The sequence below is a fragment of the Mytilus edulis genome, chromosome 14 (genome assembly GCF_963676685.1).
Source record: "Mytilus edulis chromosome 14, xbMytEdul2.2, whole genome shotgun sequence".
Taxonomy (NCBI): Eukaryota; Metazoa; Mollusca; class Bivalvia; order Mytilida; family Mytilidae; genus Mytilus; species Mytilus edulis.
This window is the reverse complement of record NC_092357.1, coordinates 61027585-61164845: the sequence shown is the minus strand read 5'-3', so window position 1 is coordinate 61164845 and position 137261 is coordinate 61027585. Positions and strand designations below refer to the sequence as shown.

General features: G+C 33.2%; 7 protein-coding genes and 1 long non-coding RNA gene across 11 annotated transcripts; 1 reads left to right on the top strand and 7 right to left on the bottom strand.

Annotated features, from left to right (window-relative positions):
- Positions 1-4728: 4728 nt before the first annotated feature.
- LOC139504363 (E3 ubiquitin-protein ligase Midline-1-like) lies at positions 4729-6408 on the bottom strand. The gene has a single exon (XM_071294437.1). It carries the CDS (start codon positions 6406-6408, stop codon positions 4729-4731), a length of 1680 nt encoding a protein of 559 aa, XP_071150538.1.
- Positions 6409-56008: 49600 nt separating this feature from the next.
- Positions 56009-56311, bottom strand: LOC139504362 (uncharacterized). The gene has a single exon (XM_071294436.1). It carries the CDS (start codon positions 56309-56311, stop codon positions 56009-56011), a length of 303 nt encoding a protein of 100 aa, XP_071150537.1.
- Positions 56312-58108: 1797 nt separating this feature from the next.
- Positions 58109-61685, bottom strand: LOC139503316 (uncharacterized). Its single transcript, XM_071293082.1, has 2 exons — positions 61622-61685; positions 58109-59916 (listed from the first exon to the last, which is right to left on the bottom strand). The coding sequence occupies exon 2, from the start codon at positions 59533-59535 to the stop codon at positions 58222-58224; it is 1314 nt and encodes a 437-aa protein (XP_071149183.1). The 5' UTR covers positions 59536-59916; positions 61622-61685; the 3' UTR covers positions 58109-58221.
- LOC139503315 (E3 ubiquitin-protein ligase TRIM71-like) lies at positions 58109-113673 on the bottom strand. 3 transcript variants are annotated; one of them, XM_071293081.1, is made up of 3 exons: positions 111265-111335; positions 90479-92173; positions 58109-58220 (listed from the first exon to the last, which is right to left on the bottom strand). In XM_071293081.1, exon 2 carries the CDS (start codon positions 92163-92165, stop codon positions 90480-90482), a length of 1686 nt encoding a protein of 561 aa, XP_071149182.1. In that variant the 5' UTR covers positions 92166-92173; positions 111265-111335; the 3' UTR covers positions 58109-58220; position 90479. The 3 variants fall into 3 exon arrangements, with proteins under 3 accessions (XP_071149182.1, XP_071149180.1, XP_071149181.1); XM_071293079.1 differs by lacking the exons at positions 58109-58220; positions 111265-111335 and adding an exon at positions 113623-113673 and having other exon boundaries at positions 90456-92173; XM_071293080.1 differs by lacking the exon at positions 58109-58220 and having other exon boundaries at positions 90456-92173; positions 111265-111327.
- LOC139504360 (RING finger protein 207-like) lies at positions 78529-79296 on the bottom strand. Its single transcript, XM_071294435.1, has one exon. It carries the CDS (start codon positions 79294-79296, stop codon positions 78529-78531), a length of 768 nt encoding a protein of 255 aa, XP_071150536.1.
- Positions 83945-84469, bottom strand: LOC139504359 (RING finger protein 207-like). Its single transcript, XM_071294433.1, has one exon. The coding sequence runs from the start codon at positions 84467-84469 to the stop codon at positions 83945-83947; it is 525 nt and encodes a 174-aa protein (XP_071150534.1).
- On the top strand, positions 100923-109208 carry LOC139502538 (uncharacterized). 2 transcript variants are annotated; one of them, XR_011658871.1, is made up of 4 exons: positions 100923-101199; positions 104549-104647; positions 105807-105924; positions 108852-109208. It is a non-coding gene; the product is annotated as an uncharacterized lncRNA (long non-coding RNA). The 2 variants fall into 2 exon arrangements; XR_011658872.1 differs by lacking the exon at positions 100923-101199 and adding an exon at positions 102784-102833.
- A 5548-nt stretch (positions 113674-119221) lies between the features above and the next one.
- LOC139503314 (uncharacterized) lies at positions 119222-122999 on the bottom strand. Its single transcript, XM_071293078.1, has 2 exons — positions 122927-122999; positions 119222-121036 (listed from the first exon to the last, which is right to left on the bottom strand). The coding sequence occupies exon 2, from the start codon at positions 121025-121027 to the stop codon at positions 119342-119344; it is 1686 nt and encodes a 561-aa protein (XP_071149179.1). The 5' UTR covers positions 121028-121036; positions 122927-122999; the 3' UTR covers positions 119222-119341.
- Positions 123000-137261: the final 14262 nt, after the last annotated feature.

Sequence of the window (137261 nt, the reverse complement as noted above, 5' to 3'; positions counted from 1 at the left end):
TTGATCTGAGCGTCAATGATGAGTCTTATGTAGACGAAACGTGTGTCTGGCGTATAAAATTATAATCTTGGTACTTTTGATAACTATTTTCATAAATAACGAAAACTTCGCTAATTTAAACCCCTTAAAAACAAGAGGCTCTAAAGAGCCTGTGTCGCTCACCTGCATCTTTAACACTGGCCATCTTTTAGTAAAACACATCATTTAAGGGGAATATCTCTATTTTACGATTTCCGTGATAATAGGCAAAAAAGGATTTTAAATGGTAAAATTCATCATTCAAGGGCAATAACTCCTATAAAAAGTCGTTTCACAGTTATGACGTACATGAACAGTAAGTAGAGCTCAAAATTCAGAACATTTTCGACTTAGTCAGATTTTCATTATCTATAGATGTTATCAAAATAGTAGGCAGAACTTGTACTTAATCCCTATTTTCTATTTTTAGCCATGTCGGCCATCTTGATTGGCATTCAGGATCATCGGACACATTTTTAAACAAGAAACCCCAATGATGATTGTGACCAAGTTTAGATAAATTGTACCCAGTAGTTTCAGAGGAGATTTTTTTTGTAAAATTTAACAGACGACGACTGACCACGGACGATGACGGACGCCAAGAGATGAGAAAAACTTACAGGTTAACTAACTAGCATTAATTAAAAATCAGTGAGGCTCTTACTCGAATTAAAACTTTAAATTCAATTTCCGAGTGAAAAGATTATTCGAACGTATGTTATGATTTTATAGGTGGACGTAAGGACAGGACTTGCTTGGGGTTAAATATTTTATTTTTACTTGATTAAGCTGTTGCTAATGCGGTTTATCTATTGTACGAGGCGCTGTCGTGCAAATAATTGTTTTCATTCACGCACAAAACTATGTCAAACATTTTCCTACATATTATTAAACAGAAAATTGATGTTCATCCTATCGATGAGAAACATATATTTATTTTAGTTTTTACCAGGCTAGAATATTAATTTACAAAATCCTTACACCCCAACACCATCTGATATCAATTGGCCACCCGTAAACCTCAAATCTAACCTGACTCAAGCTGGCATCCACTGTCCACCCGTAAACCTCAAATCTAACCTGACTCAAGCTGACATCCACTTTTATGTTTTCCCCCTTTATTCTGCACCTTTTACTCATTGTTCTCCATATATTCGTGGAGCAGTGAGCCAGGATCCCAGGCTACAAATACTATTGGAATCGGTATCGGATTCGACCGGCGACTTGTTAATTATTGGTAATATTAATTATTTGGAAAACTAAAGGGCCTGGAATGGTGTAATTTTAATCCACACCATTGTCCTATAGTATTTATATATAAAGTTAAATTTTGCGTGCAATACGTCGACTGAGCATTCGCGAAAGAGTATAAGACATGGATCGATAACGGTCTCCGAATTTGGATATTTTCTCAACAATTTGCGTTTTCTGTGGAAAAAAGATTGTTTCAAAGACAAATTTAGGAAGTACAAAACACTACATTTATAAATCATATCACAAATATTTCTGACTTTGTATCAGAGATGTTGTAGCTCAATGAAATCGGTCTCTTCCTTTAGTAGTATAGATGCTTACTATAACAATAAAGTCAATGCTTTTAATTTAAAGTTACATGAGTAAGGTTACATTTTTTTTTGTAACACAATTATACAGTCGAAAAAATGGTGCAATACTTATCTAGTACAGTATAACATATCATATAGCATTTTATGACCTTGCCCTCATTACATTTACACAATTAGAACTGTTGCTTTATGAACACAAATGTATTATACTATTAGTATATTTATCTAGTCAAACAAAATCAGCAATTTTAAAAATAATTATCAAATCACCATTTGCTTTTTTTTTACATGCTTGAAATGTTAAACAAACCCCGTGTTAGAAATATTTTTAAATTTTGAAACCAAGTTTAGTCATATCTCTAACACATTAGGAAAGCTGTAACGACAAATTTCCTTTTAAAAGCGATATGTCAAAAATGTATATACAATTTCAAATAAATCGTATTCTTACCAGAATCAAATCTACAAAAGTATGTTTTTTATTTAAGGAATGACTGTAATATTTTTTCTGTCTATGAAGAAATAACATAAAAAAATTTGGTGCACACTGAATAACGCGCGTAGCGGGTTATTTAACAGTGTGCACCACATTTTTTATGCTATTTCGAATAGACAGAACAAATATTACAGTCATTTCTTATGATTTAATTCTAAATTCCATTTTAAACCGTAGAAAACCATGAAAAAAACGTTGATGACGTCACGGTAACATGACTAAATTATGTCTATTGGCTGATAACAAAATAACGTTAGCCAATCAGAAGACGTGTTGCATCCAAAATTAAATTATTCAGATGGGGAAAATATTAGACATATTGAGGCAACAGTAGTCTACAAATTTTTAAATCTCATAAATCGATTCAGAAGGAAAATCAAGGTAAAATTGAAGAAAAAAATGGGAGAATAGGATGAATGACTATTCTGGTATCTAAAGGCTGAGAAACTTTGTCTCTAGTGAAATGAGACACAAGATGTCATATCGGTCAACTGATTTGTGATGGAGCATTAAGTGTATTTTGGAGCAATGTTTGTGTAAGGTTTACACCCCTGCTTATGTTCTTTTTATAGCATGCACGAGCGGAACGTTTCAATTGGTATATGTAAAGGCTGTGTGATGTGTCAGAGGGTAATATGATTTTCGATATATGAATTAAAAGATAAGATTTAAGGTAAAATTCAGAAAATACATATTTGTTTTTCATTCTCCCTTATATGGTGTTGTCAGTGTATGAGTTTGAACGTTCCTCTGCTATCTTTCGCCCGTCTTTTATTCAACTGATGGATGGACCGAACTGTTAACCTTTATAAGCAGATTGAGGTGTGAAGTTACCTTTATTGAACTTCTACCTAATAAAAATAGTCATTGACAATAGACTAGATGATAAATGAACAGGCTTTTTTAAGTGTTAAAATATAAATACATATGGATACAAAAAGGGGTTACAGTAGATAGAATATAAATCATCCGAGAACAGTTTTTAAAGCTTTTTTATAACCATTTTCCGTATTTTACTCATACATTGAGCTTTGTTTTTCTTATAGGCCCGGGCAAGGGAAGGGTTAAGGGTTGTGTTTGTCCAAAGCCAGGAGATTTTTATTTTTACATCATGTTATTTTGTTATCACCTAAGTTGAACAAAGGTATACAGAAAAACATATAAATTTACATTACATTGCGTTGTACATTTGTTGCGGAAATAAATAACATTAGTTACATTATAACTGTATCAGGAGCAGCACAGCCGACAGGTTAATATCAACGAGAATCCGGTTTGTCATTTATAATTCTAAAAAATTAGCACAATTTTCGAAGTTTTGGTTGCTATTTTTTTTATTCATGATAGTATAAATTTAAAAACGTAAATAAAAATTTCCTGTTAATGAAATAAATATTCAGCTGTTATCCTTAGATGATGTTTGTTAAACCTATTATTGTTCTGTAATAGATCTGGCCGTTGGGTTTTACGTATTAATTGTTTCACAATTACTTAAATCCACATCAGTTTGCCTCTAACGAGATTCCTTCAATTTTGTATTCTTTATTTGTTTAAGACATTTTTCTCTATTCTTTATAAATTTTATCTAACATCCTCTATTCTTTATATTTAAGCACCCCGTTATTCTCTACTCTTTATATTTTCGGCGTATTTTTCTCAGATTTTTTTCTGCCCTCTATTCTCTATTATGTAAATCCTATCCATACCTTCTCTAATGGAGAATTGTTCTTGTTGTAATCATACTATATTTTCTTATTTTCTCTTGGACTAAAAAGAACGAATAATGTCATGATATTGTGAAAAAAAATACACTGCGCTTTTGTTGCGATCAAATGTAATGTGTGTGAAATTTATAAACGGTACCAATTTTAGATACCAGTTGCTCATTTGACAATTTAAGTCTCTACGAAAATGCTCGAGGCCACTGTTAAAGAGCGGATCAAACCAAAAAGGACCTAAAGTATAGTAAAAACGTCAATCAATTAAACACAACAATCACCTTTGCATAACTTGGCTTTGTCTCTTATTAAACACCAGTGATGCTTTGAATATAGATCTACGGTGCACAGCTTTCCGAAAGTTAAAAGAGTCCTCCAGCACAAGTTTGTTTGGAAGTTTGTGCTTTTTTTTTTAGAGAATTAATCTCAAACATGAGTCAATATATTATTGACGATCTAATCTTGTAGAATTTTACAGGAACAATGACTAAATAAGAGCACGATACAATTCAATTGATTGTTAAGCAATCAAAATAAACTTAAAATATTTTTTTGAATAGTATGGAATAATTTTAGAGAAATAAAATTAAAAAAAACCGACTGTAATATTTATTTCAGGATTATTTTTTAGATTTTCAGTCTTCTTTTACAAGATTGAAATTATCTATCAAAAATTTAAGTATAAAAAGTTTCTATGATTGTTCTTTAATTTTTTTCCTTCGTTTGAAATACAGACTTATATATACGCAAAGCCGTTCGACAACTAACATCGGAATTTCATATCTTTATTTAGACCGAGGTTAAAATATTTACAAACATAATTGACTCCATCGATCATTGTTAAAAATCCTTTTTACAGGTTGAAAGATGTCATGCCTCATAGAACAAAAGAAGGCAAATTGTCATATAAAACTTATTAATATCAATCATTTTAAGTAACACTGTAAAGGAAAGCAGTTTCTTTTTTGTTCGCAACAAGAAGTTTCTTGGTCTGCTTATCAAAGAAAATAGCTGACGGTTCACGTAGACCATCATCTATGGTGAGAATTTGTTTGTAGTGTTTTCCATCGTTTGATATCATGACAACATTCGACGACGAATCTCCAACAACAAACACGTTTTCATCATTATCTACAGTAATGCCTCTCGGATTTTCCAAAACTGATTCTTCTTTAAACCTCCAAACATGTGATCCTTTACGGTCACAACAAACTACACTGTGATCATACCAGTCAGTGTAGTATATCTTCTCGGCGAATACAGATACGTAAGTCGATCCTGATAAGTTACAACTTATCAAGTGAGAGGTAGTATAATCCAAGGTGTTTACTCTATATATACCACGTCTTTCAACACAAACAAACAGCGAGTCTTGATCACGTGTGATTCCCCATGGAGGATCAGGAAGGCTGATGAATTTGATTTTCTTTCGGCTCTCAATGTCTATTATGTCAATACCGATGTGCTTACTAGAATCTCCAGATGTGATAGCGATTGTTTTCTCATTGATTATTGTTATGTCATACCCATGACTAGGATCTAGATTAAATTTGAATTTACCATCCGACGCAATGACATTTAGACTTTTCCGTAAGTAATAGTCGGTGAAGAAAAATTTGCCATTAACTGACATGCAACAACCTCTAATATTCACCCCACCTGTTGTAATTGTCTTTTGTAGAATCAACTTTAAGTCATCTATGGTCTTCGTTGGCGTTACTTGTAACTGTGCTTGTTTATCTTTCTCTCTGATTAAACGAATGCTACTCGACTTCTTGTCAACTTCAATTGCTCCAAAAGTTTTCAAACTGTCGAAGATACTAAGCACCCCTGGGTCTACATTACAAGTCAGGTCTACTGGGCCCAATTTGTTAGTTTCAACCAACGATTGTAAATATTGTTCATTTTCAAAAACCTTCACTTCAATATCTCTCATCACAAGAAATGTTTGAAGATCGGAAGCATGTTGTTTGATTGATTGGAGATTGGTCTGATTTTCAATTATCAAGTTTTTCTTTTCTTCAACTTCTGACAAAATCTTCTGAATATTCTTTTTACCTTGACACTCTTTTTCCTCAAGATCTTGTATCATTTCTTTTTCAAGTTTGTCTAAATGTTTGTTTATTTGATTTCTTCTTTGTTGAATTTCTGCAAGATGCAGTTCCTTTCTTTCTTCAATACTTGTCAAATTAGACTTTCGGTCCTCCTTAATTCTATCAATGTTCTGTAATAAGTCTATAAGTCGCGTTTCTAAATCTTCTAATTGCCCGGATGACTTAGCGTTATTGGTGACGTCATCAAGAGGAATGACGTTGCATTTCTGATGTTCTATAATGCATTTTAAACAAATAGGTAACGCATGAGCAACACAGTATTGTTGATACTTTTCATTGTGGTAGGTACATGACTGCTGTATGGTAGTGATAAAAGACGGAAGAGCTTTGTACTTGTCAATTGGAATGAGTTCATGACTTCGTGTGGCTTTGAGCACTCTATGATGTTCTTGGCAGTCATTACAAATGGCTTCTTCACACTCCGAGCACCAGTATGCTGATGGTTTGGTTAAATGTCGCTCTGAACATGGACAACAAGGAGTTGTACTAGCAGCCATGGTGATACCTGAAATACGTATTAGAATTTATACTTCACTCGTTCTATTTGAGCAGTAAAGTGCGTTGACTGTATATTTCTATGTCATATACAGTCACTGACCCGATATCAATTTTCCTCATGAATATTTAAATAAAAGTTGCCGAAATAATATTTAATTATTCATACGACCTCTTCAACCTGTTCTTGTTTCCAATGCATACAACGATGCGCGGAACGACTCAACCTTGTTTCCTTTGCAATTATTGGAAAAACATATTTCATTTATTAATAAAAAAAATTTTTGCAACCTATAAATCATTAATTTGTTATGCTTATGGTTGATATTTTAGTCCATACTCAAATAATTGCGTTCACCATCGGGTATGGGTTTCAACAGTTAAAGGTACATTTCATTGTGTTTAAAATTTCTCCGTGAGCATGATATGAGGCCTTTTTAAAGGGGATTTCCCCAAATATTTACATCAAATAAATAACCTTAACGCATTAAACAACAATTGAAAGTGTTTTTTTTAGATTGCAGTATAAAGACAATAATAGTGCATTGACTTGACATATCAACGATATAAGGATTCGGCCCGAAACGGGGAAATAGCTCGGCACAGCCTCGCATTTCTCCGTTTCTACGCCTGATCCTTATATCGTTGATATGTCAAGTCAATGCACTATTATTGTCTATATATATATATTTTTTTTACCAACAACACCGACGCCTCCGACAACACTTACTAAATACACATAAGTGCTGCGACAACGCTAACAACCAACACCCGATTCATTAAACAACAGTAACCACCAACATCCGATTCCTACAAAGACACTAACCACCAAAAAACCGACTCCCCTAGGCCTGATATCACTTACAAATAACACCCAATCGCTACGACAATACTAACCACCTGCACCCGAATTCTGCGACAAAACAAACCACAAAACTCGACCCCTCCGATAACACTACAATCAACATTAGAATCCTTTGACAACACTTAAAATCAATACCAGAATTATCTGACATCAAGAACAACACGACCAATAAATACTTCACTCCTTTCACAACACTAGCAGCCAACACCCGACATTTCAGATAACGCTAGCAACTAACATCCTACACAGCTACTTTTGCATAGGTATTATTTCTGTACTTAAAATATGTAGTACTGGAAAACTAATTTTAATACTTACTACTATTTCTTTACTTTATAATTATTGTAAAATGTAGATAATTGTATTTTCCAGTTATTGATTTGTACTTAAATTATTGGTACAGAAATAATACCAACAATGATAACAGTATTCCATGTTTGAACATCCTAACATGATGAGATTTGAAAAAGAAAAACTTTCAAAATTCAAAAAATGTAACCGTGCTACCAAAAATCTGCAGTACTTAAATTTCAAGTACATATCAACTACTGTAAAATACAGGTACCTTGATATTAAACTAATTTTAAATCAACAAAATAGTACTGAATATGAAAAGTAAATTTCCAGTACTACAGACTTTTGGTACAGAAATAGTACCTATGCAAAAGTAGTTGGGTACTCCTCCGACAACACTAACCACCACGACTCCTACATAGACAGTAACAATCCATATCCGACTCTTCCGACAACAATTACAACGTCCACCAACACCTCTGACAACACTAAACACCGACATCAAACTCTTCAGACATGATTTAAAATAAACACCTGACTCCCCCGACAACACTCACTACAAACATGTAACTCCTCAGAGAATACTAACAACAAAACCCGACTTTTTGATCCGACAACACTAACCACAAACACCCGATTCCTCCAAAATGTTGGACCACTTTAACTAAAAACACACGACCTCTCCGAAAAAAGAAGAATACACACACGAAAATAGGTAATGTAAATGCCATATAGACATAGAGGCATCAAACCTTCTTTATCAAGGTTCAAACAGGATGAACGCTAGAAAATAAAGATAAGAAAAAGCAAATGTTTTGGAAAACGGGGAAAATCTTCTCGCCTCAACAGGAAGCTGACTTCTTGTTTGGTTGAAGACTGCCACTAAAGAAAAAATCGAGAAAAATAAATTGCCTCCCCACGGAATCACAACAGTGGGGAATTTATTAAGAAAATGACATTAATTTGTGAATTGCCTAGATGTCAGATAATCATATTGATATGAGTTATCATTGGAATGGAAACAAAACTTTATTTATTATTTTCTCTTCTTAATTTTTTACCTATTTGTTTCTATTTTTTCTATTGTTTAGTTTTCTTTTGATCCTTAAATCTTACCGTTTTATTTTTAATAAAATAAATTACTAATTTTATAATGGCAAAGATGTAAATGCTTAAAATTTAAAGTTACGTGTGGAAGTCCGATTCAATTGTACATTAACCTTTACAGAAATTACAATCATACATTAAAAAAATGGTGCTTGATTGAGTATCGCTTATCAATAGCATTTAACCTTTGCCTTGATAATTACAAATATCGACTTTATTCTTTATAATGATTGCAGTTTATTCGGCACTTTTTTTTATTTAAGAGAACATAAATACCGAGTAAATGCTATAAAACCATAAGTACAATTCGTCTTTGAAAAACAAATTAATCGTTAAAAATAGTGCAAGTTTTTCTTTGTTCAGTATAACAAATAAATAGCATTTTTGACCTTGCCCATGTTATATGGTATATCGACATGATCGATAATTTGAAATTAAATCTGATGTGCTATAAAACATAAATCTAATGCAATATCATATATATTTGCTCAAATAAATTCAATTGCTCAAAAACAATATCAAATCATCTATTTTTAGGTAATATTTTGTGTTATTTTTCATTACAATACATGACGATACGTAACTTGTCCCTACATGATAATCAAGACAAACATTTTGTATATCAATAGAAGCATTTTAGCTTTAGAAAATGTTGACAGCTTTTATTTAACTTTCGAATGCAATATGTCAAAAATGTATATACAATACTAATTTAGAATCTTAATCTTACCTGAATCAAATATCAACCTTTAGAACAAGGAAGTAAAACGTAATTGAATATTTCCTTAGTGTAATGTCACATGATTATACAAAGTACCTTTAAAAACAAACACTTCAAATCTTTATATTTCACCTGGAGAACATATGGCAGCTACATTCTTCTCTTCAAGCATTCTTAAAAACATCGAATTAAATCATATTGTGTTATTGAAATGGTTGAGTTCAGTACATTCTTAAAAAATGACATTTACACATTGAATTAAATCATATTTTGTTATTGAAATGGTTGAGTTCATGTAGTAGCTACAGTTTTGTCATTGATAAATAAAATGTCATACCAACAATTATGAGTAAGCATCATTTTATATTTTAAAGTACCATCTAAAGCTATAACGTTATGACATTTTTTTTAAGTTATGGCCAGCGAAAAAATATGCACCTTTATCTGATATACAACAACCTCTAACATTTTCACTTTATGTTGTAATGTGCTTCTTTGGGGTGAACTTCAAATCGTTAGTAGTCTTCGCTCGTGTTACTTTCAACTGGGCTTGTTTATCTTTCGTTCTAGACAAACGAATGTTGCTCGACTGCGTTTTAATTTCACTTGATCCAAAAAATTTTAAACTGTTTGAGATACTTAGCAACCCAGGATCTACTTTGATAACCAGATCGACCTGCTCGATTTTTTTTATTTTCTATCAACGACTGCAGAAACTGTTCATTTTCAAAAACGGTCATCTCAACATCTCACATTACTAGAACTTGAAGTTCTGAAGCATGTTGTTTTGTGCTTTGAAGAATGGTCTGATATTCGGTTATTAAGTTTTTCTTTTCTTTAACTGATGATAAAACCATCTGAATATTTTCTTTACACTGAAATTCTTTTATCTCGAGATTTTGTATTATTTCGTTTTCAAGTGTATCTAAATGCTCGTTTATTAGCGTTCTAATTTGTTGAATTTCTGTAAGATGTCGCTCATTCCGTTCTGCAATACTGACTAAATTAGTCTTACGGTCCTTCTTAATCATATCAATGTTTTGTAATAAGCCCTTCAGTCTTGTTTCTAAATCTTGTAATTGTCCGGATGTCTTTATAGGAATTTTCATTTCAATTAGGCAGTCAAATAATAACAGTTTTCTTGCGAAACAATCAAGATTTGTCAAAACATTTACATACTGAGAGGTGTGTGGTTTTATCAACAGGAAGAAAACATGTCCTGCCCTCGTGTGTGCTTGTGTGTGTATGAGTTTATAGTCTCTGATTTTCACTAAAGATTTAAATTGCACACACTTCTTTCAGGCCATTTTCATGAAAATATTATTACAAGATAAAACATTATCGGTGAAAATTATAAAGATTAAAATTATCGTTGTAGATAAAACGCGCGTCTGGTACAAATATAACATTTCAATCCTTGTATCTACGATGAGTTTATTAACTATTTCATTTTTGATAAGTAAAGATTGACCAAACATCTTATATATATTGCCTACCTGACGACCAACCTTGTACACCTACGTATTCCTATAATGAACTGAATGGTCACGAGCTGTCAAAGTACAATGAGATAAAACGTCGATCTGGTTTATCACCTCAAATCACCTATCATATGATACAATTTCAAAACAAATACATATCATACATTTGTAAATAACAGTTTATTACTGCGACTAAAAATGTGAAGGGTCAAATACAAAAGAGTGTGAACTCATAATTTGTTGTTTTCAAAATGTTTATGGTTTTAATACACAATTCATGATCAAATATATCATTGAATCAACGTTTTTGGTAAGCTTACATTCAGTTGTAATTATTTTTGGGTTAGGGTTAGGTTTTCTTGTCGTAAATTGTCAAGTACAAATGTACGTGAAAAAAACCAAAAACAAGTCAACTGGTTACCAAAGGTCAATCAATTTATCATTTGAAAAGAGTTTCATTCCTGAAAGCTTTTAAGTACTTGTGTCTGTTATAATGGAAGATTTGATAGAGGTTTTTACATTGATCGAATATTAGACTGTAGTTTTATGGTATTGCAAGGTTCAGCCTACAAACTACCAACCGTGAAATTTAAATTAAGCAGTTTTGTTAAACATAAATGATAAAATGCCAAAAATACTTATAATTCGTTTAAATAAGATAACACTGCTTTAACATGGTCAATCCACTGGATTGATGGTTATAAATCAGCACTGCTACAATTGTGCAAGTATAGGGATAATATGTTCTGTTAACAAAATTGAGGAATTATGCAGAAATTAATCAAATTCCGGAGCGCAGTAGTGGCGGATCCAGGGGAATCCTGGAACCCCTCACCCCATTTGTTTTCCTTACGATATATGCTTTTAGATGGGAAAATATGAAGAGAACCCATTCTTTTATCGGGATTGGAATCCCTCTTTTGAAAATGGCTAGATCCGCTCCTGCAAGTTTTTCTTTTATATAAATAGATTATTAGTACAAAGCTGGTAAAAAGGACGAGAATAATAAATCCAATAATTGCACGAACTCTCAATTCCCAACTGAGTATCTTATGCGTTTTTATGTTTTAGATTGTTTTTGATTCTGCTTTGTTATTGATCTAATTAGTAAAGCCATATATAACTCCGCCACACTCCGTAAGTGCTTGTCCCTTGAAAGAGAGGAGCCACTTATTCAGGGGTCGTCTTGTGTTGCCGTGATTCATGTTGTTTTTTGTTGTTGTTTTTTTACATAAGTCAGGCCGTTAGCTTCCCTTTAAATGCTTTGCTTTTTTGTTCTGTTCCCTGTATAGCTTACTATGTGGAAGGTTATTTGATTTCTGTTGCACAGATGTTTAATTTGACATTTATCTTATTTTCATAGCCCAATACTTTAACAGTATACATGTAACTACAATCCACAAACCACAACAAAGAACATTCAAGCTATCATTTAACAGTATACCAACAACCACGGAAAAACTCTGATGATACACTAGTGTAACACGCTGTGTTGTTCAATGCGAGTATAAATTCAAAGGTAAGATTGAGCATTAAATTTAGGTGTTTGTGAAGTCGACAACAAGGGGATGGGATTTTTGCTATGACAACAAGTGGGAAATAAATAATAAAACCAACTCATTACAACGATCACATAGATCATGGTGGCATTCGTAAAACTTCCGAACCAGACGAAAAAAAAGGGGGGGAATGAACTTCCTAATGGATATCATTTAATTCTCCATACACTGTCCTCACCATGTTACTCAAGGGTAGGTAAACATTTGATAAGAAGAAAACAGACATTTTTGTCGGGTTGTTGTCTCTTTGACACATATACATGATACAAACCGCAATTATTTTAACGTATGGAAATTAAAAAGTACAGAAATGATAAACATTTAACTATTAATCAGGTAAAAGTTATCACAGTTTATATACTAGTAAATAAGAGTGAACGTTTATTCTTTTTTTAAATCAATTTTGTCTCTCTTTATCTATTTGGTTTATTTTTCTGTATTATTTATACTATGTCTGTTTTCTGTTTTTTTTTTAAACATTTAATATAGATTCTTTGTCAAATATTCCCTAATACTGTTAAGCAAAACCAGTACGTCATTGGTCATAACTAGTTTATGACGTCGATCTTTTTTCCTTTCCTCTGAAATTCCTATTGTGACGTCATAAAAAAAGACGATCACGTCTGATGACGTCACACAGAAAGAACACATATTTTTTTTCCAGGTCGTTGAGTAAGAAGGTTTAAGATTGTCTCCATATCGTCTAAAAATCATTAAGGAAACAGATCTCACTACCAAATATCGTGCAATACAATATTTATCCACTCTCGGTCACATGTTTTAAATTTAACTTTGCAAGTGGATAACTAGCGTATCACACTCTGTGGAATAATATAGATCTTGTCGTTGAGTACCAACACGTACGAACCTGACAATAAGTTACAACTGATCACGTGAGACTTAGTATAATCCGCAGTGTTTAATTTATATATACCACGTTTCTCAACACAGACAAACAACGAATCTTGATCCCGTGTGATTCCATATGGACGACCAGAAAGGGGGAGGAACTTTATTTTCTTTCGGCTTTTTGATTTTTTCATGTCAAGTCCGATGTGCTTAAATTATTGTCAAAGGCTAGGATACAGGTTGTGCGCTTACACACATGCTTTTTGTATTATATTGTGCTATTAAACTATTGTCAAGGGCTAGGAGACAGGTTGTATGCTCACAAACATGTTAAACCCCGCAATCTATTATGTACATAACATCAGTTTATCTAGCCTGGTCCTCTCCCTTGCAATATGCGGGTATCACAGAACCAAACATTCGTTTACTAAAATATTGGGGTTTTTCATTAATTTATTTGCATTGGTTTTTACGTTATACTTAAAGATCAAATTGGACCAAAAGCAGGTGTGTTCTGGAAGGTTTCTTAAATAATTGTTAAGGGAATTTTCAAATGCAAAAATTCATATTAAGCTTCTTTCAAATACTCATGATAATATATAGATATAAGAATATGTGGTATAAGTGCCAATCAGACAAATCTCAATCCAAGTTACAATTTGTAAAAGTAAACAATTATGGGTCAAAGTATGGTCTTCAGACGGAGCCTTGGCTCACACTGAACAGCAAGCTATAAGGGGTCCAAAACATGACTATTGTTAAACGATTCAAACGGGAAAACAACTGTAATGAAAACGAGAAACGAGAAACATTTATGAACCACATCGACAAACGACAACTACTGAACATCAGATTCCTGCATGATATAGAACTTTATCAACGCAAGGACTGCTGGACAAGTGAACAATCTATTTAATTGGAATTTAATCACATACTAGTTATGCAGTAAAAATGTGTGTTTTTCGATATGGTGTAAAATATCAAGGTTGAAATTCCATTGCAAAACAATACAAAAATAAAATACTTGACTTTTGTGCCAAAGATTTTCTAGTGCTGACAAAAAAATCTTGATCAACATTTGAAAACAGCACATGCATATCCATTCCTATTCATATAGTTTATATTCTGTTGAATTCAAAAATATATTTTGTCCAGTGTTGTAGGCTCTCCATAGAAATGCGAAAATGAGATCCACATTGGTCATTTATATATATAGTTAGGCCACACCAATTTGATTCCTTGTTCGACGGACCCGCCCGCACCTATTTTTTTCAAAACAGATTTTTTTTATTTTTTTTATATTCCCGCTTCCCGCATCCGGAAATGTAATCATGTCCATTTCCCGCACCGTTCTTTTTGTAAATATTATAAAAAGATATCAACATTTGTTTTAAAATCACAGTCTAACCTGCATATTACGACTTTAAACATAAAATCACTCAACCACAAGGTGTAAATATCTGTGAGAATATTTGTTTCAGCATGAACCTATTTATCCAAAGAGGGAGTGCTCCGATATAAATTTATAACAGCGCGGAAATACCTGTAAAGAACAAACAATATTATTGGTTTCTTTCCCCCTTACTTATATTCCCTATCAAAACATGTTCGCTGTTAGAATAAAGTACGAAGAACTTCTGAAGGATTTGCCTTCAACTGCAATTATATTGTATGCTGGCGAAACAAAACTATCTATAGCCACTGCATGTTTATGCACCTGTCCTGATTGATTCAGGGGCCTGTCGTTCAGCAGTTATCGTTTGTTGATATTTGTTCATGATTTGGTATTTTCCTGTTTGGATATATATATAAATTAGACCGTTGGTTTTCCTGTTCGAATTGTGTACGCTAATAATTTTGGGGTCCTTTATAGCTTGCTGTTTGATCTGTATCAAAGCCCTGTGTAAAAGGCCGTACTTTGACCTGTGTTTGTTATAATCAGGTTGAGAACAACCCTCCCTCAGATAAGGGGTCATTTTATTGATGTATACAAAATTCTTCGACATGTTTTGACCATTTAATACCAGATAGATATATAGTTCTTTGAGAAAATATGAGCTCTTTTATACAAACAAATATATTATAACTTATATTGATCCCTCATAAAACATGTAAAAGGGATATTTATAACATTAAGGGGTTGCCCCAAACTGATTATGACTTGAATGGAGAATTGTCTCATTGTCAGTCACACACACATAGACCAGATTTAACTATATCTTGGTGAACAGGGAAAAATACATCAGAAATTAAAGAAATGTCAACGTACAAGTGATAAATCAAGTTTTAATATTGTCAAAATTTACTTTTTAATGTTTACAAAAAAAAATTATAATCGCTCGCCTTTACTTTTCAAGATTCGCCTCAAAAATTTGCAAATTAAATATTTTTTTATTAAAATTTTCAAATCGCTCGCTCGCCCCATATTTTGGAGTCCAAAAATCCGTAGAACAAGAAATTGAATTGGTGTGGCCTTACATATAAGTAAGTACAAATTGAAAACAACGTTCAAAACTATGATTGCGTTGGATAAAAACCGCAATTTTTTATACGTAAAACAAATTTCGGTGAAGAGAGGTCTAAATTCAACACAAACAACAATTGTTCGAAAAGACCAAAAAAAGTGAAAAAGTATATTTTAACAAAACGTATTTGACTAACAGGTCGAACAACTGATGTCCTTTAACACTGCCGACTGACATTGATGATTGCCAAATAAATTGATCACAAGATGTAACAAAATGGATCTTTTTATTGATTTAATTTCAAACAGAAAACAATAAACTTGCGGCAAGATGGTATACAATTTGTAAACCATATCCGGATTTCGACAATTAATGTCTCTTCAATGATGTTAGTGATCGAAACGGTATTTGGAAGGCCATACAATTAATTTCAATTTAGGATAGACTCTTGAATTTCATAGAGTCGAAATATACTGAACGGATTAAATAAACCAGAGGGAAAATAAAATACAAGCTCAAAAAGAAAAAAATATAAACAAGTCTAAATTGAAAACAACGTTCAAACCGATGATTAAGTATACTTCCATTCTTGTATAATCAATATTGACTTGAAATTTTAGCACTTTTTTATAAATTGTATGACTTATCTTTATATTACGTTTGTATTTTTGCTATGAATACTATATACATATATAATTCTTACCTACACATCAATAGTAAACTTGTATATTTCTTTAATCAACTGAATGGACATTAGCTCTCAAGGTACAAATAGATAAAACTTTCGACTACAGGTTTACTATTGATGTGTAGGTAAGAATTATGAATCTACCTATACAAATCACCTGATATTTACGTATGAGTCTAAGTAAATAAATATCATACATTTGCTAATGATAGTTTATCGCCGCGATTAAAATTTTTGAAGGCGACTTTCAAAATATATATATATTATAGTATGTTTGGACACACATAATGTTTTGATCGGAAAACTTTGTTGGCTCCGATGCTGAATATATTTGGCCAATCAACATTTTTCATCGTTTAACAAAAAAATCGTATTGGTATTCATTATACGTGACTCTTTACTTATACATGTTATACATTCTGCCATTGTGTTATTTTGTCATGGTAAATATTTCCAAATACTAATCAAGATAATAACACTACGTTGACTGCTGTTCCTCTATTTTTGACATTTATACCTATAATGTCTGTTTGTTTTGTTCCCAGATCGTTGTCAACATAATGAAATTTTATACAACTGTCATTCAAGTAAGATTTTTAGCTAGCTATAACCCCAGGTTAAGTCTGGGACTATTATACTACTAGTATAATAGTCCAAGATTAAATCCACCATTTACTACATAAGAAAATGTCTGTGCCAAGTCAGTAATATGACAGTTGTCCATTCGTTTGGTGTGTTAGAGCTTTTGATTGTATCTGATTAGGGACATGCCTTTTTGGATTTTGTTATTTCACTTTTCATTGAAAAACAATACAAAAATAAAACTACTGAATTGGGTCAAGAAGTTCCAGTGTTGTTCTAACAAAACCCTAATTAACAAACACATATTCATTCCAATTAATTTAATTTTTATTCCATTAAATTCGTTTAAAAGCCAGTGAAATTCATAGCTTTATGTTGAGTTTTATTCAAATAGCTGCAAACATGGCTGAATTCTTGTATCTACATTATTTTAAATGTGTAAAGAAATAATATGTTTCTTCTTATATTTATAGCAAAACTTTCTGTGAATCAAAGACAACAGCAGCCAAACAATCATTTCAATTCCAATCACTTTTAGTAACATTGTAAAGGAAAGCAGTTTCTTTTTTGTTCGCAACGAGCATTTTCCTGGTCTGTTTATCAAAGGAAATAGCTGACGGTTTATATAGATTATCATCTTTTGTCAGGATTTCCCTGTTATGTTTCCCATCGTTTGATATAATGACCACATTCGACGATTCCTCTCCGACAACAAACACGTGACCGTCATTATCTACAGTTCCAAAACGAAAGTATCGTTAAAAGTCCAAACACGTGATCCATCACGGTCACAATAAACTTCATTCTGGTCTCTCCAGTCAGTATAGTATGTCTTGTCAGCGATACCCGATACGTAAGATTACCTGGCTGCTTTGCAACTGATCACGTGAGAGGTAGTATAATCCAAAGTGTTCATATTATATATGCCATGTCGTTTAACACATACAAACAACGAGTCTTGATGTATCTGATGAAATAACAGAAAGCATTTGCTATGAGTAATGATCAGTGAAAAAATAATCGCCATTTACTGACATGCAAGAACTGCTAACATTTTCACAATGGGATGTTATTTTCTTCTGTAGAATCAACTTCAAGTCGTTAATAGTCTTCGTTAGTTTTACTTACAACTGTGCATGTTTGTCTTTCGCTCTGATTAGACGAATGCTACTCGTATTTCGTAGTTTTAATTTCAATTGATCAAAAATTCTTCAAACTGTTTGAGATACTTATCAATCCAGGATCATTTTTGGCCGAATCATTTTATTTGAAAAAATAACACTAATTGATTGGTACTCGGTTTCATTTTTTATTGTTTTTTTCTTTGATCTCCACAAAAAGAGAGAAGTTATCAATGGGCCAATGCAAAATCGCATCCAAATAGAATACACCATGGATTAAAATGATAAAGACGAAAAGACAATCATCAATATACATCTTTAACTTATCTCAAATTATCTGTAGCACAAGTGCAAGTGCTAGTTTTTCTCATACCTTTGCATCTCCCATCGTCGGTCGTCCGGCGTCGTCCGTAATCAGTGATCTGAGAATTTCTATGAACATGATGAATATTTGTCAATCCTTTTTGAGTCGGTTTTTACCAAGCTTCGTTAGCAAGAATTTCCGAAAATATTTGTTTGAAAAGATAACATAAATCACAATCCCCCAACTTCCCCAGAAATACTACTACGCACAAACAAACAAAAAAGAACAACACATAGTCAAGTTAGACATATATGACACAGACACAAAACCTATATGTGCAGGCTCATACGGGATGACCAAAAGCTTGAGCATGAACATAAGATATAGCAAATGATTTGTAAACCAGAGTAAACTGTACTCGCCACTACAGGACACTTACTTTAAGGTGGTTGTAGCGACTTGTTTAGTTGACTTCTATCGTCAAGGGATACAAAGCGTGAAAAAGTAAACTGCAACACATCAATCTACACCGGAGGGTCCACTTTTCCGTTTACACACAATAACAAAAAAAGACGCCTGGTGGATTCCTAATAGAAAAAAAAAAACCGTTGTAAAGACACACTCTCAATTGCTGTAAGTCGAAAGGATTAATCATTACCATTAATATGTCAGTTGTCAAAAGAGTAATTTACCCGCTTTTAGCAGATAATTAAAGGTATAACACACATTTTGTCATCCAGTCAATGAGGGTTGAATAAGGTGTGTTACTAATTTCTTAGACCTCTTTTCTATTCTTTATTAAATTTTAGCCATATTGTCTATTCGTTATATTCCAGAACGCCATTATTCTCCAATCTGTATTTTTTGTGGCTATTTGTGTTTTGTCCGTTATATGTTTTGCCTTCTATTCTCATGTTTTACCCATTATTATGTATTCTGTAAAGCACATCCAGACCCATATCTATCGAATAATTGATGACATGAAAGTTTTCAAATAAACTTTCTTAAATTGAAATAACATGAGTTAGCCGAGTACAATTGTAAATTCGCCATTGAAAAAACTATCAATCCGAAAATTTAAATGAAGCAATAATTGATTAAGGGACTATAATATCCTGCAACATCCACGCTTTTCTTCTTTGTGTCGTTCTAATGAGTCAAGTCATTTTCAATTGATTTTTATTTAGTTTCTTTATGTTCTTCTGAAGGGATGGCAATTTAATACATGTTTAAACCCACCACCTTCTTTATTTGCCTGTCACAAATCAAGAGCTTGTAATTCACTGGTTGTCGCTGGTTCTTGGCTGTCATATTTTTTTTCGTGAATTGACTAGTTTTTTTCTTTTATTTTTTTTTATGTCGGGTTCTTTTTACGCCAACCATACGGGATAGGGTTGTCTGACTCTTTAAAGCCCTACGATGCATTCAATTACTTACATCAGCTTCATTTGAAAGTTGGTGGATGGTTGTTTCATCGGCATCAATTCTACCAATAAATGTTTTTTTCTGAAATATGGAACTATACCCACTGGTTAATATAATGTTATTTTCACTTTTGTAAAAAAATGTTCATTCGGGGTTGTTGCAATTAATCACCTACACGTTTAACACAACGTAACCGTTTTAATGACACTGTTTAGATATCTCTTATACGTTACAGAGATACCTTTAAAATGATCAAAACCTGAACAAGATCACATTTTATTGGAATTAATCTTTAATTAATTGCATATTAAAATATGGTGTGAAGTGTTAAGCGTCAGACGTCATTGATAATTCAAAATAATTTATTGGCAAACCGGTTACATCCATAAGTTTACCTTGACCGTTGCTTTTATATCAGCAAACATACTTGACTTCATTTATATATAAATTTCCGAAATTGTGACATCTTCTTTTTCTGATATCTTAAGCAAAAGTTTCCGTTTTGTCGTAAGTAACACTGTAAAGAAAAGCAGTTTCTTCATTGTTCGCAACAAGAAGTTTACTTGTCTGTTTATCAAAGAAAATAGCAGACGGTTCCCATAGACCATCGTCTTTGGTCAGAATTTGTCTGTGGAGTTTTCCATCATTTGATATCATGACCACATTCGACATGGTTTCACTTACAACAAAAACGTTACCGCCATTATCTAAAGTTACTCCTCTCGGGTTCTTCAAAACTGAAGTATCTTTAAACCTCCAAACTCGTGATCCATTACGGTCACAACAAACTACACTGTGATCATTGTCGTTAGTGTAGTATATCTTGTCGGCGAATACAGATACGTAGGGATACCACGGCAAGTTACAACTGAGGACTTGAGAGGAAATGTTGTCCATCATATTTATTTTAAATATACCATAGCCTCCAACACACACAAACAACGAATCGTGATCACATGTGATTCCCCATGAACGAGAAGGAAGGTTGATGAACTTTATTTTCTGTTGCCTCTCGGTGTCTATTATGGTAATTCCCGTGTTCTGAAAGGCATCTCCAGATGTGATAGCGACAGTTTTATCATCGATACATGTTATGTCATACCCAAAATCAGGATGAAGCATCATATTATATTTGAATGCACCATCTGACGCAATGACGATCGGCCCCTTTTCGGAATGGTCCATGAAGAAATATTCGCCATTTACTGACATGCAACAACCTCTTATAACCTTTCCATCAGTCGTAATTGTTTTATGTAAAGTTAACTTTACATCATATATACTTTTCGTTGGTGTTACTTGTAACTGTGCCTGTCTGTCTTTCGCTCTGATTAAACGAATGTTTCTCGACTTCTTTTTAATTTCAATTGATCCAAAAGATTTCAATTTATTTATAATACTAAACACCCCTTGATCTACTTTACAAGTCAGGTCTACTAGGTCCAATTTGTTAGTTTCAACCAACGATTGTAAATATTGTTCATTTTCATAAACCTTCACTTCAATTTCCCTCATTACTAGAACTGTTTGAAGATCGGAAGCATGCTGTTTGATGCTTTGGAGATTTGTCTGATATTCTGTGATCAAGTCTTCTTTTACTTTAACTGATGCTGAAACCTTCTGAATATTCTTTTTACATTGACACTCTTTTTTCTCAAGATCTTGTTTTATTTCTTTTTCAAGTGTGTCTAAATGTTTGTTAATTTGGTTTCTTATATGTTTAATTTCTGTTAAATGTCCCGTTTTACCTTCTTCAATACTGTCCAAATTAGCTTTTCGGTCCTTCTTGATTAAATCAATATTGTGTAATAAGTCTTGTTTCTAAATCTTGAAAGTGCCCGGATGTCTTCGCGTTTTTGGTGACTTCGTCAAGAGGTTTAACGTTGCATTTCTGGTGTTCTTGTATGCATTTAAAACACATAGGTAACGCATGCGCAACACAGTAGTGTTGATACTTTTCATTGTGATAAGTACACGACTGCAGTATATCAGTAATGAAAGATGGAAGAGATTTGTACCTGTCAATTGTTATGAGTTCGTGACTTCGTGTGGCTTTTAACACTTTATGATGTTCTCGGCAGTCATCACAAATGGCTTCCTCACACTCCGTGCACCAGAATGCTGATGGTTTGGTTATATTTCGCTCTGAACATGGACCACAAAGAGTTGTACTAGAAGCCATGGTGATTACCTGAAATATGTATCAATATATATTTTTATCATGACATCATAAATACTAAGCTGTGCTATAACTCCTCTGCCTTATTAGCCAACACTTTTCACCAACAGCCGACCCCTCCGACAACACTGACCACCAATACCGACTCCCCGACAACAATAACAACCAAGACCTGACTGTTCCAACAACACTACCAACCAACACATTAGATATAGCAAATGTTTGTAAAACGGGGAAAACTTCCTGCCACTCCAGGAAGCTGCCTGCTTGTTTTGTTGAACACTACCCCTTCATATACTCAAGTAATTTCTCACAACACATCAACTTCTTCCCGACACTGTTTTATAAACAAACAAAAGCAATTTGCCATCACCACTAAATAACGAAAACAGATACCTGAAGGATTTCAGAAGAGAACAAATAAACGGCAATGTGTCCATGGAACACAGATGATGCACCCGCTTGCATATCATATAAAGTTATAAAGGGACAAATCTGAAGAACGTTAAAATTGGCGCTTCCCAGATGTGTACTTGATTGGAGTTTGTGGTTATAAATATTGTGTATAAGTTTAATAACAGTTCGTTGAAGCAAACATAAATTAGAGAACAGAAACCATAAATTCAGCAATTTTACCTTTTGTAAAGGCATAATTCTCGAACAGTAAACGCACCAACATTCCATCTTGATCTGTGTACTGTGGTAATAAGATTTGTGTATAAGTTTCATAACATTTGACTGAGGCAAACTAAAGTTAAAATAAAACGAAACATTCAAAACAAAATTTCCATTTGTAAAAGATAGTCAAAATCATAAATCGAAAATAGACTGACAACGCCATGGCTAAAAATGAAAAAGACAATCAGACAAACAAAATTACACATGACACAACATAGAAAACTAAAGAATAAGCAACACGAACCCCACCAAAAACTAAGTGTGATCTCAGGTGCTCCGGAAGGGTAAACAGATCCTGCTTCACATTTGGCACCCGTCATGTTGATCATGTTATAACAAATCCGGTAAATAGTCTAATTCGGTAGTTCAAAAATGTGCATAACTCTAGAACAGTTTAAGTGACACCTCCAAAATTCAAACCTGATCTATGTTTTTAACATGTTGATGAGGCAAACTAAAGAGAACAGAAATGAACAATTCAGTAGTCCTACCATTTGTAAATGGGCATAACTCAACTGGTCAGAGTAACATTCCCAAGTTCCAATTTGCTCTTTATTTTGTGGTAATAAGCATTGTGAATAAGTGTCATAACATTTGGTTGAGGCAAACTAAAGTTAGAGAACGAAAACAAAAACGTCAGCAATTTTTCCATTTGTAAAGGACTCTTAAAGTGACACCTCCAAGGTTCCAACTTGGTCTGTGTTTTGTGGTAACAAGCATTGTGTATAAGTTTCATAATCTTCTGTCAACTTCACCTAAAAAGGTATAGGACAATACAATAGACAACAACAACACCAACAGCTTGCTGTCAAATACTCCTCAAAAGTATTGTACAATTCAACAGCCCACACTAACAACCTACATCCGGCTGCTTCGAAAGAACCGAGGTTAACAATCGAAAAAACAAGATTGCACAGAAGATGGTCCAAATATCTAGATATTTTGTAAATCAGGACTAAACATGTCCTTTGTACTTTAGGGTTTTTATCAAACAGGTAGGGTAACTAGTGATGTTGATAATATACCGCCGCTAAAATTCATGAAAAAATACTCTTTACACACCAATCTGTACCCTTGGTTGTACTGTTTTGTAAACGAATACATAATGACAATATGATAATAACAAAATAATAAAGCAACACACTTAAAGTTCGTATTAAGTACAAACAACCGTCAAAATCAAGACCTAAATCGCCGTCGGTTTAGACAAGATTATAAATCCCCAAATCAAAAGATTTAAATTTTTCATGCGAAATAACAACTTAAAGGATGATGTTCTAAAACGTTTCAACACCATACCCTAGGTTATTTACGAAGAACAAAAATTGAAAAAACTGTTTACCTGCTATCTTCTGAGATTGTTAAGGGTAAGGTTAGTATAGTGTATGTTGGTTTAAAACAAGCGTTCATATAAAAACCTTCATATAACCTAAATATTCTAGATACATAAAAATGTGGTGATAAGAAAAGCTATTAAAATCAATATAAAACTAATAAGATTTAAAAGGACTGTAACCTATATTTTTCCATTCAAATTAAATATATTTTGTATTGTACAAATAATTAAACCTGGACACTTTTACAATTTTCTGTAAGATATGATAATGTTTGATGATTATTTTACAATTATCTATACTACTAACGTAATGGGGCCAAAATTGTACGCCGGCATGACGTTAAAAATTGAAGAATTTAACTCTGAATATAGCTTATATTAGACAATGTTGTTGTTTAAACATTATACAGTTCCATTGAATTCTTGCAGTAGTTATTTTATATCTATTATAGGGGTAAATTCAGTAAATAGATATACGTCATCAGGCACAGCCCATTTAGGGGAGAGCTTTCTGTATAACATTGAAGTCATATACTATTCTGATTGGTAGATAATGTTTGTAATAAATATTTTTTGGCAGATGGATCAAAACTAGAGTTGAAAAAAAAAGCTGAATGCACCAATTTGTTTCCCTCCAGGGTTGAAAAGTAATGTGGGTCAGTATAGGAATTCAGTGCGAATATACATTGTTTGTAAACAAGGCCATGTGAATGCCCAAAACTGCCGCATGACCCTATGTTTTTATTAGTGCAAAAGATAGGGCTATATTTGTACGTTCATGAATTTTATATGAAAGTTTCAAATTTCTAAAGGTAAATCAGGTATAAATTTAATTCCATACATATATTAGCAATTAAGTCAATGGGAGATTTATTTACTGAATTTACCCCTATGGTACACTACTCAACAAGTATCTTTTCTTCCACCTTAAAACCCCTATTAATTTTAACTAATTTGTTAAAAGTTAAATTTAGTTTAAACATTTAAATAAGTTTATTGTGAAGAGAAAACCAAAATGTGCTTAACTGTTCCACTCTAGTTATTGATTGAAGTTATTGGAACATACAACATTTATATACCTCTCTGTGTAGAAAGTTCTGTCATGGTGCATTTATACTAATGATGCATTAACAGACTCGTAGCTATAAAGATAAATTAAATCCCTTCGTAAATTTTACGGACGCCATCACGAGTTGGTTGACCGTTATGGAATAACCGTTTCACAAATGATATTGGATATGTTCCTTACTTCGTAACTACAATCCCCTTCCCTTTCATGAATGTGACCTACCGAATTATACTATTTACCGGATTTGTAATCACATAAGCAACACGACGGGTGCAACATGTTGAGCAGGATCTGCTTACCCTTCCGGAGCACCTGAGATCACCCCTAGTTTTTGATGGGGTTCGTGTTGTTTATTCTTTAGTTTTCTATGTTGTGTCATGTGTACTATTGTTTTTCTGTTTGTCTTTTTCATTTTTAGCCATGACGTTGTCAGATTTATGAGTTTGACTGTCCCTTTGGTATCTTTCGTCCCTCTTTTAATGTGACCAAAGGGGATTAAAATATTTAAAGATACATATTTGTAGCCAATTGACGGCGATAACGATTATGAAACTGAAATTCGCCGTATTCGTCTGAAAAATCAGCATTTATTAAATGAATTATGTGATAGTAATTACTTTGTAATTAATAATAATAATTAGAATAACGACAATTAATGATGAAGAGGATAGTGACATTGAACAAGACATAGAGGCAGATCATTAATGAATTTAACCCACTGTTTTGCACGGACTGAATTAAATCCATAGTTATGCTTGTGTTGACAAGATAATCGATGTGAGAAACATCTAGATGACATTAATATTCCGTCAAAACCTGCTAGCTTTTCTGGAACAGATTAACTACAGGACTTTGTAATAATGTGGTAATTTTCTTTTTTATAAATTTCCTGTTTACAAAACTTTGAATTTCTCGAAAACTAAGGATTTTCTTATCCCAGACATAGATTACCTTAGCCGTATTTGGCACAACGTTTTTGGTAATTTTGGATCCTCTATGCTCTTCAACTTTGTACTAGTTTGGCTTTATAAATATTTTGATATGAGCGTCACTGATAAGTCAGCACCTGCATACGGGGTATATATCTCCCAATTGATACGATATTCCCGTGCTTGCATTTCCTATCATGATTTTCTTGAAAGAGGGTTGCTGCTCTCAAAGAAGCTATTAAACAAAGAGTTCCAAATGGTGAAGTTGAAATCATCCCTTCGTAAAGTTTACGGACGACAGCACGAGTTGGTTGACCATTGTTGAATAACCGTTTCACAAATGATATCGGATATGTTCCTTACCTCGTAACTACAATTCCATTCCCTTTCATGAATGAGACCTACCAAATTAGACTATTTACCGGATTTGTTATTACTTAGGCAACACGATGGGTGCCACATGTGGAGCAGGATCTGCTTACCCTTCCCGAGCACCTGCGATCACCCCTAGTTTTCGGTGGTATTCGTGTTGGTTTTTTTTTAGATTTCTATCTTGTGTCATGTGTACTTTTGTTTGTCTGTTTGTCTTTTTCATTTTCAGCCATGGCGTTGTCAGTTGTAAATTTATGAGTTTGACTGTCCCTTTGGTATCTTTCGTCCCTTTTTTATGTAGACGAAAAGCGCGTCTGGCGTACAAAATTATAATCCTGGTACCTTTGATAACTATTTGAACAGAAACAGAGGCAATACAAACTTATTTTATATAAAATACGAAAATGAATACAAAGCAAGGAACCATACAGTTAACAACGACCATTTAAAAGACCATAGAATAGATTCGAAAATACTAGTTGCTGTCATGCATATATGTGTTTTTTTATTTTCAGTTTAATGTATGTTTAAATGTCTGTATATTTTGTGACTTGTAAAGCACTTAGAGTAATTGTACTGTTGAATAATGCGCCTTAACAATGCCTTGCAATAATTATTGATACTAATCGTATTAGTGTGTTTATTGTTTTGTGTACAAATCATGCGGAAGGTGTTGCAACTATTTTACATAATGTCATGAGGCCTTTTATAGATTGATATTCTGTAAGGATAGGTTTCGTTTTAGTACTTCTGTGTTGACATGAATTTGTATTCATATTGCTGTGGTCATAATGATACATTAGCTGTTAACAGAGTTTGTGTTATTATCATTGTAGTATTATGCTATTATCATTTAAGTATTGTGCTATTGTCATTGTAGTATTGTGCTATTATCATTTAAGTATTGTGCTATTATCATTTTAGTATTGTGCTATTATCATTTAAATATTGCACTATTATCATTTTAGCATTGTGCTATTATCATGGTAGTATTGTGCTATTATCATTGTAGTATTGTGCTATTATCATTGTAATATTGTGCTATCATCATTGTAGTTTTGTGCTATTATCATTGCAGTATTGTGCTATTATCATTGTAGTATTGTGCTATTATCATTGCAGTATTGTGCAATTATCATTGTAGTCTTGCGATATTATCATTGTTGTATTGTGCTATTATCATTTAAGTATTGTGCTATTGTCATTATAGTATTGTGCTATACTCATTTTAGTATTGTGCTATTATCATTGTAGTATTGAACTATTATCATTTTAGTATTGTGCTATTATCATTGTAGTATTGTGCTATTATCATTTAAGTATTGTACTATTATCATTTTAGTATTGTGCTATTGTCATTGTAGTATTGTGCTATCATCATTTTAGTATTGTGCTATTATCATTGTAGTATTGTGCTATTATCATTTTAGTATTGTGCTATTGTCATTATAGTATTGTGCTATTTTCTTTTTAGCATTATGCTATTGTCATTATAGTATTGTGCTATACTCATTTTAGTATTGTGCTATTATCATTGTATTATTGTGCTATTATCATTTAAAGGAGACGTGACACAATTTTTTTTTTTTATTAATTAATAAATATTGGTCAAATAACATATTGTAATAATTTTTCTTGTCAAAACCTCATTTAACGGCCTTTTAATGGTCAAAGAATCCAGCGCTTGTCGTAATCTTTGATTTTTAATGAGATACCGGTCACGTGATCGTGATGACGTCAGTGGATACAATCTGAAAAAATGTCTCAAAAAGGACGAAGTCGATCATATTTCTGTAAAATTAAACAATGGACGATGTTGACAGCAGTTTTCAAGGCACTTCTCAAACTTTAGATATTCAACCGTATCAGTTTGAGCCGTTATTTGTTGAAAATAATCAAGTAGAAGATATAAATTCGTCATCAGACATTGACGATCTTTCAAGCAATGCCGATATAATATATCAATAATTAATTTCACCAAAAATAAAGAGATATTTCTTAAAAATGTTTACGTTTAACAGGTAATTGAATTACATTTAATAATACAACAAGACAGGTCATAAATAATGTAGGACAGAAAGTCACAGAACAAAAAGTCACAGGACAAAAAGTCACAACTTATTTTGGAAATTATTTTTCATATAACAGGAAAAAATAATAAAAAAAATACAAAATTCTTGATCTATTATATATTAAGTAACTTTGTTACTAAAATTTATTCAAAATAGATATCAATAATGATCAAATAATTGTTATAAAAACAACATGTCAAAGTGGCTAGGTATCTATAAATTGCTTCATTGTGGCTGAGACTACTATGTTATAGTAGTCTCAGATTGTGGCATGAATTATATCCTTTGCATGATTTAAATTTAAATTTTTTTCCTTAATCAAGCTTCATGAAAAATTTCCTAAACTCGAAAATTAATAAATGTAATAAAATAAAATATTTCAAGATCACTCTCTTATAATTTAAAAACAATTCTCAACAATCGTCATAAATTACCTATCACCTTACCAAGAGTGTTGGATGTAAAATTTGAATTACTAAAGCTGCCCAAATAAATGTGTAATAAGAATGACATAACCGGGGGGGGGGGGGGGGGGGGGGGTATTATAAGTAAGATTTAAAGAAGTTTTAAAACAGTAATATATATTCATATGTCTTTTTCTCCTCCATAATAATCCCATTGAAAATGTTCTATGAGTACTGGCTTATTTTTTGTGATATTTTTTCCGTGTGGTATATTCTCAGTCTATAAATTGTTTTGTATTTTGTGACTTCTCTTCAACTTCGACAAAGTTTGGCATAGGTGCCTAATATGTAAAATAAAAGCTTATGGTATTGACGGAAACTTATTGACTTGGTTTCAGGATTATATACACGACAGAAAACAGAGAGTAGTAATGCATAACAAAAAGAATTAAAAAAACGATAGGCCATTATGTAAAATTGAAACGTTTCATTTGTACGGCCCAAGGAAATTGAATATCATCTAACGCAATTGAGATGTTCCCCTTCATTCTTAAACAATGATCTATTTAGAGCTAATATTATAAATTTATAAATGATCCTTCTTGCCATTGTGGGTCAGATATTGATGATGTCTACCATTACTTCTTTGTTTGTCCAAAATACACATTATGTAGAAAAACCTTATTCAATAATCTCAACTGGCTATCCGAAAACATTGTTTGAAATACAAAACTATTAATTTGCGGACACATGGAACTTTCGAATGAACAAAATATTCATTTTTCAAACATGTTCAAAATTTCATAAAATGTTCAAACAGATTTTTTATGCCTTGATAGAGGTTATTGTTACTGGCACGGAAAATCATTGCCATCATCAGTACACACGTCACCGTCACAGAATCATATGACTTTTCAAACTTTCTTTTTCTCTTTTTTACGTATGAAAGCTAGTATTATTCTATAAACTGTTTTCCTTATATGCATGTCCATTATATCATACTATTATTGTAATTTTATATTGTATTATGGAGAAAACTTCATAAGTATGATTTACTTGTGTCTAATCCTTTTTGCTTTAATTTAGCAAGTAAAATATGTTTTAACTAACTCAGTCTATACTTATACATTATCTACTACTCCCAGGTCTGTATCAATTGGATTTATCTGCATTATTTAAGTTAAAACTATGTTATTCATCTCCATGTCTTATGCAATATAAAGACTTGCATACATTCACTAGCCAAAATATTTGTTTCTCATTCAAGTCACCTTTTGCATATAATTTTTCACCACGATAACCTTGCATCAATGGTCTGTCATTTTAAAAGCATCACTTGATATCTCTTCACAATTTATTTTTTATTAAGAAATAAAATGATTTTTAATAAATAAATAGAATAGTAAGAAATAAAATGATTTTTAATAAATAAATAGAATAGGTAAGTACTAATAACTTATTGCAATACACCTTTCATACCTTTCATACATAATTTTTATTAGAAAACTCAGAAGGAAATTTATGTACCCACTACAGGTTATGTATTAGTTATGGGGACTGACAAGCTTTTTCTTTTTTTTATTATTAATTTTTTACTTTAGAAGCATTTCTTCTTAATTCTCTATTTATTTTGCTTATCTAATATTATTATACTCCATTCTTTACTAAGTAAATTCACAAACACTATCTTGTATCCGCCCCCTTTTTTAAGCTGCACTGTCAGTCCTCTTTTCTCTATTCTGTAAACCCCCATATCCGACAGTAAGGTATTGACTATTGTTTATTCAAACAGGTTAAACAGATATGCATTACGTAACTTATATCTGTAACCATTGCTCTAGTATATTTTCCAACCTCACCTATGCACCCAGCAGGTGGATGTACACAGATTCGACGCATGTTACGCTATAGTGCGTATTGCCGATGTCATATATATATATATATCACCACCCGGGGGCATGACACCTGTAGCTTTCAACTTCAAAGGTAACCCAGCACTGCAGAGAAAGTGTGCCGCATACCTGTAACTTCTGATCGATGTTGATGACTCTTAATTTATTATGTCCAATTTCAGTGTACACACCTGCACACGTGAACAGGTAGTGAGGTACACGCAGGAGGTACACAATACCAAATTTTAAACATTGAGATATATTTGGCTTTAAAATTATACACAAATATGACTAAACTATTAAAAAAATTATTAATAAGGGACGCAAAAAATATTTACGAAGAAAATTTTTTTTTCTCCCTCAGCCATTCTCCGCTTCTCACAAGCTCCCCGCTTAGGTAGGGCTCAGCTGTTGTTGGTTGTGTCAATGGAATGTCAAGTACCGCATTAGGACGAAGTTTTGGCTTCATGGTAGGACATCCCTCGAGATTCTTCATAACTTCTGGGTCACAATCGTAACATGCATTTGTAAAGTGGGCGGAACAAAGTCTATGACTAGTGCTTGGTAGGAAGTCCTATCTCTTCCTGGGACTAGTCTGCGGGTTACTCAGAAAACGGATTTTTTTTTTATCAAATTGTCCTTATGCCTATTGTTGCACCTACTGGCAAAACACAGAACCATTTTTAATCACTGTCATGGGTTTTGTTGGAAGATATTCGAATATGAAATTGCGCTTATTATGCCTTTACACCCGTCAGTCAAATATGATTGATGTAACCACTGACGTCACAGCCTCGTTCTGAGTGACTTCCGGGATTGAAATATGCATAATTAGTATGTCGACAGATCGATACATTTAAATTTATTTTTTATCCATTTAAACGATAATTATATTGTTATCAATGTTTTTGGGGGTAATTATGTATGAATAAATATTTATTTAAAAAAAAAAAAAAAAAATTCATGTCACATCTCCTTTAAGTATTGTACTATTATCATTTTAGTATTGTGCTATTGTCATTGTAGTATTGTGCTATCATCATTTTAGTAATGTGCTATTATCATTGTAGTAGTGTGCTATTATCATTTTAGTATTGTGCTATTGTCATTGTAGTATTGAGCTATTATCATTGTAGTATTGTGCTATACTCATTGTAGTATTATGCATTATCATTGTAGTATTGTGCTATTATCATTTTAGTATTGTGCTATTGTCATTGTAGTATTGTGCTATTATCATTTTAGTATTGTGCTATTGTCATTGTAGTATTGTGCTATTATCATTTTAGTATTGTGCTATTGTCATTGTAGTAATGTGCTATTATCATTTTAGTATTATGCTATTATCATTGTAGTATTGAGCTATTATCATTTTAGTATTGTGCTATTAACATTGTAGTATTGTGCTATTATCATTTTAGTATTGTGCTATTTAAATTTTCCTCGGAGTTTGCTGATTTTGCTTTTTTATATACTTTTTACATGTGTATTTAGTAAAACTCCATTTGGTTCGATTTGATTCTAATAAATATCTTGATCTTTTTTAACCTAGCCAGCGGTATGCGAATGAGCAAAATTTCAAAATATACCAGCCAGTTTGGAGCGAGAACGGGCAATGGTACGGAACTAAACTTGCATACAATACTTAAAATTGTTTGTAACATTACAATTACATTTTGTTACAAACAAGTTTGGCTTTTTTTTTTTATTTGCTTTTCATTTGTTATTTTATACATAAAACAGGCCGTTGGTTTTCCTCGTATGAACTGTTATACATGTTGTCATGTCGGGACTTTTTAAAACTTTAATATGCGATATGGGTTTTGCATATTGTCGATGACCTCATGGTGACTTAACGTCATTATGGTATCTAGTATATAATTGTCTTATTAGAAATCATACAAATTTTTACCACTCTTTTAAATTGCTTAAACTATAACTTTTCAACAAGTCTATTTTTATTTCAGAGTATATTAAAGGGTTTATATGGAGTTTACAGAAGGGAGAATAATGGCCAGAAAATAGAAAAGAAAATAAGAATACAAAAAATAAAAAACAACGGAAAGTTTAAATATAAAAGAACAGAGGAAAATGGATTTTTTTTTATAAAGGATGGAAACATGAATTAAACTAATAAATAATACAAAATTTTATGTCCCCCATCGAGATCCTTTTACTGAAGCAACAGTAGTTTACCAAATTCTAAAATCTCATAAATCAATTAAGAGGAAAAATTATGGTAAAAGTAAAAAAAAAAACAATTAGGGAATCACATGAAAGCAGTTTCTTTTTTCTTCGCAGCAAGAACTTTTATATTCTGTTTATTAACCTTTTTTGATTACTAAAGACCATTATTGCCTCTCAGGTATTTCCTAACTTGAAGACATAAAACATATAAAACATATTGATTTCGATCATTTTAAGTAACATTGTAGAGGAAAGCAATTTCGTTTGCGTTCGCAACAAGAAGTGAGCTGGTTTGTTTGTCAAAGAAAATAGCTGTTGGTTTACGTAGACCATCTTCGTCTGTCAGGATTTCCCTATGTTGGTTTCCATCGTTTGAAATAATGACCACATTCGACGATTTCTGTCCGACAACAAGCACGTTACCGTCATTGTCTACGGTGATACCACTCGGTAACATAAAAAATGATTCATTTTTAAAGCTCCATACACGTGATCCATTACTGTCACAACAAACTACACTGTCATCTTAACAGTCAGTGTAGTATATATTATCATCAAACAAGGATACGTAGGGAAACTCGCCGAGTTACAACTGGTCACGTGAGAGGTAGTATAATCAATTGTGTTTAATTTAAATATACCCTGTCCTTCAACACAGACAAACAGCAAGTCTTGATAACGTGTGATTCCATATGGACGACTGGGAAGGCTGACGAACCTTATTTTCTTTTGAATCTCAGTGTCTATTAATACAACTCCAAACTTCATATGGGAATTCACAGATGTGATAGCGATAGTTCTCTTATCGATAAATGTTATATCAAATCCATGACTAGTACCAAGTAACATGTTATATTTGAATGTACCATCTGGCGCAATGACAGAAAGCGTTTTTGAGTCATGATCAGTGAAGAAAATTTCGCCATTTACTGACATACAACAACTTGTAATATCTTCAGATTTTGTTAAAATTGGCTGCCGTAGAATTAACTTCAAGTCATTTATGGTCCTCATTGATTTTGTTTGCAACTGTGCTTGTTTGTGTTTCGCTCTGAATAAACAAATGGTACTCCATGTCGTTTTTATTTCAATTGATCCACAAGTTTTCAAACTGTTAAATATACTGCGAAGCCTTGTGTCTACTTTACAAATCAGGTCGACTGTGTCAAATTTGTTAGTTTCAACCAACGATTGTAAATATTTTTCATTTTCAAAAACTTTCATCTCAATGTCTCTTACTACTAGACATATTTGATGCTTTTAAGATTGGTCTGATATTCTGTTATAAAGTTTTTCTTTTCTTCACCCGATGATAAAATCTTCTGAATATTCTTTTCACATAGAGACGCTTTTTTCTCAAGATCTTGTTTTATTTCCTTTTCAAGTTTGTCTAAATGTTCGTTTATTTGATTTCTTATTTGTTGAATTTCTGCAAGATGCAGCTCCCTCCTTTCTTCAATACTGACCAAATTAGCCTTTCGGTCCTACTTAATTCTATCAATGTTCTGTAATAAGTCTGTAAGTCGCGTTTCTAAATCTTCTAATTGCCCGGATGTCTCAGTGTTATTGGTGACGTCATCAAGAGGAATGACGTTGCATTTCTGATGTTCTTTAATGCATTTTAAACAAATAGGTCAAGCATGCTCAATACAGTTTTGTTGATACTTTTCATTGTGATAGGTACATGACTGCTGTATATCAGTAATGAAAGACGGAAGAGATTTGTACTTGTCAATTGGTATGAGTTCGTGACTTCATGTGGCTTGGAATACTTGATGATGTTCTTGGCAGTCAGCAGAAATGGCTTCTTCACATTCCGACCACCAGTGTGTTGATGACTTCGTTATTTGTCGTTCTGAACATGGACTTCAAAGTATTGTACTAGTAGCCATGATGCCTTTTTGCAATTAATGTCATAAAACAACTTACAAGAAAAATTATTCATAATTGATATTTATTTCAGTATAATTTACGATGACCACCTCGACTCTTCTAACAACTCTGACCACTAACATACGACTCCACCGTTATAATGCATAACAATTATCAGCAACAATGTCCCCTCCAAGAACACTACCTAACAACAGCCTACTAATCTGAAAGATGGGTAATAACAAAGTACAAACACCGACTCCTACGAAATATTGGACACCACTCACCAACACCCAATTCCTCAAAATTGTAAGATAACTCTAACCTCCAGCAGTCTACTCCTCTGAAAAAAGTAGACAACACTAACCACCAATTCCTGACCTGTCCAAATTATAGAACACGTTAACATCCAAAAAAAACCCAACTGTTCCGAAATATTAAACAACTCGACACACAAAAACATGACTAATCAAAAAACACCCAAAGACAACACCCGACTCCTCCAAAATATTAGACAACATTTATCATTTAATAACAATTTTTATCGAACCAAATGTGCATTTAGACAAGTAATGTATGAGAGTGTCCAATATTATCGGATGTTGTTGGTACGTTTTGTGTAATACTTCGAAGAAGGCGTTTGTCCATGATACAAAACTTACCAACAACATCCGATAATATTGGACACTCTCATCACATTACTTGTCTAAATGCACATCTGGTTCGATAAAAATTGTTATTAAATGACGATAAGACAATAACAATCAAAACCAAGGAGTAATCAAAGACGCACAAAACCAAAGGACATTTACATCAACAGTTATAAATATTAATTAAGAAGCAACACGAACTCCACTAAAAACCGGGTGCTCCGGAAGGGTAAGCATTTCCTGCACCGTATGCGGCACCCGTCGTGTTATTTCTTTGTTCACTTCGATAATGATGGAAGATTATTATATAAAAAAGAAGATGTGGTATGATTGCCAATGAGACAACTATCCACAAAATATTATGACCGAGGAAGAATATCAGATATGATTTCTGACACACTTTTGTCATAATGGCCAATGCAATCAGCTCATGATGACGACCGTAAAATTTCTCAAGTGATAACCTTAATTTGATTGATTCAATGCCCTCCCTTAGCAACTTTTGGGAAATCATTATTGTTCGTTCAACAAAATCAACGTACTTTGAGCTAGCGCTAGAGTAACGTATCAATTGAGACACATATACTCCATATGCTGGTGCCACTGGGATGATGATACACAGAAGACCAATCCTACAAATTCAACAAATAAACTGTCAATTAAAAAGTCCAGCATGGCAGTGATATCATCGTCGGTAAATTTTTTCCTAGACTCTGTATGATTTTTCACAAAGTGAGCTGAATTCCAGCCCAAAACTAGATATTTAAAACGTCAAGTGTCCTTTTTGTTAAAGAAACATAAGCTGACGAGTTCTTTCAGTCGAGCTTTAAGTTTAGTATGTGGAATAGTGGTATGAACACATGAATTCAATATAAGGAATATACACCTGAGCCATACCAAATTTCCATTAACATAATGAGCATTTTAGTAAACTCCCTCCGAATGTTTCCTTTTAGAAAGCAGAAAGTAAGACTCCTTGTTGCTTTTAACCAACTATCTATGATTTTTATTGAAATATCTGCAAACGTGGCTGAAGTCTTCTATCAACATTTTAAAAAATGTGTAAAGGAATGATATTTTTCTTCTTATATTTATAGCAAATCAAAGAAAACAGCAGACGTTATTTTGATTCCAATCGCATTAAGTAACACTGTAAAGGAAAGCAATTTTTTCTTCGTTCGCAACAAGAAGTTTCCTTGTTTGTTTATTAAAGAAAGTGGCATATGGCGTACAAAGACCATCTTCTTTGGTCAATACCTGTCTGTGGAGTTTACCATCATTTGATATTATGACCACATTCGACGGCGTTCTTCCTACAACAAACACATTACCATAATTGTCTACAGCGATGCCATTCGGAACTCCTAAAACTGATTTATTTCTATAAGTCCAAACATGTGATCCATAACGATCACAGCAAACTACGCTGTTTTCATACCAGTCAGTGTAGTATATCTTGTCGTTGAATACAGATACGTAGGAACCTGACGATAAGTTACAACTGATCATGTGGGAGGTAGTATAATTCACAGTACTAACTGTATATATACCTAGTTGTTCAACACAGACAAACAACGCGTCTTGATCACGTGTGATTCCCCAGGCACAACCAGGAAGACTGATAAACTTTATTTTCTTTCGGCTCTCGGTGTTTATTATGTCAATTCCTTTGTGCTTATCGTAATCTCCAGATGTGATAGCGATTGTTTTCTGATCGATTAATGTTATGTCAAACCTATAACTAGGATCAAGCAATATATTAAATTTGAATGTACCATCTGAGGCAGTGACGGAAAGCAGTTTCCTAGAGTAATAGTCAGTGAAGAAATATTCGCCCTTAACTGACATGCAACAACTTGTAACATGCTCTCCATCTGTCGTAATTTTCTTCTTTAGAATCAACTTTAAATCGTTTATGGTCCTCGCTGGAGTAACTTGCAACTGTGCCTGTCTGTCATCCGCTCTGATTAAACAAATGATATTCGATTTCTTTTTAATTTCAATTGATCCAAACAATTTCATACTGTTTAAGATACTATTCACTTCAGGATATACTTTAAAAACGAGGTCGACTGTTTCAAATTTGTTAGTTTCTACCAACGATTGCAAGTATTGTTCATTTTCGAAAACCTTCACTTTAATATCTCTCATCACAAGAAATGTTTGAAGATCGGAAGCATGTTGTTTGGTTAATTGGAGGGTTGTCTGATATTCTATAATCAAGTTTTCCTTTTCTTTAACTGTCAATAAAATACTCTGAATACTCTGTTTGCATTGGCATATATTTTTCTCAATATCTTGTTTTATATCTTTTTCAAGTTTGTCTAATTGTTCTTTGATTTGGTTTCTTATGTGTTGAATTTCTTCAAGATGTATCTCCTTCCTTTCTGCAATACTGACTAAATTAGCCTTTCTGTCCTTCTTGATTATATCAATGTTGTGTAATAAGTCGATAAGTCTTGTTTCTAAATCTTGGAAATGCCCAGATGTCTTAGCGTTATTAGTGACTTCGTCAAGAGGTATGACGTTACATTTCTGGTGTTCCTTAATGCATTTGAAGCAAATAGGTAACGCATGTGCAACGCAGTATTGTTGATACTTTTCATTGTGGTAATTACATGACTGCTGTATATCGGTAATGAAGGACGGAAGAGATTCGTACTTAGCAATTGGTATGAATTCGTGACTTCGTGTTGCTTTGAGTACTTTATGAAGTTCTTGGCAGTCATCGCAAATGGCTTCTTCACATTCCGAGCACCAGTGTACCGATGGTTTGTTTATATGTCTCTCTGAACATGGACTACAAAGAGTTGTACTAGTAGCAATGGTGATACCTGTAATAAGTTTAAGATATATGTTTATTCATAACATATCATTGTTATATTTTTTCGCTCAGATCACCCGACACCTCCAAAATATTAGACATCACTTACCACCAACACCGTACTTCTCCAACAACACTAACTACACACACGCGACTCCACAACAAAAATTACCACCGACACCAAACGTTTCCAGCAATATTAACCACTAACACTTAACTCTTGTCACAACACAAACCACAATAAAACAACTCCCGCGACAACACTTAACACTAACACCATGAACACACTACTCCTGCGACAACACTTTCCACCGACAAGCGACTCCTCTGACAACACTAACCACCAAAAAAACACGACTACTTCGACAACACTAACAACCAAAACACGACTCCTCCGACAACACTAACCACCAAAAAAACACGACTACTGCGACAACACTAACAACCAAAACACGACTCCTCCGACAACACTAACCACCAAAACACCACTCCTGCGACAACACTAACCACCAACACACCACTCCTGCGACATCAAAACGTCAAAAAAATGGTGCAATACTTGATTAGTTCAGTATAATAAAATTAACGGTACCAATTTTCTTGCACCAGATGCGCATTTCGACAATACATGTCTCTTCAGTGATGCTCGTGGCCAAAATATTTGAAATCCAAAGCTTATATAAAAGATGAAGAGCTATAATCCAAAAGGTCCAAAAAGTATAGCCAAATCCGTGAAAGGAACCAGAGCTTTGCATGAGGGAGATACATTCCTTAATTTATAATAATTTCTATCATTTTGTAACAGTAAATTTTAATAACACAAAGAAATCCGTATTTTCATGCCAGTACCAAAGTACTGGCTACTGGGGTGGTGATACCCTCGGGGACTAATAGTCCACCAGCAGAGGCATCGACCCAGTGGTAGTAATAAAATTAACGGTACCAATTTTCTTGCACCAGATGCGCATTTCGACAATACATGTCTCTTTAGTGATGCTCGTGGCCAAAATATTTGAAATCCAAAGCTTATATAAAAGATGAAGAGCTATAATCCAAAAGGTCCAAAAAGTATAACATGATCAAAAACATGTCTTACCTTGCCCGTATAACATTTTTTATCGACATGATCGAGAATTTAAGACTGTAACAGTTGTTTCATGTACAAAAATCTAATAATTTTATACATGTAACGATTTTCTCAATTCAAATCTGTATTTTGTGTCATTTCTATTACAATGGCGAAATATACAACAATATACATGATTATGATTGTATACACACCAATCATTAGAAACCTTTTGAAAGGAACTAATGTCATATATCTAGATTAGGAAAAGAGATTGTACAACAAATTTTCTTACAAGAGCTATTTGGCTAAAATGTGTATACACTATTATTGTCATTGAATCCGTAATCTTACCTGAACCAATTCTAAAAATAAATTTCAATCATCATAACAAGGAAGAAAAGTATCACGTGATATCTGCTAAGTGTAGGTCACATGATGTATATTAAGTACCATTAAAAACGAAACACATTCAGATTTTGGACGCTATGATAGTTACGATACAAAATACTTCTATTGAACTATTCCTTGACCATGTTGACATTTTGCTATGCATTACGAGATCAGATTGTTGTCGCATCGATTCTTTTCAGTAATAAATTAACTGTTTGTTTCATATAGCTCAAAGATGAAATTCCTATGTTCTCATCTAAAAGAGGGACGAAAGATACCAAAGGGACAGTCAAACTCATAAATCTAAAACGCCATGGCTAAAAATGAAAAAGACAAACAAACAACAGCACACACGACACAACATAGAAAACTAAAGAATAAACAACACGAACCCCACCCAAAAAACTAGGGGTGCTCCGGAAAGGTAAGCAGATCCTGCTCCACATGCGGCACCCGTCGTGTTGCTTATGTGATAACAAATCCGGTAAATAGTCTAATTCGGTGGGTCACATTCATGAAAGAGAAGGGGATTGTAGTTACGACGTAAGGAACATATCCGATATCATTTGTGAAACGGCTATTCCATAACTGTCAACCAACTCGTGATGGTGTCCGTAAAATTTACGGAGGGATGATTTTAACTTCACCATTCGGAACTCTTGGTTTAATACTGGACTTAGAGGGGGATTATCCAATCACAATGCAGTTATTTCTTAGGACTAAATGTTTACATTGCATAATATATATCTTTATAATATTTTGTTGCTTTTATCATGTTTATGCTGTCTCATAAAAATTTACAAAACATCTCGTATTATTCATTAAGTTTAATCATATAATGCGACACCTTCTAAAATTGTAAAATTGCATTCAGTTTGATCTTTATATTCCTACAGACTGCCTTTCATACCTGATCGATATATTTATTAAATTTTGCTGGTCACGTTAACTTTTCAGGTTTTTTTGCCACGGCATTTTCGGTTTGTTTCCGACTTACATGTTTTAATATCTAATTGACGTTTATCACCTCTCTTGTGTAATCAAAAACTAGAGACTCGTAGTAAATAACAGAAATTGTTGGTAACTTACATTTAGTGAAGCTAAAAAGAATGTAGTCTAGCAATAGCTGAATTATTGTGCTGCAAACTTTAATATAAATAAAACAATAGTAGATCGATGATACGTACAAATGACTTAAGCCTAGCTTTTAAACAAAGATAAATTGGAAAAATTACCGTCATCAGAGATCAGATGACCCGGCATAACTATATATCTTAATAATTTGATCTTTTCTGGTTATTTCAACAATTTATTTTAACTGACGAACTACATCTTATACATTTTTCATCAATTTAGCTTCTTCTTTTTTTTTATGTACTACTGATTACGCTCCAAGTAGTACTTTCTTCAGCCGCTGATCTTCTTACATAACTGCTATATACACTCATATTGACCGATATTTCTCATGCTAAACATAATCAGATGTATTGTTGTATTTCTTTAGCTACATGTATTCCGATTGAAACTACATTACGGATGTTTTTGTCAAGGTTGACAAGGCAATAAAGTGGTAGTCTTTATTTGTTGAAACTAAACTCTGTGTTTAATTATTAGAACGATTATATGATAAACATGAATTGTTCAACCTAGCCTTCGATTTCTTTCTCAAATGAACTAGGCCTTATGAGAAAACATTTAAGCATATTCGTTCAAAAACGATCTGTTGAAGCCTTATATGACATATCACCGATACAGGCAAAGAAGTAAAATATTTGGGTTTGTAATAGGCAGGTTACTAGTATGCAATTCTGGTCTCTTTTTTATAAATTAATGTTTTCACAAAAATACGAATCATTCGGAATACTAATGATTTTCCTATCCCAGGCATATATTACCGCAGTCCTATATGGCACCACATTTTGGAATTTAGGGTCCTCAGTTCATTTCAACTTTATTCTTGTTTGGCTTGATCTTAATCTAACCGTCACTGATGAGACTTATGAAGACGAAACGCGCGTCTGGTGTATAAAATGACAAGCCTTGTACCTTTGATAAATACTGTTATCAACGCAGTTTGAAATGATCTATATTTTTACAATCCCAGTCAAAGACGGCATCACTCAAATTGTTTTTTTTTTTTAAATATTCAATGTGCTTCAATTTCTCTTTTTCCGCCTTTTTTTTCATCTGGTTTGTTATAAGTCTTGTATGTTTGATTAGTTTTTATAGTTTGTCCTACATCAATTTAATAGAAAAATTTAGAAACCAAAAAAAAAAAAACTGTCATACATGCGTTGGCTATCTAGGGATAAAAGGAATAGATTGATTGTAAAGGTCTTAAAAAGTCCATGCCGTTTATTTATAAAACTATGGCATATGTATTTTTGATATGTGATTATACACACTTTCTCAAATGTTACATCAATTGATTTTCAAGGACTGTAACTTTATTTATAAACATATACTTAACTTTGAATGATATATCTAAATATGGTGTAACATGTGAAGCCTGATAATTCATTGAGAATTTAGTAGAAAACTAGTGATATTCCTTTCTTCATTTCAATCTTTGATAAGATATTGGAAATTGCTTGAATTTATTCATCTATAAACTTTAGTTTTGGTAACTTTTATGTTTCTTCAGATATTTATTGTAAAAATTTTCTCTGGGATATATATGCTATGTCGATCAACGAAGCATCAGGCAAATTGACATATAATGTCTATCATTTTTAGTAATACTGTAAAGGAAAGCAGTTTCTTTTGTGTTCGCAACGAGAATTTTCCTGGTCTGTTTAACAAAGGAAATGGCTGACGGTTCATGAAGACCATCTTCTTTAGTCAGTATTTGTTTGTGGTGTTTTCCATCGTTTGATATAAGAACCACATTCGATGTCGTCTCGCCAATAACAAACACGTTTACATCATTATCAATAGTGATGCCGCTAGGACATTTCAAAACTAAAGTATCTTTAAAAGTCCAAAAACTTGATCCATTACGGTCACAACAAACCATACTGTTCACAAAGCAGTCAGTGTAGTATATCTTGTCGTTGAATACAGATACGGAGGATCCCCACGATAACGTACAACTGATCACGAGAGATGTACCGGTAGTATAATCTATAGTGTTTACTTTGTATATACCAAGTCCTTCAACGCAGACAAACAGTAAGTCATGATCACATGTGATTTTATATGAACGGCCAGGAAGGGGAATGAACTTTATTTTCTTTCGGCTATCGGTATTTATTATGTCAATTCCTATGCGGGTATTCGAATTTCCAGTTGTGATTGCGATAGTTTTTGCATCGATTATTGCTGTGTCAAACCCACCACTAGAACCAAGCAACATGTTATATTTCAATGTACCATCTGACGCAATGACATAAAGCATTTTTCTTGGGGAATGATCAGTGAAGAAATATTCGCCATTTACTGATGTACAACAACCCGTAATAATCTTTCCATTTGTCGTAATTTTCTTTTGTAGAATTCACTTTAAAGCATTAATGGTCCTCGATGGTGTAACTTGCAATTGTGCTTGTTTGTCTTTCGCTTTGATTAAATTAATGGTGTTTGCCGTCTTTTTAATTTCAATTGATCCAAAATTCTTCAAAGTGTTCGAGAGACTCAGCAACTCATTATTTACTTTAATAACCAGATCAACCTGTCAGATTTGTTTAGTTTCTATCAACGATTGCAGAAACTGTTCATTTTGTAAAACCTTCCCATCAATATCTTTCATCACTAGAAATGTTTGAAGATCGGAAGCATGTTGTTTGATTAATTGGAGATTTGTCTGATTTTCAATTATCAAGTTTTTCTTTTCTTCAACTTCTGACAAAATTTTCTGAATATTCTTTTCCCCTTGATCCTCTTTTTCCTCAAGATCTTGTATTATTTCTTTTTCAAGTTTGTCTAAATGTTTGTTTATTTGATTTCTTCTTTGTTTAATTTCTGCTCCTTCCTTTCTTCAATACTGACCAAATTAGCCTGTCGGTCCTTCTTGATTCTATCAATGTTCTGTAATAAGTCTATCAGTCTTGTTTTTAAATCTTGAAAGTGCCCAGATGTTTTTATGTTATTTATGACGTCATCAAGAGGAATGACGTTGCATTTCTTATGTTCTTTGATACATTTGAAACAAATGGGTAAATCATGCGAAACGCAGTATTGTAAAAACTTTTCATTGTGATAGATACATCCCTGCTGTATATCAGAAATGAAGGAAGGAAGAGATTTGTACTTGTCAATTTGTATGAGTTCGTGACTTCGTGTGGCTTTGAATACCCTGTGATGTTCTTGGCAGTCATCCCAGATGGCTTCTTCACACTCCAAGCACCAGTTTGTTCATTGTTTGGTTAAATGTCGCTCTGAACATGGACAAAAATGAGTAGTACAAGTAGCCATGGATATGTAAATACTTGTATCTATAACATTCTATTTATATTTATCAGTTTAATGAATTAAGTTTTTTTTATCTGCACAAATACAGAGAGACGACACCAAATTCAACCCCATGGCTAAAAATATAAACGACGATACAATCAATACCACGATGTGATAATGTCTCAATATACCCGATAGACCAGGGTGAGCTAATGTCATCACTTGGCGCTTATATTAATTTTTCTACCCTACGTTGTCTGAATCCAACAACTCAGTTTTGCAAAACTGAAACCTATTAAGTATTAAGTTTTAAAACTCTGTCCGATCAAACAGCATAGACCATCACATGTCTCGTAAAAACCGGATTTTGCAAAGATTTAGGTAACTCAAAGTAGAGAAGAGAATATGTATTAGGAGCAGAACTGTTTAACATGTCAAAAGTGACTAATACGTATTTAAACAAAACATATCCTTATTCGATATATTTCCCTTAAATTATATTTTGAAATTTAGGTTACACTCTCAGTGTTCCAGCTAGGATTTGAAAATATAGGGACGCGTTTTTAAAAAGGGCACTTTAGCGCGTTCTCACTGAAAAAAATCAAATACTTAATATTACCACATAAAGACATATTTTTAGCAAGCATGTAGCTAAGTTAAATATCTATTATATCGCAACTTGTACACGACATATATATACAAGTTTATAAATCATTTATTTAGAACATATAAGTTAAAATCAAACTGATAGCAATAATAGACATTACTATATTCATTTCTCTTTCAGAACTACAGATTTTTTCAAAGAAAAGTTCAAATGCAAATAAATATTAAACAACAATGACAAATCTTCTGTTTTTCTTTTTGAAGAAGGTTGTCACATATTGATCAAGATTTTTTTCAAATTTAATTTCATCACAGTTTAATTTTACAGTTAATATTTTTGTTAATGTCTGTGTTTTCAAGTTTGCCCTGTGACTTGTTTTTATCAATTTGACCTGAGAGAATATTTTCTCCACCTTTGCTGTACTGAGTGGTTGTACATGTCATATCGCAACACTGAATAGTTTTGCAACAAGAGGGTACATAGATAATTGGTTTTATCCTAATGACAAGGTGAATGAAATAGCTCTAGCAGACTAGATAAGGAACGAGCTGTAAGTTCTACTGATGACACAAGAGCTATAAAGTATTTTCATTGAATAAGGAGAGTTTCAGGGTCCATGTCAAATGTATTTGCCAGAGCTTCTATCTCCAGCTCTCTATCTCTGTATAACCATACATTGCTTCACTGTTGTCTGATCATGTAAGGTCTAAAATGGCCAACTGATCGATTGTGTTAGCATCCTTAAATCTAACTGTTATATTTTCAATTAATTCATTGTCATTTGAGAAAGCACTCTTTGACTTAAGTGTCAAAATATACTGGGGTGGGTCAGTAATGTTACATGTGCTTCTTAAATGTTCCTCTTTTTGAAGCCAATTCAATTCAACAAGCATCTCCGTATATTTCATGTTGAGCGTATCTAATAAAATCAATAAGTTTGTCAAAACGGATTTCAATCACAGGCACTTGTTTCTATTCATTGGAAGATCCCCTATCAACGTATATTTACGGATATATACGTTGATAGGGGTCTTCCAATGGATAGAAACAAGTGCCTGTGATTTCAATAAGAAAATTGATACAAAAATCGGACTTTCGAGAGCTCCGTAATCGGCACAATAATAAATTGATTCAATTTTTAAGTTTATTATCAATTCAACAAGCATCTCCGTTTACTTCATGTTGAGCGTATTTAGTAATATCAATATTAAAGTTAGTCAAAACGGATTTCAATTTAAGAAAAAATGATATAAAAATCGGACTGTCGAGTGCTCCGTAATCGGCGGAATTTACAATAGAAGAACAATTGCGATATTTGATAGAAACCTTTCTCCTTCTCGATTTTTCATAAAAGTAAAGAATTAAATTATTTTTTTACTTTTGATGGTCATTATTCTTGAAAAAAGATGTACTAGACTGGCAAGTCTTTGCTATTTTCTTCTTGTCATTTCGGAGTTTGTAAATTTTTCTTTTTTTCGTCGTCATTTTGCGTGTTGACCTATTGGAATGATTCTTTTAAATGAACTTTATTTTATAAATAGCAAATACATTAGAAATGAACACCGTTCCCATTATTAATTCTATTTTGCATCGTCAGGTGTTAAAATAATCAATTCATTTAACTTCGATGTTTGGTGCTTCAGGGCAAAGGGATTAGACAGGGTCGTAAATTTCACCTGCTTAAGTAATTGACTCTAATCAAATAGGTGATTATATACAGGTAACAAGTGTCAACAATTTTAATCTGTTGTCTTAATGAAGTGTGTGTATAAAGAACTCAACAAGATGGCGACGATATGAGGAAAAAAGATCGTTTTTTTATTTTTTTTTTCAAAAGGGCACAGAGGGGCGCAGTGGCGCTTAAAAAAGGTAGAGGGGCGCAAAATTTCGGGGGCGGGGCGCGGAGCCCCTCCATTTCATGCCAGCTGGAACACTGCACTCTTGAAAGCTAATAAAGATAAGAAGTTAGCGATATCATTTGACTTTACTTTCCGCTATATAGATGATGTTCACTCACTAAATAATTCAAAATTTGGTGACTATGTTGAATGCATCTATCCAATCGAACTAGAGATAAAGAATAAACAGATAAATTAAGTCGGCCTCATATCTTGACTTACATCTAGACACTGACAATGACGGCCGGTTGAAAACAAAACTTTACCACAAAAGAGATGATTTTAGCTTTCCAATTGTGAACTTTCCATTTCTAAGTAGCAACATTCCAAACATTCCAGCAGCACCTGTATACGGGATATATATCTCCCAATTGATACGATATTCCCGTGTTGACATTTCCCTTCATGATTTTCTTGTAGAGGATTGCTGCTCACAGGGAAGCTATTAAACCAAGAGTTCCAAATGGTAAAGTTAAAATCAGCCCTTCGTAAATTTTACGATCGCTATCACGAGTTGGTTGACCGTTATGGAATAACTATTTCACAAATGATATCTGATATGTTCCTACCGAATTAGACTATTTACCGGATTTGTTATTACACAAGCAACACGACGGGTGCCTCATGTGGAGCAGGATCTACTTACCCTTCGGGAGCACCTGAGGTCACCCCTAATTTTTGTTGGGGTTCACGTTGCTTAATCTTTAGTTTTCTATGTTGGGTCATGTGTACTATTGTTTGTCTATTTGTCTGTTTAATTTTTAGCCATGGTGTTGTCAGTTTATTTTCGATTTATGGGTTTGACTGTCCCTCTGATATCTTTTGTCCCTCTTCTTTAATAATTTATTTCTAAGCATTATACAATTCGGGTAACACATTCCTTTTACTGAACTGCTCAAGACTTAAAAAACATACTTAGCTTTCAACATAACCTCTTTTGTTAAATCATCATTTATAAAACAACTATCTACAGGTGTGATTTCCGAGGTAAAAGATCACAATTGCTAACGGAGATAGCTGTATTGTATTTAAAAGGCTCAAGCGATATGATGGTCGAAAAATTTAATTTACTAGCAAACCTCCCAATATGGATTTATTTCATTGTGGAAGGCAATACGCTTGCATATAATTGCATAAACAAACGTAACATGAAATATTGTCTATTAGCAATTATACCACACCTGTTATTTTTTATTTTATATTAGAATTAACAACTCTTTTTAGAACAATGCGCTTCTTTTTGTTATTGCAACATTTGTACAATTGAACATTATACCATTAAAATGTTAGAGAGTACATAAACTTTTAATATGACTCTTTTCTGAAACGTATTAACGAATTAAAGATCAAATTGGGCCAAAGCACAGAGTTAATGATATGATCTAGAAGGTTCACACATAGGCATTAAATAAATTTATTACTCTTTCGAAAGCAAATATTTATATTTAACTCATGATAATATATAGTTATGAAACAGGTATCAATCCCGTTGCAATTTGTAAAAGTAAAACATAATACAGATGGGTGCGGTCCTAACCTTGACAAAAGTTAACTTAGAGTTAACTTGTTGACTGCTTTCTAAGTTAACTTGAGAATTTTTAAGCAGTCAAGCAAGTTAACTTCGTCGTTGGTGGACCAGACCTACGGTCTGCTTTTTTAGGACTGCTGCAGACCTATCGACAAGTCTGCTCCAGACCAGACCTGTGGACAAGTCTGCTTTTTACCAGTCCTGAGGACAGGTCTGCCCCAGACCAGACCTGTGGACAAGTCTGCTTTTGACCAGTCCTGAGGACAGGTCTGCCTCAGACCAGACCTGTGGACAGGTCTGCCTCAGACCAGACCTGTGGACAGGTCTGCTTCTGACCAGACCTGAGGACAGGTCTGCTTTTGACCAGACCTGTGGACAAGTCTGCTATTGACCAGACCTGAGGACAGGTCTGCTTATGACAGTATATCGTTATAAGAGTTTTCATATCAGACTTGAACTTTAATTAAAGTACGTAAAACAACATTCGCATTGTTTTTCCACAGATATCATTTATTATTTACTCGCTAGACTTTACTAGATATTATACAAATTCTCTTTTTTTTATTTGATATACATGTATTCTTAAATGAATAAAAAAAATGCCTATACAATCACATAGACAGTTTTTTTTTTATTAGAAGTCGGATAGAAAGGTTGTCCAACGCTTCGGAGCAATATTCACGGGATAGCAACAACATTGTCGACGTTGCTTCGTTCCCCGTTTTTTACCTGTCCCTTCCTTAATTTTACTTTATGCATAAATTTGTACATGCATGGATATTTCATTGTTATTCAACTTGTTTGCATTGGATTAACTATTCTATTTTCCGCAGAATATTCTAACAGAAATTGTACAGTGTCCGTAAGCATACGGTGTGGTAAAACTATCAACAATGTCGTCAAATTCGTCAGATTGATCAAGCGATTTGTCTTTGAGATATGGGACGTCCCAGAATTATACTTAATACACACTTTAATGAAATAGTTGCCACTTGAGGTTTAACTATAAGCAAAATCAATCAACCGACATAATAGATAAACAGTATACTATTCCCAGAAGAGAACCTTTTTTTTATTAAATCATTGTAACTAGGGTAGTATTTACAAATGAAAACACCTTAATATTGCTATTTGTCTGCTATTGCTGGATATCACACAGGTTCCCTTGAAATTTGGATGTCATCAAAGAAAATATCTGATGCCACAATTGAAAAGTGATTGTTGTATGCGTCAACGTAGGAAGGCGTCCCAGAAAAAAATAAAAATAGCCTTGCCAGACGTCATAATTATTTGGACTATAATCAGACATGTCAGTGTTGGTACTTTGATGATGCGGCATAATAGTTTTGTTTTACACACCATCATGAACAACTATATATGTAGTGACTGTTATTTTGAATAAAGAGATGAAATACTGACACTCTCATGTTATGCAGAATTTTTGTTGCATTTATATAGTTTACCAATATTATTGATTACATGTACATTTATGGTCCTTTTAAAATCTCCTGATATCAAAAACATTGCTGATCAACTATGAAGGTATATAGATTTACAATTTAAAGTTCACATATGGTCAGTTTTGGTCAATGCGGTCAAATACTTTTGTTGTAAAGTCAGCATGGAGGTATCAAAACTACTGAAATTTTGTAACATATATCAATATTTTGAGTAAAAGGAGGACATGCTGGTATCTTAAATTTATGCGAACAAAACTTTGTTGTTATTATATTGGAATATTGCTGTCGATTATAATTATACATTGAATTCCAACATTAAAAATATGGCTGATTAACTATGCTGGTATATAGATTTACAATTTAAAGTTCACATATATGGTCAGTTTTGGTCAATGCAGTCAAATAATTTTGTTGTACAAGTAAGCTTGAGGTATGAAAACTACTGAAAATTTGTTACGTATCAGTATTTGAGTAAAAAGAGGACATGCTGGCACCCGATATTTATGCGAACAAAAATTTGTTCTTATAATATTGGAATATTGCTGTTCATTGTATTATACATAGAATTCTGACATAAAAAATATGGCTGATTTACTATGCTGGTATATAGATTTACAAATTAAAGTGCACATATGGTCAGTTTTGGTCAATGCGATCAAATAATTTTGATGTACAAGTCAGCATGAGGTATCAGAACTACTGAAATTTTGTTACGTATCAGTATTTGAGTAAAAAGAGGACATGCTGGCACCCGATATTTATGCGAACAAAAATTTGTTCTTATAATATTGGAATATTGCTGTTCATTGTATTATACATAGAATCCTGACATAAAAAATATGGCTGATTTACTATGCTGGTACAAATGTATATAGATTTACAAATTAAAGTGCACATATGGTCAGTTTTGGTCAATGCGGTCAAATAATTTTGATGTACAAGTCAGCATGAGGTATCAAAACTACTGAAATTTTGTTACGTATCAGTATTTGAGTAAAAAGAGGACATGCTGGCACCCTAAATTCATGCGAACAAAAATTTGTTCTTATTATATTGGAATATTGCTGTCCATTGTATTACACATTGAATCCTGACATAAAAAATATGGCTGATTTACTATGCGGGTATATAGATTTACAAATTAAAGTGCACATATGGTCAGTTTTGGTCAATGCGGTCAAATAATTTTGTTGTACAAGTAAGCTTGAGGTTTGAAAACTACTGAAAATTTGTTACATATCAGTATTTTGAGTAAAAAGAGGACATGCTGGCACCCTAAATTTATGTGAACAAAAATTTGTTCTTATTATATTGGAATATTGCTGTTCATTGTATTATACATTGAATCCTGACATAAAAAATATTGCTTATTTACTATGTGGGTATATAGATTTACAAATTAAAGTGCACATATGGTCAGTTTTGGTCAATGCGGTCAAATAATTTTGATGTACAAGTCAGCATGAGGTATCAAAACTACTGAAATTTTGTTACGTATCAGTATTTTGAGTAAAAAGAGGACATGCTGGCACCCTAAATGTATGCGAACAAAAATTTGTTCTTATTATATTCGAATATTACTGTCCATTGTATTACGCATTGAATCCTGACATAAAAAATATGGCTGATTTACTATGCGGGTATATGGATTTACAAATTAATGTGCACACATGGTCAGTTTTGGTCAATGCGGTCAAATAATTTTGATGTACAAGTCAGCATGAGGTATCAAAACTACTGAAATTTTGTTACGTATCAGTATTTGAGTAAAAAGAGGACATGCTGGCACCCTAAATTTATGCGAATAAAAATTTGTTCTTATTATATTGGAATATTGCTGTCCATTGTATTACACATTGAATCCTGACATAAAAAATATGGCTGATTTACTATGCGGGTATATAGATTTACAAATTAAAGTGCACATATGGTCAGTTTTGGTCAATGCGGTCAAATAATTTTGATGTACAAGTCAGCATGAGGTATCAAAACTACTGAAATTTTGTTACGTATCAGTATTTTGAGTAAAAAGAGGACATGCTGGCACCCTAAATGTATGCGAACAAAAATTTGTTCTTATTATATTCGAATATTACTGTCCATTGTATTACGCATTGAATCCTGACATAAAAAATATGGCTGATTTACTATGCGGGTATATGGATTTACAAATTAATGTGCACACATGGTCAGTTTTGGTCAATGCGGTCAAATAATTTTGATGTACAAGTCAGCATGAGGTATCAAAACTACTGAAATTTTGTTACGTATCAGTATTTGAGTAAAAAGAGGACATGCTGGCACCCTAAATTTATGCGAATAAAAATTTGTTCTTATTATATTGGAATATTGCTGTCCATTGTATTACACATTGAATCCTGACATAAAAAATATGGCTGATTTACTATGCGGGTATATAGATTTACAAATTAAAGTGCACATATGGTCAGTTTTGGTCAATGCTGTCAAATAATTTTGTTGTACAAGTAAGCTTGAGGTTTGAAAACTACTGAAAATTTGTTACATATCAGTATTTTGAGTATAAAGAGGACATGCTGGCACCCTAAATTTATGTGAACAAAAATTTGTTCTTATTATATTGGAATATTGCTGTTCATTGTATTATACATTGAATCCTGACATAAAAAATATTGCTTATTTACTATGCGGGTATATAGATTTACAAATTAAAGTGCACATATGGTCAGTTTTGGTCAATGCGATCAAATAATTTTGTTGTACAAGTAAGCTTGAGGTATGAAAACTACTGAAAATTTGTTACATATCAGTATTTTGAGTAAAAAGAGGACATGCTGGCACCCTAAATTTATGTGAACAAAAATTTGTTCTTATTATATTGGAATATTGCTGTTCATTGTATTATACATTGAATCCTGACATAAAAAATATTGCTTATTTACTATGTGGGTATATAGATTTACAAATTAAAGTGCATATATGGTCAGTTTTGGTCAATGCGGTCAAATAATTTTGATGTACAAGTCAGCATGAGGTATGAAAACTACTGAAATTTTGTTACGTATCAGTATTTTTTAGTAAAAAGAGGACATGCTGGCACCCTAAATGTATGCAAACAAAAATTTCTTCTTATTATATTGCAATATTGCTATCCATTGTATCATACATTGAATCCTGACATAAAAAATATGGCTGATTTACTATGCGGGTATAGAGATTTACAAATTAAAGTGCACATTTGGTCAATGCAGTCCAAAAATTTTGTTGTACAAGTCAGCATGAGGTATCAAAACTACTGAAAATTTGTTACGTATCAGTATTTGAGTAAAAAGAGGACATGCTGGCACCCTAAATTTATGCGAACAAAAATTTGTTCTTATTATATTCGAATATTACTGTCCATTGTATTACGCATTGAATCCTGACATAAAAAATATTGCTGATTTACTATGCGGGTATATGGATTTACAAATTAATGTGCACACATGGTCAGTTTTGGTCAATGCGGTCAAATAATTTTGATGTACAAGTAAGCATGAGGTATCAAAACTACTGAAATTTTGTTACTTATCAGTATTTTGGGTAAAAAGAGGACATGCTGGCACCCGAAATTTATGCGAACAAAAATTTGTTCTTATTATATTAGAATATTGCTGTTCATTGTATTATACATTTAATCCTGACATAAAAAAATATGGCTGATTTACTATGCGGGTATTTAATTTACAAATTAAAGTGCACATTTGGTCAATGCGGTCCAAAAATTTTGTTGTACAAGTCAGCATGAGGTATCAAAACTACTGAAAATTTGTTACGTATCAGTATTTTGAGTAAAAAGAGGACATGCTGGCACCCTAAATTTATGCGCAAACAAAAATTTGTTCTTATGATATTGCAATATTGCTATCCATTGTATCATACATTGAATCCTGACATAAAAAATATGGCTGTTTTACTTTGCGGGTATATAGATTTACAAATTATTGTGCACACATGGTCAGTTTTGGTCAATGCGGTCAAATAATTTATTATGTACAAATCAGCATGACGTATCAAAACTACTGAAATTTTGTTACGTATCAATGTTTTGAATAAAAGGAGGACATGCTGGCACCCGAAATTTATGCGAACAAAAATTTGTAGTCATGTGTGTGTGTAAATGAATTAAACTATTGCAGATTGTGACTGCATAGTTCAAGGATGTATCACTAACAAGGACGTATACAACTAACATCACATATACTTCTTTCCAAAGATATACATGATAAAGTGCAAATATGGTTGAATTTGATAGGTATTGGAATATATATATATTTAGTGCCCGTTATCATTGTAACCAAGATTGTTTTTATGATTGATAGATTGTCAGATCACAGATAAATTTGTTTTACAAGCAAGTTTTATGGTACTTAATTTTCAACTAATTCATTTTGTATTTAATAATGTTTATAAAACGGAAGTATTAATTTTACTTTATTTACGATGTTTACACTACGAAACAAAGATATTAAAAATATTTTTAAAAAATCGAATAGAGCGGTCCTGGTTACAAGTTAACTTAGTGTTAAGCAGACCAGTCAAAAGTTAACTTGGGAACAGGTCTGCTTTTGATCGGATTTGTCAAAGCAAAAGTTAACTTATGTTAACTTTGTGGCAGGACTGGTTTCGAAGTTAACTTATGTTAACTTTATGACAGGACTGGTTCCGAAGTTAACTTTATGACAGGACTGGTTCCGAAGTTAACTTATATCAATAGCGGACCTGTTTCCAAGTTAACTTTTTGGCAGACATAAAAACAGTCCTAGGACCAAGTCCGCTTTTCAAGTTAACTAGATTTTGGTCCTAGGACTGGTCAGAGCAGTCCTAAGTTCGGTCACAGGTTAACTTTGACCAGTCCAAATGACTGGTAATCAAGTTAACTTGCTGTACAGGTTAGGACTGCACCCATCTGTAGGTCAAAATACGCTCTTTAGCACAGAGCCTTGGCTCACCCTTAACAGCAAGTTATAAAGGGCCCCAAACATGACTAGTGTAAAACGATTCAGACGGAACAACCAACTGTTTAAAAAAAGGGAAACTAGAAACATTTATGAACCACATCAACAAACGACAACTACTGAACATCAGATTCTTGCATGATATAGAACCTTAACCCGCACAAGGACTGGACAGGTGAACAATCTAATTCAATTGAATTTAATCACATACTAGTGATGCAGTTATATATGTATATTCGATATGGCGTAAAATATATATCAAGGTTGAAATTCATTGCAAACAATATAAAAATGATATAAATGAGTTTAAAAAATTTCCAGTGTTAACAAAAAAAGTCATGATCACATTTCGGAACAGCACACGCATATTCATTCCTATTAATATAATTTGTATTCTGTTGAATTAGAAAAAACTTATTGTCTATTCTACCTGAGAAAATGCCTGTGCCAAATCAGGAAAATGACAGTTGTTATCTATTTTTTTGATGTGTTTGAGCTTTTGATTTTGCCCTTTGAGTTTGGGCTCTCCATTTTAAATTTTCCTCAGAGTTCAGTATTTTTGGGAGTTTACTGTTTGGTCATTATTATTTGTTACTTTACGAAATAAACATGGTCGTTAAACGAGTGTTTGTGAAACAGAAACAGGGACAACTGGTTTTAACAAGGTAACCAATCAGTAATTTTAATAGAGTGTCATTCCAAAAATCTAGTTATATCTGTAAATATGCAAGACCAGCATAGAGATAAGCATGTCCATGTTTTTCAATTTTTATATACTCTTTTAAGTTTTAAATATTTTCATAAAAACATGTATTTTTATTTATTAGGGAACTAACATACTAGGTAAATATTAACTAATCTAGTACTCGTTGGATTTACCGAGCGATACTCTAGTACTATCTAGAAAACATCTACAAAATTGAAACACAAAATTAAACCCATTTATGTACTTACTTACTTAGTCCTTGTTATACCTTTTGGCACATAGGACAAGGACAAGTTGCCGCCACTCCTCTCTGTTTTCTGCTTTTTTCTCAATAGTTCCCCAGGTGTAACCTCTCTCTTTCATTTCTGTTTCTATTGTTCTACGCCATGTTGTTTTTGATCGTCCTCTCTTCCTTTTCCCCTCTGGTGTCCATCTTAATGCAACTTTGGTCAAATCTCCTTGTGGTTTTCTTAGGACATGACCAAGCCATCTCCATCTTTTCTGTAGCAGAGTGGTTTCAATATCTTGGCTTTTTGTTTTCTTATGAAGATCGTCATTAGTTATCTTTTTTGGCCAGTATATCTTCATGATTCTACGTAGGCAGGTGTTATGAAAGCTGGATAACCTGTTAATGTCTTTTTCGGTGATTCTCTAGCATTCAGCTCCATAAAGTAAAACTGATGTTACACAGCTGTTATAGAATTTCAGTTTGGTCTTTTTTCTGATTGATGGTGTTTTCCAGATGTTTCTTAGTCTGTGAAAGGCTGATCTTGCCTTGCCAATTCTGGTTTTGATGTCCCGTTCAGCTCCACCTTCTGATGTTACAACACTACCTAGGTAAGTGAAGGACTGTACCAATTCCAGTTGTTCTCCATTTACTTTGATGTCTGGTGTATTAAGCATGTTTACTGTCATTATTTGTGTTTTCTTAGAGTTGATTTTCAAACCAATCATTCTGGCATTCTATTCTAATCTCTCCGTTTTTTCTTTCATTTGATTTTCAGTATGGGATACTAATGCTACAGCCCTTGGATGGTGTAAACTTCCCAAAACAACGTGTATGGTGTAATGGTGTAAGGTGTATGGTTATATGGTGTATGGTGTAAGGGGAATGGAGTAATGGTGTATGAGGAATGGTGTGATTGTGTAACGTGTGATCGGGAATGGTGTGAATGATAGTGTACGACATTTCATTAGTTGAAAACCAAGTTCTTTTTATTTATTTTTTTCAAATTGTAAACATAAACAATAATTATAATCTGAATATTGGAAATTTAATTGCAATATGGGTAATTTCGGATCGTGAAGATAGAATGGGTAATGGTGTATGGTGTAATGTGTAAGGTGTATGGTGTAAAGGTGTAACGTGTATGGTGTAATGGTACAAGGTGTATGGTGTAATGGTGTATGGTGTAAGGTGTTATGGTGTATGGTGCTTGTGGGACTGTAGATTATCTGCATAGTCTATATCCTCTAGGTTTGAAGTGAGTGTCCACCTTATTCCGTTGTTGGTATTTGACATTGTTGATTTCATCACCCAGTCGACTGCAATGATAAACAAGAGAGATGACATCAGACATCCTTGCCTCACTCCAGATTATACCAAAAAACTAGTGTCTGGGTCAGAGTCTACAGTGCATTTAAAGTTGTCGTAGAAGGCTTTGATGAGTTGTATTATTTTGTCAGGAATTCCATAGCTTTTTAAGATGTTCCATAATCCCTGTCTGTGTAAGCTGTCAAAAGCCTTTTCAAAATCTACAAAGTTGATTATTTTTCTTTGCCATTCTGCACATTGTTCGAGGATGTTTCTGAGGACAAATATGTGGTCTATACAGCTTCGTCCTTGTCTAAAACCTGTCTGTTCTTGTCGCAGTGTTCTGGCTATAGCTGTTTTAATTCTTGAAATTAGGATTTTGCAAAAAACTTTACTAGGAATAGAGAGAAGAGTGATACCCATTTATGTATTGACGTAAAACTTTCAACATTATTACCTAGGATTACATTTAATGTTTTTTAACATTCTTTAAATAGTATGCAATTAGAAAAACTGTGCAAATTTATTGCAATTATTTATGTGGAAATATGTTTTCCAAGTTGAAACTAACATGTAGTATTTCACACATGCGTGTAGTTAAAGATAATTCGTCTAAACATTAGCCCAACAATGTTGGATCTGTAAATTTGCTTTCGCAAATGTTTTGTTCTTCCCTCGCAGTTATGCGATCTCATGCTACTTAGATATCGTGTTACCAAATTGCCTTACACTGCATTCGACACGCTAGACCATTCCATTGATTCATGCGTTCATTCAGATAATACATGTAATAAATCCAAGGAATTATCAGCTAATTAACTTACCAATTAAGTTAACTGACAATAATCTAAAAACCAATTTATTGCACTCCTGTGTCGACACTCAGAGAAAATTATCTAAAGCATCAGTAAGTTCCAATATCATCCATGTATTCTTTTACGGTTCACTACCACCGAAATGCTTGTACCAAGTCAGGAATAGGACAGTTGTTATCCTTTCATTTGATGTTTTTGAGCGATAGATGTTGCCAATTGATAAGGGACTTTCCTTTTTGAATTTTCGTCGGAGTTCAGTATTTTTGTTATTTTACTTTTTATTGCAAAACAATACGAAAATAAAATAACTGACTTTTTGGTCAAGAATCAGTGGCGGATCCAGAACTGTTTGTAAGGGTGTTCAAATATCTGCAAATATGGCTAAATTCTTGTTTATATGTTTACATTTATTAAAATGTTTAAAGAAATAATATGCTTCTTCTTATATTTATAGCAAAAATTTCTGTGAATCAAAGAAAACAGCAGACGAATGAGACATTTCAATTCTAATCACCTTAAGTAACACTGTAAAGGAAAGCATTTTTTCCGGTGTTCACAACAAGCAGTTTCCCGGTCTTTTTATCAAAGAATATAGCACTCGGTTTCATTAGACCATCGTCTTTGGTCAGAACTTGTCTGTGATGTTTTCCATCGTTTGATATAATGACCACATTCGACGAGTGCTCTCCGACAAGAAACACGTTTCCTTCATTATCTACAGTAATGCCTCTCGAATTTTTTAAAACTGATTCTTCTTTAAACCTCCAAACATGTGACCCATTACGATCACAACAAACTACACTGTGATCATACCAGTCAGTGTAGTATATCTTTTCGGCGAATACAGATATGTAAGTCGATCCTGATAAGTTACAACGTATCACGTGGGAGGTAGTATAATCCAAGGTGTTTACTCTATATATACCACGTCTTTCAACACAGACAAACAATGAGTCTTGATCACGTGTTATTCCATATGGACAACCAGGAAGGCTGATGAACTTTATAATCTTTCGGCTCTCGATGTCTAGTATGTCAATACCGATGTGCTCACTAGAAGATCCAGATGTGATAGCGATTGTTTTCTCATTAATTATTGTTATGTCATACCCATAACTAGGATCTAGCAACATATTAAATTTGAATTTACCATCCGAAGCAATGACATTTAGCCTTTTCCCTAAGTGATAGTCGGTGAAGAAAAATTCGCCATTAACTGACATGCAACAACCTGTAATATTCATCCCACCTGTTGTAATTGTCTTTTGTAGAATCAACTTCACGTCGGCTATTGTCTTTGTTTGCGTTACTTGTAACTGTGCTTGTTTATCTTTCTCTCTGATTAAACGAATGCTACTCGACTTCTTGTCAACTTCAATTGCTCCAAAAGTTTTCAAACTATCTAAGATACTAAGCACCCCTGGGTCTACATTACAAGTCAGGTCTACTGGGTCCAATTTGTTAGTTTCAACCAACGATTGTAAATATTGTTCATTTTCAAAAACCTTCACTTCAATATTTCTCATCACAAGAAATGTTTGAAGATCGGAAGCATGTTGTTTGACTGATTGGAGATGGTTCTGATATTCTGTTATCAAGTCTTCTTTTACTTTTACTTCTGATAACAGCTTCTGAATATTATTTTTACATTGACTCACTTTTTTCTCAAGATCTTGTTTTATTTCTTTTTCAAGTATGTCTAAATGTTTGTTAATTTGAATTCTTATTTTTTGAATTTCTACAAGTTGTCGCTCCTTCTTTTCTTCAATATTACTCAAATTTGCCGTTCGGTCCTTCTTGACTTTATCAATGTTCTGTAATAAGTCCATCAATCTAGTTTCTAAATCTTGAAAGTGCTCGGATGTCTTAGCGTTGTTTATGACCTCATCAATATGAATGACGTTACATTTCTGATGTTCTTTAATGCATTTTAAACAAATAGGTAACGCATGTGCAGCACAGTATTGTTGATACTTTTCATTGTGATAGGTACATGACTGCTGTATATCAGTAATGCAGGACGGAAGAGATTTGTACTTGTCAATTGGTATGAGTTAATGACTTCGTGTGGCTTTGAGTACTTTATGATGTTCTTGGCAGTCGTCACAAATGGCTTCTTCACACTCCGAGCACCAGTATGTTGATTGTTTGGTTATATGTCGCTCTGAACATGGACCACAAAGAGCTGTACTAGTAGCCATGGTGATAACCTGAAATATGTATCAATATATATATTTTTATCATAACATCATGAATACGAAGCTGTTATATGACTCCTCAGTCTTATTAGATAACACTTTTCATCAAAACCCGACCGCTTCGACAATATAAACCACCAACACCAAAACAAATTCGACACAACTAACCACCAACACCAGACTCCTTTGACAACACTAACCATAAACACCCGACTCCCTCGACAACACTTACAACCAAGACCTGATTTTTCCGACAAAACTAATAACCAATACCTTAGATAATTAGGCAATTTTACCTTTTGTAAAGGGACATAATTCTAGAACAGTAAAAGTGATACCAACAACATTCCATCTTGATCTGTGTATTGTTGTAATAAGCATTGTGTATAAGTTTTATAACATTAGACAGAGGCAAACTAAAGTTAACGAACTAAAACGAAACATTCAACAATTTTTCCATTTGTAAATGTGCATAATTCTAGGAGCATAACTTTAGAACGTTTAGAGTGACACCTCCAAAATTAAAACAGGATCAGTGTTTTGTGGTAATAAGCATATATAAGTTTCATAATATTTGTTTGCTGCAAACTAATAAAAGAGAACGAAATAAAAACAAAATCAGCATTTTTTTCCATTTGTAAAGGGTCATAACTCTAAAACGATTGAAGTGACATCTCAAAATTTCAAATTTGAAACCAATAAAATGCTAAAATATTCGACTCTGGAAATAGTTTCCTTAATATGATTTAAATACTGATTCTGTGTTCAAACTTTCTTTAGCTAGTGAAAACTATTGACCTTTTTTGGTCCTCTTTGCACTTCAATTCTGTTTGTTTCTTTTTTTTTTTACTTTTTTTAACGTCACTGGTTTTTGTATTTTGTAGACAAAACGTGTCTGGCCTACACAATAAAAAAAGTGCTAATTTCAATCACAGAATTACGAAAACAGACACACACCTAAAAGATTTCATAATTTGATTTGTTGGCACTATACTCAAGCTAACAGTTACTTTTATCAGATAATTTAAAGTTTGCCACACTTTCCGTCAGTCAGTCCTTGAGTGATTAATTCTCTTACGGCTTAGAAGTATCATAAATTACAATCAGATGTTTATTAAATGTACAATACTTGCTTAGTTAAGTATAGTTTATCAATAGCATTTTAACTTTGCCGTTATAACCTGAGACATCGGCTTTACTCTTTATGTTGATTGCAGTTTATTTCACACTTTATACCCTTTGTTTTAGAAAAAAATAAATACCGAGTATAATGCTAAAAAATATAAGTCCAATTCACCTAATCGTAAAAAACAGTGCAAGACTTGCTTAGTTCAGTATAACAGATAAATAGCATATTTGACCTTGCCCGTATTACATGTTGTATCGACACGATCGATAATTTTAAATCAAATCTGCTGTACTATAAAACAAAAATTTAATGATACCATATCTATCTGCTCAAATAAATTCAATTGCTTTCAAACAATTATCAAATCATCTATTTTAAGGTAATATTTTGTGTTATTTTTCATTTTAATACATGACCATGCAAAAATTGTCCCTACATACTTAACCAGACAAACATTTTGAAAAAAGTTTATATCAATAGAATCCTATTATCTCTAGAACATAACAGCTTTTATTAAACTTTCGAATGCAATATGTCAAAAATGTATATACAATATGAAATGGAAATCTTAATCTTAGATCATCTTACCTGAAACCAATATCAACCTTCATAACAAGGAAATAAAACGTAATTTAATATCTCCTTAGTGTATATCACATGATTATACTAAGTACCTTTAAAAACGAAACACTTCAAACTTTTATATTTCACCTGAAGAACATTTGTGAGTTACATACTTCTCTTGAGTAATTCTTAAAAAATGACAAATAATTACTCATTTATTTAAATCATATTTTGTTATTGAATTGGAAGTGGATGTTTTTATGTATTTCTGTTTACCAAACTTTGAATTTTTTGAAAACTAAGGATTTTCTTATCCCAGGAATATATTACCTTAGCCGTATTTGGCAACAACTTTTTGGAATTTTGGGTCCTCAATGCTCTTCAACTTTGTACTTGTTTAGCTTTATAACTATTTTGATCTGAGCGTCACTAAAGAGTCTTATGTAGACGAAACGGGCGTCTTGCGTATTAAATTATAATCCTGGTACCTGGTAAGTATTCAGTACTGAGATTTGTAGTCTTAAGTTTAAAAGCGAAACGTTTTCCCGCAAAATATTACAATTGACCTAATACATGTACCACTGCATTTCATCTTTTCACTGTAATGTTTGTTTGCTGTCCAATTCACGATTATCATATAACTCATTTAATTTATGAAAATCCATCATACAAGGCAAAACTTTTATAATGTTTGCTGTGTTATTACTTTAACGGTTGAAATGTTCAATGCGAATTGTGATTTTCGTTTTAGCCGTCTTGTGAAATGTGTTTTGCGTTATTTACCACTACCGATTGTTGTATGACCTTGTCTGCCGATGCAGGTCTCAATTCTTATTAAAAGTTATAACATATTAAAGGATCTTGGTTGAGTTTAGAGAGTTATAGACATTAAGTGCAAACAATTTACAGAATAGAGTTAAATTGTCCAAATATTAAAAAAATGGAAAACAGTTGGCTGATAGAAAATGGAGTAAAAATGATAAAGAATCTACAGAATTAAAGGACGGTCAATGAACCTCATTCACACATTTTACATCTGAGTGAAAAAACCTACAAAACTTCTTTATATATAAATTTCTGTCTATGGTGAGCGGAATTTGAAACATCAATTAACACTTAAACCAGACAATAACCAGACCAAGACATCATAGGACTGGAATGGACGTGTTAACGGCTGTGGTTCGAATTTGTTCTGTGGTGTTTTCCATCGTTTGATATAATGACCACATTCGAAGATTCCCCTCCGACAAACATGTGACCGTCATTATCAAGAGTGATGCCTCTATTGTATTTCAAAACTTGAAGTCATATAAAACATATTGATTTTAAGTGACATTGTAAAGAAAGGCAGTTTCATTTGTGTTCGCCACAAGAATTTGTCTGGTCTGTTTTTCAAATAATGACCACATTCGACGATTCCTCTCCGACAACAAACACGTGACTGTCATTATCAACAGTGATGCCTCTCGGAAGTAGCAAAGCTGAAGTATATTTAAAAGTCCAAACAAGTGATCCAGTATGGTCACAACAAACTACACTGTTATCATCGTGGTTAGTGTAATATATCTTGTTGTCGAATACAGAGACAAAGGAACTTCCCGGTAAGTTACAACTGATCACGTGAGACATTGTATAATTTTCAATGTTTACTTTAAATATACCACGTCCTTCAAGACAGAACAGTTTTTAAGTGACATTGTAAAGAAAGGCAGTTTCATTTGTGTTCGCCACAAGAATTTGTCTGGTCTGTTTTTCAAAGAAAATAGCTGACGGACCACAAAGACAATCATTGTCTGTTAGAATTTGCCTGTGGTATTTTCCATCGTTTGATATAATGACCACATTCGACGATTCCTCTCCGACAACAAACACGTGACCGTCATTATCAACAGTGATGCCTCTAGGAAGTAGCAACGCTGAAGTATATTTAAAAGTCCAAACAAGTGATCCAGTATGGTCATGACAAACTACACTGTTATCATCGTGGTTAGTGTAATATATCTTGTTGTCGAATACAGATACATAGGAACTTCCCGGTAAGTTACAACTGATCACGTGAGACATTGTATAATTTTCAATGTTTACTTTAAATATACCACGTCCTTCAAGACAGAAAAATATGAGTCTTGATCACATGTGATTCCCCAGTGGCAAGCAGGAAGTTTGATCAATTTTATTTTCCATTCTGTAATCGGTGTCTATTATGTCGATTCCGAGGTGCTTACGGGATGCTTCGGATGTAATATCACATGTTTTCTTATCGATTAAGGTTACTAGTATGTCAAACCCATAACTAGGATCAAGCATTATCTCGTATTTGAATGTACCATCCGATTCAAAGACAGAAAGCGCGTTTTTTTCATAGTAATGATCAGTGAAAAAGTAATCACCATTTACTGACATGCAACAACCCCTTATATTTTCACCTTTTGTTGTTATTTTCTTCTGAAGAATCAAATTTAAATTGTTAATGGTCTTCGTTGGTTTAACTTGTAACTGTGCTTGTTTGGCTTTCGCTCTGATTAGACGAATGCAACTCGGCCGCGTTTTTATTTCTACTGATCCAAAATTCTCCAAACTATTTGAGATACTAATCACCCTTGGATCTACTTTAATTACAAGATCGAACTGCTCGATTTGATTGGTTTCTATTAACGACTGCAAATATTGTTCATTTTCAAAAACCTTCACTTCAATATCTCTCATCACTAGAAATGTTTGAAGATCTGAAGCATGTTGTTTTGTGCTTTGAAGATTGGTCTGATATTCTATCATTAAGGTTTTTTTTTCTTTAACTGACGATAGGATATTCTGAATATTCTTCTTGCATTTACACTCTTTTATATCTATATCTTGTTTTATTTCTTTTTCAAGTTTGTCTAAATGTTTGTTAGTTTGATATCTTATTTGTTGAATTTCTGAAAGAAGAAGGTCCGTCTTTTCTTCAATACTAGTTAAATTAGCTTTTCGGTCCTTCTTTATTCTATCAATGTTCTGTAATAAGTCCACCAGTCTTGTTTCCAAATCTTCTAACTGCCCAGATGTGTTAGCGTTACTGGTGACATCGTGAAGGTATGACGCTGCATTTCTGGTGTTCTTTGACGCATTTAAAACAAATAGGTAACGCGTGTACAATACAATATTGTTGATAATTTTCATTGTGAAAGTTACACGACTGCTGTACATTAGAAATGAAGGTCGATAGAGATTTGTACTTGGCAATTGGTATAAGTTCGTGAACTCGTGTGTCTTTTAGAACTGAATGATGATCTTGGCAGTCATCACAAATGGCTTCTTCACACTCCAAGCACCAGTGTTTTGATGGTTTGGTTACATGTCGTTCGGAACATGGACCAAAAAGTGTTGTATTTGTAGCCATGGTGATACCTAAAAATGTATCAAATGTATGAGTATTTTTTTCATAATGATATAAGAATGCCTATCTGACATTTTTGTCATTAAACATCTCTCAAAATGTTATCCACACTTGATGTTCATTTCAGTATAACTTACAATGAACCCCGACTCTTCAAACAGTTCTTAACACCAACGTCCGATTACTCCGTAATATTGCATGACACTTATCACCAACAATTATTCATCCAATAACACTTAACTATCAACACTAGGAAACATAGGAAAACGCTTAATCCAAACACTGACGCCTCCAAAATATTGGACACCACTAACCACCAACACATAATCCTCTATAATGCAAGACAACACTTACCGTCAGCACTCTACTCCTGTGAACAGTTAGACAACATTCGACTCCTTTGACAGCACTAACTACAAATTATAAGAAAAACCAATATAAGAAAACGCTTACCAACAACAACCGACTATTCCGAAATATCAGACACTTATAAACACCAATACCCGACTAATCCGACAACACCAAATGCCAACTCCCGATTTTTCCAATTATAGGAAATCACTTACCACTTACCACTACGAAGTATAATATAAAACCTACCATCAACATACAACCCCTTTATACTATTAGACATTATAAACCACCAACAACCGACCCCTCCGGAAAAGGACACTCTCTCCACCAACACCAAACTTCCTCGAAATATCGGAATCCATTAACCACCAACACATGACTCCTCCGAAATACAGGACTCTAACCATAAACCAAGCTCCCCGAAATAATGCACAAAATAAACCACCAATACACGTTAACATTAACCAACACAATTCGCCCTACAATTAGACATATAAGAAAACAAAAACGAAAAATACAGATTTCATATAAACGCATAGGCTAAAACAGTCATTATCAAGGTTTAAACAAGATGACAGATATAAAACACGAACATTAGCCATGACAACTGTATGTCAATAAAGGCAACATTAGTATACCATACACAGAAACGAATTATTTGATGTAACTGCCATATTCTTTTCTTGTTACAGGACATTTTCAGGGAAAAAAATTGTGAGCTAGACCTGGTTTTATGACTATCCAAACCGCCTGCTCAAATAACAATGTTTAAAACGTCCCTAAAATGATAAACTGGGTAAACTCTATTTACTACTACAGCATACTATTTGTTTGGTTGAATACTGCCGCGAAAGAAAACAAATCGACTCTCACACACGCTTATCTACACCCGAGCGTACGATGTTCTGTAAACAAACAAGAATAACAAAATAACAAATTAAGAGAGTAAATAAAAAAAGCCTATGAAATCGGAAGATTGTGATTGGTCTTTTAACATTTACAAGAAATTATTGGTATTTGACATAAGTGAGTAACTATAGAAATCTTAAAACTGCGCAAAAATTCCATTAATTTCAGAGGCATAACTTCATTATACGTAATGAATCTATATCTTTGATCATTCAAAACAATTATATGAAGATATGTAATTATCAATGGAACGAATCAATATATAAATAATAAGAAGTGGTATAGGTGTCAAGGATACAACTCTCGACCCCGGACCAAATGACATAGAAGTTAACACAAAAAAAAATCAAACTGATTGTATCATGACTAGGCATATGTTTGTTCTAGGAATGTTTCATAGATTTACTTTTCAACAGTCGAATTGGTGAAATATAATTTTGTATCCATGGCCACATACTGCATTTATTTACCATATTAAACATACCTAATTTCGGGCATACCTTATTTTGCACCTTTATACGTCCACGTCGCGGTGATTTAATATCACGATTTTCAAATTCACTTGATGTAGCTAGACAAGGAAACACGAGGAGAGCCTGATATCGCTTCCCTGCAATATCAGTTTCTGGCATTTGATTTACTTGTAGATCTTACTTTGTTGAATAATTTGTCATTTACCCTTTCTCTCCTGAAGTGGTCATTTGACTATTTTGATCATGTTAACTTAGTTGTAGATCTTATTTACATTAATTGAAATTTATACTTTCTCTCTATCTATTATAATATTAAAGAAAATAACCAAAACACTAAAATTAAATAAGACATAAACTCTTTCCGACAGTTATCCAGTTATAGGTTCATGACCCAATTTATTACGTTAACTACATTTCACTTTGTTCTATTAGTTTTTGAGACATAAGCCAAAAATGTCTTTTGTGTCCCCCCTTTTTTATAGCTATATCAGCCATGTTTGTTGATAGATCAAAACTTTGGATACAGTTTATAGACATAATAACATTCATTTGAAGTTTAATGGTATTTAGCCCAGTAGTTTTCGTAGTTCGTCAACAGTAATCAATTTCACAGAAAAAAAAGGAAAATCTATATATTACGGAACAAAGTCTGGTGAAGACGAAAATCTATGTTTACCGCAACAACTGCTTGAAAATATTTGTTTAAAAAATAACGACAGGCACGAGTACAATTAATTTAACACGAACAACTTCTTTATAAATGTAATCCATGTTTACCGTAACAACAATTGGACAAGAGTATAATCTATGCTTACCAGAAAAACGACCTGGCAATAGTGCATTGCATTTTGTTTTATATTCAACCGTTGTATAATACTAGTAATAAAATATATGTAGACAGGTAAAACGATGTGATAAGAGTGTAGTTTATTTTTTCCGGAACATCGTATTGATAGGGGGAAAATCTTTTTTCCAAAACATTTGAAGGACAAGATCACATTTTATTTTACCGAACAACGACTTCACGAAACAAACAATAGGTAGCAATACACAGTTAGGAAAAAATCTTAAAATTGACACTCATGATTTTTAACCCACCTTTCCTCCCATCTAATACATGAGGCTTAATATTTGTGTTATGCATGTGTATATTTCTGTAAAGAGCATCTTCCATAGATTTCATTTTCAATGGTTAAAAATGTGAAGTATAATCACTTTTGTGGTGTAACCATGTCAACAATCTGCCTTCATTTGATACAAAATATCACAAAAAAGGGGGTGTAAATGTCACAAAAGTCTCTAAAATGCGGTCCAAATGAAAATTTCAATCAATTAGACAGTTATCAAAGGTACCAGGGTTATACTTTGGTACGCCAGACGCGCGTTTCGTCTACATAAGACTCATCAGTGACGCTCATATCAAAATATTTATAAAACCAAACAAGTACAAAGTTGAAGAGCATTGAGGATCCAAAATTCCAAAAAAATTGTGCCAAAAACGGCTAAGGTAATCTATGCCTGGGATAAGAAAATCCTTAGTTTTACGAAAAATTCTAAGTTTTGTAGACAGTTAATTTATAAAAATGACCACATTATTGATATTCATGTCAACACCGAAGTGTTGACTACTGGGCTGGTGATACCCTGGGGGACGAAACGTCCACCAGCAGTGGCATTGACCCAGTGGTGTAAATAGTTATCAAATGTACCAGGGTTATAATTTAGTACGCCAGACGCGCGTTTCGTCTACATTAGACTCAATCAGTGACGCTCATATCAAAATATTTATAAAGCCAAACAAGTACAAAGTTGAAGAGCATTAAGGATCCAAAATTCCAAAAAGTTGTGCCAAATACGGCTAAGGTAATCTATGCCTGGGATAAGAAAATCCTAAAAAAAAAAATCAAAGTTTTGGTAACAGTTAATTTATAAAAATGACCACATTATTGATATTCATGTCAACACCGACATGTGGCATTGACCCAGTGGTGTAAATAGTTATCAAATGTACCAGGGTTATAATTTAGTACGCCAGACGCGCGTTTCGTCTACATAAGACTCATCAGTGACGCTCATATCAAAATATTTATAAAGCCAAACAAGTACAAAGTTGAAGAGCATTGAGGATCCAAAATTCCAAAAAATTGTGCCAAATACGGCTAAGGTAATCTATGCCTGGGATAAGAAAATCCTTAGTTTTTCGAAAAATTCAAAGTTTTGTAAACAGTTAATTTATAAAAATGACCACATTATTGAAAATCCTTAGTTTTTCGAAAAATTCAAAGTTTTGTAAACAGTTAATTTATAAAAATGACCACATTATTGATATTCATGTCAACACCGAAGTGTTGACTACTGGGCTGGTGATACCCTCGGGGACGAAACGTCCACCAGCAGTGGCATTGACCCAGTGGTGTAAATAGTTATCAAAGGGATACCTTTCCTGAAACCATAGACATTTATCTATCAAGAGGTTAAAAAAAATCATATGCCTTTTTGCTCGTTTTTCCATAAAATTGAATTGAAAAGATTGAGCGTCAAATACGGACTGTCAAACAGAAAAATGGCCTATTAAACATGATAAAACCCATCTACATGTTCATATAAACTCATTTCGAAGGCTATGATATTGTTCAACTATCTAATAATAAATTTTATTGTACGAAAACTTTCATATTTAACAAATTCACCAAGGCCATAATGCGAAACTAAACTTCTAACTGTGTATTGCTACCTTAACTGGAAAAGTTTAAAAACAACGTTCGGGCAAAACGAAAATCGACATTTTTTGGAACAACTACTGGACAAAAATTAAAATTATCCCTCTAAACAACAACTTGAAAAGAGTACTATATGTTTTAACTGAATAGACGGAAAAGAAAAAGAAAAACAAAACTTATTTTACCGGAACGACTTAACATGAGTACTATCTATGTTACCATAACTTTCCATGTTTATACAAAAAGCGACTGTGTAAGAATGCCATATATATGTTTTTTTCGAAAAAAAACCTCACTAAATAAGTGAATACAATCTACCTGTACCAGAGCATAGACTTCACCAATTTGAATCTTTTAATCAATTTTTAGAGTTATCTTTTATTGTAAATTCAGTACTATTCAGATAATGCGGACGCATAGAATTATTAAACTTGTTGTTTTAAATTTTTACATCACTGGGTCGATACTTTTGCCTGTGTACTTTCAGTCCCCGAGGGTATCATCAACTCAGTAGTCAGTACTTAGGTACTGACATGATTTAACAAACTTTACTAAAATTGTCCGTTTATAAATTTTAAATTATTAAGAAACTAAGGTTTCAACTCCATCAGGCAAAGTTGGCTTTAGATGAATCAGGCTATTTATTTTAGGTATTTTTGTCATATAGCTCTTCAACGGTTTCGGTACTTATACATCTTCGGATTTCTATTAATTGGCTTTGAGCGTTCCTGAATCCAGAAAAGCGCTCCGGACGCATAGAATTATTAAACGTGTTGTTTTCAATTTTTAAGGATCTTTTATTTTTCAATACACATTGATATCATACTTAATAGTTTGAAAAGCTACTGAACAGTACTGATTACACAGCAAGCGATATTGTTTAAACATTTCTGAATTTAACCATAATGGATAAGCCTGAAAAGTTACTTTGATACTGAACATTACTGAACAATTTATTGTTTCTATTTTCAGATAATGTTAAGATCAAATTGAAAGTTTAAAAGTTGCATGTTGTTGGTAGTTATCTAACGAAAACCTGATTTTTACAGGAAAAAACTTACCGGAATAACTGTTGCTTGCCAACACTAACGATAAGTTTAGAGTTTTTTTTTCCGAAATAACTACTAAACAAGTGAGTATAATCTTTTCAGTGGAATATGGACTTGACAAGAGTGCACACTATTTTGCCTGAAGAGCATGAAGAGAGTAGTCTATGTTTTCATGATCCACGACTGAACAAGATTTAAATCTTAATTTACCAGTGAACTTGTTATTGAACAGAAAAATGGACATAATAATGTATTGTAACGGGAACAAAGATTTACATTTTTGTTTGAATCAATAAAATCAAATCAGAGTAAAGTAAAAATCAAACCGAATTAACTGTATAAATAAGGCCGTTAGTTTTCTCGGTTGAACTGTTTTACATTGTCATTTCGTTTTTTTTTTATAGCTGAATATGCAGTACGGGCTTTGTGCATTGTTGAAGGACTTTCGGTTACCTACAGTTGTTTATTTCTGTGTAATGTTGGTCTCTTGTGGAGAGTTGTCTCATTGGCAATCATACCACATCTTCTTTTTTTATATGGTCTGTTATGTATAAAACAGCAGGCGGATGTATAAATTTAGATAGATGCCTACAGAGGATGAAACAAAAAATTAAAGTTACAATACAAAATAAACATGTGTATGTGATTGTTCGTATATGAAGACAGCCCTTTATTATTGTGACGTATGCGTTTTGTTATAAACAAACAACAAAATATATTGTTGCATATAACAGTTCAGATCTGTTTAATTACGACTGGGATTTATCGAGAAAAAAAAATATAGTTGAGATCAAGTTATTTATCATTCTCTGCAAAGCTCTAATTTCTTGTCCGGATTTAAGGAGGTAGACCTAGGTTAAGGGAAATAACTCTTAAAATCATCAGTACGTTTGAGTCAGCCATTTTCATAAATATGTTCTAAGCTTCTAGGATACAAAGATTATTTCGAATCTGTTTCAGGTAAATGCTTAAAATTCATTGACAATACTTGACTGTTACAAACGCATAACTGATTTAAAGAGTTATCTCCCTGAACCAAGGTCTACCCACTGAACTTAGGTGGTTGTTTGATTAGCTCTAATACGTTTTGCCTCGAGTATCAACAAAGTGACTTAATTGTCTAAATGTCATCTCGTTCGGTAAAAGTGTTACTGATGACGATGAAATATGAATACAATATAAGGAATTTACTTCTTAACCTGTAAAATTTTCATTTACATGTTACACATTTTATTTATCCTCCTCCGAATGTTTCCTTTTAAAAGCAGAAACTTATACATGTTATAATCCTTGTTGCTTTTATGACAAAGAGTATGACAGTTGTTGTCCATTCATTTTTGATGTGTTTTGTCATTTGATTTTGCCATGTGATTAGGGACTTTCAGATTTGATTTTCCTCGGAGTTCAGTATTTTTGTGATTTTACTTTTTACCAAAAATGCAACTATCTATAACGTATCATGTTTCACAATAATGACGATTCTTTTATATTTCTGTCTTCTTTTTTGACATTTAAGAGAACTTTCTCCTTCATATGTTATGTTTGTTTGAAATAGGATGGAAACTCCAACATACAAACATGTATAAGCTAAATATCGAACTTAAATGCAAATTAAAAATGGTGAAGTTCATAAAAACTTACAAAATCGTATACTATCAATCGACGGAACAAGAGAAAAATAACTGCTATATTCCGGTCTTTCTTCAGGTATTTACTTAAGAAAATGATGGGTTACACCTGGCTTTATACCTAAGTGAACTTCCCACTAGTATGACCATTGTTTAAAGTAACGTTACATTGACAAACTAAAGTGAGCAACCCAAGCAGAAATGATAGATTAATCTAACAATAATTAATATCATGCGGTCAAAACTATGTAAACATACATTCACCATAGACATACAACACTCAGTTTTTCTTTAACTGCTTTTTTCTGTTCTGCATTTAACCTCTAGAATACAATGTTTTATGTTATGGCATGTATGCCTATTGACTGCAAAGATGTATGGATTCGAGTGTCCTAATACATATTATTCATAAATAATGTGTAGTGTTTACGGAAATCGATAATATACATACGTTTATCCCAAACAAGGGCACTTTCTGTTTTTCTTGATTCCAATGAAACACTTTTTCTGTTACTTTCTAATTTAGGTTTGTATTTAAACTTGATTGGCAAAGGCTTTGTTTTTTTCATTTTTTAAATGAACATAACAATAGACATTATTTAACGTTATGCTCCTGATTAAAATTATGATACTACTCAGTAGATCTTAAAACCACACAGTATAATGTAAATAAGTGACCGTAGAACTGAATGCATACAATTCGCCGTTTCAGAATCTAAAGCATCATGGGTAATTTCATTGTTCGTACCCCAAAGTGAAAATAACGTTACGTCATTGGTTGAATTTCCATTGTTTATAACGTTTTGAACCAATCAAAACGCTTTGGTGTACGCTTTTGAAAATATTTCTCAGGATGCATTAGATTCTGAAACGGCCAATTGGACAATACCTTTAGAAGTATTGTCACATTAATCGTTTGATTTTGTAACCAAATACTTTATTATCTGATCCTGAATAATTAGATTTTATTGTTTGTTTATTTGTTTATTTGTTTACTGATTTCTTTTGTAGTATATCATTGTTCAATGATTTCTCATTTTCCTATTAGATTGAAAACGGTGTAAAACCAATAGAGCTGCACATCTTTAATTTTTAAAGTCTATTATACGGCTTATAACTCTTTATAGAAATAAAATGACAAAAGTGAATTGACGGAAATTAAAATGTATGTTATGCACAAGAGAAAAGAATAGCAATTAATGTTTACATACAGTAAGAAATAATAAAGTATATTATACGTTATTTTCCTCTATTGTCAAGCATTTATGGTAGTGAAGCATGAGATAGAAATGAGCAAGACATGCTGCCATTGAACATAATGTATTGATACAGCTTCTCTTATTCAATTGTGCAATCATTTAGAACAGAAGAAGGAAACTTCTATAACCATGATTCCGCATTACTGAATCAATTCTTTATTGTTTAATTCTGCAAGATTACATTTCCTGAATGGGTTTAATGCAAAGTGGAAAATTGGTGGTGCAAATCTCCGTTTTGTCCTTTCTTTCATCTCTAAAATCTCTGCTCAGGAAAGTAATAAGAATACATATTTGTAAAGATGCGAGGAAAAATGAAGTATATTATAAATTATTTTCAGCCTGTCCCAAATCAGGAGCCTCAGGACTTTGTTAGTTTTGTATGTTTTTTCGGAGGGTCTGGTTCATTTATATATTTTGGGGTCTAGTATGACGTCCATCTTCACTGAACTAGTATATATTTTGGTTAAGGGCCAGCTGTAGCCCGCCTCCTAGTTCGGGATTGTTTGCTGTGTTGAAGACCCATTGGTGGCCTTCTGTCAGCTGTTTTTTACTCTTTGGTCGGGTTGTTGTCTCTTATGACACAGGCTGCATTGTGCCCTTTAATAGTGTATTTAGTCAATCTTCAGTAATTATATAGTAACAAACATTTAAAAAAAAAGAAAAACTGCAAATTGATCATCACAAACATGACGAACGAGGCAATTACTTATTATTTCTTTATTTTTTAATTGTTATTTATTTTTCCATGATAACTCATTTAAAACTGATTAAAGTATAGCGGTAACATTGGTGGTGCAAACGAAATCATCCTTCGAAATGCAGTTTTGAATTTACTTATATTCATCTATGTATGATATGTTCATTTGTAATGATGATTCAATTGAGATCTAGCTTACTTTATTTTATAATATAAAAAAGTATAACTTCAATCAATGAAGACATTGGACATTATAAGATACCACACACTACACATACGATTGAGTCCTCCACCAAAAATATGAGACAACGCAACAGTCAACACAAACAAACTACAACCGACTACACCGCCAAATATATTTTACGATATAGCAAACACATAGCCTACCTCTATTCTGTGGAATATAAAATTACAATTAAGCGAAAACAATCGAAACATATTTTGATTTTGATTACATTTTATTTTCACGGAAGCGCTCTCCATAAAAAATTTCTGTTTAGGATTCAAAAAGCAAAAACATTCTAACAGAAAATCGATTATTCGAGTATCATTTTGGAATTCGATACTCGGTACTATAGATCTATACCCGAGTACTCCGAGCATACATTTCTAATATTTATGTATGTATTGTGAATAATGAATGAACTATGTTTACGTTGCTTTTTTCTTGGGTGGTTGTAATTATTTATCTAGTTATTCACACACACCACGTCCTTTTAGAATATTTGTTTCGTCCAACATACCACGAAACATGACCGATTTGAATTGTAAAACGATCGACAGTGTACGTACTATCATATCAAACAATAACTCGCTTAACAATATTTAAGGAAACGATTAAAATTAAATAAAAAATGGCACGAAGTGGTCATTTCTTTAAGAAAAATAAATTAACGCTATGAAGGCGATACAGACTTTCAAACAGAAATAGAGATTTTCAGATTTAATAAATGTTCAATGTCCGTCGTTTTTTGGCGAGGGCCAAATTTGTTTGACTGAACCTAATGAAATCTTTACTTTATCATGCTGCATTTGACTTTACATAATGCATTATGTAAACGATAGAAAAATCAAAACGTCTTTTGATACATATGACGTGGCTCTGCACTTATACATCCCGTCATTGGTTAATGTGCTATTGTAAAACATATTGTAGCTATGATGAGTTTATTGCACTCGTATCTTTTATTTTAGATACTGTGCTTTGTCTATATGCCTTTATGTGCTTCTTGATTACATATTTGTTTATTTTATAGTGATTATGATTATAACACGGTATTGTCCCTTTCTTTAAATTTTTGCCTAATATGTCTGTTTGTTATATTCACGCATCGTTGTCAGTATAATTAAATTTTATGCAACTGTCATACACGTGAGAGGGTTAGCTAGATATGAAACCGGGTTTTATGCCCAATTTTCTACAAAAGAAAATGCCTGTACCAAGCCAGGAATATACAGTTGTTATCCATTCGTTTGATGTGTTTGATCTTTTGATATTGCTATTTAATTAGGGACTTCCTTTTTTGAATTTTATTCGGAGTTCAGTATTTTTGTGATTTTACTTTTGTAAAGACCCCTTAAAATGTTATCGTCTCTCGACTCTCGGTTATTGTTGGTCAAAAGTATAGATTTATCTAACACGTCCAACAGATTTTTTTTCAATATCACTTTGGGAATGGAGGAATACAGGGTTGACAATCCAAATTCAAATTTTTATCTGGATGTAATAGATACTCACTTTTCACTTTTTTCAAAACTCTTAAAAAGTGTATATCATATTTTTTATTCAAAAATTTTGTCTAATCATATAACCAAAAATCCAAAAAGTCCAGATGTCCTGTTGTTTCTCATTGTGTAATATGATTGTACATAATTTCTTTAAGAAACAGCTCTGCACAAGAGACTAAATGACACAAAATTGAAAACTAGACGTATTCATACCGTCTTCTTTTTTTATATTCAACAATAAGCAAAGCTCATACCGCATTGTCAGCTATCAAAGGCCCCGAAATGACAGATGTGAAACAATTCTGACGAGACAATTAACTGCCTAACTTATGTACAAAGTAATGCGCGAATCTTTTGTTTCCCCCCCCCCCCGCCACCCCCCCCCCCCCCAAAAAAAAATAAATAAATAATAATTGGACAATAAAATATTACCAGAATAACGATTGGTCAATAGTACAATCTGTTTTTTCCCCGGAATAACAACTTGACAAGTGCATACTATATTGTAGGTACAACAACAGGTCAAGAAGAAAATATATTCTTAGTGGAATATTGACCGGGCAAGAGTACAATATATGTTGACTTAATCAATGATTTGAAAGAGTGCATTCTATGTTTACCAGAAGAACGGCTTGGCAGGAATTCATAATATATTCCACCAGAACAACGTCACGACGAGAGTCAATTTATTGTTACCGGATCAACCACCCAAATATTGTAATTAATATTTACCGGAACAACGCATGACAATAATGCTAGTAATATTTACCGGAATACCGATTGAAAAAGAGTCAAATTTTATTTTAGCGAAACAACGAATGAAAAAAAGTACAATCTATTTTATTCCGAAACGGAAACGGTAAATTCAATTTCTTTTCTCAACAAATTAACCTCTATGATATTTTTGGATATAATGTAAAATATAATGCTTAGTAAGCCATTGACAAATATAGACAAGTCGAAATATTCAGTCCAATTAATGTATTCTTATTAAAAAAAAGAAGAGAGGCGAAAGATACCAAAGGGACATTCAAACTCATAAATCGAAAACGAACAACGCTTTGGCAAAAACAAATTGAAAGAATAACAGACAAATATTAGTACACACAACGCTACATATTAAAACTTAGCAACACGAACCCCATCAAAATCTGGGATTGTGATTTCGTGTGCCCCCGGAAGGGTACTTAGCAGATGCTTTCCACATGTGGCACCGGTTGTGTTGCTTATGTTAGTACTTTCCCGGTAATAAATCTAGTTCGATAGGTCACATTCGTGAAAAAGCAGATCAGACATAGTATAACTTGTATTTTGTATACTATTCAAAATATTTATAAGCATATGTCGGAGGTGTAAACAATTATTAAATGTCTCACTTTACTTTACAAACAGAACTATCTTCACGCAATACTCATCCATATCAAACGTTACTTGAATTTCTTTACAAATCAGTAAAATTCATATACTAATTATGACCGTTCTTCAAATATTTGAAAAATGCCTAACTAGAGTAATCTACCTATCTCCGATATTGCAACGACATTGTCTTATGTTCTAATATAGAAAGACGTTATCCTGCCAGTTTTTATCTACATTTCGTTTCTATGTTTGTTTTTGATTGCTTTTGTAATAGTTCAGTGATATTGTTGTTCTGTTGTTTTCCTGTTAAAGTTAATCTAATTTTCTTTTCCTGGGTTTTAGTATGTTACCTGGATTTGGTTTTGCTTAATCAATGTATGACTATTGAACAGCGGTATGACACTGACTATTTCAACGAAAAAAGCAGATGATTTGTGATGTTCGTTACTATATATTATTTTTATCATTTTGAGTAACACTGTACAGGAATGCAGTTTTACCGGTATTCGCAACAAGTAGAGTACTGGTTTGTTTATCAAAGAAAATAGCAGACGGTGACCGGAGACCATCATCTTTGGTCAGAATTAGTCTATGGTGTTTTCCATCATTTGATATAATGACTACATGCGACAACGTCTGTCCGGCTACAATCACATTTCCATCATTATCTACAGTGATGCCTCTCGGGGTTTTGAAAACTGAATCATCCTCAAACGTCCAAACATGTCTCCCATTACGATCACAACAAACAACACATTCTTCATACTCGTCAGTGTAGAATATCTTGTCATCAAATACATATACGTAAGACGCACACGACATTCAACATTTGATCACATCAGCTAAGGTATAATCCATAGTGTTTAGTTTATATATACCAAGCCCATCAACACAGACAAACAACAAGTTTCGATCACGTGTTATTCCCCATGGACGATTAGGAAGACTGATGAATTTAATTTTCTTTCTGTTTGCAATGTCTAAAATGTCAATTCCGATCTTTACACTAGACCGTCCAGACGTGATAGCGATAGTTGTCTCATCGATAAATGTTAAGTCAAACCCATAACTAGGACCGAGAGACATTCTGTATTTCAATGTACCATCTGCCGAAATAACATTGAGCTCTTTTCTTTCGCAATAGTTGGTGAAGAAATAATCGTTATTTACTGACATGCAACAACCTCTTACATTCCCACAATCTGTAGTTATTTGCTGCTGTTTAATAAAAGTTATGTCATTTATGGTCCTCGCGCATGTGACTGGAAACTGTGCTTGTTGGTCTTTCGCTTTGAGATAGGAAACGTTGCTGGACTTCGTTTTTATTTCAATTGATCCAAAATATTCCAAACTGTTCGAGAAACCAAGCAACGCAGGGTCTACTTTAAAACCCACTGTTCGATTTGTTTTCTTTCTATCAACGACTGCAAAAATTGTTCATTTTCTAAAACCTTCACTTCAATATCTTTCATTACTAGAAATAATTGAAGATTGGAACCATGTTGTTTGATGCCTTGAAGAGTGGTTTGATATTCTGTTATCAAGTTTTTCTTTTCTTTAACTGAGGATAACATCTGTTGAATATTCGTCTTACATTGACACTCTTTTTTCTCTAGATCTTGTTTTATTTCTTTTTCAAGTATGTCTAAATTTTTGTTAATTTGATGTCTTATTTGTTGAATTTCTGCGAGATGCAGCTCCTTCATTTCTTCAATACTTTTCAAGTTAGCCTTTCGGTTCTTCTTGATTCTATCAATGTTTTGTAATAAGTCTATCAGTCTTGTTTCTAAATCTTGAAAGTGCCCGGATGTTGTCGCGTTATTGGTGACTTCTTCAAGAGGAATGCCGTTGCATTTCTGGTGTTCTTTTATGCATTTCAAACAAATAGGTAATGCATGCCCAACGCAGTATTGTTGATACTTTTCCTTGTGATTGGTACATGACTGCTGTATATCAGTAATGAAAGACGGAAGAGATTTGTACTTGTCAATTGGTATGAGTTCGTGACCTCGTGTGGCTTTGAATACTTTATGATGTTCCTTGCAGTCATCACAAATGGCTTCCTCACACTCCGTACACCAGTTTGCTGATGGTTTGGTTATATGTCGCTCTGAACATGGACCACAAAAAGTTGTATTAGTAGCCATGGTGATACCTGTCATATGTAGAAATATGTAAACATAAAATCTGATATCATAAAAAATAAAATTGAGAATGGAAATGGAAATGGGGAATGTGTCAAAGAGACAACAACCCGACCATAGAAAAAAAAAACAACAACAGAAGGTCACCAACAGGTCTTCAATGTAGCGAGAAATTCCCGCACCCGGAGGCTTTCTTCAGCTGGCCCTTAAACAAATATATACTCGTTCAGTGATAATGAACGCCATACTAATTTCCAAATTGTACACAAGAAACTAAAATTAAACTAATACAAGACTAACAAAGGCCAGAGGCTCCTGACTTGGGACAGGCGCAAAAATGCGGCGGGGTTAAACATGTTTATGAGATCTCAAACCTCCCCTATACCTCTAGCCAATGTAGAAAAATAAACGCATAACAATACGCACATTTAAAATTCAATTCAAGAGAAGTCCGAGTCTGATGTCAGACGATGTAACCAAAGAAAATAAACAAAATGATGTACGCAATTCAGCAACGATCAGCAAAGAATATATTGAATATTGTGTTTGATAACTTTTATTTTTTTGCCATAGATCTAAAAAAAAAACATTATCGATATAAAGAAATAGTAAATTGCAAATTAGTATCACCAAGATAAAATCAACAAATGATTTAACATTTAACATGTCCAAAATCACCAGTCGACTTCTAAAAGGATGTATTTCCCTTTCTTGACGATTTAACATAATGTACAGTTGAAAAACAATAAATAGATAAGAACATTAATCTAGTATGGCCATTGTAGATAGATCGAAATTGTCAAGAAAAGTAAAGATACATAGATTTTTGTAATTAGGCCAATAAGATTGAAATTGTCAATTAGCTCTTCACAAACACAGGTACTAGAAGTCTAAAATTACCTTCCATATCCTTTTTCCATGCTTTCTGTTATATCGAAAATTATATCGAACAAACAAATTCACTGTATAGTAAAAACACTAAGAAAACACTACATTGTAGTCAATAAACGAGGAAGAATTTTTTCTTATTGTAATTTTAATGTATCGAGGTAAAATTTTCGGTGCAAACAATATAATTTTTAAAATTAAGGTCGAAACCTTTTAATTCATATATTAATTCATGATAAAATTCATTTGTTAAGAGGTTAAACGAAAATTTTGGTTACTCTTTTGTTTTGATAGACCAGTTTTAAAAACAGAACAATTGTTGATTTGACCTTCTTTTGCTATTTTTATAATTATATCAATATTTATATTTCTGGGTTTTTATTTATGGAATACCTGATACGGAGAGTGCATGTGTGATTAATTTAAACATACAATAATAAAATGAGGTAAACAAATACAGTTGTTGTCCATTCGTTTGATGTGTTTTATCCTTTGATTTTGCCATTTGATTAGGGACTTTCCGTTTTGAATTTTCTTCGGAGTTCAGTTTTTTTGAGATTTCATTTTTTTCTTGTATATTGGACAGTACAACAGCAGAACTGACCAACCACTGAAATCCTACTCTGCGAATAAAGATATGGAGACACAGAAACACTGGTTATACATTCTCTAGATATCCGAATACTTTGGAAAGCAAGAGCATAATTCCTCTTAAAATAACCATTGTCAAGATGAAATATAATAAGGTACTGTATTGTTTCATTTTTGTTAAGAAGATAGTAAAAAGCCATCAGATATAATACCTACCTGAGCATCAAAAGTGAACCTCCATATCCCTGTATTGAACTGAATATCAATAGTGAACCTCCATATCCCTGTACTGAACTGAATATCAATAGTGAACCTCTATATCCCTGTATTGAACTGAATATCAAAGTGAATTCAAAGTACAATAAGATTACATCTCTATCTTTACAAATCACGCATCATATACAGTACTATTAAGTCAAAGTAAATACATATCATACATCTGTAAATAAACCTTTATCACTGCGATTTGAACGTGGATACGTGAAATATAATATAAAAATATAATGTTGTACTATAAGTGGTAAGACATAATAGATAGATCGAAAAAAAAATGTTGTTTTCAATTCTAAATTCAATAATATCATGTGACCAACATTAATTGTCAGCGTAGTTTTCCTCTCTTAATAGAATGCTGTCAGCCTCACTACCGGTAGTAATTTGGAATATGTATATGGAACAAAAGTAGTACAGCAGGTTTAAACAAGTCAATAAATTTGCCATTTGCTATTTGTCATTTTACGAATTCATCGTGTCAAATACACGATCAATTTATACTAGTAAACAAAACAAAACGATACAGTGGCATTGGTACTTATATGAAATATCTCTCACAAACATGCTTAACCAGCTACATTGCACATGTTTATGTCAGCAATCAGTAGCAGGTTAGAAGTTGTTAAAGTTAGTTGATGTCTGTAAATTTATTTTGTACAATGCTTGTCATAAATATAGCAGATTTGGTTTTTACATTTCTTGTTTTACGTTCACGAAGCTTTTTTAGGCAGTCTAAATGATATAAGTTTTAACAATTAATAATGGTCGTACACGTGGTACAGCTAACTATAATTATTTAAATTTAAGTCATTTAATTTTTCAGGAAAAGTTGTATCATTTGCATTCATACAACATCTCCATATTTCCAATTGGATTAAAATAGACTTTGGTAAAACAAAAAATGCACTTGTTTTCTGGTGATGTGATAAACGCTTTACCGTTAACAAGGTTTAAAAACGTTAAGTAATAACCTTAACTTGTTATGTAACTCATAACACGTCGTTGAGGTCTTCAAGTTGGACCAAAAACCCATAGTTCCATTAAGTAATACATAAGATCTTTAACAAAAAACAAGCATTCTTTGAGTATTGCATGGCAATACATAGTCCCCTTCTGGTTAAAAATTCATTATAATGGAAAGAAATTCGAACTTGGTCTATAACTTGTTATGGTGTTAACTACATTAAATAACAAACAAACAAACCGCCAAATTCTTCAAATAATTATCTAAAGAAAAGGAAAAATACCAAAATGTCATATATCTTAATACACTGTCTTTTACAAATCTTTTAAAAAAATTAGTTAGAGAAAGCTAGTAGTTAATAATTATTTCATCAAAAATTTATTTCTAGGAAAAGGGCTTTAACTGACCAAGGAGAACAGCTAAAACCGTGAAAATCGAACTTGATCTGTAACTTGTCATGATAAAACAAACCACCAAATTTCAAATCAATATCTTCAAGCATGCAGAAAAAAAGTATGGAAAAGGTAGACTGACGCATGCACAGACAGACGGAAAGACGGACAGAGTGCAAACATACAGTCCCCACAGACGTCGTCGGTTGGGGAATAATAATCAACTTTAAAGTGTATATTCTGATGTGGAGAACATGTTAAGTTTGGAAGTAGATCATTTTATAGCAAAACTAAAAAAATCAGGAAATGAATTGGCTTTTTTTGTACTTCTTTTCAGCATCGGTCTCAAAATCAACATTTCATACGTGCAAACAGTTATTGATATTTTTCTTTATTTTTCACTTAGCTAGCATTACACACACATATTCAAAATATGACTATCGACATATCGCGTTACTTTTATTCTATTGAAAACCAGTGACATATTGCTTATATATTAATTTTGATTTACAATTATTTGTTCAAATATTTTGAAACATGTATGCATTCATGCGACTCCTCTACGGCAACAAATACATTTCCATCATCCTCAACAGTAATGCCTCTTGGTTATTCCAAGACTGAAGTATCTTTAAAAGTCCAAACACGTGACCCATTACGGTCACAACAAACTACATGGTGATTATAGCAGTCAGTGTAGTATATCTTCTCGGTGAAAACAGATACGTAGGAAACTGCCGATATGTTACAGCTGAAAAGGTTAGAGGTAGTATAACCCACAGTGTTTACTTTATATATACCACGTTCTTCTACACACACAAACAACGAGTCGTGATCACATGTGATTCCATATGAACGATCAGGAAGGGGGAGGAACCTTATTTTCTTTCGGCTCTCGATGTCTACTATATCAATTCCGATGTGCGCATTTGATCCTCCAGATGTGATAGCAATTGTTTTCTCATTGATTATTGTTATGTCATACCCAGGATCTAGCAACATATAAAATTTGAATGTACCATCAAACGCAATGACATTTAGCTTTTTTCTTGAGTAGTCGGTGAAGAAATATTCGCCATTTACTGACATACAACTACCTCTAATAAGCACCCCTCTTGTTGAAATTTTCTTTTGTAGAATCAACTTAACGTTGTTTATGGTCTTCGTTGGTGTTACTTTCGTCTGTGCTTGCTTAACTTTTGTGCTGATTAAACAAATGTTACTCGATGTCTTTTTTATTTCAATTGATTCAAAATTCTTCACACTGCTCAAAAAACTAATCAACCTAGGATCGACATTGATAACCAAATCGACCTGATCAATTTGTTTATTTTCTTTCAACGACTGCAGAAACTGTTGATCTTTGAAAACTTTCGTCATCATTTCTCGCATTCCAAGAAATGTTTGAAGATCGGAAGCATGTTGTTTGATGGCTTGAAGATTGGTCTGATATTCTGTTATCAAGTTTTCCTTTTCTTTAACTGATGATAAATTTTTCTGAATATTCCCCTTACATTGACACTCTTTTTTCTCAAGATCTTGTTTAATTTCTTTTTTCAAGTTTGTCTAAATGTTCGTTAATTTGATTTCTAATTTCTTGAATTTCTGCAAGATGCAGTTCCTTCCTTTCTTCAATACTTTCTAAATTAGCTTGTCGGTCGTTCATGATTCTATTAATGTTCTGTAATAAGTCTATCAGTATTGTTTCTAAATCTTGAAAATGCCCGGATGTCTTAGCGTTACTGGTGACTTCGTCAAGAGGAATGACGTTGCATTTCTGGTGTTCTTTTATGCCTTTGAAGCAAATAATTATCGCATGCACAACACAGTAATGTTGATACTTTTCATTGTGATACGTACATGACTTCTGTATATCAGTAATGAAGGACGGAAGAGAATTGTACTTGGCAATTGGTATGAGTTCGTGACTTTGTGTGGCTTTGTGTACTTTATGATGTTCTTGGCAGTCGTCACAAATAACCTCTCCACACTCCGCGCACAAGTATGGTGATGGTTTGGTTATATATCGCTCTGAACATGGACCACAAAAAGTTGTACTAGAAGCCATGGTGATTATTTGAAAAATGTTTCAATATATTTTTTTATCATAACATCATAAAGACATTGCTGTGTTATTACTCCTCTGCTTTATTAGACAACACTTTTCGCCAATACCCGACCCCTCCGACAATAATAACCACCAACACGAAACTCCTTTGACAACACGAGCCACCAACACCCGACTTCCCCGGAAACACTAACAACCAAGACCTGACTTTTCCAACAACACTACCAACCAACACGTTAGAAAATACACATCAGATATATCAAATACTTTGTAAAATCCAGTTCCCGCCTACTTGTTTTGTTGAACACTGCCTTTAAAGAAAAATCAAGTAAACACTCACAACACATCAACTGCTTCCCGACGATACACTGTTTCATAAACAAACAAATGCAATTTAACATCACTACTAAATAACGAAAACGGATATCTGAAGGATTTCAGAAGAGAAAAAAATAAACGGGGAATGTGTCCATTGGATACAGATGATGCACCCGCTTGCATATCATATACAATTATAACGGGACAAATCTGAAGAACGTCAAAAATGACGCCTCCCAAATTTGCACCTGATTATTTTTTTTTATGGTAATAAGTATTGTGTATAACTTAACTTAAGTTAGAGAACAGACACCTTATATTCAGCAATTTTTTGTAGAGGGGCATAATTCTAAAACAGTAAAAGTGATAACACCAACATTCCATCTTGATTGTTATACTGTGGTAATAAGAATTGTGTTTAAGTTTCATAACATTTGACTGAGGCAAACTAAAGTTAAAGAACTAAAACGAAACATTCAACAATTTTTCCATTTCAAATGTGCATAACTCTAGAACAGTTAAAGTAAAGTGACACCTCCAAAATTCAAACTTGATCTTGTTTTTAACATTTGGATGAAGCAAACTAAAGAGAACAGAAATGAACAATTCTGTAGTCTTACCATTTGTAAATGAGCATAACTCTACCAGTCAGAGTGACAATTCCCAAATTCCTATTCGCTCTTTATTTTGTAATTGTGTTTAAGTTTCATAATATAGTTTGACGCAAACTAAAGTTAGAGAACAGAAACAAAAACGTCAGCAATTTTTCCATTTGCAAAGGAGCATAACTTTAAAACTTGTTCTGTGTCTTGTGGTAATAAGCATTGTGTATAAGTTTTATAACATTTGCTTGTAGCAAACTTAAGTTAGAGAACAGAAAAGAAAAATTCAGCATTTTTTTCTTTTGTAAAGGGACATAGCTCTAGAACAGTAAAAGTGATACAACCAAAATTCCATCTTGATCTGTGTTTTGTGTTAGTTAGCATTGTGTATACGATTTATAACTTACGTTTAAGGCAAACTAAATATTTATCAAAGGTACCAAGATTATAATTCAGTACGCCAGACACGCGTTTCGTCTACATAAGACTCATCAGTGACGCTCATATCAAAATAGTTTTAAGCCAAACAAATACAAATATGGGATAAGACAATCCTTAGTTTATCGAAAAAAATCTAAGTTTTGTAAACAGGAAATTTATAAAAAATTACCACATAATTGATATTCATGTCAAGTGCTGACTACTGGGCTGGTGATACCCTTTGAGGACGAAACATCCACCATCAGAGGCATCGACTCGGTGGTGTAAATAGTTATTAAAGGTACCAGGATTATAATTTAGTACGCCAGACGCGCGTTTCGTCTACACAAGACTCATCAGTGACGCTCATATCAAAATAGTTATAAAGCCAAACAAATACAAAGTTGAAGAGCATTGAGGATCCAAAATTCCAAAAAGTTGTGCCAAATACGGCTAAGGTAATCTATGCTTAAGTTAGAAACGAAAAATCAGCATTTTTTGTTCTTTTATATAGGGGCATAGCTCTAGAACAGTAAAAGTGATATCACCAACATTCTTAAATCTTACCGTTTTAATTTTGAGAAAACAAATAGTTTGTGTTATTTTTCATTACAATACATGACCATACATTGTCCCTTAATTCATGCTTAACTGAGTGCTTAACAATACCAACATTTTAAAATAAGTTTAAATCAGAAGAGTCATATTTATAGAACTTGTTGACAGCTTTTATTTAACTATCGAATGCAATATGTCTAAAATTTTTACACAATATTAATTGAAATCTTAATCTTACCTGAAATAAATATCAACCTTCCGAACAAGGAATAAAACGTAATTTAATATCTCCCAAGTGAAGTCACATGTTTTACTAAGAACCTTTAAAAACGAAACACTTCAAATTTTTATATTTCTCCTGAAGTTCATATGTGAGTTACTTTCTTCTCTTGAGGCTTTCTTAAAAAATGACAATGAATTACTCATTAAATTAAATCATACTATGTTGTTGAATTGGTTGTGTTCAGTACTGAAACTTTTTGTCTTGTTAAGTTCAAAAGCGAAATGTTTTCCCGCACAATATTACATTTGACCAAAAACCTCTGCATGTTATCTTATCATTGTGTTGTTTGTTTGCTGTCCCATTCACGTTTATCATATAACTAATTTAATTAATTAAATATCATCATTAAATGCAACACTTTTATAATATTTACTAGGTTTGTGTATTTACATTTACGGTTGAAATTTTCAAAGCGAACTGTGCTTTTCGTTTTGGCTCTTATGTGACATTTGTGTTTCGTTATTTACCACTTCCGATTGTTGTACGACCTTTTCTGTCGATGCAGGTTTTAATACTTATTAAAAGTTTGAACATATTAAAAGGTCTAGATGGCGATTGGAGAGTTATAGACATTATGTGCAGAATAAAGGATAAACTATTCACAGAACAGAACAGAGTAAAATAGTCTAAACATTAAAAAATTGAAAACAGTTGGCTGATAGAAAATTGAGCAAAAAGGATAAAGAATAGAGAAAACAAGTGCTATAAATTTAAAAAAAAACAACTTACAGAATTAAAGGACGGCCTATGAACCTCATTCACACATTTTACATATGAGTGAGAAAACCTACGAAATTTCTTTATATATAAATTTCTGTCTATAGTGAGCGGAATTTGAAACATCAATTAACACTTAAACCAGACAGTGAATAACCAAACCAAGACACCAGAAGACTGAAATGGACGTGTTAACATTTGCAAGACATTTCATTTGTATTTGACACGGTTATTTGAATAACATTTTGCAACTATACATTTTACTCTGAGAATAACACCTTTTGGTATAAATCAATCAAATAAGATACGTTAAAGGTGACAGATGTGATGATAAATGACAAAACAGAGGTTGACATTCGAAAAATTAAAATAGTTCCGTTGTAATATCAGACTAGTTATCACAAACTCAGAGTAACCACTCTGGTCATTAGTACGGTCATTTTTCATATGTTTCGAATTTTATGAATATTGTATATCATTCAAGATTTCTACCCGATCTTCTTCCTCAGGACATAAACTATATTTTAGTCACCATTAGCTTAATAAGAAAGTGTCTGTACCAAGTCAGGAATATGACAGTTGTTAATCATTTGTTTGATCTGTTTCAGCTTTTGATTGTTGTATTTGGTGAGGGTCTTTCCTTCTTGAATTATCCTCAGAGTTCAGTATTGTTGTGATTTATACCTTGGAAATTATTGAAAAAGTAGTGGCTTTTAAATCTTTATTTAGACTAAGGTCTTTGTAGTTTAAACATTTCATACATCAAAGAAAGGCGGCATGCAGATTGTCATATAAAACATATTAATTCAAATTTTGAGTAACACTCCAAAGGAACCCAGTTTTTTCTGTGTTCGCAACAAGAAGTTTCCTGGTTTGTTTATGAAAGAAAACAGCTGAGAGATTACGTAGACCATCTGCGTCTGTCAGAATTTATCTGTGAACTTTTCCATCATTTGATATATTAATGATCACATTCGACGACGTGCTTCCAATAACAAATACGTTACCGTCATTATCTGCTGTGATGCCGCTTTAAACATTCATGACTGATTAATCTATAAAACTCCAAATACGTGATTCATTACGATCGCAACAAACTACACTGTCAATTTACCAGTGAGTGTAGTATATCTTGTCGGCGAATACAGATATGTAGAAACCTGACGATTAGTTGCAACTGACCACGTGAGAGGTAGTATAATCAATTGTTTTTAATTTATATATACCCTGTCTTTCAACACAAACAAACAGTGACTCTTGATCACTTGTGATTCCCAATGGACGACCATGAAGGCTGATGAATTTAATTTTCTTTCGGCTCTTTGTATCTATTACATGTATGTCGATTCCGATGTGCTTAAACTATTGTCCAGGGCTGTGATACAGGTTGTGCGCTCACAAACATGCTTTTTGTATTATATTGTGCTATTAAAGTATTGTCAAGGGTTAGGATACAGGCTGTGCGCTCAAAAACATGCTTTTTGTATTATATTGTGCTATTTAACTATTGCCAAGGGCTAGAATACAGGCTGTGTGCTCACAAACATGTTAAACCCCACAACGTATGTTTATGACATCAGTATTGTAGCTGTTTATCTAGCCTGGTACTTTTCCTTGCAACATACGGGTTTCACAAAGCCAAACAGATAACGACCAGACAACAAGTCTACTGTCTATCATGTTGTTCATTGCAGTCTGTTATTCGTTTACCATAATATTGTTTTTCATGAATATATTTGCATTGTTTTTACGTGTTTATTTGTCATCTTGAGGATTTTAACAGTAAACCATACAGTATGTGTCATGGTCATTGTTGAAGGCAATACGCTTAAAAATAATTGCATAACACACTTAATGTGTAATGTTGGTTATTATACCATGTTTGTTAACTTTTTATAAGAATTTGTTCGCTTCCAATAATAGCAAGAAATAGGATATTTATGCGAATGCTATTTCATATCTAATGAGTAAAATGGTAGACTGCAGGATACAGATCTTTTTTCCAGCATAAAACAAATACATTTGCTTCAGACGACAAAGCACGGTTAGGTTTTGATTGATTTAGTCATTGACATTGTTAAACAATTTTGTAATTCATCTTCCGGCATATTCATTTTTAAAATGTATAAAAGACTGTCAATTAACGTCATAATCCAACTACGTTTCTGACGTCTATACTTTTCGCAGACCATCGGACTTTAGTATACGGACGCATCGTTCTTTATCATATATCATCGCACTCTAGCTTGTCCATCGTACTTTAGCGCCCTAATCACACATTAGACATGTGTAAGAGTCCTACATATATATTTATATATATAGACTTGACTTTTTTGCATTTTTTATGTATTGTATTTTTATTGTGTAAAATATGTTTGTATTTTTGAAATAAGTATTAAATAAATATATGATTCTTACCTACACATCACTAGTGAATTTGCATATGTCTATAACAAACTGAATGAACGTCAACTTATCTATCTATACAAATCACCGATTATTTACTTCTAGGAACAAGTAAAAAAAATTCCTACATTTTGCAATTGATAGATTATCGCCGCGATTAAAATTCTGGAAGATGACTTGAAAATTTTATGTTTGGACACACATACTTTTTGATTCGGAAAACCGTGTTGGTTCCTATTTTGCAATTATATGGCATATAACCAATGTTATTTTTCAACGTTTAACCAAAAAACCGTGTTGGTATTTCTTTGACGTGGCTCTTTACATTCTGCTCACTACATCCGTAATGCTTGTACCAAGTCAGTAATAGGACAGTTCTTCATTTGATGTGTTTGAGCGATGGATGTTGCCATTTGATAAGGGACTTTCCTTTTTGAATTTTCGTCGGAGTTCAGTATTTTTGTTATTATACTTTTTATTGCAAAATAAAACGAAAATAAAATAACTGACTTTTGCATCAAGAATCAGTGGCGGACTTAGAACTTTTTGTAAGGGAGATAAAATATCTGCAAATATGGCTAAATTCTTGTACATACATTGATTAAAATTTGTAAAGAAATAATATGACTCTTCTTATATTTATAGCAAACATTTTTGTGAATGAAAGAAAACAACAGACAAATGAGTCATTTCAATTCCAATCACCTTAAGTAACACTGTAAAGGAAAGCATTTTTTCTGGTGTTTGCAAGAAGAAGTTTCCCCGTCTGTTTATCAAAGAAAATAGCAGACGGTTCCGATAGACCTTGTTCTTTGGTCAAAATTTCCCTGTGGTGTTTTCCGTCGTTTGATATAATGACCACATTCGACGACGATGCTCCAACAACAAACACGTTTTCATCATTATCTACAGTAATGCCTCTCGGTTTTTTCAAAACTGATTCTTCTTTAAATCTCCAAACATGTGATCCATGACGATCACAACAATCTACACTGTTATGTATCCAGTCAGTGTAGTATATCTTTTCGGCGAATATAGATATGTAAGTCGATCCTGATAAGTTACAACTTATCAAGTGAGAGGTAGTATAATCCAAGGTGTTTACTCTATATATACCACGTCCTTTAACACAGACAAACAGCGAGTCTTGATCACGTGTGATTCCCCATGGACGACCAGGAAGGCTGATGAATTTAATTTTTTTTCGGCTTTCGATGTCTATAATGTCAATACCAATGTGCTCACTAGAAAATCCAGAGGTGATAGCGATTGTTTTCTCATTAATCATTGTTATGTCATACCCATAACTAGGATCTAGCAACATATCAAATTTGAATTTACCATCCGAAGCAAAAACATTTACCTTTTTCCGTAAGTTATAGTCGGTGAAGAAATAATCGCCATTAACTGACATGCAACAACCTCTAATAGTCTCCCCGCCTGTTGTAATTGTCTTTTGTAGAATCAACTTCACGTCGGCTATTGTCTTTGTTTGCGTTACTTGTAACTGTGCTTGTTTATCTTTCTCTCTGATTAAACGAATGCTACTCGACTTCATGTCAATTTCAATTGATCCAAAAGTTTTCAAACTATCTAAGATACTAAGCACCCCTGGGTCTACATTACAAGTCAGGTCTTCTGGGTCCAATTTGTTTGTTTCAACCAACGATTGTAAATATTGTTCATTTTCAAAAACCTTTACTTCAATATTTCTCATCACAAGAAATGTTTGAAGATCGGAAGCATGTTGTTTGATTGATTGGAGATTGGTCTGATTTTCAATTATCAAGTTTTTCTTTTCTTCAACTTCTGACAAAATCTTCTGAATATTCTTTTTACATTGACACTCTTTTTCCTCAAGATCTTGTATTATTTTTTTTTCAAGTTTGTCTAAATGTTTGTTAATTTGGTTTCTGATTTGTTGAATTTCTGCAAGATGCAGCTCTTTCTTTTCCTGAATGCTGTCCAAATTAGCCATTCGATCTTTTCCAATTCTATCAATGTTTTGTAATAAGTCCACTAGTCTTGTTTCTAAATCTTGTAAATGCCCGGATGTCTTAGCGTTATGAGTGACTTCGTCAAGAGGTATGACGTTACATTTCTGGTGTTCCTTAATGCATTTGAAGCAAATAGGTAACGCATGCGCAACGCAGTATTGTTGATACTTTTCATTGTGGTAATAACATGACTTCTGTATATCAGTAATGCAGGACGGAAGAGATATGTACTTGTCAATTGGTATGAGTTCGTGACTTCGTGTGGCTTTGAGCACTTTATGATGTTCTTGGCAGTCATTACAAATGGCCTCTTCACACTCCGGGCACCAGTATTCTGATGTTTTGGTTATATGTCGCTCTGAACATGGACCACAAAGAGTTGTTCTTGAAGCCATGGTGATACCTGAAATATGTATCAGTATATACTTTTATATTTTTTTATTTTTTGCTAACAACACCGACCCTCAGACAACATTTACTAAAAACACATAAGAGTGCGACAATACTAACCACCAACACCCGACGCATTAAACAACAGTAACCACCAACTTTCGATTCCTGCAAAGACACTAATCATCAAAAACCGACTCCTCTGACATCACTTACAAATAACATCCGACCCCTCCGACAACACTACATTCAACATTATACTCCTTTGACAACACTTAAAATCACTATCAGAATTGTCTGACATCATTAACAACACGAACAACAAATACTTCACTCCTTTGACAACACTAACAGCCAACACTAGTCACTTCAGACAACACTAGCAGCCAACACCCGACATGTAAGATTACACTAGCAACTAACATCGTACACAGCTACTTTGGCATAGGTATTATTTCTGTACTTAGAATAAATATTCCATGATTGAACATCCTAACATGATGGATTTGAAAAAGACAAACTTTCAAAATCCTAAAAATGTAACCGTGCAACCAAAAATCTGCAGTACTTAAATTTCAAGTACAAATCAAGTACTGTAAAATACAGGTACCTTGATAATAAACTAATTTTGAATTAACAAAATAGTACTGAGTATTAAAAGTAAATTTCCATTACTACAGACTTTTGTTACAGAAATAGTACCTATGCAAAAGTAGCTGGGTACTCCTCCGACAACACTTACCACTACGACTACTACATCGACAGTAACAATCCATATCCGACTCTTCCGACAACAATTACAACATACACCGACACCTCTGACAACACTGACAACACTAAAAACCAACATCAAACTCTTCAGACATGATTTAAAACAAACACCTGACTCCCCCGACAAGAGTAACCATAAACATGTAACTCCTCAGAGAAACCTTACAACCAAACCCGACTTTTCCGACAAAACTAACCACAAACACCCGAGTACTCTAAATGATGGACCACTTTAACAACAAACACCCGACCTCCCCGAAACAAGAAGAGTAAACACACGAAAATAGGTAATGTAAAGTCCATATAGACTTAGAAGCATCAAACCTTCTTTATCAAGCTTCAAACAGGATGAACGCTAGAAAATTAAGATTAGACAAAGCAAATGTTTTGGAAAACGTGGAAAACTCTATGCGCCTGAACAGAAATCTGACTTCTTGTTTGGTTGAAGACTGTCACTAAAGAAGAAATCGAGAGAAATAAATTGCCTCCCGACGGAACACTGTAAACAAACACATCGCAACTCACTAACGAGTAAAAAAAAATACCATAAATAAAGACAAGCTCTCAGTCACAGTCAATCTAAGATCAACAAAAGTGGGGAATTTATTAAGAAAATGACATTAATTTGTGAATTGTCTAGATGTCAGATAATCATATTGATATGAGTTATCATTGGAATGGAAACAAAACTTTATTTATTATTCTCTTTTCTTAATTTTTCACCTATTTGTTTCTATTTTTTTTTTATATTGTTTAGTTTTCTTATTATTCTTAAATCTTACCGTTTTATTTTGATGAAATAAGTAACTAATTTTATAATGGCAAATATGTAAATGCTTCAAATTTAAAGTTACATGTGAAAGTCCGATTCAATTGTACATTCACCTTTACATTAATTACAATCATATATTAAAAAAATGGTGCTTGGTTGAGTATCGCTTATCAATAGCATTTAAATTTTGCCTTTACAACTAGAAATATCGACTTTATTCTTTAGAATGATTGCAGTTTATTCGGCACTTTTTTTTTTTTTTTTTTATCTTAGAGAAAATAAATACCGAGTAAATGGTATATAATAGTCCGGCCGATCGGTGAAAAATTGCTCAAATAATGAAGAAAGCACCAAATTGTGCATGATGCTACTATTTTGTGTACTGAGCAATATTAGCTATGGACCCACCCTCAAAATTCAATATGGCGGCTTATTTCAAGATTGCCGCCAAACATTTTAAAATATTTCCAAGTATTGCACAAATATCGGAGGATTTGATGCTAGAAGCACAAAATTCAACATATTTGAATGACTTGGTGTACTTAGATTTAGTTTTGATCTATCCTTGAAATTCAAAATGGCCGTTGCTTTCAAAATGGCCGCCTTGAAAATTAAGCAAATATTCATCATTGAGAATTGACCTGAATTTAAGCATTTAATTATAAAGTTTTATCTAAAGTGTCATTTAGTCTCTGTTTCATTTCTGTTGTTTTTCATTTTGCCTGGCTTGCCGTTTCATATACAAAATAGTAGCTACATAAAAAGATGCAGGAGTAGGTTTATTTAAAAGCTGCAATATTTTTTGTCTTGGGTCACACATAAAAGCTGTGATTTGAGATTTATCTGCCCTAAGATACTATTCATTGCCTATCTTATTTCTATAGTGTCATTTAGTCTCTGTTTCAGTTCTGTTGTTTTTGATTTTGCCTGGCTTGTCGTTTCATATAAAAAGCAGTAGCTTTCATAAAAAGCTGCAATAATAGCTTTAACTAACAGCTGCAATTTTTTTTTGTCTTGGGTCACACAGAAAAGCTGTGATTTGAGATTTATCTGCCCTAATATATTATGCATTGCCTATCTTATTTCTTGGGTCGCAATATTTTGCAATTTGAGATATTATACTGTGATTAACACATATCAGTGAAATGAACGGAATTGAGGAGAACAAGAACAAGAACATTGAAATGGCAGAAACTGAATTATCTAGGAAAATAAAGAAACCCACAGCTGAAGACACTTTAAAAGAGGACAACTCAGAAATTACTATTCAACAATTGTACCAATAATTTTTAGCAGATACAAGTAGGAAATCTAATGCTCAAAGAGCAGCTGAGATGGACCGCAATATAAAACAGAGCGAAGAACAAATTGATGAAATATGTGTTGGTCTCATAACGATGCAAACTGAACAGAACGAGGCAATGCATATTAATAATGTACAGATGGGAGCAATATCTCAGTAACTTCAACAATCTGAAGATATGATAGAACTCACGGTTAGTGGTAAGCGCTTGGCGGAATTGACGGTCAGACCAATGAGAAATTCAATGTTGTGGTAAGACAGATGGACAATCTGACAAAAACTGAGGAAGGAGACACAGTTCAATTTAAAAGTTCATTTGAACTGAAGAAAATTTTCCAACAAATGGCATCTATTGCGAGTAAATGAGTAGACAAGCGAAATAAAGAAGTTAACATTCCTACAATGTACATACCACCAAAGCCAACACATTTGACCTTAGCTAGTACAACGCAAGTACACTAAAGGTAAATAAGAAACTCTCTGCTTTGGGTCTTTCCCCAATTAGTTCGCATGAACCATCAACCGCACTAACTCTGATGGAGGCATGTTTGATATCTTCACCTAAAGTTGGAAGTCCTATAGTTACAGGAAATTTATAAAAATGACCACATTATTGATATTCTTGTCAACACCGAAGTGTTAACTATTGGGCTGGTGATACCCTCGGGGACGAAACGTCCACCATCAGTGGCATCGACCCAGTGGTGTAAATAGTTATCAAAAGTACCAGGATTATAATTTAGTACGGCAGACGCGCGTTTCGTCTACATAAGACTCATCAGTGACGCTCATATCAAAATATTTATAAAGCCAAACAAGTACAAAGTTGAAGAGCATTAAGGATCAAAAATTCCAAAAAGTTGTGCCAAATACGGCTAAGGTAATCTATGCCTGGGATAAGAAAATCCTAAAAAAAAAAAAAGAGTTTTGGTAACAGGAAATTTATAAAAATGACCACATTATATTCATGTCAACACCGAAGTGTTAACTACTGCGCTGGTGATACCTTCGGGGACGAAACGTCCATCAGCAGTGGCATCGACCCAGTGGTGTAAATAGTTATCAAAAGTACCAGGATTATAATTTAGTACGCCAGACGCGCGTTTCGTCTACATAAGACTCATCAGTGACGCTCATATCAAAATATTTATAAAGCCAAACAAGTACAAAGTTGAAGAGCATTAAGGATCCAAAATTCCAAAAAGTTATGCCAAATACGGCTAAGGTAATTTGTGCCTGGGATTAGAAAATCCTTAGTTTTACGAAAAATTCAAAGTTTTGTAAACAGGAAATTTATAAAAATGACCACATTATTGATATTCATGTCAATACCGAAGTGTTAACCACTGGACTGGTGATACCTTCGGGGACGAAGCGTCTACCAGCAGGGTCCTTTGCACGAGGCAGTTATTCAACACCGACCTCCATTTAAGGACATACTAGAAACCTCTGTACTGATCAAGGGTGTCAGCCAATGGATTAGGTGTCTTCTTACGTACATTACGTACACTTCCCACCTACTATATTGGTTCAGAGCAGCGCACCATTACAGAAACAATTAGCTGCATCTGGATCTTATCAAATTTCTCCAATGCTGACTGCAGTGCATACTAGCAGTACCATCCCGAGTCATTAGCAAATCCTTCTCTTCCACATTTATGATTCCAATTATGACAACCTCGTCAGCTCCTAGAGCTGTAACAGGCTTGACACAAACAACTCCACTGACCGATAAAGGAAAAGGCAGAGGAACCAATAGAGCGTGGCAACAGCTTTTCTTCAGACTCTTCTTTTGAGAGAGAATATACCCGTGGGCAAAAATATTCTTGTGTCAGGGACCGACAGCTACAAAAAAATCAAATATTCCATGGAAGAAGATCCGTGACTTGAAAGGCGCTCATCTACCAAATTGAACGGACTGCCAGTAAACGACAATGGGGAAATAGGAAAAAAGGTGTGTAGGCTCCTGCAATGCCTGGCCGATGTTGCCTTGGAGTACGCTTGCAAGGTACGCATAGATGATGATTCCAAGTCCCTATTAAGAAAACCATTGAAGCAACGCTTCATCAAAAAATTTAAAGACGGAGATAAGATTGGAATTCAAACGTTCCTTCGAGGAAGTAAAGACAAAGATTCTGCAAGGCAGACTTTGATAGAGTAAATATACGATATGTTGTGTGCAAAGCGCAGTAAATAGACGATGTTATACTTGGGCTAGATATTTTGGCCACACTGGGCGCAGTGATACATCAGAGTATTCCCACACTTATCACCATCAACAAAGTGATAATTGCGGCGTTTGTTAACAGTGGAGACGAGATTTCAACTCAGCAAGTTTACATAAAACGAACCATCACAGTTCCGCCAAACTCTAGAAAGACTGTTTCCATTAAAACTATTGAAAATGCTGACCAGAAGTTCATTTTAGAACCATGCTCGATGACTTATTACGTATTGGTTTCGCACGTAGTAAGAAAATTAAATAGTTGTCCCATACCCTATTCAAACGATGGCAATCATATAATCCGCCTGACGAAAGGTACGCATAGAATAAATTGACGATATAGAGATGAAAACCCGAGAAGTGACGTAAGACCTGGCATTGAAGAGACATGAGACAAGGTGCCCTTGGCACTGCCTCAAAGTTTTGATAAGTTTACTAATATGCCACCACATTCCACCGACCTACTAGGGCAAAAATGCCACACATGTGACACGCATGTACCTAAAAACACATGTGTCACAGGTGTGTTACATGCGTTATACACATGTTTCTTGCCACGCATGGGAATCATGCGTGATACACATGCGTTCACATGCGTAACACACACATGTGAATCACATGTGTCAAAAATACACCTGTGTCACGCATGTGTTGGATAACGCATGTGACCCATGCGATATTTGCATGTGTAACACATGTATAGTAAAACGCATGTGTAACGCATGTTTGACACAGGCAAATTTTGTTGACGTGAAGTTAAATTTTTCACATGATGTTTAGGTAAAATTATTCACTTGAAATTCACTAAAAAAAAAATCAAAATTAAAAATCAAAAATTGTTTATTTTAAACATCTAATACCTTGCATTTGCCTTGTAAGACATGTTTTCCATTGAAAATCTTAATTTACTTTCAAAAAAATCTATTTTCAGTGAAATTCATGTGAATAATTCATAATAACAATGTTCATGTGAAAAAGTTAAATCAATTTTATCTGAATTAAAACATGGAATTAATTAGAGAAATTCAACATTCTTGAGTTCAATTTTTGTAACATACATGTAGATGTACATGATGTATGAGATACAAATTCACCTGAATTTTACTTAAATTCCAAAATTTACTCCATTTTTTATTTGAAGAATTTAATCATCAAAGCTATTCACCTTTTTCTGAAGATTTTCCATAAAAGGGGCACATATATAAATCATCAAATGATTATAATACTTATCTTTTATTTGGCATAGATTATCTCCCTTGATAGTGGATTAGATGTAACTACATTTTTTTTTAAATATTTATCTCTTGTTGTCATAAGGGTGGAATTTGTATATATACATATGCGTGTGTATACATATCTGGTTTTAGTTTCCTAGATACCTAGATTAATTTGAAGGACTAATATTGCTTTATCAGTAATATCTCTATGATTCTAGGATTAAACACATGTTTTCTAGAGGTTATTGATGTGTAAACCAGAATGATTAACTCAAACACTGAATAAAAGTCCTTTGGTAATGTTTGTGAGTAAAAGCCCCGGTTTACACATTTTATTAAAATAATCTCTTGGAAAACTGTGTTTAATCCTTAAAATTCTAAAACCAACATATATGTTATAGACTAGTATTTGGCCAAACAGGTGCTTCATGTAGTAAGTAATGGCACTTAATTAAAGATTTGCATATCTTATTTAGGATTTTCTTATGTATAGCCCTTTTGTTATAAAAATGACTGAATGTATATGTACATAAACATTGTACATGTGAGGCTAAATTAAAAATTACCTGGTTTGGTTGTTCAAACAAACGTGACCAATACATGCATGTTGACCATTCTGATTATCTGTCCAAGTACAAAACTATGCTAACAAGAAAATACACATGAGCATATAGAATGTACTTGAAAAAGTTTCAGAGTATTTGTCATTGAGGTCTAAGGTAATCTATCCTGTCAGTCAATGCGGCTCATAAGGTTTAGGGGAAAGAAACACTACTATCGTGTTTAAATCACAACAAACACCAGTCACTTAGTCTAAGATCGTCTAATACTTCCTGGGCCTCCCGTAGGCTTAAACCTTGTTCAATGTATAGAATAATATACCTGTAACCATATAACTTTATCAAACATTTCTTCATCTTTTGTTTTGGATAAAAGCAAAGGGCATAATAACCTGCCTCTGTTTAGTTTTTAGCAAGCACTTGATGGTGGGTTTACTGTTATAAACTTACCACCTCCACGTTTGACCACCTTCTTAGTGTTGTCAAAAGTTACACATGCTTGTGTTCTTTCAAAGTTTATAGCATGGGAAATATAAAATGTCCCCAATTTCTCTATTCTATCTATAACTTAAGGGGAACGTAAATATAAATGTTGCTGACTTCCCGGCATTGTGAGGGAACTAAAGAACTGAGTTGTTTAAGAATAGATCAACCACGGATTTGTATATTGGATCAACAGTGATAATATTTTTAATCTGTGATACATATTAAACAGTCTTGTTATGAAATTATGGACAGATTTCTCCGGCCTGCAGGCGAAAATAAAACTTTTTAATGCCAAGATTAAAAAAATACAATACATAGTCTTTAGCTGTGGGTTTGTTGTTAACAGTGAAATCGAAACAGGATACCAATTGCAATAGTAGTTTATAACCATACATCTATAATGAATTGAGAAAATTCAAACTGAGAACGAAAGGTAAAAACGACAGTAACCGTTGGACTTACCATCACATAAAAACTAAAATTGTGCCATGCAGTGATCATGAGGGACCTATAAGAGTCCCACTGTCGGGCTGCTTAAGAGATAGCCTCTCTAGTCATGCTTCAGTGATACCTAAATAACCAATACAGTTTTGCCCACATAAAGGGAAGGGGCACAGTGCTCTAAATCCGCCTATGTGCAACACGTACCTCCAAAATCACAGGCACTCGTCTACGAATTTGTTTTCCCTATATACCTTAAAATTCTCTATATACCTTATAAAGGTATACACAGGCGCTTTTTTTTAGATGAGTGCCTGTGTCCAAAATATGATGAGTGAGTTCAGTTACTGTGAATGATAAAATTGAGAAAACAGTTACGAACTTCATCAGGAGCTTCCTGCTCAACATGTGGCAACCTATAATGTTTTAGAATATTTCAAGTGACGGCAAATTTAGTAAGTAAACCTTTGATTTGATTGTTCATACTCCCTCTTTTTTCAATATGACTAATGAAGCAAGATTTAAATTTTTGTATACGTGTGTTGAGACTGATATAATTAGAATTATTGTTAAATTTATAAGCGACATGTACATTTCTAGAAATGCTCTATTAAGCACTAAATAACTTTGTGGTACCACCTCCGCATATAATGTTTATAAATTTGGTATGATATATATATGTTTGTATGTTTTTGTATAACACATTTGTATTGTCTTGGTATCAATCCTGTGATTTTGGAATTTAAACCAATAAAAATTACTTACTTACTTACTTACTTACTTACCGTTTATTGACAAACATGTGATGATAAGAACTGGTGAGCTTTTCGTTGAATATAATGAGAAGATTGTGTTGAAAATGTTTGCATAGTTCATGTCAGAGTTAAAAATTATAAAACAAAAGATGTTCTTATTTAATTTCCCATTCTCGATTCCAGAATAACTCTCTTATCTCATTAGACGTAAATGCGCGTCGAATACGGAAACCGGGAAATCTTTCACCGTGGCCGTTTTTTATACTATGACGCAAAAGGACGCTCGTCTGCTGATTTTACTGTTTGAAAGGATGATACAAAGATTGAAACAGATGGTTCACAAAGCTATTGTAAACAGATATATTGAAATGGGTTGCATTGTCGATTAACTGGAAGAAATCGGGGAACGAAACATACATTTTAGAAAGTGTAGGCAGTGTATTGTTTGAGTACTTGGACCATCATGACCATGGGAAAGCGTAATACCCAAATGTCAAAATATTATGAAAGGTAAATATCATAGACCCCCATCATAATCATGCACATTTTTTAGGAAGATGATAGTATTATACCTTCATGAAAAACATAGGGGACACTGTTCATGTCATGCATGTAAACCAGAAAATCAGTCAAAAATTTACAAAAAGTTTTAAAACGGAAGCAAGTCAACTCGCCCCACTGGTAAAACGCCCCACTTTTTTAACAACAGGACCTTCTTTTTTTTTAAATCGCCGAACTCATGTTGAGGGAGCTTATAGTCTATGCCACCATTTGTATTGAATTGGATACAATTCAGTGGGTGGTGGGGGTTTGATTGAAATTGAATATAAAAGCCAGGATAAAAAAAAGGGTTACTTTGACATGTTTGACAACAATGGACAATGCAGGATTACATTTTCATCCTAGCCAGCCCTTCCCCCTTTTCCCCCCAAAAAACCTAGTCCAAATAGCTATAAATAACTACCCAAACCCTAGTCCAAATAATTATGACGTCTTGAAAGGCTATTATCAAATGTTGATGTAAGGCGTCAAAGAAAAAAATTATAATAGCCTTTCAAGACGTCATAATTATTTGGACTACCCAAACCCTTGAAAATCAAGTGGTTATACATCTTATCGCTTGTCGATGTAAGGCGTCAAAGAAAAAAATTATAATAGCCTTCAAGACGTCATAATTATTTGGACTACCAAACCCTAGTTCAAATAATTATGACGTCTTGAACATGTTGAAAGGCTATTATAATGTTTTTCTTTGACACCTTACATCGACGATGTAAGGCGTCAAAGAAAAAAATTATAATAGCCTTTCAAGACGTCATAATTATTTGGACTACCCAAACCCTTGAAAATCAAGTGGTTATACATCTGATCGCTAATCCCGGCTGACCCAGCCGCTTGAAATTTTGACGCATACAACATACACTTTTCCATTGTACATGTGGCATCATATATTTTGTATTGTGACGTTAAAATTTTACAGGGACTTGTGTGATATCCAGTAATGGGATAAAATCACGGGGGCGGATCCAGCCATTTAAAAAGAGGAGTTCCCAACCCAGGACAAAGGGGGCCTGAGGGTTCCAACTACATGTCCCCATTCAAATGCATTGATCAGCCAAAAAAGGGGATCCCCCTCCCCCCCCCCCCCCCCTCTAGATAAAAATATTTTTAAGTCTGACTGTGGCCCAGGTTAAAAGAAAATAATTGTCGTCAGTAAAACTGCATTTTCGGCCATCAAATCAACAATGGACGGTGGCAAATCTTCAACTACTGTACTGTTATTCCGATTCTAATGCATAACAAAAAGAAATAGTATGTTCATGATGTTAGAGCTTGAAAAAATGTATAAATTTGACATACTAGTACAAAAAAAATCCCCAAAACTTCATGAATGAATTTTGCGCAAAGAACTTACATTTTGTAAGTCATGGCTAAATGTCATTATGTGACTTGAATCTTCATAGAAATGAAAACGTTCAAATTGGAACCTCTTTGATACCAATTCGAATAAAATAACTGTAAAACGGTGAATTTAAGATGTACGTGTTGTTCTATTAATGACAACATGTAGTAATCCAATCAATTCAAAATTCAGATCCCTCATTAGTTATCCCTGGTCATGCTGGTTAGCTGTGGAATTGACGGTAATTATATAAACTTAATCCAATTGTAGGATAAAAATTGCATTAGAATCACTTATTTACTACATGTATTATTTAATGTTTGCATTTATTGGAGAAAACATTAATTAACTAACCCGTCGCCAGTAAACTTAATTTGCGACCATCAAATCCACAATTGATGCCGTCGGAGCTTAAAATACAATACAGTTATCTCCTAAAAGTATGCATGGTCACAAAAAAAGCTGCCTGCCGGGTTTACAAAAAATTCTCATGTTAGGGGAAACCAACAATTAATTATCCATGGCCTTACACTAATGAAAAAAAACAGAGATCAAATGACATCAATTTTTACCAACTATATATGTCACCATACATCCTTTAACAATGAGCAAAGCCCATACATTATACCATATACTGTAAATTCTGAAATTAATGTATGCATTTATTATTGCTAATTTGTCTTAAATGCGATTTTAATTTTTTCGATTTTGAGAAAAATCCTGTTAAATTCATATAAAATATTTTTAAATGTGAGTTTAAATTATTGCGTTTACAACTCTGTCGCATTTTAGCAATAATAAAAACCTTGCAATAATTTTTGAATTTACAGAAATCAGCTATATAAAAGACCCTATTAAATGAAAATAAAAAATGTGTAAAACAATTCAAACAAGAATACTAACAGACTTAACAACAAATTAAAGGAAAACCTGCACCACTGAATTACAAACTCCTGACGTGGGACAGGCACATACTAATATGCAGGATGTGATTGGGGCTGGACTATATAGTTAGCAGTTTGTGGTGCCAAAATAAACCCACCTATATATATATATATATAAAAGAAGATGTGGTATGATTGCCAATGAGACGATGGTCCACAAGAGACCAAAATGACACAGAAATTAACCATAGTTACTATAGATCACCGTACAGCCTTCAACAATGAGCAAAGCCTATACCACATAGTCAGCTATAACAGGCCCTGAAATAAAACTGTAAAACAATTCAAATGAGAAAAGTAACGGCCTTATTTATATAAAAAATATGAACGAAAAACAAATATGTAACGTTAACACATAAACAAACGACAACCACTGAATTACAGGCTCATGACTTGAAACAGGCACATACATAACCTCAGTCCTTGTACATGATGTGAAAAGGGATTTACTCATCAGATCTATACCATGTATACAAAGAAGAAAGACTTCTATTGACTAACAAAAACACACACAAAACGTGCTTTTTGACAGAAAATCTATTGGCATGCTGCAAGATACATGAAAGGTTGTTCTTTTGTTAAATGCCGGATATACATGATACATTGTATATGGATTATAACAGAAATGACAACGTGCTACGTTCGAACATGACTTTAATCTTTCCTATATCATGTATATGAAAATGGTGTATTTTAACAGCAAAACAAGATCTAATAAACATCTGATGGTAATTAATGCCTGAAATGATTTTTTAACTCTATACAGCAAAATATATCAATTAAAATCTGAAAGTTCATACTGTAAATGTATTTTTTAGCTACATGTAAGATGCTGTTCACCTGTTGATCTTCTTTCTGTTGTTTGCTTACATGTTGTTTGCATTCACTCAAAAGAAAAAGTATATAGTAAAGGTATAAATTAGTGAGCATCAGTTCAACATGTTCATACTACAATGCACATCTAGTTTTTGTCTGGACTTCTTGATTAAATAATTAAGATTTACAATTTTAGCTTGTTACCAAAAGAATGGAAAGTACAGTATTAAAACCACTGGTGAACATGTACTATACATGTAGGTGTGAATGTCCTGAAAAAAGAACAGATATCAAAGTATGTTCATCTGTAGAATTGCAGTTAATTTTGATAATTTGATGTACTGGTAACTTATGTTTTAAGTATAATTGTACATGTACACTGTTGCTTATTTTTCTATCTTTCCAATGTCAAGTATGCTTCAATGCACCCTTACCCTAATCCCCTCCTACTGCCCCATACAAACACACTTGAGATGTCAGAAGTTCAAATAATCATAGCATCTGCATTACAAGCCTACCTAGGTAGACTAGCCTACCCAATGTATATTTTTGCTTAAATTAAGGGTTTAAAACTTTTGAAAACTGTTGAAAATCAGTTATACTGACTTTTTATGGGCATTATGTTTTTTAGTCTGTGCGTTTGTTTGTTCGTCTGTCTGTCCGTCCGTCATGTCAAAGTTTTTGGTCAAGGTAGGTTTTGATGAAGTTGAAGTCCAAGAACTTGAAACTTAGTACACATGTTCCCTATGATATAATCTTTCTAATTTAAATGCCAAATTAGAGTTTTACCATATTTTCACTGTCCACTTAACATAAAAAAATGATAATGAGGATGGGGCATCCGTGTATTAGGGACACATTCTTGTTTTCTATATGCCTTCATGTTTTAAGCTGAGTTTTGATATGTGATACATGTACTTAGTTTTGAGTCCTGCACATACATGTATACATTTGTACATCACTGTACATTGATTGTCATTGGAGTTAAAATGACAATGACAGGGTTTTTTTTAATATTGCTTCTTAGTGTTGATCAATTTACCTTACATATTAAATAAATAAAGTTTATAAATTATTGTCGCAGATTGAAATTTTTTAATATTTTAAAAATAAGCTGAATTAATGAAAAGAGATTGTGGTTGGATTGTCAACAAGAAAACTTTTCACTCGTCGAAATGAAAAGGATGCTATAAATTTTAGGGTCTCAACAGTGAACAAAACCATACTATAGAGTCAGCTGTAAAAGATCCTGTCAAAACGAGCAATATTTAAATCCAGAAAACTAGTGATGTTCCAATTACCATGTTCAGTATATATTGGTTATAATATATAAAAAAATCACTTGTTTTCTTTCTCTTAACCAAAGGAGAACTTTATTGTCAATTTATTTTTATTGGAAGATAGTGCATCAGGTTCAGGTTTTATATGATAATCACAGGAATTTAAATTTTCAGTATTAGCTCCTCAGATGTCAGTGGAAGGGGAAGCTATATATATACATTATATGTTTAAATGAAATTGGCGACAGGATTAGATATAGAGGAGATCCTATAGCTACAGTATATGTAACTGGTATGTATTTGTTGAGGTATTTAATGCAAAAATACAGTATTTAAATTTTAATACAAAAATACTGAATTCCAAGGCAATTTCAAAAAAGGGAAATCCATTGTGGTAGTTCCTAGGTTTTAAGAACAAAACATGTTTTTTTTTTAGGTTATTGCTTTAATATACTTTGAATAAACAAACTATGTGCCATGCAGGGGACATTGGAACCCTGTACTTTTTCTTATAGTTAAAACTCCTTAAAAATATATGTCCCTGCATACAATACCAAGAGGTTTCTGTGCACTTTGATTTTCATTTGTAAAGTTTACAAACATTCATACCAAATTTCAACCATAATGAACTTCCGCAGCAGAGATAATCAAAAAAGTAGTGCAAATAAACAATTTGCAGAGCATTTGGAGTTTTGAGTTATACCCCTATGGAAGATAAATGACAAATTTTGTAGCTAGATGTTAACAGAATGCATCTATAGAGCTATAGACATTCCATTTTTATATGACGGCCTTAAAAATTTGGTGTTCTATGTCATCTTTGTAAGCATCGTCCGAAGACACTTAGTTTCCAGACAGTAACCTTAGTTTAAATGAATGGATCTCTATGAAATATAAACACAAGGTTTGAAACCACAAAAGGAAGATTGGGATTGATGTTGGGGTTATGGTCCCAACAGTTTAGGAACAAGGAGCCCAAAAGGGGTCAAAATAAGTATTTTTCCTAGGTTCCAGACAATTACTTGTGTGTAAGTGTATGGATCTTTCTGAAATTGTACCACAAGGTTCCATACCAAAAAAGGAAGGTTGGGATTGATTTTGGGGGTTATGGCACAAACTGTTTATGAAAAAGGGGCCAAAACAATACTTTTCTAATACTTTGTATAAATTGCTTTTTAGCTCACCTGGCCCTTAAACAGGGGCTGATCCAGTCATTTAAAAAAAAGTGTGGGGGGGGGGGTTCCAATTACATGTCTCCATTCAAATGCATTGATCGTCTCAAAATAAAGGGAACCTCCCTATGCCGTATGGATCCGTGCCTGTCTTAAGTGAGCTTTTCTCATCACTTTGCGTCCGTCGTCCATAAACTTTTACAAAAATCTTCTCTGAAACTACTGGGCCAAATTTAACCCAACTTGGCCACAATCATCATTGGGGTATCTAGTAAAAAAATTGTGTCCCGTCACCCGCCAAAATAATCAAGATGGCCACCATGGCTAAAAATAAAACATAGGGGTAAAATGTATATTTTGGCTAATAACTCTGAACTCAAAGCAATTAGAGCAAATCTGACATGGGGGTTAAATTGTTTATTAGGTCAAGATCTCTCTGCCCTGAAATTTTCAGATAAATCAGACAATGGGTTGTTGGGTTGCTGCCCCTGAATTGGTAATTTTAAGGAAACTTTGTCTGTGTTCAGTTATTATCTTGAAATTTATTATAGATAGAGATAAACTTTAAACAGCAATTATGTTCAGCAAAGTAAGATCTACAAATAAGTCAACAGGATCAAAATGGTCAGTTGACCCCTTAAGGAGATATTGCCCTTAATAGTCATTTTTTTACCAATTTTTCATAAATGTTTGTTATCTTTTACAAAAATCTTCTCCTCTGAAACTACTGAACCAAATTCAACAAAACTTAGCCAAAATCATAATAAGGGTATCTAGTTTAAAAATTGTGTGCGGTGACCCCGCCAACCAACAAAGATGGCCACCATGGCTAAAAATAGAACATAGGGGTAAAATGTAGATTTTGGCTTACAACTCTGAAACCAAAGCATTTAAAGCAAATCTTACAAGGGGTTTCCTTGTTTATCTAGTCAATATCTATCTGCCCTGGAATTTTCAGATGAATTGGACAACTGGTTGTTGGGTTACTGCCCCCCAATTGGTAATTTTTAAAGAAATTTAGCCGTTTTTGGTTATTATCTTGAATACTATTATAGATAGAGATAACTTGTAAACAGCAATAATGTTCAGCAAATTAAGATCTACAAATTGTAAGTCAAACATTACCAAAATGGTCAGTTGACCCCTTAAGGAGTTATTGCCCTTTATAGTCATTTTTTAACATTTGTCATTAATTTGGTAAATTTTGGTAAGTTTTTACATAGTGTCCTCTGTAACTAAAGGGCCAAGTTCATTATAGATAGAGAAAACTGTCAGTAACAAAAATGATCAGTAAAAGTTGATCTACAAACACATCATCATCACGAAAACACAATTTTGTGATGAATCCATCTGTTTCCTTTGTTTAATATGCACAAAGACCAAGGTGAGCAACACAGGCTCTTAAGAGCCTCTATATTTTTTACCAATTTCAATGGGGTTTTGTTCTTGAATTCATAGAGTTCTCTATTAAATATGCTGAATCAAACCGTGTATTCTTTTTTGGGGGAATTTGGTCCCTGTTTTTAAATTGGTCTACATTAAGGTCCAAATGCCATATATATTATATATACAGGTAATGTGTAGTACACATGCATGAAAAGAGTTAGTTTTCATTATTAATTATTCATTTATTAAAGTAAAAAAATAATATGTAGTATTATTGCCAATGAGACAACTATCCATCAGAGTCTAAATGACTGAATGTTAGCAACTAAAATAGACCACTTTACATGTATGTACAGCTTTCAACAATAAGCAAAACCAATACAGAATTTAGCAAGCTATAAAAGATCATAGAATGACAGATGTAAAACAATTCCAAAGAGAAAACTTACAGCCTGATTTACTTAAAAGACAATAAGCAAAAAAAAACCAACCATGATAAATAGCAAAAAGAAAACTATTATTTCTCCACTACAGTTGTTCACACGATATTTAAATACATATATGTAAGCTTGGTAAATCATTACTTATTTAATTTATGTTATCATTTTTGCTTGATTGGTAAGCCAATATTTGATGTTATATAGTGTTTTTTTAATTACAGCAACTGTATTCCAAGAGTCTGATGGCTGATAATGTATTACAGGATTTTATCATTCAAGCAACATCTTAGAAGCCTAGGATAAGTGATAATGTATGAAGGAAGCCTTGGATACAAATAGCAATTACAGCAATTCCATACAGGATAGAACTCTTACACGTGGTCATGATATGGGAGTGATGTATTCAAGAAATTTAAAACACATGGAATTAAATATTGTGTATATTTTTTCAACCACAAGTACTTTCAGATTATAATACAATTCAAATTCAAATTATTGTGTCAAATGACAATTATAATCTAAAATGAATAACACATGTTTTAAACTGAATTTTATATAAATATTTGAAATTACAAGAATTTTTAGCTTATTATGCAGCCAAACTTTGAAATCTTCTAATGGTATATGCTTATTGTTTGTCAACAATTTGTTTTGAAATAAGAAGGAAATGGTTGAAAATAACTGCAATTTATCAATACATGTATAATGTGATATGAGGTATAAATCAATCAGACAGCAACACAACAACAAAAGCACATAAAAGGCATTAAGGTGCTAACATACAGTCCTCAACAATAAACAGGTGTCTAAACAATTTCATGATCTACTTAATTGACCAGAGTCTACCAATCAAAGCACTGCTATTAACACCAAATTTTTGAAATATGTTTAGTTAGAATGAGACTTTAGACAACTACGGAAACACTGGCTTGAAACAGGCACATGAATATGGGGCTGAGTAAACTACTTTTTTTCTTCAAAACTTTTAAAACAAAAATAGGCACCTTTTGCAAGTAAGACAATTAATAATAGGTTAGTCAAGGAGTAGTACATGTATGTGTTTTTGGTGCGTGTGTCTGTCTGTCCATTCGTCCATCTTATTTTAACTTAAGGATTTTGGTTAAAGTTGTTGGTCACAGTATATGTAGTTAATAAGTTAGCGATGCAGTTGAAGCCCAATCAACTTAATTGACACAAATAAGTGATATAATGGCTTGTAGTTCAGGTTTTGACCCTGACTTTGTGCTATACTGAACATGAAAAGTGTGAGCAGAATATCAGTGTACTATATTATAAAGTGACACTGTCGCACATTTTCTTGTTTTTTTTTTGTCATGCTTCAGCTTATATATTGATTTAAGTTTTGGTTTAACAAGTTACAGATCAGGTTCAAATTGTATTGCAGTCTGATGATTTTTATAAAATGTTTCTTCATGAAGCATTCACAATAGGTAGAACAGGATAAATATGAAACTTCAATAATATTAACTATATGTATACTAATCACTTTTGCTGCACCTGAGAACTAACAAACATATCAACAACCATGATAATTAGACAAATAGGAGGACATTTTGAAAAATATTTAATACAGACACAATGCCTTTTACATGCAGAAATCACGCTTGTATCACAGGTGTATTTCTTGTACACATATGATTCACATGTGAAACGCATGATCACATGTGTATATCATGCGTATCACACATTTTGAAATTTTTTTAGTACAGGCACCATGCCTTTTGAATGCAGAAATCACGCATGTGTCACAGGTGTTTTTTCCTACACATGTGATTCACACGTGAAACACATGATCACATGTGTATATCATGCGTATCACATTCGTTTTTCACACATGTGTCACATGCGTGGCATGAAACGTCTCTTTCACATGCGTGCGACACACATGTGAAACGCATGTGTCACGCATGTTCACATGTGTGGCATTTTTACCAGTGTATATCAACGTTCAATCGACTTACTTCAATATATTTCATTCCAACCATTAAAACATAAAGCGATTAAAGAACAATTACAATAACATGTAATAAAATTAACGGTACCAATTTTCTTGCACCAGATGCGCATTTCGACAATACATGTCTCTTCAGTGATGCTCGTGGCCAAAATATTTGAAATCCAAAGCTTGTACAAAAGATGAAGAGCTATAATCCAAAAGGTCCAAAAAGTATAGCCAAATCCGTGAAAGGAATAATTCGCCTTTGAAAAAAAAATTAATCGTTAAAAATAGTGCAACTTTTTCTTTGTTCAGTATAACAAATAAATAGCATTTTTTGGCCTTGCCCATGTTACATGATCGATAATTTTAAATTAAATCTGATGTGCTATAAAACAAAAATCTAATTCTATCATATATATCTGCTCAAATAAATTCAATTGCACTTAAACAATTATCAAATAATCTATTTTTAGGTAATATTTTGTGTTATTTTTCATTACAATACATGACCATACATAACTTGTCCCTACATGCTAATCAAGACAAACATTTTGAAAAAAGTTTAAATCAATAGAAGCATATTTGCTTAAGAACATGTTGACAGCTTTTATTAAACTTTCGAATGTAATATGTCAAAATGTATATACAATACTAATTTAAAATCTTAATCTTACCTGAATCAAATATCAACCTTTAGAACAAGGAAATAAAACGTAATTTAATATCTCCTTAGTGTATGTCACATGATTATACTGTGTACCTTAAAAAACGAAACACTCAAATCTTTATATTTCACATGAAAACAATATGTGAGTTACATACTTCTCTTGCGGCTTCTTCATGAAATGACCATGAATTACTCATTGAATTAAATCATATTTGGTTATTGAATTGGTTGTGTCCAGTACTGAAATCTGTAGTCTTGTAAAGTTCAAAAGCGAAATATTTTCCTCAAAATATTTCATTTGACCAAATACCTCTGCATGTTATCTTATCATTGTGTTGTTTGTTTGCTGTCCCATTCACGTTTATCATATAACCCATTTAATTCATGAAGTGTCATCATACAATGCCAAATTTTATCATATTTGCTAGGTTTGTGGATTTCCATTAACGGTTGAAATTTTCAATGCGAATTGTGCTTTTCGTTTTGGCCATTATGTGACATTTGTGTTGCGTTATTTTCCACTTCCGATTGTTGTACGACCTTGTCTGCCGATACAGGTTTTAATACTTATTAAAAGTTTGTACATATTAAAAGTATCCGGATGGTGATTAAAGAGTTATAGACATTATGTAAAAACTATTTACAGAACAGATTAAAATAGTCAAAAAAGGAAAAAAAGGAAAAGAATGGGCTGGTAGAAAATCAAGCAAACATTATAAAGAATAGTGAAAAAAATGCTTAAAAACTAAAAAAAAACCAAACCAAAGTTACTTTATATTTATTTATTTCCTTTCTATGGTGAGCGGAATTCGAACAATCAATTCACATGAGTTATTACTTGAATGGTAACAAATCTTTGAATCCTATGAAATACTAAACAATTTATACTCTGGAAATAGTTTCCTTATTCGGGTTTAAACACTGTCAGAATTTGTATTCAAAATATCTATATCTGGCAAATAGTTATCAAAAGTACCAGGATTATAATTTTATACGCCAGACGCGCGTTTCGTCTACATAAGACTCATTAGTGACGCTCAGATCAAAATAGTTAAAAAGCCAAATAAATACAAAGTTGAAGAGCATTGAGGATCAAAAATTCCCAAAAGTTGTGCCAACTATGGCTAAGGTAATCTACTCCTTGGGTAAGAAAATCCTTAGTTTTTCGAAAAATTCAAAGTTTTGTAAACAGAAAATTTATAAAAATGACCATATAATTGATATTCATGTCAACACCGAAGTGCTGACTACTAGGCTGGTGATACCCTCGGGGACGAAACGTCCACCAGCAGTGGCATCGACCCAGTGGTGTAAATAGTTATCAAAAGTACCAGGATTATAATTTTATACTGTTTACATTTTTTAGTCCTCAATGTACTGCATTTTTGTTTTTGTTTTTTAACTTTTTTAAACGTCACTGTTTCTTGTATTTTTAAGACAAAAACCGTGTCTGGCCTACTCAATAACAAAAGAGCTAATATCAATCACAAAATAACGAAAACAGACACCTAAAAGGTTTTCAGAATTTGTATTGTTGGTTCTATACACAAGCTGACAGTCACTTGTAGCAGATAGTTTAAAGTCTGCCAAAGTTTCCGTCAGTCAGTCTATGAGGGTCGCGATGGAGGTTCTCCATTTCATTATGTTTAATTCTCCATTTCATTATGTTTAATTTTATTTCTCATTTTCTTTTTCTATTTCTATTTTTTTTCACTATCCTATACATTTTAGCACATCATTATTCTCTATTCCTAATTTATTACCTATTTGTCTATATTCTTTATATTCTTAAATCTTTACGTTTTATTTTTGAGGAAACGAATGATTAATTCTGTTTCGGCTTTGAATTAAGTAACACGCTGAAGACCGATACAATTCTTCATTCACCATCAATTACAATCAGATGTTTAATAAATGTACAATACATGCTTAGTTAAGTGTAGTTTATCAATAGCATTTTAACATTGCCGTTATAACCTGAGATATCGACTTTATTTTCTATATTGATTGCGCACTTTTTACCCTATAATTTAGAGAAAAAAAAATACCGAGTATAATGCTAAAAAATATAAGTCCAATTCACCTTATCGTTAAAAACAGTGCAGTATTTGCTTAGTTCAGTGTAACATATAAATAGCATTTTTGCCCTTGCACGTGTTACACAGTTACACGTTAATTCGACATTATCAATTAAATTTGCTGTACTATAAACAAAAATCTAATGATATTATATCTATCTGCTTAAATAAATTCAATTGCTTTAAAACCATTATCAAATCATCTATTTTGGGGTAATATTTTTTTGTTTTTATAATAATACATGCATTGTCTCTACGTGCTAATTAATTGAAAATCTCAATCTTACCTGAACCAAATATCAACCTTCATAACAAGGAAATATAACGTAATTTGATATCTTCGTAGTGTATGTCACATGACTATACTAAGAACCTTTAAAAACGAAACACATCAAATCTTCGTATTTCACCTGAAGTTCATATGTCCATTACTTTCTTCTCTTGAGGCTTTCTTAAAAATGACCATGTATTACTCATTGAATTAAATCATATGTATTTTGTTGTAGATTTGGTTGTGTTCAGTACTGAAATATTTAGTCCTAAAAAGTTCTAAAGCGAAATATTTTCCCGCAAAATATTACATTTGATTAAATATCACTGCATGTTATCTTATCATTGTGTTATTTGTTTGCTGTCCCATTCACGTTTGCCATATAACTCATTTAATTAATTCAAGTTTCATCATACAATTCAAAACTTTTATAATATATGCTAGGTTTGTGTTTTTACATTAACGGTTAAAATTTTCAATGCGAATTGGGCTTTTTCGTTTTGGCCTTTATGTGACATATGTGTTGCGTTATTCAGTACTAACGATGGTAGTACTACCTTGTCTGCTTACTCAGGTTTAAAGACTTAAAAGTTTGAACATATTAAAAGGGTCTAGATGGCGATTAGAGAGTTGTAGACATTATGTGCAGAATAAAGGATAAACAATTCAAAGAACAGAGTAAAATTGTCCCAACATTAAAAAATGGAAAACAGTTGGCTGATAGAAAATTGAGCAAAAATGATAAAGAATAGAGAAAACAAGTGTTATGAATTTTAAAAAAAATACAGAGTTAAAGGACGGTCTATGAACCTCATTCACACATTTTACATCTGAGTGAGAAAAACTTCTTTATATATAAATTTCTGTCTATGGTGAGCGGAATTTGAACAATCAATTAACACTTAAACCAGAAAGTGAATAACCAAACTAAGACATCAGGAGACTGGAATGGACGTGTTAACATTTGCAAGACATTTCATTTGTATTTGACACGGTTATTTGAATAAAAGTATGCCACTATAAATTTTACTCTGAGAATAACACCTTTTGGTATAAATCAATCTAATAAGATACGTTTAAGGTGACAGATGTGGTGATAAATAACAAAACAGAAGTTGACATTCGAAAAAGTAAAATAGTTCCGTTGTAATTGCAGACTAGTAATCTCAAACTTAGAATAAGCACTCTGGTCATTAATACGATCGTTTTTCATATGTTTCGAATGTTATGAATATTTTAAATCATTCATAACACTAAATATTTGTACTCGATCTTCCTCCCCATTACATAAACGGATCATTCGGAAACTGTTTTGAGATATTGTTTTCAAATGCTTTTATTAAAGGCCTAGGGGAGGGTTGACTATCTTTAAAACTATGTTTTAGTCACCATTTGCTTAATAAGAAAATGTCTGTTACAAGTCAGGAATATGACAGTTGTTAATCATTTGTTTGATCTGTTTCAACTTTTGATTGTTCTATTTGGTGAGGGACTTTCCTTTTTGAATTATCCTCAGAGTTCAGTATTGTTGTGATTTAACTTTTTTTTAACTGGAAAATTATTGAAAAAGTAGTGACTTTTAAATCTTTATTTAGACTAAGGTTTTTGAAGTTTAAACATTTCATACATCAAAGAAAGGCGGCATGCAGATTGTCATATAAAACATATTAATTCAAATTTTGAGTAACACTGTAAAGGAACGCAGTTTTTTCTGTTTTCGCAACAAGAAGTTTCCTGGTTTGTTTATGAAAGAAAACAGCTGAAAGATTACGTAGACCATCTGCGTCTGTCAGAATTTGTCTGTGAACTTTTCCATCATTTGATATAATGATCACATTCGACGACGTGCTTGCAATAACAAATACGTTACCGTCATTATCTGCTGTGATGCCGCTCAAAACTTTCATGACTGATTAATCTATAAAACTCCAAATACGTGATTCTTTACGATGGCAACAAAATACACTGTCAATTTACCAGTGAGTGTAGTATATCTTGTCGGCGAATACAGATATGTAGAAACCTGACGATAAGTTGCAACTGACCACGTGAGAGGTAGTATAATCAATTGTTTTTAATTTATATATACCCTGTCTTTCAACACAAACAAACAGTGACTCTCGATCACTTGTGATTCCCAATGGACGACCAGGAAGTCTGATGAATTTTATTTTCTTTCGGCTCTTTGTATCTATTATGTCAATTCCGATGTGCTTAAACTAATGTCCAGGGCTAGGATACAGGTTGTGCGCTCACAAACATGCTTTTTGTATTATATTGTGCTATTAAAGTATTGTCAAGGGTTAGGATACATACTGTGCGCTCACAAACATGCTTTTTGTATTATATTGTGCTATTTAACTATTGCCAAGGGCTAGAATACAGGCTGTGTGCTCACAAACATGTTAAACCCCACAACGTATGTTTATGACATCAGTATTTTAGCTGTTTATCTCGCCTGGTACTCTCCCTTGCAACATACGGGTATCACAGACCCAAACAGATAACGACCAGACAACAAGTCTACTGTCTATTATGTTGTTAATTGCAGTCTGTTATTCGTTTACTATAATATTGTTTTTTCATGAATAAATTTGCAGTGTTTTTTACGTGCTTATTTGTCATGTTGAGGAATTTAATAGTAAACCATACAGTATGTGTCATGGTCATTGTTGAAGGCAATACGCTTGAAAATAATTGCATAAACACACTTAATGTGTAATGTTGGTTATTATACCATGTTTGTTAATTTTTTATAAGAATTTGTTCGCTTCCAAAAATAGCAAGATATAGGATATTTATGCGAATGCTATTTTATATCTAATGAGTAAAATGGTAGACTGCAGGATACAAATCTTTTTTCCAGCATAAAACAAATACATTTGCTTCAGACGACAAAGCAAGGTTAGGTTTTGATTGATTTAGTCATTGACATTGTTGAACAATTTTGTAATTCATCTTCCGGCATATTCATTTTTAGACTGTATAAAAGACTGTCAATTAACGTCATAAACCAACTACGTTTCTGACGTCTATACTTTTCGCAGACTATCGGACTTTAGCGTACGGAAGCATCGTACATTATTGTATACCATCGCACTCTAGCTTGTTCATCGTACTTTAGCGCCCTCATCCCTCATTAGATATGTGTTAGAGTCCTATATATATATTTATATATCATGTATATGTAGACTTGACTTTTTAGCATTTTTATGTATTGTATTTCTATTGTGTATTTTATGTTTGTATTTTTGCAATAAGTATTAAATAAATATCTGATTCTTGCCTACACATCAATAGTGAATTTGCATATGTCTTTAACAAACTGAATAAGCGTTGACTTATATATCTATACAAATTACCGATTATTTACCTCTAAGAACAAGTAAATAAAAATCCTACATTTTGCAACTGATAGATTATCGACGCAATTAAAATTTTGGAAGATGACTTGAAAATATTAAGTTTGGACACACATACTTTTGAATTCGGAAAATCGTGTTGGTTTCTATTTTGCAATTATATGGCATATAACCAATGTTATTTATCAACGTTTAACCAAAAAACCGTGTTGTATTTCTTGGACGTTGCTCTTAATTTCTACATTCTGCCATTGTGTTATCAGTTATTGTGTTATTGCGTCATCGGAAATGTGTAATTAAGAAATAATTCATGGGGGCTTGAATGTATGGTAAAATTACCACGGGTTGGCCCCTTGAAATATTTTAGCCTAAGCGATAGCGAGAGGTTAAATATCGGCATAAAGGGACAACCCGTGGTAAAATCTAGATGTATTCAAACCCCAATGAATTATTTCGATTCTGATAGGACAAATACTACAATTCTTTTGTATCGAAGCGCTCTAGGTGAAGCCATTATTTGCCGTTCCCATAAATAAACGCACTATTAAATTGACGTAAAAGAACGGAGCAAACTGAATAAGTGACATGCTTAAACTATTTACAATAACGTATTTAGATAGGTTTGGATGATTTTAAATGATAACTTTTCTAATTTGTCTTATATGTATACAAACAATGGCATAATAACACATTTTAGCATCGTTTGTTTTTAAAAGTTGCCTTGTTGTGATGATTTTCGGTTTCACAAGTGTGTATTTTCCCGTAAAATGCTTATACTCTGACGTCATCATTCTATGACGTCGGGTAGCTAATTCATAAAAAAGCATATGACGTGGGAGTACGATCGGAACAGCCCAAGCAATATACTCATATTTAACCACGGATGTGTACTCAAAGCGTTTGTATGACGTCATGTTAGAATAGTATTCAGATAATTACACAACATTGATTGATGTACCCCTATTTTTTACATGAATACCTATAATGTCGGTTTGTTTTGTTCACACATCGTTGTCATCATACTGAAATTTTATACGACTGTCATACAAGTCTAATTGGCCATTTTCTACGTGAGAAAATGCCTGTGCCAAATCAGGAATATGACAGTTGTTATCTATTTTTTTTATGTGTTTGAGCTTTTGATTTTGCCCTTTGAGTTTGGGCTCTCTAAATTTTCCTCAGAGTTCAGTATTTTTGGGAGTTTACTGTTTGGTCATTACTATTTGTTACTTTACGAACTATACATTGTCGTAAAACGAGTGTTTGTGAAACACAGACAGGGACAACTGGTTTTCACAAGGTAACCAATCAGTAATTTTAATAGAGTGGCATTCCTAAAAGCTAGTAATATCTGTAAGTATGCAAGACCAGCATAGAGATAAGCATGTCTATGTTTTTGAATTTCTATATACTCTTTTGAAATTTTTAAATATTTCAATAAAAACATGTATTTGTTCATACACATTTATTAGGGAACTAGCATACTAGGTAAAGATTTACCAATCTAGTACTCGTTGGAATTACCGAGCGATACTCTAGTACTTTCTAAAAAAAACCATCTACAAAATTGAAACACAAAATTAAAACCCATTTATGTATTGACGTAAAACTCTCAACATTATTACCTTGGATTACATTTCATGTTTTTTCACACATGCATTTAGTTATATATAATTCGTCTAAACATCAGCCCAACAATGTTAGATCTATAAATTTCCTTTCCCAAATGTTTTGTTCTTCCCTCGCCGTTATTCGAACTCATGCTACTGAGATATCGTGTTATCAAATTGCCTTACACTGCATTCGACACGCTAGACAATTCAGTTCATTCATTCGTTCATTCAGATAATACATGTAATAAGTCCAAGAAATTATCAGCTAATTTACTTACCAATTATTTGAAAATCGATTTATTGTACGCCTGTGTCAACACTCATAACATTATTTAAAGCATCAGTAGGTTCCAATATCACCCCTGTATTCTTTTACGGTTCACTACCACCGAAATGATTGTACCAAGTCAGAAATAGGACAGTTGGTATCCATTAATTTGATGTGTTTGAGCGATAGATGTTGCCAATTGATAAGGGACTTTCCTTTTTGAATTTTCGTCGGAGTTCAGTATTTTTGTTATTTTACTTTTTATTGCAAAACAATACAAAAATAAAATAACTGACTTTTTGGTCGAGAATCAGTGGCGGACCCAGGACATTTTGTGGGGATGTTCAAATACCTGCAAATATGGCTAAATTCTTGTTTATACATTTATTAAAATGCTTAAAGAAATAATATGCTTCTTTCTATATTTATAGCAAAAACTTCTGTGAATCAAAGACAACAGCAGACGAGTGAGTCATTTCAATTCTAATTATTTTAAGTAACACTGTAAAGGAAAGCATTTTTTCTGGTGTTTGCAAGAAGAAGTTTCCCCGTCTGTTTATCAAAGAAAATAGCAAACGGTTCCGATAGACCTTGTATTTTGGTCAAAATTTGTCTGTGGTGTTTTCCATCGTTTGAAATGATGACCACATTCGACGAGTGCTGTCCGACAAGAAACACGTTTCCTTCTTTATCTACAGTAATGCCTCTCGGTTTTTTCAAAACTGATTCTTCTTTAAACCTCCAAACATGTGATCCTTTACGATCACAACAAACTACACTGTGATCATACCTGTCAGTGTAGTATATCTTCTCGGCGAATACAGATACGTAAGTCGATCCTGAAAAGTTCCAACTTATCAACTGAGAGGTAGTATAATCCAAGGTGTTTACTCTATATATACCACGTCTTTCAACACAAACAAACAGCGAGTCTTGATCACGTGTGATTCCCCATGGACGATCAGGAAGGCTGATGAATTTGATTTTCTTTCGGCTCTCAATGTCTATTATGTCAATACCAATGTGCTTACTAGAATCTCCAGATGTGATAGCGATTGTTTTCTCATTAATTATTGTTATGTCATACCCATAACTAGGATCTAGCAACATATCAAATTTGAATTTTCCATCCGACGCAATAACATTTAGCCTTTTCCGTAAGTCAGAGTCGGTGAAGAAATATTCGCCATTAACTGATATGCAACAACCTCTAATATTCACCCCACCTGTTGTAATTGTCTTTTGTAGAATTAACTTCAAGTCGTCTATGGTCTTCGTTGGTGTTGCTTGCAACTGTGCTTGCATGTCTTTTGCTCTGAATAAACGAATGTTACTCGACTTCTTTTTAATTTCAATTGATCCAAAAGATTTCAAACTGTTTAAAATACTAAGCACACCTGGTTCTACTTTAAAAACGAGCTCGATTGGTTCAAATTGGTTAGTTTCTACCAAGGATTGTAAATATTGTTCATTTTCAAAAACTTTAACTTCAATATTTCTCATCACAAGAAATGTTTGAAGATCGGAAGCATGTTGTTTGACTGATTGGAGATTGTTCTGATATTCTGTTATCAAGTCTTCTTTTACTTTTACTTCTGATAACAGCTTCTGAATATTATTTTTACGTTGACTCACTTTTTTCTCAAGATCTTGTTCTATTTCTTTTTCAAGTATGTCTAAATGTTTGTTAATTTGAATTCTTATTTTTTGAATTTCTACAAGTTGTCGCTCCTTCTTTTCTTCAATATTACTCAAATTAGCCGTTCGGTCCTTCTTGACTTTATCAATGTTCTGTAATAAGTCCATCAATCTAGTTTCTAAATCTTGAAAGTGCCCGGATGTCTTAGCGTTGTTTATGACCTCATCAATATGAATGACGTTACATTTCTGATGTTCTTTAATGCATTTTAAACAAATAGGTAACGCATGTGCAGCACAGTATTGTTGATACTTTTCATTGTGATAGGTACATGACTGCTGTATATCAGTAATGCAGGACGGAAGAGATTTGTACTTGTCAATTGGTATGAGTTGGTGACTTCGTGTGGCTTTGAGTACTTTATGATGTTCTTGGCAGTCGTCACAAATGGCTTCTTCACACTCCGAGCACCAGTATGTTGATTGTTTGGTTATATGTCGCTCTGAACATGGACCACAAAGAGCTGTACTAGTAGCCATGGTGATAACCTGAAATATGTATCAATATATATATTTTTATCATAACATCATGAATACGAAGCTGTTATATGACTCCTCAGTCTTATTAGATAACACTTTTCATCAAAACTCGACCGCTTCGACAATATAAACCACCAACACCAAAACAAATTCGACACAACTAACCACCAACACCAGACTCCTTTGACAACACTAACCATAAACACCCGACTCCCTCGACAACACTTACAACCAAGACCTGATTTTTCCTACAAAACTAATAACCAACACCTTAGATAATTAGGCAATTTTACCTTTTGTAAAGGGACATAATTCTAGAACAGTAAAAGTGATACCAACAACATTCCATCTTGATCTGTGTATTGTTGTAATAAGCATTGTGTATAAGTTTTATAACATTAGACAGAGGCAAACTAAAGTTAACGAACTAAAACGAAACATTCAACAATTTTTCCATTTGTAAATGTGCATAATTCTAGGAGCATAACTTTAGAACGTTTAGAGTGACACCTCCAAAATTAAAACATGATCAGTGTTTTGTGGTAATAAGCATATATAAGTTTCATAATATTTGTTTGCTGCAAACTGATAAAAGAGAACGAAATAAAAACAAAATCAGCATTTTTTTCCATTTGTAAAGGGTCATAACTCTAGAACGATTGAAGTGACATCTCAAAATTTCAAATTTGAAACCAATAAAATGCTAAAATATTCGACTCTGGAAACAGTTTCCTTAATATGATTTAAATACTGATTCTGTGTTCAAACTTTCTTTAGCTAGTGAAAACTATTGACCTTTTTTGGTCCTCTTTGCACTTCAATTCTGTTTGTTTCTTTATTTTTAACTTTTTTTAACGTCACTGGTTTTTGTATTTTGTAGACAAAAACGTGTCTGGCCTACACAATAAAAAAAGTGCTAATTTCAATCACAGAATTACGAAAACAGACACACACCTAAAAGATTTCATAATTTGATTTGTTGGCACTATACTCAAGCTAACAGTTACTTTTATCAGATAATTTAAAGTGTGCCACACTTTCCGTCAGTCAGTCCTTGAGGGTCGTGATGGGGTCCTTCATTTCTTTATGTTTATGTTTTTTTCTCATTTTCTCTCCTATGTCTTTATTTTTTCACTATCCTTTACATTTTAGCACATCATTATTCTTTATTCCTAATTTATTTCCTATTTGTCGATATTCATTAAATTCTAGAATCTTTACGTTATATTTTTGAGGAAAACGAGTGATTAATTCTCTTACGGCTTAGAAGTAACATAAATTACAATCAGATGTTTATTAAAAGTACAATACTTGCTTAGTTAAGTATAGTTTATCAATAGCATTTTAACTTTGCCGTTATAACCTGAGACATCGGCTTTATTCTTTATGTTGATTGCAGTTTATTCCACACTTTATACCCTTTGATTTAGAAAAAAATAAATACCGAGTATAATGCTAAAAAATATAAGTCCAATTCACCTAATCGTAAAAAACAGTGCAAGACTTGCTTAGTTCAGTATAACAGATAAATAGCATATTTGACCTTGCCCGTATTACATGTTGTATCGACACGATCGATAATTTTAAATAAAATCTGTTGTACTATAAAACAAAAATTTAATGATACCATATCTATCTGCTCAAATAAATTCAATTGCTTTCAAACAATTATCAAATCATCTATTTTAAGGTAATATTTTGTGTTATTTTTCATTTTAATACATGACCATGCAAAAATTGTCCCTACATACTTAACCAGACAAACATTTTGAAAAAAGTTTATATCAATAGAATCCTATTATCTCTAGAACATAACAGCTTTTATTAAACTTTCGAATGCAATATGTCAAAAATGTATATACAATATGAAATGGAAATCTTAATCTTAGATCATCTTACCTGAAACCAATATCAACCTTCATAACAAGGAAATAAAACGTAATTTAATATCTCCTTAGTGTATGTCACATGATTATACTAAGTACCTTTAAAAACGAAACACTTCAAACTTTTATATTTCACCTGAAGAACATTTGTGAGTTACATACTTCTCTTGAGTAATTCTTAAAAAATGACAAATAATTACTCATTTATTTAAATAATATTTTGTTATTGAATTGGAAGTGGATGTTTTTATGTATTTTCTGTTTACCAAACTTTGAATTTTTTGAAAACTAAGGATTTTCTTATCCCAGGAATATATTACCTTAGCCGTATTTGGCAACAACTTTTTGGAATTTTGGGTCCTCAATGCTCTTTAACTTTGTACTTGTTTAGCTTTATAACTATTTTGATCTGAGCATCACTAAAGAGTCTTATGTCGACAAAAACGCGCGTCTGTCGTATTAAATTATAATCCTGGTACCTGGTAAGTATTCAGTACTGAGATTTGAAGTCTTAAGTTTAAAAGCGAAACGTTTTCCCGCAAAATATTACAATTGACCTAATACATGTACCACTGCATTTCATCTTTTCACTGTAATGTTTGTTTGCTGTCTAATTCACGATTATCATATAACTCATTTAATTCATGAAAATCCATCATACAAGGCAAAACTTTTATAATATTTGCTGTGTTATTACATTAACGGTTGAAATGTTCAATGCGAATTGTGATTTTCGTTTTAGCCGTTGTTTGAAATGTGTTTTGCGTTATTAACCACTACCGATTGTTGTATGACCTTGTCTGCCGATGCAGGTCTTAATTCTTATTAAAAGTTTGAACATATTAAGGGATCTGGGTTGAGATTAGAGAGTTATAGACATTATGTGCAGAATAAAGGGTAAACAATTTACAGAATAGAGTTAAATTGTCCAAACATTAAAAAAATGGAAAACAGTTGGCTGATAGAAAATTGAGCAAAAATGATAAAGAATCTACAGAATTAAAGGACGGTCAATGAACCTCATTCACACAGTTTACATCTGAGTGAGAAAACCTACGAAACTTCTTTATATATAAATTTCTGTTTATGGTGAGCGGAATTTGAAACATCAATTAACACTTAAACCAGACAGTGAATAACCAAACCAAGACATCAGAGGACTGAAATGGACGTGTTAACGTTTGAAAGAAATTTCATTTGTATTTGACACGGTTATTTGAATATCATTATAAATTTTACCCCGAAAATACACCTTTTGGTACAAATCAATCAAAAAAGATACGTTAAAGGTGACAGATGTGATGATAAATGACAAAACAAAAGTTGACATTAGAAAAAGTATAATAGTACCGTTGTAATATCAGACTAGTTATCACAAAGTAAGCACTCTGGTCATTAATACGATCGTTTTTCATATGTTTCGAATTTTATGAATATTTAAAATCATTCATAACACTGAAAATTTCTACCCGATCTTCCTCCCTATGACATAAACGAGTCATTCAGAAGCTGCGTTTGGATATTATTTTCAAATCCTTTCATAAAAGGGAGGTTAACCAGAGCTAAAACTATGTTAAAGCTAATATTTGCTACATAAAAAATGTATGTACCAAGTCAGGAATATGACAGTTGTTATCCATTCGTTTGATCTACTTCAGCTTTTGATTTTTCCATTTGATAAGGGACTTTCCATCTTGAATTTTCCTCAGAGGTCAGTATTATTGTGATTACTTTTTTCTAATTGTAATTTATCTGAAAACTAGTGACTTTTATATCTTTATATATTCAAGGTTTGTATAGGTTAAAGATTCCATAGCATGCATGCACATTGTCATATAAAACATATTTATTCAAACATTTTGAGTAACACTGTAAAGGAAAGCAATTTTAATAGTGTATGCAACAAGAAGTTTCCTGGTTAGTTTATTAAGGAATTAGCATACGGTAAATAGAGACCATCGGCTGTGGTTCGAATTTGTCTGTTGTGTTTTCCATCATTTGATATAATGACCACTTTCCACGATGTCTCTCCGACAACAAACAGTCATGTGACCGTCATTATCTACAGTGATGCCTCTATGGTATTTCAAAACTCGAAGTCATATAAAACATATTGATTTAAGAGACATTGTAAAGAAAAGCAGTTTCATTTGTGTTCGCAACAAGAATTTTTCTGGTCTGTTTGTCAAAGAAAATAGCTGACGGACCACAAAGACCATCTTTGTCTGTTAGAATTTGCCTGTGGTGTTTTCCATCATTTGATATAATGACCACATTCGACGATTCCTCTCCGACAACAATCACGTGACCGTCATTATCTACAGTGATGCCTTTTGGAAGTAGCAACGCTGAAGTATCTTTAAACTTCCAAACACGTGATCCAGTATGGTCACAACAAACTACACTGTTGTCATAGTCGTTAGTGTAATATATATTGTTGTCGAATATAGATATGTAGGAACCTCTCACTGAGTTATCACTGATCACTTGAGAGGTAGTATAATCCTCAGTTTTAACTTTATATATGCCACGTCTTTCAACACACACCAACAGCGAGTTCGATCACGTGTGATTCTCCATGGACGACCAGGAAGTTTGATGAACTTTATAATCTTTCGGCTCTCGGTGTCTATTATGTCAATTCCGATATGCTCACGAGAATATCCAGATGTGATAGCGATTGTTTTCTCATTGATTATTGTTAAGTCAAACCCACAACTAGGATCTAGCAACATATCAAATTTGAATGTACCATTTGACGCAATGACATTTAGCCTTTTGCTTGAGTAATAGTCGGTGAAGAAATATTCGCCACTAACTGACATGCAACCACCTCTAATATTCACCCCACCTGTTGAAACTTTCTTCTGTAGAATCAAATTCAAGTCCTTAATGGTCTTCGTTGGTGTTACTTGTAACTGTGCTTGCTTGTCTTTCGCTCTGATTACACGAATGTTACTCGACTTCTTTTTAATTTCAATTGATTCAAAAGATTTCAAACTGTCTAAGATACTAAGAACACCTGGTTCTACTTTAAAAACGAGGTCGACTGGTTCAAATTGGTTAGTTTCTACCAAGGATTGTAAATATTGTTCATTTTCAAAAACTTTCATTTCAATATTGCTCATTACTAGAAATGTTTGAAGATTGGAAGCATGTTGTTTTGGTGCTTAGGAGATTGGTCTGATGTTCTGTTATTAAGTTTTTCTTTTCTTTAACTGATGTTAAAATCTTCTGAATATTCTCCTTACATCGAGACTCTTTTTTCTCAAGATCTTGTTTTATTTCTTTTTCAAGTTTGTCTAAATGTTTGTTTATTTGATTTCTCATTTGTTGAATATCTGCAAGACGTATCTCCTTCCTTTCTTCAATACTGACTAAATTAGCCTTTCAGTCCTTCTGGATTCTATCAATGTTCTGTAATAAGTCTATTATTCTTGTTTCTAAATCTTGTAGCTGCCCGGATGTCTTCGCGTTGTTTGCGACTTCTCAAAGAGGAGATGCATTTGAAACAAATAGGTAACGCATGCGCAACGCAGTATTGTTGATACTTTTCATTGTGATATAAACATGACTGCTGTATATCAGTAATGAAGGACGGAAGAGATTTGTACTTGTCAATTGGTATGAGTTCGTGACCTCGTGTGGCTTTGAGTACTTTATGATGTTCCTGCAGTCACCACAAATAGCTTCTTCACACTCCAAACACCAGTAGGCTGATAGTTTGGTTATATGTCGCTCTGAACATGGACGACATCGTGTTGTACTAGAATCCATGGTGATATCTGAAATGTGTATATATGTGTATATTTTTAAAAGTCTAAATTGTATATATTTTCTTGTTGTGTGATGAGTGAGTTTCTGATAGGTAATTATTTGTTGTAAGTGACAATGACAATCAAAACCAAGGAGTAAACAAAGACTAAAAAAACCAAAGGACATTTACATCAACAATTATAAATAATAAATAAGAAACAACACGAACTCCACTAAAAACTGGGAGTGAAATCAGGTGCTCCGGAAGGGTAAACATTTCCTGCATCGTATGAATTATTTTTTATCACCTGACCTGAGATGAAGTGGTAAACTGAGCTGTTTACATCACTTGGTAACCGTCGGCTGTCATTCTAGGTCATCCCTCGTATGTGACAAAACCTACGCCTATTAAATATAACAAGACAATACATTTCTTTAGATATTTAATGACAATTGTTGAATGATGAACCCCATATAGAGCATCGTCTCTTCTTAAATAAAATCATCCGATCGCATTTGAACTTTGGTTGATAAAACATAACATATATAGTTTTTGTTGCTTCTGCTATGCAAACAAGCTTGCCACCCTACAAAGAGTTGAACGTAGAATGAAAAAAGGGCTCTATTGTCTATTATCTTTTAAAACCGTCGGAGAGTCAATATGATCGAATTCTTGACACTTTAAGGGCATATGTTACAGTTACAGGGGAAGTAATGACGTTGCTAACGTAAACTGTTATTTTCGAGACGTCAAACTTTGACCTATCGGGAAAAAATGCATTTTTCGACTGATTGTTTTCGTTCAAACTGATTAAACTTTTAAACAGTTCATGAGCTCCTCTGTTTTAAAATTATATTTGGTTTGATTACGTATGAATATTATTTGTACTAAATTTCATGAAAAGATAATGATGCAGTTTTTTTAAAATTGATAAATATACAGCCACAAATGACATTTTTTTCTACATTCATGAACATTTGATAAGTTTTAGTTTTTATAAACCAAATATTTTATAAATTTATAGGATAATATTTATAGAGGAGAACTTATAAATAATTTAACAAAAAACAGCTTGTGTTTATCTTTGAAAACAAAAAAGTTATGTATTTCTGTCGGGTGGAAAAATACGTCCACAAATCCGAATTTTGATCAAATATCTGAAACTTCTACCACATTTACTCAAAAAGTAGCACTTGAAGGTATATTTTTTATTACATACTTCATTTAAGCAGAAAAAAGTCTATATTTCTAAAAGGAGAAAATTCTCACCGTCAGAAATAAACTATTGGGTATACAAGTTTTACAAATAGGTCAACATTATCGAATTATTGACAACTTAAATTTTAAATATGGCTTAAAAAACTAACCAAAAAGGCCAATATGTGCGAAATTGTCAATTGACTCTTTTCAGGCGATATGGACCGTTAATCTAATTAAATTTCAATCCTTGTATCTATGATGAGTTTATTATTATCTTTTCTTTGATAAGTAAAGATTGACCAAAAATCTTATATATATTGCCTTCCTGACGACCAACCTATTATACCTACGGATTCATATAGTGAACTGAATAGTTACGTGCTGTCAAAGTACAACGAGATAAAATTTCGACCTGGTTTACTTCCTTAAATCATCTCTCATATGATACAATATCAAAACAAATACATTTGTAAATAATTGTTTATCACTTCGACTATATTTGAAGGGTGAGATACAAAAAATTGTAAACTCATAATTTATTCTTTAGACTATTTTTTATATAAGCTTTGGATTTCAAATATTTTGGCCACGAGCATCACTGAAGAGACATGTATTGTCGAAATTTGCTGTTACAAAATGATAGAAATTATTATAAATTAAGGAATGTATCTCCCTCATGCAAAGCTCTGATTCCTTTCACGGATTTGACTATACTTTTTGGACCTTTTGGATTATAGCTCTTCATTTTTTATATAAGCTTTGGATTTCAAATATTTTGGCCACGAGCATCACTGAAGAGACATGTATTGTCGAAATGCGCATCTGGTGCAAGAAAATTGATACCGTTAATTTTATTACTATCACTGGGTTGATGCCTCTGCTGGTGGACTATTAGTCCCCGATGGTATCACCAGCCCAGTAGCCAGTACTTCGGTACTGGCATGAAAATACGGATTTGTTTTGTGTTATTAAAATTTGCTGTTACAAAATGATAGAAATTATTATAAATTAAGGAAAGTATCTCCCTCATGCAAAGCTCTGATTCCTTTCACGGATTTGACTATACTTTTTGGACCTTTTGGATTATAGCTCTTCATTTTTTATATAAGCTTTGGATTTCAAATATTTTGGCCACGAGCATCACTGAAGAGACATATATTGTCGAAATGCGCATCTGGTGCAAGAAAATTGATACCGTTAATTTTATTACTATCACTGGGTCGATGCCTCTGCTGGTGGACTATTAGTCCCCGAGGGTATCACCAGCCCAGTAACCAGTACTTCGGTACTGGCATGACAATACGGATTTGTTTTGTGTTATTAAAATTTGCTGTTACAAAATGATAGAAATTATTATAAATTAAGGAATGTATCTCCCTCATGCAAAGCTCTGATTCCTTTCACGGATTTGACTATACTTTTTGGACCTTTTGGATTATAGCTCTTCATTTTTTATATAAGCTTTGGATTTCAAATATTTTGGCCACGAGCATCACTCTGTGTTTTTTTTCGATTAATACACATCTTCACAAAATTGAAGCTTGACATTGTATTGTCTGATTGTATAAGCCGAAGAACAGAAAAGTCGGATGGAGAGTGTTGTCAGATAATTGTATGCATGGCCTGTTTTTAGTCTGATTAGAATTGCAGTAAACTTTTACCGTAAAAGTCATTTTAGATAACATTAATGTGATTTTTTTTGTAAAAAAAGGACAAGGAGTTTTATCTTCGAATATCATAAGATTTCACCAATAAACTAATCGTTGTAACGTTTGTGGGTCATCGTAATTTCCCCTTTTTCTATTTTTAGATACTATATATAACTATAGTTGTCCGGTCATTTTTTCGCGGGGATCGTTTATCTCGTGCTTGAACTCAATGTCCAGACTTGGATATTTAAACCTCGTCAGGGCAGTATTTCTTTAGATTGGGGAAAACCTTCGTACTGGTAAGTTGTACTTTAAAATTTCATTTTATTTTGTATTTTGATGTTTGACATAAATATTTATTTCTTCTCATTTGATATATTTCTTTTCGGTCTTGTAGTCAAACAGTTCTAAAATATTAAATTACGTTTCCGTTTCAGAATAAATAGAGGGAATTGTACACTAGCTAGAGATTTTATGATTTCGGGTTTATAAAGAGAAGGAGTTCATTTTGATAGCGATATTTAAACAGATGGCTAATCCGAGGGGTATTTTGGAGTAACGGTCGTCAATCTACGGAATTGTTCGTGCCTTGCTCTGAAATAGAATTTTGTATTATCGCATGTTTTAGTTTTGGATCTTGAACTGGTCAATGATATTGAAAAACGTTTTCAGACATTGCTCTGGTTGGATTGAAAATTAAACGGGTATAGAGAAATGCGATGTTTTTTTTTACTGGATCGATTTTTGTTCCCTAGTCATAGAATAATGTGATTCATGATCTAGTCTAACAAAGTCGGTGGGAACCAGTGGGTATATTTTTTTTTGTCTCGGAAGGTTGACGTCACAGCTTGATTGATTGGATAATATTTTAGTTAAAGACGACTAGTGTACAGCTCTCAATATTTTAAGAAAACGGACACCTCAAAATTCTAGTATTATATTATTTTATTCCATTAGATAGCACTTAGGCCAAACGCTTCTTTGAATTGGTAAACTTGTAATGGGTATTTTTCACCGCATCGTTTGTTCTAAAAAAAAAGGGGAAGTTCGACAATGTATTGAAATTCTGAATTGATATTTTCACATGGAGATACCGCGATATTTATGTATTTATATTGTCTTTGTCTATTAAATATGAAACTGTTTTATGAATTTTGGTCATTTGTTATATGAGCAAATACATTGCTTGGCAAATCGTCATCACTGTCATATTTTAGGTTTCATATGACTGTCACTTATTGAATTTATTGTTTCGTTGTATTGTCAGTATGCTGTCAGAAGTCCTGGAGCGAAAGCACAGGCCGAACCCTCTCTACCAGTAACGTAAACGGCTGAGCTAACGGGGTATAATGTCATGAGACAGATTATGAATGAAAAATACGTTTACACACGAAAACCCATTTACGTTGCAATACCAAGATTCAAATTTTGTACACTAGAACGACCTTTTTGTCTACAACAAACAACTCGAAATCAAATAATTAATTGACCAAACGTTACAAAGTACTATTATTGAAGAGCATTTAGGACCAAAAAATCCTGAATGTTTTGACCAATTTTGACTAAGCTTATCTATTCCTTGGATAGAAATCATTAGCATTTCGAAGAATTCATTTTTTTTTGTATAAAGTTAATCTATAAAAAAGCAAGAAAATGTAAATATAAATTGGTCTATTTCATTCATTTAAGTTAAATTGTAAAGGAATAAAGGAAAGCAGTTTCGTCTTTGTTCGCAACAAGAAGTTTCCTGGTTTGTTTATCAAAGAAAATGGCAGACGGAAGACGTAGACCATCTTTGTATGTCAGAATTTGTCTGTGGTCTTTTCCATTGTTTGATATAAAGACCACACTCGCCGACGATCTTCCGACAACAAACGCGTTACCGTCATTATCTACAGTGATGCCGCTCGGATATTTCAAAACTGAAGTATCTTTAAAATTCCAAATACGTGATCCATTACGGTCACAACAAACTACACTGTCATCAGACCAGTCAGTGTAGTATATCTTGTTGTCGAATACAGATACATAAGAAGATACCGATAAATTGCAACTGATCACACGAGAAGAAGTATAATTCAAAGTGTTTACTTTATATATACCACGTTCGCAAACACAGACAAACAGCGAGTCTGTACCAATAATTTCTTATACCTATACCAAACCTATTGCAACTAAAATTTTCAATTACAAACGCGTTTTGCAGGATCTCGATATTGACGACTTCAAGTCTAAACCTCCTGATTGCACTTGTGCTTGTTCCAAATTCACATATAATCCTGCTGGCCACGTTATTACCGGTGACCTTAACATTGTTAATAACACTTCTCTACGAAATGTGTTATCGAAAGGTCCCAAATATCGTGAGCCTAAATCCATCAATTGGAAATACAACTTTAAAATTTTGATGGATTCAGTCGAGGATTATGCCAGGCAATGGGCTAAGCGCGAGAAGGAAGACGTAGACACTCTCTCCGAATGGATTAAGGCAGTGAGGTCGTTGATACAAATCAGAATTAAGAAACTGAATGGGTCCATCAATGCCCATGCTACGTCAATCTTTAAAGACCCAAATGTTGCAAAACACCTATCCGACCTCCATGACAAATATGTTGTTGTCCCTGCAGATAAAGCCCCAAATAACATCGTTTTTGTGTGTAAAAGTCACTACATCAACTGCTTGATAAACGAATTAGGTATTGACAATTCACTTGGTAACTCAACATATACCCTCACGACACTTACCAAAGAGGAAATCCTGGATAATCATAGGTCTGTTCTATGTTCCTTTGGAATTTCAACCAAAGATGAAGAACTGGATCTTCCATCACTGTATTGGATACCTAAACTACATAAGTGTCCTTACAAACAACGGTATATTGCTGGGTCTTCCAAGTGCTCCACGAAACCTCTTTCTAAATTATTAACATCTATTTTATCAGCAATCAAAGACGGGCTTCAAAGTTATTGTGAAACTGCCTATTCCAGAGGTGGCGTGAATCAGATGTGGATACTTAAAAATTCAAAAGATCTTTTAGAGTACATACAATCTAACTCTCTTTCATCTTGTAACAGTATTAAAACATTTGACTTTTCTACCCTGTACACAAGTATTCCACATTCCAAACTAAAAGACAAATTGAAAAAGTTGATATTACTTTGTTTCATAAAAAAGAATGGCCAACGTAGATACAAGTATCTTGTCTTAGGGAGGGATAAATCCTACTTTGTAAAGAATCACTCTGATTCAAACAAAAAATTCTCTGAAACTGATATTATCAAGATGCTTGATTTCTTGATTGACAACATATTTGTTACGTTCGGAGGACGTGTTTTTCAACAGACTGTCGGCATTCCAATGGGAACAAACTGTGCCCCTCTACTCGCCGACTTGTTTCTTTATTATTATGAGGCTGACTTCATGCAGGAACTTCTTATGAAGAAAGATAAGAAGTTAGCAATATCCTTTAACTCTACTTTCCGCTATATAGATGATGTTCTTTCACTAAACAATTCAAAATTTGGTGACTATGTGGAACGCATCTATCCAATCGAACTAGAGATAAAGGATACTACAGATACAGTTAAGTCGGCTTCATATCTTGACTTACATCTAGAAATTGACAATGAGGGTCGGTTGAAAACAAAACTTTACGACAAAAGAGATGATTTCAGCTTTCCAATTGTGAACTTTCCATTTCTTAGTAGCAACATTCCAGCAGCACCTGCATACGGGGTATATATCTCCCAATTGATACGATATTCCCGTGCTTGCATTTCCTATCATGATTTTCTTGATAGAGGTTTGCTGCTCACAAGGAAGCTATTAAACCAAGAGTTCCAAATGGTGAAGTTGAAATCATCCCTTCGTAAATTTTACGGACGCCATCACGAGTTGGTTGACCGTTATGGAATAACCGTTTCACAAATGATATCGGATATGTTCCTTACGTCGTAACTACAATCCCCTTCCCTTTCATGAATATGACCTACCGAATTAGACTATTTACCGGATTTGTAATCACTTAAGCAACACGACGGGTGCCACATGTGGAGCAGGATCTGCTTACCCTTCCGGAGCACCTGAGATCACCCCTAGTTTTTGGTGGGGTTCGTGTTGTTTATTCTTTAGTTTTCTATGTTGTGTCGTGTGTACTATTGTTTTTCTGTTTGTCTTTTTTATTTTTAGCCATGGCGTTGTCAGTTTGTTTTAGATTTATGAGTTTGACTGTCCCTTTGGTATCTTTCGTCCCTCTTTGATCACGTTTGATTCCGTAGGTTCGACCAGGAAGGCTAATGAATTTTATTTTCTTTCGGCTCTCGGTGTCGATTATGTCAATTCCAATGTGCTCATTTGAATCTCCAGATGTGACAGCGACAGTTTTATCATCGATTAATATCATGTCAAAGCCATAACTAGGACCAAGGAACATGTTATATTTGAATGTACCATCTGATGCAATAACAGAAAGAGTTTTTCTTGAGTAGTGATCACTGAACAAATATTCGCCCTTCACTGACATGCAACAACCTCTAATATTCACCCCTCTTGTTGTAATTTTCTTTTGTAGAATCATCTGCAAGTTGTCTATGGTCTTCGTTGGTGTTACTTGCAACTGTGCTTGTTTGTCTTTCATTCTGATTAAATTAATGGTGCTCGACGTCTTTTTAATTTCAATTGATCCAAAAGTCTTCAAACTGTTCGAGAGACTAAGCAACTCAGAATCAACTTTAATAACCAGATCGACCTGATCGATTTGTTTAGTTTCTATCAGCGACTGCAAAAACTGTTCATTTTCAAAAACCTTCACTTCAATATCTCTCATTACTAGAAATGTTTGAAGATTGGAAGCATGTTGTTTTGTGCTTTGGAGATTGTTCTTGTATTCTTTAATCAAGATTTTCTTTTCTTTAACTGATGATAGAATACTCTGAATAAACTCCTTGCATTGACCCTCTTTTTTCTCAAGATCTTGTTTTATTTCTTTTTCAAGTTTGTCTAAATGTTTGTTTATTTGATTTCTTATTTGTTTAATTTCTGCAAGTTGTCCATCCTTTCTTTCTTCAATACTTTTCAAATTAGCCTTTCGGTCCTTCTTAATTCTATCAATGTTGTGTAATAGGTCTATCAGTCTTGATTGTAAATCTTGAAAGTGCCCAGATGTCTTAGCGTTATTGGTGACTTCGTCAAGAGGAATGACGTTGCATTTCTGGTGTTCTTTAATGCATTTGAAACAAATAGGTAACGCATGCGCAACGCAGTATTGTTGATACTTTTCATTGTGATAGGCGCATGCCTGCTGAATATCAGTTATAAAAGACGGAAGAGATTAGTACTTGTCAATTGGTTTAAGTTCGTGACTTCGTGTGGCTTTGAGTACTTTATGATGTTCTTTGCAGTCATCACAAATGGCTTCTTCACACTCCGAGCACCAGTGTTTTGATGCTTTGGTTATATGTCGCTCTGAACAAGGACCACAAAGACTTGTACCAGTAGCCATGGTGAAACCTGTAATATGTTTTAATTTATATTGAAGAAAATGTAAAACTAGTTGTAATGCGAGCTATTACTCCTGCTTCGAGGTGAGTACACATAAAGTTGCTAAGCTGATATTAAAAGACAATAAATAGTTATTGTTTTTATCCTGCAATTAATTTTGTACATTTTTTAAATCCAAATTGTTGAATTTGTTTTTGAATGAAATCACAGACCGCAATATAGACCACAACCTGTGAAATAAACAGTAATTTGATATAGTCGCTCGCAACAGGACCAGGATACCAGAACCCTACTAGTATAGGTTTATAGCTCTGTACATCTGTATTAGTTTAGTAGAATAAATTAGAATGCTGCCACCAATTTCACAAACATTCTACGAGAAAAAAAGTATTCATAAGTCATGAACATTTTAGTATAACTTACGACCAATTTTTATCGTAAATTTTATTGTATAAAAAAGGACGCTATTGGGTTGGTAATCTTTTTTGTCGATTTTCACAAAAAACGGAGATCAATACCATATTGCCATTAAAAATCGTTTTCTAATTAAAACAGATAAGAATAATGCTAAGCATATTTGTAAACTTTGGATTCGTTATTAGTTGTTGGATATCAATTTTCGTTAATTTCGTTGTACAAGTGAACCCCGAATTGAAATGAAGAAAAAAATAAAAAAAATACAAATTTGTCATAGGCTTTGCATGGAGAAATTGCTAAAACCGCGACATCAAATCTCCAGGAACATGCAAGTTTTCCTCGAACGTAGGAAATTGATACCTATGGAAATGAATGAGTCCATAATACGTAAACCTCAGAACTGATTTGAGCGATTTTTGAGCATATGTCATTCTTTTTTGAGTTTATTCGTTACAAAGCTAAGTTTACAAAGTATCGATAAATAATTCAATAATTAAAAACTACAACAACATGAATAAAATGGAATACCGAAATTGAACTATAATAACCACCAGACTCCAACGCCAACACTAACCACCAACATCGGACTCCGTCGTAGACACTAACCTCCAACACCCGACTCATTCGACAACACTAAAAACCAAAACCCGATTCCGCCGACTGCAATAACCTCCAACACCCGACTCATCGGACAACACTTACCACCAACACCCGACAACACTTACCACCAACACCTGACTCCGTCGACTACGTTGCCGACCAACACCTGACTCCATCGACAATAATAACGACCAAGACCCAACTCCGCCGACAACACTAGCCACACGAATTCGATTCCGTGGAAAACATTTGCTACCAACACACGATTCCGCCAACAACGTTGAGTTCCAACAGCCGACTACACCAAAATACTTACCTCCAACACCTGACCCTTCCGAAAACACTAACCACCAACACTTGGTTTCACCGAAATACTAGACAACACTTAACACCAATATATTGATTGCTGTTGATGCATCAATTCTACCGATTTATTAAAAAAAAAAATGAATACTGATTGTAAGATAGCTTAGATGTATATGCTCAAAATCTTAAGTTACATGATGAAAGACAATCCAATTGCACAGTCACTATGGAAAGACAATTAATCGTTAACAATAAAAAAAAATGGTGCAACTCTTACTTTGTTCATTATAACAGATCAAAAGCATTTTAACTTTGCTTTTATAACCAGATACATACTAACATGTTTAATCCCGCAACCTTATGTATGTATCTGCCTGTCCAGGAAGTCAGGAGCCTGTAATTCAGTGGTTGTCGTTTGTTTATGTGTTACATATTTGTTTTTTGTTCATTTTTTAAAAAATATATGAGGCCGTTGGTTTTCTTGTTTGAATTGATTAACATTGTCATTTCGGTATCTTTTATAGCTGTTTATGCGGTATGGGCTTTACTCATTATGGAAGGCCGTACAGTGACATATAGTTGATAATTTATGTGTCATTTTGGTCTCTTTTGGAGAGTTGTCTCATTGACAATCATACCACATCTTCTATTTTATATCAAATCTTTATATTATACTAATTGCAATTTTCCAATTTTTATTGAAGAGTAAAAAACCATTAACTTCATGCAGACATTAATGTAAATGCTTAAAGAAGTCCAAAGAATTGTGCTGTCAGCATTTAAAAACAGTTAATCTTAAAAAATGGTGCAATACTTGGTTAGTTCAGTATAACATATCAATAGCATTTTTGACCTTGCCCGTATTACATTTGTATAGATACGATCGATAATTTATAATTGAAGCAGTTTTACTATTTAA

Bases quoted from the DNA above. Each gene is read 5' to 3' on its own strand.
- LOC139504363 (XM_071294437.1), bottom strand. From the start codon at position 6,408: ATGGCTGCTAGTACAACTCCTTGTTGTCCATGTTCAGAGCGACATTTA.
- LOC139504362 (XM_071294436.1), bottom strand. From the start codon at position 56,311: ATGATTGGTTTGAAAATCAACTCTAAGAAAACACAAATAATGACAGTA.
- LOC139503316 (XM_071293082.1), bottom strand. From the start codon at position 59,535: ATGGACTTATTACAGAACATTGATAAAGTCAAGAAGGACCGAACGGCA.
- LOC139504360 (XM_071294435.1), bottom strand. From the start codon at position 79,296: ATGGCTACTAATACAACTTTTTGTGGTCCATGTTCAGAGCGACATATA.
- LOC139504359 (XM_071294433.1), bottom strand. From the start codon at position 84,469: ATGGCTTCTAGTACAACTTTTTGTGGTCCATGTTCAGAGCGATATATA.
- LOC139503315 (XM_071293079.1), bottom strand. From the start codon at position 92,165: ATGGCTTCAAGAACAACTCTTTGTGGTCCATGTTCAGAGCGACATATA.
- LOC139503314 (XM_071293078.1), bottom strand. From the start codon at position 121,027: ATGGCTACTAGTACAGCTCTTTGTGGTCCATGTTCAGAGCGACATATA.